We start from the raw sequence: 144179 nt of genomic DNA, 5'->3' as shown, positions 1-144179 counted from the left end.
TACGACTCACAAACACACAATATATTCATTCATTCTTTCTTTCTTTTGAGTTGATTTATAAAAAAAAAAAATAGATGTTTTTATGCTTATTAGCATGTTAGCTCTACCATTTTTGCATTTATTTTGTTAAAAAATATTTCTTTGGTAGAAAACTAAATGCAAAATCAATGTCTATACCTTTTATTTTACTTATCGCCAGTTTTTTCTTTCTATTTCTTATGTCTTTTCATTAAATCTATGATCTGTTTATTTGTAAGAGAATTTCTATTATGACTGTGCGAAGCGCGGTCAAGTATACTAGTATAGTATATTCTAACTTCCTAATAATTAATGATTAGGCGACTCAGAAATTATTTGGTACAAATATTTTCGGTTATTTAGACCTTATCGAATCATATGTATTAGTTAGAGTAATCTCATATACTCGCCTAATTACTAACTAAACATATATTATACAATCATCAAGTTCACTTGGTACGAAGTTATTTAAGGAAAAACTCAATTTTATGGCCCAGTACTAATGTTATTCCTTATGTGAACTTTATATAAGAGATTCATAAACTGCAACACATAAAATCTTTGTAGGGTTATCATTAATTCATCATCTTCTATTCAAAATATAACTTATCATAGAAGATTATTTCCTCGTAAATTATTCTTCCAAAACAATACCAATTGCTTTTTCTTTCTTTACCATTTTTTTTTTTCTAACAGCAAACACTTACATGTGCAAAATTCTGGCCAATCATTCTTTGTTGTAGTTTGGAAGAATCACAAGAAAGATAAAACAACTAAGAGGAATACAAGAAAGATAAAGTCCTTGCCATGTCAAAGCTTTTGGGTAGGTTTCCTTTATGGATATATGTTTCTTTTTTCCACTTTTTTTGGTTAAATAAGTTTGGTACCCCCACTACATTGGATTTCATGCAAATCCATGCAATATTATTACGTTTAAATTCTTGAAATCACCTATTTCCCATTTCACAAGTTATATTTCTAACCTTGGTGTCATGTAATTTTTTTGGACATAACTATCTCATATTTGGCATCTACTGCTCCGGTTAATTTAAATTTGTTCCACATAGAGTCTAAGGGGGAAGCACTCTCTACTCCCTACTAGGGTTTTTTTCATTTTCATGACTCAAACTCCTAAATCTCTAGTTAATGATGAAAGGATCTTATCCATCCCACTTGATGGTAAATTATATCTGTGGATTAATATAAATAATATCATAAGATGAATGAATAGAGAAAAGGCTGATGACAATGATATATATTTTGGTACATAGACTTAAGAATATTAGATGCGGATTAGATGCGAATACATCACAACTTCACGATTATATTAGATGCGGATTTAAGATCTGAATTTATGGGTTCGAGATGCCACTGAGCGCACTGATTGTCTGATCAGTTATTGGTTTCAAAATTTAATACTCTCTCTGTTTTAATTTATGTGAACTCATTTGACTGGGCACGACATTTAAGAAAGAGTGAAGACTTTTGAAACTTATAGTTCAAAATAAGTCTTGAATATTTATGTGACTGCATTTCATCAAGTGAATTTTGTTTTCAAATTAGAAAAGAGGTAATTTATTTTGACACAGACTAAAAGAAAACAGTTTCACATAAATTGAAACAGAGAGAGTATTACAAATACATTAACAAATATATTAAAATTTGAGTTAAAATGAGTCGACTATAATTTAAATGAACTCACAGATATTTACTCTAGACTAGATTCTTTTTTGGTTGAAAGTGATTTGCACCCAAAAACATGCAAAAAAGTTGGATGGAGAAAGGGAGTGGGACAAGCTTATTGTGAAGTGTACACTGTGCCAAAAAGATACAGAACAGAGTAACATGTGGGAAATTGGATTAAAAGGGAAATGACTTTAGCCTAAAGGGCCACACAATCTCTAAATACCTTCTTACCTTTTAATTTATGAGACATATTTTTCTATTAGAAACAATTAATTTTATACTTTCTATTTTTTTTTAATTTTTTTTATAACCATATAAATATTATTCCATGGTTAAAGCTTCAAGTTTTAGAAGGTTTGTGGCAACATAAATAACTATGCCCCAGTCTCCATAAGTTGAGACTGGTTATGTGACTGTCTACTTTTTTATTTAAGTTCATTCTATATCATATTTTACACCATAAAGATTAAAAAAATTTACTTTTCTTTTAATATCAATATAAACTATGTCGTATATATTGAAATAGACAGTCACTCACTCAACATTTTATTTGAGTATTTGAGATAAATTGTGTGAACCAGTGAAGAGAGTGAGTGCATGTTATGTTATCTTTTTTAGGCTGGATTATTTTGTTACCTTGTGCATCTGCTTTCCTCATCCTGATGTGATTGGTCGGCTACCCCACCCCCTTGTACACCCAAAACCAGAAAAGAAAATTTATTTTTTGTTACATTAATGTAACTGAGATTTACCCATTACAAATAGTATTTTTTTTTTATCACACATAGTTTAATTATTCTAATGACTTCAATGTTAGATAGTAAGTAGGTAAAAATTAGTTGCTTTAGTGTGAAAAATAAATTCATGAGTTCACTATTATAGCGTATAAAGTTTTTCAGTGATCATACGTTGAATTAATCTATTCACCTCAATATTTTAACGTGAGAGGTTGGTTGCAATCACCTCAACGTAGGTGAGCGCTACAATTGATGATCTCTTAGAGTTAGAGAAGGATCAAGGATTAAAAATTTACGAGTTCTTACAGGATCTGAATAAAAATTACTAAGTTTACGGGAACAATAGCCATGCCTCTAGATCCGCCCGTTCTTGGAGTGGGCGAAAATAAAAATCATATTTCTCTTTTATTCTTCCTCAAATCTTCAAAACAATTTTTATCACATTAAAATATTCTATCTTTATTCGTTATAACTGAAACGACATGCTGATAACTTCCAACGACTTGACTAAGTAAATAAATCATCTTGAGGAATGGAGCTACAATAATATTTTGCTTGAAGGTAAAAATTATTGTGTTAATCAACCTAGTGTAAGATTGGTATCATAAAAGACACAGTGAAATTGCATAATTCATTGATCTAGTACAATTAGGGAACTTGACTAAAATATGAACCTCGAAGATAAGTCACATTATTGTTTTACTACAATTTTGGAGTGTTATCATATGCTATTAATTGAGTAGATTTTATCCGACCACTTGAACCCCAATTTGGCTTACATCTAAGTGAATACCTTTATTGTTAGTACTACTAAAATTAGGAGACCATAAACAAGGGAAAAAATGCAAATTAGGGTAATCATATCACAATTGAAGTAACAATTCAATATATTCATTATCAGTGAAATTTTAACCAATTATAGTAGGCTACTATCTATTTTTCCAGGTTATAACTTCAATATGGGGAATTATCTACTGTTGCATGTGAATCACTATTAAAAAAAAGCAAATTTCCAACAGAATCCATCGAAATTTAACTTGTCGGGAACGTTTCCGACAAACTCTCTGTCCGAAATCCCATATTTCCGACGCCATTCAATGTAAACGTCCGTCAGAAATTCAGGTTTGCTTAGTTATTATGAAGTAACCTAGTCAGTGTAAATTATTTACACTGCCAATGTACGGAACATAAAGTGGTAGGATTTTCATTTGGACCACTAGATTTTCTTGAGCATATGACAAAAATTACATTGAATAGTATTTGTCTTGTGGTATGTCCCCATATGGTAAAGAGTTTTTGAAGTTTTTTGTAAGGTACAGTAAAATACAGTGGCTAAGATATCCTTTTTGTAAATGCTTGGTTCCAATTGATTTACTCTTTCACAAATGATCCATATGGTAAAATCAAGAGGCTGTGATTTCTCCAAGTACATATTAAACTGTCAGATCAAAGTACATCCACAAGATCTGGATTGAACTTGAAGAAACTTTATCATGGTCCTACAGGGTACCTTCAATGTCACATGACTACGCAATAATGGAGCAATAAAGGGAGAGATATGGACTGTGATCGAGAATTTAGACATGGTTCTGAGTTGTTAGAGTGGATTCTGAAACTCATATCTAACTCTAAATTTATCTATATATATATTTGTTACATTTTTTGCACTTGAATATAAGATTTGGCACCAAAGCAAGGGATATGGAAGGTGAACCATAATTTACACAATGTAATTCTGAATCAAGAGTGAGTTCTGAAATATATATATACTAGTCAATGAGCCAGCGCTTCGCGCGGTTGGAAAAATTTGTTTAAATTTATTATACCCTTTTTTTCATGAAAAAGAAAATGCTTATATATATATATATATATATATATATATATATATATATATATATATATATATACTTGTTGCATTTTTCGCACTAGTATATTAGTTTCAACATGTACACCAAAGGCAAGGGATAAGCTTGGTGATGCATAAGTTAGACGTGTGTATATTTACTTAACTTGTTCCATTTTTCGCACTAGTATATTAGTTTCAACATGTACACCAAAAGCAAGGGATAAGCTTGGTGATGCATAAATTAGACGTTGTGGCCCCGCCTGGTGGAATTATACTGGGTGTGTTGTTGTTGTTGTTGTTGTTGATTCTGAAATGATAGAGTGAGAATTGAAATGTATATCTAGCTCTATGTTTATCTATACTTGTTACATTTTTCATAGTTACATATAAGATTTAACACAAAAGCACTCCCGAAATCATGATGAAGAGAGAGAATAGAAGATGAAAAAGGTCCTTTTAACGGGGTCTTGCATTAATTAATACACATTCAAAGAGAACCAAATAAGAGTTAATCAATTTTTTTTAATCAAATAACTTGATTTTACAGAATTCATTTCATCAAGTTCTATCAAGCTTTAAACTATTAGAGAGTGAATAATTTAGTTGCAATATCTCAAATAACTTGATTTACATAATTCATTTCATCAACTTCTATCAAGCTTTAAACTATTAGAGTGTGAATAATGTAGTTGCAATATCTTTATACCCTATGTTTCCTCTGTTTCTCTTCCACATATTACCCTACAAAAGAGAGACTAGAAACTTACCTTGTTCCTTTTGCTGATTAATAGTTTTTGAAATGTACAGAAAGTATCAGGACTCTACCCCACTTGCCATTTCCACTGTTTATTATTCCTGTGGTCTCAATTTGTGTTACGTTGTTTGACTGAGCACAGGAGCTGACACACCTTATGGCTAGGGTGTCATCCGACACGGTTTCGTCGAAAATTTTAATTAATATTTTATATCTATAATCTGAAAGAAGAACAGAATAGTATAACTATATTACAAATGACTCTGCTTAATCAAAAGCCTATTTGGCTTGCTGGTTAGGCGCCTCATTACTCTACTGTATACGCCCAGGGATCGAATCCCCACTCTACACTTTTGCGCGATCATTTTTTATAATTTTCATTAAAGGCTGATGGCTAAAAAAAAGCAGTTCTTACTTAAAGCCAAAAAACCCAACCAATATTAAATATTTTGAAATGAAGTTTAAGGTGAATTATATACCAAGATAAACTTAAAACCTTAACTTGAAAAAATTACTCATTATTCCCTTCAATTTGTTCATTTGTTCTCCCCACTTTAAATGTCGACACCGTTTACGAAAAATCATGCGTACGCCACTGGCTTGAGCACAGAGTTTAAGAAAGAAAAATAACTTTTGAAACTTGTGATTTAAAAAAGGGGAAATTTTCACTTATAAACAATTTATGGGTCAAAATTACATATTCATAGCTCATATTTTAAATTACAAACCTACAGCCCAACATGTCATGGCTCGACTTGAAGATTCAACTTTATACAACAATATAAAATTTCATACACTTACTGTAGACAATGTATCGACCTTGTATAAAAGTCTATAATAATGTATAAGAAGTGTTTATACACACTTTTACACTAGTATACAATATTATACAAACTTGTATAAGAGGTGTTTATACATAAGAAGGGTTTATACATAATGTATAAGATGTGTTTATACACACTTCTACCCCATATAAACGTATACACACTTTTACATTGTTATACAAACTTTTTCTCTATTTGCATATTGTAATTTCTAGATGAACGGGATTGAATTGAACCCCCGAGGAAAAACAGCAAATAAAAGCTACCGGTAGCAGTACAATTGCAGTCAAAATTAGAACAAAAACGTAATGTGTGTTATAAATATCCAACTAGTGGATATCCATTAATTTGGAAATATCCCAAAATATCCCAAATATCCCAAAATATCCCAAAATATCTCCTTTGTATGTTGCTCCTATAGATAGGATGCACAGATGCAATGTTGAAAGAGCAGAAGTAATATAATCTGATATCTCTCTACATATTCTCTCTACATATTTCTTCCGTATATTTACTTTAAAGTTATTATTTTATAACACGTTATCAGCACGAGACTCTATTATCTCGAGCAAATACTTCAAAACCTCGAAGGTATTGATTTCTTCGTTTTCCTTTGCTAATGGCAAATCTTACTAAATGTGAATTTGTAGTCTTAGATATATCCGGTAATAGCTATATGTCTTGGATTCTTGATGCCGAGAGTCACCTTAATGCGATGGGTCTGGAAGACACCATCAAAGATAAAAAAGAGGCATCAAACCAAAACCGTGCTAAGGTAATGATATTCCTCCGCCGTCATCTTGATGAGAATTTGAAAATGGAATATCTCACGGTCAAAGATCCTCTTACGCTGTGGAATGATCTGAAAGATAGATATGATCACTTGAAGATGGTCATACTTCCACAAGCACGTTTTGATTGGCTCCATTTAAGGTTCCAAGACTTTAAATCTGTTAAGGCATATAATTCTGCAATGTTTAAAATTATTTCTCAATTGAAATTATGTGGTGAAAATATTACTGATAATGATATGCTAGAGAAAACATTCTCCACTTTTCCTGCCTCGAGTATGCTCCTGTAGCAGCAATACCGAGAGATGAAGTTCAAGAAATATGCTGATCTAATCTCACATCTTCTAGTGGCTGAACAACATAATGAATTACTGATGAAAAATCATGAAAGCCGACCCACTGGTACTGCCCCATTCCCTGAAGTGAATGAGGCAAATTTTCGCCATTCTAGGCGTGGAAGAGGTCGTGGCCCCAGTCGTGGTCATGGTCGTGATCGAGGAAGAAATTTTAATCATGATTCTCGTTTTGCACCATATAATACCCTTCACCACCAGCAGTGTAAAAGGAATGATGAAAAGCATGAAGCTATGCAAAAGAAAAATTCAGAAAATAAATGCTTCCGATGTGGGGGAAAAGGGCACTGGTCACGTACCTGTTGTACGCCAAAGCACCTAGTTGATTTGTATCAAGCCTCCCTCAAAAAGGCAGAAAATGATGTCGAAGCAAATTTTATTTCTGAAGATAATGTTGAGCCTATGCATCTAGATGTGGCAGATTTCTTTGAAATCCCTGAAGGAAAAATAGATCATCTGATCGGTGATGGATCTGTATTAACTTAGATATTTCATACATGTCGTTTGTATTAGCTAATGTGGTTATGTTTCCATATATAAGTAATAAAGTGTGTGTAATACTTTGTCTAATCAAAATATCTACTTCGATGTTTACTTTGCCTATTCTTTCGTCTTGAAGAATATATGAAAAATCCTCAAATATTATTTGGATCAATGACCAATCATGAAGATATTTGTGCGATTGATAGTGGAACAACGCATGCTATATTCAAAGATGAGAAATACTTTTCTCACTTGCGTAGAAAAAGGGGAAATATTAATACAATTTCTGGCAATTCGAAATTAATTGAAGGCTCCGGAAGAGCTACTTTATTTCTACCTAAGGGGACGAAACTTATTATAGAAGATGCATTATTCTCTTCTAGATCCCCAAGAAACTTGTTGAGTTTCAAAGATATCCGCCGTAATGGGTATCACGTCGAGACATTAAATGAAACAAATGATGAATACCTTATCATTACAAAGAATGTCTCTGGCCAGAAATATATTTTGGAGAAATTATTAACTTTGTCTTCTGGCCTGTACTATGCAGAAATTAGTACAGTAGAAGCACACTCAATCGTAAACCAGAAGTTTAACGATTCAAGAACTTTTGTGCTTTGGCATGACCGAATGGGTCATCCTGGATCAATAATGATGAGACGAATTATTGAAAATTCAAAAGGGCATCCACTTAAGAACCTGAAGATTCTTGAAAGTAGTGAATTTTCATGTGTCGCTTGTCATCAGGGCAAGTTGATAACCAGGCCATCATCAATGAAAGTTGACATTGAATCCCCTACTTTTCTAGATCGTATACATGGGGATATATGTGGACCTATTCACCCATCTTGTGGGTCATTCAGATATTTTATGGTTCTAATAGATGCGTCTTCAAGATGGTCTCATGTGTGCCTCATATCGTCTCGCAAACTGGCGTTTGCGAAATTATTGGCACAAATAATACGCTTAAGGGCACACTTCCCAGATTATCCTATAAAGGCTATACGTCTTGATAATGCTGGAGAATTTACATCCCAAGCTTTTGATGATTATTGTTTATCAGTTGGGATAAAGGTTGAACATCCTGTAGCACATGTTCATACCCAAAACGGCCTTGCTGAATCATTTATTAAGCGTGTGCAATTGATAGCAAGACCATTACTTATGAAAACAGGGTTGCCTACAACCGTCTGGGGTCATGCTATTTTACATGCAGCATCTCTTGTTCGTCTTAGACCGACTCATTATAATAAATACTCCCCGTCACAATTAGTATTTGGTCATGAACCAAATATTGCTCATCTCCGAATCTTTGGTTGTGCTGTATATGTGCCTGTAGCACCACCACAACGCACTAAGATGGGCCCCCAAAGAAGTTTAGGAATATATGTTGGGTTTGAATCACCCTCCATTATTCGATATCTTGAGCCATTGACGGGAGATTTATTCACTGCCCGATTTGCAGATTGTCGATTTGATGAAACAAATTTTCCACAATTAGGGGGAGAGAGAAAAGAAATCAAAAGAGAAATTGCGTGGAGAGTTCCATCACTATCTCATTTTGATCCATGTACCCCTATATGTGAGCAGGAGATCCAGAAGATCATCCACTTACAGAAAATAGCAAATCAAATGCTAGATGGATTTACTGATTTGAAAAGAATAACTAAGTCGCATATCCCTGCAGAGAATGTGCCTATTCGAATTGATGTTCCAAATGGGACAATCTACTAGTGTCATAGCCTCTGAATCTCATCCACGCCTGAAGCGTGGTAGGCCATTGGGCTCCAAGGATAAAAATCCTAGAAAAAGAAATACAAACAATGATCAGAATGACACTATGAAAGGATCTCATGAAGAGATTCAAGATCTGATTAATTCTGATATTCCTGAAGAAATCAGCAAACCCGAGACTTCAGTGAGTGAAGAACTATCATTAAGTTTTACTGGTGATGAGGACAACTTGAGTCGTTCGAAAATTGTGGTGAATAGTGTTTTTGCATATAATGTTGCACTAAATATTATAAAAGGTAATGAGGATCAGGAACCTCAATCTGTCGGAGAATGTCGACGAAGATATGATTGACCAAAATGGCAAGAAGCAATTCAATCAGAATTGAATTCACTTGCTAAACGTGAGGTTTTTGGACCTGTAGTCCAAACGCCTAATGGTGTAAAACCAGTTGGTCACAAATGGGTCTTTGTACGGAAAAGAAATGAGAGAAATGAAATTGTGTGATACAAAGCACGCCTTGTTGCACAAGGATTCTCTCAAAGACCCGGCGTCGACTATGAAGAGACATATTCACCAGTTATGGATGCTATAACATTTCGATACCTCATGGGTTTAGCTGTCTATGAAACCCTTGAAATACATCTTATGGATGTGGTTACAGCTTATCTTTATGGTTCACTTGATAATGAAATTTATATGAAAATTCCTGAAGGATATAAAATGCCTGAAGCATTTGGTTTAAAGTCTCGGGAAATGTATTCAATCAGATTACAAAGATCATTATATGGTTTAAAACAATCAGGGCGTATGTGGTATAATCGCATAAGTGAGTACTTGATAAATGAAGGATATATAAATGGCCATTTGTCCATGTGTTTTTATTAAGAAAACAAAATCAGGGTTCATAATACTTGCTGTTTATGTTGATGACATAAACCTCATTGGAACTCCAGAAGAGCTCCAAAAGGCGATTGAATATTTGAAGAAAGAATTTGAGATGAAAGATCTCGGAAAGACAAAACTCTGTCTTGGGCTGAAAATTGAACATTTCGCAAAAGGGATCTTTATCCATCAATCTGCCTATACTGAGAAAGTTTTAAATCGGTTTTACATGGACAATTCGCATCCTTTAAGTACTCCTATGGTTGTTCGCTCACTTGAAGTGAGCAAAGATCCGTTCCGACCTCAGGAAGAAAACGAAGAGCTACTTGGTCCTGAAGTACCATATGTTAGTGAAATAGGTGCAGTTATGTATCTTGCTAATGCTACAAGACCTGACATAGCATTTTCTGTTAATTTGCTAGCAAGATATAGCTCTTCTCCTACACGGAGGCATTGGAACGGGATTAAGCATATATTGCGATATCTGAAGGGAACTAGCGATATGGGTCTGTTTTATACTAACAAAGGTAGTACAAATCTTGTTGGTTATGCAGATGCAGGTTATTTATCTTATCCACATAAAGCTCGATCTCAAACGGGCTATCTGTTTACATGCGGAGGTACTGCTATATCATGGCGATCGACCAAGCAGTCCATTGTTGCTACTTCTTCAAATCATGCTGAGATAATCGCTATTCATGAAGCAAGTAGAGAATGTGTGTGGTTGAGATCAGTGATACATTTCATCAGAGAAAGATGTGGCTTGTAGTGTGATACAAAAATACCCACAGCATTATATGAAGATAATGCTGCATGCATAGCTCAATTAAAAGGAGGTTTCATAAAAGGAGATAGAACAAAGCACATTTCACCAAAGTTATTTTTCACACATGATCTCCAGAAGAATGGTGATATTGATGTGCAACAAATCCGTTCAAGTGACAATCCTGCAGATTTGTTCACTAAATCTTTGCCAACTTCAACTCTTGAGAAGATGATATTCAAGATTAGAATGCGAAGACTCCGACATCTGAATCTTGGTCTTCGTCAGGGGGAGTGAAATACGTGTTGTACTCTTTTTTGCTTAACCAAGTTTTGTCCCATTGGGTTTTCTTGGTAAGGTTTTTAATGAGGCAGCTCTCAAAGCGTATTTCTAGATATGTGCACTCTTTTTCCTTCATTAGGACTTTTTCCCACAGGGTTTTTTTTTAATAAGGTTTTAACGAGGTACATCATCTATTAATGGACATCCAAGGGGGAGTGTTATAAATATCCAACTAGTTGATATCCATTAATTTGGAAATATCCCAAAATATCCCAAATATCCCAAAATATTCCAAAATATCTCCTTTGTATGTTGCTCCTATAAATAGGATGCACAGATGCAATGTTGAAAGAGTAGAAGTAATATAATCTGATATCTCTCTACATATTCTCTCTACATATTTCTTCCGTATATTTACTTTAAAGTTATTATTTTATAACAATGTGCATAATATTGTTTCAAAACGACAAAAAAGAAGTTAAAAAAAGAAGAGGAGAAAATTGAAAAAATAAAGAAGCAATTAAGGAAAAAGACATTACCCATACGGAATCACATACGCAACAATGAATAGCATCTGGCAGTTTGATGTGGGGGGGCTAGCTCGGGCAAAAAGATAAATATGGGCTAAAATGGGTAATTATTTTTCCCTAATTAGCATAGAGTGTAAAAATCCCTTAAAAAAGCCATAGACATTTTGTGAAGCTATAGATTTCCTCATTAAGGTAAAAATAGAAAGTTTAATGTTAGAGTTATTTCTACATATAGAAATATATTATTCTTTTTGGAACATACAAGGAGTGTCACATAAAATGAGACAGAGTGAGTAGATCCTTAACGGCTTAACCTCATTTTGTGACAGTAGAATTTTGCTATAATGGTCGAGCACCTCCACAACCAAACTGTATATTGAAGGTTTGAGTCAGGTGAAAAGTAAGTGTAGAGTAAAAAAGGGGAAATAAAAGCCTAGATATCACATTGCGAAGCCTCAAATGCTCTGTGTTTATGATACAATATCAAGCTCTAAATGATAAGTTACATCAAAGATTAGATAATTCGTACCCAGGTACAAAGTATCCTAATTAAATTTGACGAAAAAATTGATGAATACATAGAACAAAAAATGAAAAAACAAAGCAAAGACATAGGAGAGTAGAAATATCTTACAGCATCCAAACAAGAAGAAGTAATTCCACAGGTACTACAACAAATTGAACCTTCATCATTAGAGAAGCAGCTACTTAGCTCCTATGAAATTCTCTGAGAATCCTTGAAGCAGTTATATGTATAGCTACAATCTGCACAATGAAATATAGTTCAAGATACAAAAAACCCAAAACAAAAACTAGAAATGCTATTTGTCAAGTGTCTACTCCAAAGAAGAGTCAAAGATAAGCGAGCATGAGTTGTTGTCTCCTTATATGAACAATAAGAGACATGATTGAGCAGGAAATCTTTTAAAAACAACTCAAAATGCTAGAAAAGCATCTGAAACTAGTTTGATCTTACTATTGAAAGATCAAACTGTCCATTAGTCAATGCTACTAGCATCTAAATACACAAGCAATAACTACGTGTCACTCCCAAACAATCAACTGGTAAATATAACCAAAGAATTCTGCCCTCTGAAATGTTAAGAAAATGCTAAAACCACACAAGAGAACAGTTTCTGCAGGCTGTGGGTGAGATAAAAGCAATATTGGAAAAATCTAGGTACCATTATAATATCTTCAGCTGGATTTATATGGCACTCAAGAAACAAAATCTATTTACCTTATTTTGGACAAATATATTTGTTCTTCTAAGTATGCCCTTCCAAGGAAACGCTTTTCAAGAGAACAATTTGGGTGGGTTCATGTAAAAAAAAAATTATCACCCTCAAAACTATATGTTATACATCGAAGAAAGATTATTTGTTCCCAAGTACAAAATACAATATTAGATTTGACAAAAAGTTGATAAACATAAAGAATGAAAAATGACAACTAGGCAAAAAAATGGAGAAATATGTTAGTTTGCAAAATGAAAGCTGGTTAAAGATTCAACAAAATCCATCATAGAAACTAGAAATGCAATTTATCAATTCGAACGAAGACTCACAGATAAGCAAGCATGAGTTGTTATCTCATTGTATGGACAGTAAGAGACGTGATGGGGCGGCAGGCAAACTTTCAGAAGCAACTCAAGGTGCTGGATAAACATCTGAAAACAAATTTTGTAATATTGGTGAAAAATGAATTCATATATTCCTTCACTCATTAACATATGCATATATAAATCAAATCAGTTGCAAGCACCAATATGAGAAAGCACACCTAGTAAGTATGAACAAAAAATATCTCGTTTAGTGCACAATATGAGAAAACGCTAAAACCATACAAGAAAAATATTCTGCAGGCTGTGAACGATGTAGGTAAAAGCAATATGATATAAACAATGGATATACCATTGTAAGAACTTCAGGGACGTATGCATGGGCACTGAAGAAACAGGACAATACGGTGGAAGCCATGTTTCTTAATCCTCCAAAAATGTTCCCACACTCTTATCAAATCCTTCAAGAACACAGGCCATATCCAGATTATCTCTACTTGTTATTTTTACCCGGGAATGTTAACTATCTTCACTAAGATTTAGCTAACTTCGGCTCCTTTACTTAAGGACATTCAGATTCAGGCACTAAGATTGGTTTGGACACACTAATGACAAGAATCTGATAACTTCAACTGAATAAATGTTTTTATGCTGAACTTGGTCCGGAAAAGAAAATATTTCATGAATAGAAGGATCAATCCCTACTACTACACAAGTTTATGATGGCAAAATCTGCATGTTTAAATGCCATGAAAATTGATTCAGGTTGCTTGCTTGATCGCAGATTAATTTGACCAGGAAATCACGCAGATTCTTACAGTCATAACTAGAAAAGGAGGATATAAAAATTAAACAGTATACTTACAACTCTTGTTGCTTGTCATTGTTCTACAATGCAGATTCTCACCTTTTAATTATTGATATTACGAACGATTAAAATGTAGCTTTATAACATTTTCACACATGCATCCATAGAAGTAAACAAATAGGCCCCTGAAGATACTGTTGAAATTTCAAAAGTATCTCATAAAAGGTAGTATGTTTTTCTTACTATAATCTTGCACACACTTAGTCACATAGTTCATCAGGTACTATGAATAACTAGGCAAATCTATCTGGAAGATGAGAGTTTTGCTTCAATAATCTGAAAAACCATTCTGCAAGTGGAGTTGAAGTAGATAAAAGCACAAACTCCTAGGAATGCCACAACGCATGATGGAACAAAAGTCTCGAAAAAGGAATCTTTGAACAGATCATCAGTTTCTCCTGGATCTCCTAGATTTAGATCTGATACTGTGCCTGTGCACCTTCCGCAATTTTCCTGGAGAGGTAATCCACAAAGAAAAGGATTGCCTTCATAGCTGCTAGCATCAAATGTTGCAAACTGAGCCTTCCTATCTGGTGCACGTCTTGATAAATTGTTGTTTGCCACTGAGAACTTCGATAGAAAGTTTAACTGAACCAAATCCGGGGGAATTCCACCACTCAACTTGTTGTTGGATAAGTCCAAGCTTTCTATTTGCTTCATGTTGGAAAATGTCCTTGGAATGGATCCATTCAGTTGATTATGTGATTAATTTAAAGTATGAATATCACTTAGGAACCCAGGTTCAGAAGGAATTGGACCTGTCCATCTATTCCTAGAAAAATCGATCCCCGACATGAAATCCAAGATGCTTCCTTTGTATGAATCAAGCCTACTCTTTGAGATGAATTCTATTTCTACCACATGTGATGGCCGAACTCGATCTGAAACATATTGATCTATACGAATTATGCTTTGATATTCGTAGTTCAAGGATCTAGAAAAGTTCCAATCAAATATCATATTTTCAAATATTTGATCGTGTACTTGTCTATGACCAAATGGTATATCATTCAAACATGAAGGTATTAGACCAGAAATGCTATTGAAAGAAAGATCCAATATGTTGATGTTATGAAGCTGACATAGCTGAAAAGGAATGGAACCTACAAAATTGTTTCTATTTAATAAAAGAAACCTCAAATTTGGGAGTAGGTTGATACACTTTGGAATTTCCCCTGATAGTTTATTATCCCCAATATCCAGTGTCACAAGGGAAGATGATCTATAAAGAGCTCCTGGCAAAGGTCCTGACAGTTCATTTTTGTGAAGGCTTAAATAACTTAGTGATGATAAATTGAAACAAGGAGGAATTTTATCAGAAAGACTATTCCATGAAAGGTCTAATACTATCAGTTCAACAAGTCTGCAAAAACCCACTGGTATAGGACCTTTGAACAAGTTCCGGGACGCATCAAGGAACAAAAGGGAAGAAAAGTCCCCCATCCAACCAGGTCGTTTTCCCGAGATCAAGTTATCGCTTAGATTCAACCCTCTCAAGTCATAGTTTGTATGAAGTCCAGGTAACAACTTTCCGGAAAAAAGATTATTATCTAAATACAACAACCTGAGCGATGTGAGGTTCCATTTTTTGGGAAATAACTGGCCCTGCAGATTATTATGTGAAAGCTTCAGTGTAAACAATTGGTTATAGCCCATAACCAAGCGTTCAGGTAATTCTCCAGTGAAATTGTTGCTCGACAAATCCAGTGACGTTAACTCACTCATGTTGCCGATTGAATGAGGAATATTACCTTGAAATGAGTTCCTCGACATGTCCAAATACCCCAAATTTGAGAAAATATGGCCAATAGATGCTGGAAGAAGGCCTTGAAAATCATTCTTAGACACATCAAGCCAAAACAAATCAGGATTTTTAGAATCAGCAGGTAACACAAATTGACCCGTGAATGAGTTCTGTGCAAGACTAAGGAACTCCAATCTTGTGTTGTTTTTCAGTAACCAGGTGGGAAGATTTCCAACCATGGAATTGTTACTGAGGTCAACAACTCTTAAATCATGCTGGGTCAAAAGAAAGCTCGGAATAGATCTACTTGGCTCATTGAGATTGCAGTTTGATAGTCGTAGGACTTTTAGCTGAAACAGAGGTTTCCAGGGTGTATTTTCTGTGTCTACATGCAACTCCTTAAGGCTATCAAGTTCAAGAACTTCAAGATTGGATTTGTTAGCAAATAAACTCAATGAGATGGACCCTTCAAAATGGTTCAGAGAAAGGGAAAGGTATTCGAGGGACTTGAGCCTAAGGAGATCAAAAGGAATGGTTCCCGAAAGGTTATTTTCAGAAAGTTTGAGGAGACGGAGGGATGTTAAATTGCTGATACATGGAGGAATAGATCCTTTGAAGCTGTTTCGGCTAATATCCAACTCTTGGAGGTTTTTCAAATTACATAAACCTGAAAGGCAAAAAATTGCATGGTCATTGACCACAAAAATGAGAGCAACGAAATCTTTTTTCATAAAATACCTAGGCTAGGGAGGGAGAGGGGAATTAAATTTCTAGACATGACAAGTAATAGCTTAGCCTATTTGGATAGCAAGGATAACTCTTTTTATTTACCAATCTCACTCCGTTTTAAGAGTGAAGACAAATAAATTTAAGAAGTCCTAACCATGACTATTAAGCAATTGACAAATTCACTTTAACACGCCTGCCCCAGGAGAAATTGACAAACAAGGCAATGTGTTTCCCTTAGTTTTACTTCCCCTCTTCGTACCTCTCCATTTTCACCTCTAACCACACATGCGTTTTCTTTTTAATGAATAACTAATGCAACTTATGATGTGTGTGCATATCATATTATCATAATAATACTATACTAAAAGTGGAAAGACACTAAGCCAAAAGTTGAATTACAAAAAAAGTCCATCACAAGTTGATCAGTGACATTTTTACCCTTAAGTAAAAAATAAAAAATAAAAACTTCTATTGATTAATCTTTCAATATTTTATATTTTATTAAAGTCTAATAACTATTGCTCCAAAACGTTTCATATAATAATAGCATTGATTCAATATTTACAAGCAGCAAAAGTATAACTAATAGCCACTGAATATGAATTGTCCCTCTTCTTATTCATTATCCCACCGTTTCATGTGTTAACAAAAGCACCTATTTATAATTCTTTTCATATTCCTCACTAATGGTCCCTGAATACTCTCATTTATGACCAAATAAATTTAAGAAAGTTTTATAGCTTTCGTATACCACTGTGAGAAAGCAAGATACACATGTATGATTGTACTTTCTTTGCTTCTTTCCCATTTGTGGTTAGAATTTTTTTATTCCTTTGCTCATGTGTCGTAAGATTGTTTGGTAATTTTCTTTAGGAGCTTGACTTCAATTCATAATTTTATCAAGTTTCTGTGTATATTCATGGCTCATCTAAAAGTCCCAATTATCGTACCCCAACTATTCATAATTTTTACTAATAAAAAATATTATTTTTTGTAGATCACTACAAGGTGTGAAGAATTAAGCTATACTGCCTATTATTCTTTTCAAGTTCATAACATCATCACCTCTGAGATTAAGAATGAAAAGTTCGTCAGTTTTATCTAATGGTGTAAAAGAATTTTACTTCTCCAGATCCTTATTTGTGTAGTTACTTGATGTTTTAAAATTTTCTTTTTACTGGGCTTGGCTTTTACTCTTTTTTTGGTTAAACCTATAAATCCTTAATTCAAAAACTTCATGTTTAACATTTAGTTTTTTATATTTTTTTTTCTATACTCTTCTCAATCAATACAAGCATTTTAATGCGTTAAGAAGAAAGAAGAGTAAAGAAAAATGATGGTATATAATTCAGTCAGGCAATTTAGTCCAAAACTTATATCATACTATGTTCATGTAATTGTCTAAATATATCAAAAATCTCTTTAATTTTAACCCTTATATTTTTTTTTGGCAAAGTAAAAATAAAATAGAAGTATGCCTTTAAATTGATACTTTTAGTATATAAACCCTTAAATTGTTTATACATTGTAATCTCTGTCCAAACTCTTTAAAAAATACAATTAATAATTTTAATAAGTAAGAAATATTATCTTTCAAAGATATCATATTTTCAATACTATTATTTTCATCAATAATAATAAATATTAGTAGTTGAATAGACTCACCATTCACCATTTTGATCTTGCATTTTCCTCCTTTAAATTCAATAGAAGTCACACTATTCTAATATTACTCATACAATTTTAATGTGTTTGTATTGATTAGCATGGGATACACCAGATAATTCTCTACTTCGAAGTCCATAATTCTCTACTTCGAAGTCCAATCGACGAGCGGTTTATTACGTTGGAAATTAGACTCGACGAACTTCATTTTAGGCTTTTGTTTCACCTTAAAGCACTTCATATGCTAAGAGATATTCGTCTCCCAAGTTGGACCAAAATTTTCACACAAACCATTACCCATCCTTTCTCCAAAGTCGTACTACTCCATTTCTTCCACTCATTTCCTTATAAAACCTTCACTCATTAAATATACTTAATAATACTTACTCCTTATATTCCAAAGTGGTTTTACTTAACCATAACTCAACGTACTTATGTTTCAAATTTGATAAGTGCTTCTTTGAAGATACGGGGTGTAACATTTCTTCTTTAAGTTTGTTCTTCTAAGAAAACACTATTTCAAGAGTCAATGTAAGTAAAAAATTGTCACCCTCAAAATGATAATTTGTACATTGAAGAAAGATTATTTGTTCGCAAGTACAAATTACACTATCTGATTTGACAAAAAGTTGATAAACATAAAGAACAAAAAATGGCAAAACTAAGCAAAAAAGAATTGGTGAGTATGAGTTGTTATGTCATTGTATGGATGGTAAGAGACATGATGGGGCAGGCAAGCTTTCAGAAGCAACTCAAAGTGCTGGACAAACATCTGGAAACAAAATTTGGGATATTGGTGAAAAGTGAATTCATATATTCCTTCACTCATTAACATATGCATATATAAATCAAATCAGTTGCAAGCACTAATATGAGAAAGCACACCTGGTAAGTATAACAAAAAAATATCCCGTTTTGTGCACAATATGAGAAACGCTAAAACCACACAAGAAAAAGATGACGTTGTGCATGATGTAGGTAAAAGCAATATGATATAAACAATGGACATACTATTGTAAGAACTTCAGCGACGTATACATGGGCACTAAAGAAACAGGACAATACGGTGGAAGCTATGTTGCTTAATCCTCCAAAAATGTTCCCACACTCTTATCAAATCCTTCAAGAATACAGGCTATATCCAGATTATCTTTACTTGTTAATTTTTGCCCAGGAATGTTAACTGTCTTCACTAAGATTCAACTAACTTTAGCTCTTTTACTTAAGGACATTCAGATTCAGGCACTAAGATTGGTTTGGACACAACAATGACAAGAATCTGATAGCTTCAACTGAATAAATGTTTTTCTGCTGAACTTGGTCCGGAAAAGAAAACATTTCATGAACAGAAGGATCAATCCTAACTACTACACAAGTTTTATGATAGCAAAATCTGCAAGTTTAAATGCCATGAAAGTTGATTCAGGTTGCTTGCTTGATAGCAGATTAATTTGAACAGGAAATCATGCATATTCTTACCGTCATAACTAGAAAAGGAGGATATAAAAATTAAACAGCATACTTACAGCTCTTGTTGCTTGTCATTGTTCTACACTGCAGATTCTCACCTTTTAATTATTGATATTACGAACGATTAAAATGTAGCTTTATAACATTTTCACACATGCATCCATAGAAGTAAACAAATAGGCCCCTGAAGATACTGTTGAAATTTCAAAAGTATCTCATAAAAGGTAGTATGTTTTTCTTACTATAATCTTGCACACACTTAGTCACATAGTTCATCAGGTACTATGAATAACTAGGCAAATCTATCTGGAAGATGAGAGTTTTGCTTCAATAATCTGAAAAACCATTCTGCAAGTGGAGTTGAAGTAGATAAAAGCACAAACTCCTAGGAATGCCACAACGCATGATGGAACAAAAGTCTCCAAAAATGAATCTTTGAACAGATCATCAGTTTCTCCCAGATCTCCTGGATTCGGAACTGATACTGTGTTTGTGCTCCTTTCACAATTTTCCTGGAGAGGTAATCCACAAAGAAAAGGATTGCCTTCATAGCTGCTAGCATCAAATGTTGCAAACTGAGCCTTCTTATCCGGTGCACGTCCTGATAAATTGTTGTTTGCCACTGAGAACGTTGATAGAAAGTTTAACTGAACCAAATCCGGGGGAATTCCACCACTCAACTTGTTGTCGGATAAGTCCAAGCTTTCTATGTGCTTCATGTTGGAAAATGTCCTTGGAATGGATCCATTCAGTTGATTATGTGATAAATTTAAAGTATGAATATCACTTAGGAACCCAGGTTCAGAAGGAATTGGACCTGTCAATCTATTCCTAGAAAAATCGATCCCCGACATGAAATCCAAGATGCTTCCTTTGTATGAATCAGGCCTACTCTTTGAGATGAATTCTATTTCTACCACATGTGATGACTGAACTTCATCAATAACATATTGATCTATACGAAGCATGCTTTGATATTCGTACTTCAAGTATCTCGGAAAACCCAAAGGATATAGCCACTTTTCTAAGGTTGGATCATGTGCTTTTCTATGACCAAATGGTATATCATTCAAACATGAAGGTATTAGACCAGAAATGCTATTGAAAGAAAGATCCAGTATGCTGATGTTGTGAAGCTGACAAAGCTGAAAAGGAATGGAACCTACAAAGTTGTTTCTATTTAATAAAAGAAACCTCAAATTTTGGAGTAGGTTGATCCCCTTTGGAATTTCCCCTGATAGTTTATTATCCCCTATATCCAATGTCACAAGGGAAGATGATCTATAAAGAGCTCCTGGCAAAGGTCCTGACAGTTCATTTTTGTGAAGGCTTAAGTATCTTAGTGATGATAAATTGAAACAAGGAGGTATTTTATCAAAAAGACTATTCCATGAAAGGTCTAATACTGTCAGTTCAACAAGTCTGCAAAAGCCCACTGGTATAGGACCTTTGAACAAGTTCCTAGATGCAACAAGGAACGAAAGGGAAGAAAAGTCCCCTATCTAATCAGGTAGTTTTCCCGAGATCGGGTTATCGCTTAGATTCAACACTGCCAAGTAGGAGCTTGTAAGAAGTCCAGGTAACAACTGCCCTGAAAAGAAATTATTATCTAGATACAAAAACAAGAGCGATGTGAGGTTCCATTTTTTGGGAAATAACTGGCCCTGCAGGTTATTATGTGAAAGCTTCAGCATAGTCAATTCCTTGCAGCCCATAACCAAATGTTCGGGTAATTCTCCAGTGAAGCTGTTGCTAGACAGATCCAATGAATGCAACTTATTCATGTTGCCGATTGAACGAGGAATATTACCTTGAAATGAGTTTCTAGACATGTTCAAATACCATAAATTTGGGAGAATATGGCCAATGGATGCTGGAAGAAGGCCTTGAAAATCATTCTTAGACACATCAAGCCAAGACAAATCAAGATTTTTAGAATCAACAGGTAACACAAATTGACCCGTGAATGAGTTCTGTGCAAGACTAAGGAACTCCAATCTTGCGTTATTTTTCAGTAACCAAGTGGGAAGCTTTCCAATCATGGAATTGCAACTGAGGTCAACAACTCTTAAATCATGCTGGGTCAAAAGAAAGCTCGGAATAGATCTACTTGGCTCATTGAGATTGCAGTTTGATAGTCGTAGGACTTTTAGCTGAAACAGAGGTTTCCAGGGTGTATTTTCTGTGTGTACATGCAACTCATTGTTAAGACTACCAAGTTCAAGAACCTCAAGATTGGAGTTGTTAGCAAATAAACTCAATGAGATGGACCCTTCAAAATGGTTCAGAGAAAGAGAAAGGTATTCGAGGGACTTGAGCCTAAGGAGATCAGAAGGAATGGTTCCCGAAAGGTTATTTTCAGAAAATTTGAGGAGACGAAGGGATGTTAAATTGCTGATACATGGAGGAATAGATCCTTTGAAGCTATTTTGGCTAATATCCAACTCTTGGAGGTTTTTCAAATTACATAAACCTGAAAGGCGAAAAATTGCATGGTCATTGACCACAAAAATGAGATCAACGAAATCTTTTTTCATAAAATACCCAAGCTAGGGAGGGAGGAAGGAATTAAATTTCTAGACATGACAAGTAATAGCTTAGCCTATTTGGATAGCAAGGACAACTCTTTTTATTTACCAATCTCACTCCATTTTAAGAGTGAAGACAAATAAATTTAAGAAGTCCTAATTGCATGGCTATTAAGCAATTGACAAATCCACTTTAACACGCCTTGCCCCAGGAGAAATTCACAAACAAGGCAATGGGTTTCCATTAGCTTTACTTCCCCTCTTCGTATCTCTCCATTTTCACCTCTAACTACACATGCATTTTTTTTTAATGAATAACTAAGAGAAAAGACATCATTTAACCCCTGAACTTGGCACGAAAACTCACTTTAGCAACTAAACTTAAGTTGTATTTATATACCCCCCTTAACAACTTTCATTTCAATTATTTTCCACCCCAAATGCTGACGTGGCAAAAAAAAAACAAAAATAATAATAATTAAGAGAGTTAAAAACAAAAAAAGTGGACCCGCTCATATATATATATATATATATATATATATATATATATATATATATATATATATATATTATAAATTAAAAAATAAAATAAAAGTTATACAATTAAAAAATGGAATAAACATTAAACAATTCATTACACTTAATTCTTAATGGGACGTTTTTTTAAATTTCTTTTCTGATTTTTTTCCTTTTCCTTTTCTTTTCCATTCTCTTTCTTTCTGTTCTTTCTTTTCCCCAAACCTGCAAACCTCCGCATACAATTAATTATAACACAATTTCACAATCTCTTACTCTTTTTTTTTTTTCAAGATTCCTCAAATCCAGTTATTTATTAACTCAAATATAGTGACCCATCTACGCATTTGTTCTCTTCTGTGAAAAGGATGATTTGGGTTGTGCATTTTTATTCTCAAGGATGAAGAAAGAGGTGGCAATGGTGTGGTAGAAATGGAGAATTTTGATGATGAATATTGCAAAGGAGATGATGATGAAGTGAACAGAATTTGCAATTTTGGGGCAATTTGCAAAAGTGTAATCAATTTCTTGGACCGGTCTTAACTGGAATTTGACGCCCTAACCCACTTCTGAGCTTCTTTCACCATTTTTTGATTTCTTTCTTCCATAACCATTATTAGTAGTACTAGAAGAATGAGGAAGTAGCCTTTCAGACCCGTGTGAAGATGATGGTCTCCCTATAGTACCACTAGAACTCGCCATTTTTTTTTTTCGAAAGAAAACAAAACTTAACTGACAACCAATTTTTGAAGGGCAGTTCGTCCAACTTGGACTGTTAATAATAATAATTTTTTTTTGCGGTGGCGGCGACGGCAGCAGCAGTGTAGTGATTGATAAAAATAGGGTGAGGATGAGGAGAAAGAAGAAGAAAGAGAAAGAGAAAAAATAATAAAAGAAAAATAAAAAATGAAGTGTTAGTAATTTTGATATGGCAATGATGTGGCAACGACGTGGCATTGACGTGGCAATGACGTGGCGCGAGTGTAATACACCTCACATTGTGAGAGTGGTATTATTTTTTTAGGGTGAAAAATAATTGAAATGAAAGTTGTTAAAGGGGTATATAAATACAACTTAAATTTAGTTGCTAAAGTGAGTTTTCGTGCCAAGTTCAAGGGTTAAATGATGTTTTTTCTCAATAACTAATGCAACTTATGATGTGTGTGCATATCATATCATCATAATAATACTATACTAAAAGTGGGAAGACACTAAGCCAAAAGTTGAATTACAAAAAAAGTCCATCACAAGTTGATCAGTGACATTTTTACCCTTAAGTAAAAAATAAAAAATAAAAACTTCTATTGATTAATCTTTCAATATTTTATATTTTATTAAAGTCTAATAACTATTGCTCCAAAACGTTTCATATAATAATAGCATTGATTCAATATTTACAAGCAGCAAAAGTATAACTAATAGCCACTGAATATGAATTGTCCCTCTTCTTATTCATTATCCCACCGTTTCATGTGTTAACAAAAGCACCTATTTATAATTCTTTTCATATTCCTCACTAATGGTCCCTGAATACTCTCATTTATGACCAAATAAATTTAAGAAAGTTTTATAGCTTTCGTATACCACTGTGAGAAAGCAAGATACACATGTATGATTGTACTTTCTTTGCTTCTTTCCCATTTGTGGTTAGAATTTTTTTATTCCTTTGCTCATGTGTCGTAAGATTGTTTGGTAATTTTCTTTAGGAGCTTGACTTCAATTCATAATTTTATCAAGTTTCTGTGTATATTCATGGCTCATCTAAAAGTCCCAATTATCGTACCCCAACTATTCATAATTTTTACTAATAAAAAATATTATTTTTTGTAGATCACTACAAGGTGTGAAGAATTAAGCTATACTGCCTATTATCCTTTTCAAGTTCATAACATCATCACCTCTGAGATTAAGAATGAAAAGTTCGTCAGTTTTATCTAATGGTGTAAAAGAGTTTTACTTCTCCAGATCCTTATTTGTGTAGTTACTTGATGTTTTAAATTTTTCTTTTTACTGGGCTTGGCTTTTACTCTTTTTTTGGTTAAACCTATAAATCCTTAATTCAAAAACTTCATGTTTAACATTTAGTTTTTTATATATATTTTTTCTATACTCTTCTCAATCAATACAAGCATTTTAATGCGTTAAGAAGAAAGAAGAGTAAAGAAAAATGATGGTATATAATTCAGTCAGGCAATTTAGTCCAAAACTTATATCATACTATGTTCATGTAATTGTCTAAATATATCAAAAATCTCTTTAATTTTAACCCTTATATTTTTTTTGGCAAAGTAAAAATAAAATAGAAGTATGCCTTTAAATTGATACTTTTAGTATATAAACCCTTAAATTGTTTATACTAGTAAATATATCAATCTTAAAAGAAACATCTGTCATTGGTTAAATATCCAACCATTGGAAATCATCTAAGAGCTCATATATACGGATAATGTAAATTAAATTGAGTATCTAGAGCAATGAGAGCACACCTTCCTCCGGGAAAGAGCCATTTAATTTATTACGACTAAATGATAAGCTCTTTAAAGATGTCATGGCCCCAAGAGATGGAGGCATCTCACCAGCAATCCAATTATCACCCAAATCAAGCATCTCCAGGCCCCTCAAAGTTGTCAACTCTGTGAACAAACAAATCATTAAGTGTAATGATACAACTGCCGAAGGCTCTATCAATTTTCCCCAGGGAGAAGGCTTCGTTACCTTGGAATGAGGACCAATTTTTTAGATTATTGTCTCCAAGGTACAAAAACTTCAAAGACACCATGCCACGGAAGGATGGAATTTCTGTGAGCTCGTTGAAACTCAGATCCAACATTTGTAATTTTTTTAATCTTAGCACTCCATTAAAGCCTGTATAAAATCAATCAAGGAAATTGCATAATCATCTGTAAAAATTTGAGTTTTTTTTTTTTTCAGGTAAAAAGTTAACAAAGCATCAAGATATTAGAACAGTTGCAGGATGCTCTTTCATGAATGCAGATCTATCCTTAAGTTACAGCTAAAAAAGGAGATAATGTTTGTTAGATCTTTTAGTAGAGGATAATTATTTTTTGTTTGGAACACACAAGTAAAAAGTCCGCATGGTTTGATGGCGTGCGCGGGATCGATCCCTGCTGGACAATTTTTTAAAATTCAATTTTGCTTCTTTAGTTTTTCCAGCAAAACGCAGTAAGGGACTAAGATAGCTGAGTAACCCACGTTTGCTTTCTTCTTTTTTCTTTTTCAGAAAACAAAATTACAAAGTCAACTAAAAAGAAATCAACCAATAAATAATTACTTTTAGATTGTTATATAGAGAATGAAGTTTTTGAAAGTGTATCTAATGAAGCAATCATTGATCGTTTTCAGAAGATGGCTATTCATCAAGTACAATTATAATGATAATGTGATTCGCTATTTTTTATTTATATATATAAAGAATTTTAATACTCATTTTTTATTATTATTACTGCATCTTAATTTATTTTTCTATCAAATAAGTCATAAATCTTGGTCTTTTAGTATAGAGGCTTTAAATTATCAGTGTGCTTTTCTTTTTGGAACTTGTACTCGTGACAAGGGTGTATACTTTGATTTAGGGGAGTTGGGCAACACCACTGGCCAGTGGGACTTGTATGGATCAGATGACAAGATGACAAGAAGCGCATAATAAGATTAGTTGTTAGCTTCTTCAAGATATCCTTAAATACAGAATGACAAGAAGATGTTATTTTGTTAAGCTGCTTAACCAGAGAATTGGGTTTCGTTACTTCTCTCGTTTTTTTTCTTTCCGGAATGATGTGATTTACTTAATTTTTTTTTTCTTAAAAAAATCTATATTTTCTTAAAAAAATAAAAATAAATCTAGTTTTCAAATTTAGTTTTAAAAAACTGATTTTCCACATTTTTAAAAAATAATTAATTTTTCCATTTTTTTTTAAATTCAGTTTTTTCACATTTTGACAAGAAAAACAATTTTTCCGGATTTTATTTGAAAAATAAAAGTGTCCTAAGAAAATGAAATCATGAAAATCAAGATTTTTTAAGACATTTTAAAAAAATAATCAAGTTTTCCATATTTATAACAGATCCATTTTTCCATATTTCATGTTTTAAGTTTTGTTTTAAAAGAAAAGGGGTTTTAAAAAAAAATCAAATTTTCAATTTTTTTCTTAAAAAACGGGTTTTAAAAATCACTTGTTTAAAAGGAAATTCAGTTTTTTAATCCATGTTTTCAGTTTTGTTTTTTTTTTTTTAAAAAAAAAGGGTTTTAACAATCATTTTTTTTAAAGAAAATTTGGTTTTTTAATCCATGTTTTCAGTTTTGTTTTTTTTTTTAAACAAATTTTCAATTTTTTTTTTAAAAACGGGGTTTTAAAATCATTTTTTTCTTAAAGAAAATTTAGTTTTTTATTTTTTTAAAAAATTGACACATAAGCTGAAAAAAAAATTAAAACAAATAAATACACATGTGACAAGGAGAGTGTATGTCACTCTCTCATATGAGAGTAGGCACCAACGTTTAAGGGATAATTATTCCGTTTTAAATAAGTTTAGGTGAGTAATAACACTCAGAAAAAGATAAATGTGTCGTAGCAACTTCGGGTATAGTTCGGGCGCAATAGCGTCTTATCCCAATTTATTTCAGCAAACTTGAAGAATCCATGTCTTCAATTTACAGAAAAACTTCACTAGTTTGACATTAATTAATTGCACCATAAGAATATACTAATGTCTATATAAGCTACTATTAATCCACTTGCAAAATAATTAGAAGAAGGAACAGGAATTTCACCTTCAATGTTGTTATAATCCAATCTTAACTCACGCAGCTCCTCAAAGGGATGAAATAAAGAGGATTCCAGGAAGAAACCATTGTTGTTGCCCCAAAACTCAGATAGGATATCATTGAGTGAAAGTTTTATCACATGTTTCGTCAATTTACTGCAACCAACCCTTTTCCACTTACAACAATCACTTTCTTCGCCGCCCCAATACGAAAGAGCAGTCCCATTTGGGTAGTTGAATGCATCTTTGAGTTTCAAAAGAGCAATTTTTTCTTCTTCCCAACATGCATGAGCATGAAGAAGCACATGAAGCACAACATATAACCTCAAAATCACTAAGAAATCTGCCATGCTTGAAGACTAATTTTATCTCTAAAGTATTAACGAATTTTGAGTAATTTCTTCATACACCATAAGTCCATGATATAGTAGTAGTAGTACAGAGAATGTGGAAGTTTCTTCGAAATTCTGGTCACAATGATTGATGAACAGTACAGTTTACTTTGACTTGGTCAGGTTTGGGCCACTGATTGGAAAAGTTAGCTCTAAATGTTTACTTTTACTTTTCAGCCAAAATGAAGTGTTTTTGTTGTCCTCACCAAGGGCAGTTTGGACTTTGGACCTTGCAAGAATTTTAAGGACCATCTTTGAAACTCCACATGTCCTCAGTGATCAATTAGAGACCAGTTTTTTTTTTTTTTTTTTTTTTTGTCATTCTAGCATTGAGATCAGACGGTACAAATTAGAAGAATTGTAAACTTGTATACGGTAAAAACCGGATATAAGGCAAACCGGTGGAACGAGGAACCGGAGGAAGGAATGAGAATATGCAGGATACTATTCGCCCTTGACCGGAGTAATGCCCGGGCCGGAGCTGAGTGAGGGCACTGACTGATCTGCCTTCTGCATCGTTGAAACGGCCAAGTCCGGTGACTCGAGCATTCGTGGCCGTCGGTCCGTGTAGCTATCTTTCCGAGCAGCCGTTGGTCCGTGTGGCCGTTGTAGGCAGGCCACGCTCTAGTAACGTCTAGTCATGGTCAACCACCTACTATGCGTGTGTCAGACGGCACCGTCAGTCTAATCCCACCAAATCCGTGCAGAGCTGTCCTTGTTACTATTATTTTATTAGTTCACATTGTATGAGACCCACGAGAGTCACACTATAAATAGAGCATATCCCCCTCCTTTGAGGGGGTTGGTTCCTTTTACTTTCCAAGAACACTTATAGCAGAAGAATTCATATATACAATCTCTCTCTCAATATTTGATTCGGCCAAGGCCGTCTGTTTCTATTATTATTGTGTTTCTTCCATCAAGTGTTTCACATTGTTCATAAACGTTTACATTCATAGCAAATTGTCAGCAGTAGGCGTTTTATTAAAGAACTCTCATATACATATTTTCTCTACTTACCATATATCAAGACCCAAAGCACATATCTTATACCCACTTACAAATCTAATTGATAATCCGAATCCGGGGGTAAACAGTTTGGCGCCCACCGTGGGGCTAGGATAATAGTGGTCTTTGGCTTTGATTTCTATTATATTCATCAAAATAAAAAACGTCCTTGCCCGTCTCTGCGAAAACGGACTAAATGGCCGAAATCGAACAATCCCGTCATGTCAATAACACCGAGATTGTGGCGAAAAACGAAGGAAGCGGACTACGGGCATTGACAAACCCCGCTAACCCGAACCCCGTCGATTCAAGGGAGGGGCTCAACCGGCAAAATACCGTGGATCAAGAGAATGCCGCCCTACCGGCCACTGATCCTCTAAATACTCACAATTCCGTTACATTGTCCCGGGATCGGGGCCGGAGAGAACCAGACGCACCAAATGACGGTCTTAACTTACGTTTAATTTTTGAAATGTTGCAGGAACAGAGAGCGGCTATCGCCGAACAAGGAATAGCAATTGCCCAGCTGCAGAGCGGAAAGGGTGAAGCAGGGCCGGAAAAGGCAAAGGGTACTGCCGAGACCGGAAGAAACGAGGTGCGAATGGTTGAGAGCGACGGCTCCGGAGCCGGCTCCTCTACCGAGGTCCTAAAGATGCTCGAAACTTTGGCGAAACGGGTAGATTCAACCGAAAAGAGGGTCGAGACATACAATTCTCAGGTGGACCAGATACCGGGGGTTCCACCTTTGCTGAAGGGGCCGAATTCGAAAAGGTACATCCAAAGGTCTTTGCCACCGAGTTCGGCCCCGAAACTGATCCCGAAGAGGTTCAAAATGCCCGATATACAGAAGTATGACGGCACCACGGACCCGCACGAGCACGTGACCTCATATACTTGTGCCATAAAGGGAAATGATATGGAGGAAGATGAGATCGAGTCAGTGTTGCTGAAGAAATTTGGGAAAACTCTGTCGAAGGGAGCGTTGACGTGGTATGACCACCTACCCGAACACTCGATCACTTCCTTCGAAATGCTCGCCGATGCCTTCGTAAAGGCACATGTCGGTGCCATAAAGGTGCAGGCCCGTAAGGCCGATATCTTCCGAATAACTCAGAGGGACGATGAGCTACTACGGGAGTTCATCAATCGGTTCCAGAGGGAGCGGATGGAACTCCCCCCGGTGCCAGAAGAATGGGCCGCACAAGCTTTCACAAAGGGGCTCAACATGCTAAGTTCAGCTGCTTCGGCCAAATTGAAAGAGAATTTTCTGGAATACGAGGCCGTGACATGGGCCGATGTCCACAATCGGTATGAGTCCAAGATTCGAGTGACGGATGATCAGTTCGAGCTCTCTTCGGTAAAGTTAAAAGTGAATAGAAGTTTAGAGAAATCGAAGAAATGTTATGAAACGAAGTCCGAATCATCAAAAGAAAGGTTTCGGCCATACTCCCACTCGGAGAGATCAAATTTCAGGTCGGAAAAGTCAAGGGAAATCCCGAGCCACTTCTCAGGTCGAGGTAGCAAGCGGGACGAGCGGCCGTCAAACAGCCGGGGACTCTCGTTCAGGAGCGATGTCGGAAGTTCCGCCAGCAATAAGGGTCCACCGAAGATTTCGGAGTACAACTTCAACGTCAGTACCTCGGGCCTTGTCTCGGCCATCGGTCGCGTCCCGGATATGCGATGGCCGAAACCACTAACGTCAGATCCAGGACAACGGGATCCAAACGTGGTGTGTGAATATCACGGAACCCATGGTCACAAAACTGAGGATTGCCGCCAGTTGAGAGATGAGGTAGCCCGGTTATTGAAAAATGGCCATCTCCGAGATCTATTGAGCGAGCGAGCCAAAAATCACTACAAGGAAAGGGAAGCTCATCGAAGGGTCGAACCGGTTGAACACCAGCATACAATCAACATGATAGTTGGGGGTATTGACGTCCCTCGGGGGCCGATAATGAAACGGACCAAGGTCTCTATTGTTCGTGAAAAACGCATCCGAGACCATTCAGCCGGGGGCTCTATTTCCTTCGATGACGAAGACGCGGAAGGCATCATTCAACCGCACAATGATGCGCTGGTAATTTCTATACTCATCTTTAAAACTAAGGTTAAACGTATTTTGGTTGACCCAGGTAGCTCGGCCAACATCATCCGATGGAGAGTGGTCGAACAGCTAGGGCTGCTGGATCGGATCGTATCGGTGGCTCGGGTACTCAGTGGTTTCAATATGGCTAGCGAAACTACGAAGGGAGAGATCTCGTTGCCCGTGAACGCGGATGGAACCATTCAGCAAACGGTGTTCTATGTGATCAAAGGTGACATGAAGTATAATGCGTTATTGGGCAGACCTTGGATACATAGCATGAGGGCAGTTCCTTCAACACTGCATCAGTTGCTGAAATTCCCCACCCCGGAGGGGGTGAAGAGCATCCGAGGTGAGCAGCCCGCAGCAAAGGAAATGTTCGCAGTAGAGGAGGCGGCGCCCCGGCCCAAGGAGAGGGCTCAGGAAAAGAAGGGTGTAACCAGAGGGGAGGTCCCCCAATAGCAACCAAAGTATACCGGGCCGGATCCAGTGCGTAAAGAAGATGACTTCGGGATACCCAGATCCTTTGTCATGCCAGATGACTCGGATGCAACCAAATCAACCGTAGAGGAGCTGGAGCAGATCATCCTGTTCGAATTCTTACCAGACAGAAAGGTATACCTGGGCACGGGTCTCACCCCGGAGCTCAGGCGCAAATTAATTGAGTTTCTTCGGGCTAACGCCGATTGCTTTGCATGGTCGCATATAGATATGACAGGTATATCACCAGAAATAGCATCACACAAACTCAGCTTGGACGGGAAGTTTCCCCCGGTGAAGCAAAAAAAGAAGGCCCATGGCGGAACCAAAGCACGCCTCCGTTACTCCGGTATACCGGAGATCCGGGAAGTGTGGGGGCTATCTGTATACGGTAAAAACCGGATATAAGGCAAACCAGTGGAACGAGGAACCGGAGGAAGGAATGAGAATATGCAGGATACTATTCGCCCTTGACCGGAGTAATGCCCGGGCCGTAGCTGAGTGAGGGCACTGACTGATCTGCCTTCTGCATCGTTGAAACGGCCAAGTCCAGTGACTCAAGCATTCGTGGTCGTCGGTCCGTGTAGCTATCTGTCCGAGCAGTCGTTGGTCCGTGTGGCCGTTGTAGGCGGGCCACGCGCCAGTAATGTCCAGTCATGGTCAACCACCTACTATGCGTGTGTCAGACGGCGCCGTCAGTCTAATCCCACCAAATCTGTACAGAGCTGTCCTTGTTACTATTATTTTATTAGTTCACATTGTATGAGACCCATGGGAGTCACACTATAAATAGAGCATATCCCCCTTCTTTGAGGGGGTTGGTTCCTTTTACTTTCCAAGAACACTTATAGCAGAAGAATTCATATATACAATCTCTCTCTCAATATTTGATTCGGCCAAGGCCGTCTGTTTCTATTATTATTGTGTTTCTTCCATCAAGTGTTTCACATTGTTCATAAACGTTTACATTCATAGCAAATTGTCATCAGTAGTTGTTTTACTAAAGAACTCTCATATACATATTTTCTCTACTTACCATATATCAAGACCCAAAGCACATATCCTATACCCACTTACAAATCTCATTGATTATCCGAATCCGGGGGTAAACAAAACTGTCTGTTGAATTTGAGGACTTTTTGTAGCCACATGTCCTTAGTAACTTTTTACTCTGTCAATTACCAAACATTTATTATGCTCTCAGGTTTTACCATTATCGAAAGAATATATACATAAAACAAGTCAGTAAATCAACAGATTGATATTCCTAATACGGAAAAGATCCAGATTTGCTCTTCTACTATACGAAATTACGCAGATATGCGTGTCGTTAAAATATGGTCTCATATATGCCCTTAACGTTACTTTTTTGGTCACTCATGCCCTTGATTTAACGGAAACTTGACAAAAATATTGGAGGGCAGATTTGTGCAGTTTCGCATAGTATAGGGGCATATTTGATCCAATGAAATTCCTAAATAGTATAGCACAAAAACAACAATATGACACAAAATATCATTGCATTCCAAAACATAAAAAACATTTGCAATTACAATTACAATCACAATGCATACATCCACAGTTACATTATATCTAAATTATACAACTAAAAGATCAAATGCAATTACAATCATTTTTTAAAGATTGTTTTCACAAACAAAGAACTATTTTCCCTTTTCAAAAGATTTGTTTTACTAATGATAAATCATTTTTATTTTTCAAATAGTTGATGACCTGCACAGTTCTTTCCGGATATTTTTTTATCTTTTCAGTCCCAATATTTACATGATATTGCATGCAACAACTGCCGCACAAAACATAAACATAAAAAAAATCACAAGGAAAAAGAGATAATTTACATTAGACTTATGACACCTGAAAAAAAGTCACCCGCAGTGCTAAAATTTTGATAACAATAATATAAAGAATATTACATTTTAGGCATTTATATGGTCTCACATAAAATTCAATGTGATCTGGCCCTTTCGCGATTTTCACGTATAACATAAATTTAGTAGAATTATTTGAAGTCCATGATGTGAGATGGAGTGCAGCAACTCCACATCCACGAACCCTTCCACAACTATTTGAAGAACTCGAAACTTCCGACATTTCATAACAAGTGAAAGAATAAGAGAGCAAAGTGTGGGTTGCACGATAAGTATGGAGTTTCAAAATGCAGTACCATAAAATCATTGGCTAGCATAAAGTGCACCACAAAAAAAATCTGAGAACTATTATTGGTATAATATGCAGTTGTTGCATGCAATATTGTGTAGATATTGGAACTGGAAAGACGAAAAATATCCGGAAAGATCTATTCAGGTCATCAACAAATTGAAAAATAAAAATGATTTTATCATTAGTAAAACAAATCTTTTGAAAAGGAAAAATGATGCTTTGTTTGTGAAGACAATCTTTAAAATATGATTGTAATTGCATTTGATCTTTTAGTTGTATAATTTAGATGTAATGTAATTGTGGATGCATGAATTGTAATTGCAAATGTTTTTTATGCTTTGAAATGTAATGATATTTTGTGTAATATTGTTGTTTTTGTGCAATAATATTTAGGAATTTTATTGGATCAAATATGTCCCTATACTATGTAAATTGCACAAATCTGCCTTCCAATATTTTTATCAGATTTTCGTTAAATCAAGGGCATAAGTGACCAAAAAAATAACGTTAAGGACATATGTGAGACCACCTTTTAATGACGGATATATTTGTGTAATTTCAGATAGTAAAAGTGCAGATCCGGACCTTTTCCGTTCCTAATATATAGAAGAGCTATAAAGCTCCTCAAGGTCGTCATCCCAGCTTACCGACCAAGGGGTACATGCTCTGTGGACAAAAAAGTCAGTCTACTTGACTTTAATTGCTTTGCTATTCAGCAAAAGCTGCAGCTCTGCTTTTCTGAATTGTGGGCCCACAATGCCTGTACTTTTTTTAAGCCTAATATTCTTTGCTTCTTTCCTTTTTTTTTTTTAAACAACTGTGAGTCCCAACTGCAGCATTTTGAAATTCACGAGTTACGTTTCAATCTTTGAGTGATCGAGTTCTTAAAATCAAAAAAACCATGTCAAGTATTATTATAACGAAAGGGAACAGAATCAAGCTCTTATTAGTTAAGACAGGGGGAGCAGCTTTATGATTTTCATTATTACCATAGAGAAAATTACATATTATCTCATGGCTATAGAATGAATAAACGGTTTCCTTCATGTACTATTGTTTGTAAAATAGAAATTGAAATTCTATATTTTAGCATGTGAGAATAAAAATTAGAAATCTTAAATACTAAAATTAAATCTCAATATAAATCTTAAACACTAAATTATACGGTAATTTGCAATCTTAAACGATGAATCATTTAACCACAAAAATAAACTTTTAACCATAAGATACAAACATTCTAAATTTTAGTTTAAGTATGAATCAATTTATGAAAGATATAAGTTCGATTAAATGTGAATCATTTTATGAAAGATGTAAGTTCGATAAAAGGTTGCAGCGCATATGGCTTGCATGTGTGTATCCTATATACATCAAGTTACATATAATATTTAAAAACATAAGATTTAATTTTTCTTATTATTTATATGCAAAGATATTTGATATTGCATATATTATCCAGCAAAATAAAAAAAACTATTGGATGTCATCATATTATTCATATCCCAAGCGCTTGATAAATCTTAATAAGCAGTTTGTATACTTACCATTTAGAATATGTATGTCCATGCCCTAGACGAAAAAACTTAACAGTAAATTAGTAGAATGTAGAGAGACGTTAAAAAATGAAAGCTAACCTTTAACATAATAATAGATAAATAGAACAAAACAATTAGGAGAAAAGGGCTGGGTTCCGTAGAATATTAGAAATACTTATAGCTTATGATAAATAACTGATGAATAGATTATACTGTTGCGAGCTTTTATTCGTCCAAAATTACATATAGAGAAATGAATTCAATTAATGAAATTTGTGTTTAGGTAACATTGAAAATATGAAAAGAAAAGTGAGAAGCGGAAGTGAGATAAAAGTTTGAGATAAGTTAAGTTTTTGTGTAAAAACGGAAAAGAACTTTTAAGCTTTGCTCCGATGCATATTTAATCATTTTAGAATTCGATGTGGGAAGTTGTTGAGGAGTTTAATTACGATTAAACATGTGCAAGAACATCAAACAATACCAAAAATTGAATAAGTTAAATTGATTTAAAGTTGAACCTCAAACAATAACAATCTAAAAAGAATTATTTAATTATTTTTGTAACCAAATTATCGGGAAAATTACGCTCTATGTCTATTTTTGAAAATAGTTACGCCATGTTATTCATACTTTATGTATAAACACCCGATCTAGCCCATATTTGTGTATAAACACTTTTTATACATTGTATACAAGGTTGATACATTAATTATAAGATTTTCCCTCTGGATATTAATGTTGTATAATATTATATATTGGGCTATGTAGCAAAAACATTTTCAAAAGCTCTATATTTTTAAAAATATGCCAAAGTTATTATGTATGCACGGGCTTCACCTGACCTATTATCTTTTAAAAACATCTTGTCCTTAATTAGCTAGGTTGCATATGAAATTATTCTGCATAGGGGTGTCAATGGTTTTCAAAAAACCAATGTAACCTACCAAACCGATTTTAGGTTTTCTTTAATAAAACCGACGGTTTTTATAAAAATTTATAACCGTACTGAATAATTGGGTTGGTTTTTAATTTTATAAAAATAAACTAAAAAAATACCGAACCGTATTGAATAAATTTATATGTGTAAAATATATTCTATATATTAGATTTAAATATAAAAAATATTAAAATTTTCTTCTTGGGTTCGGGATGATGAAATTATTAACACCTAAAGTTTCAACTCTGAAACCTATTATACTACTCCTATTATACTCCCTCTATTTCATAATAAGTGACTCTTTTAGCTCATGCACATCCTTTAAGAAATTGCTTACTCCTAGAAAAATATGAGTACCCCTAATTAATGCTTAGAAAAAAGAAAAGTTATTTAATGATTCTTGATTATAAATAAGGGTAAGTTTGGAAGAATAAAATTAATTTCTTATTGAAATCCTAAAGCGTCACTTATTTTGAAACAAAATAAAAAGCCGAAAAGGTCACTTAATACGGAATGGAGGGAGTATTTTTTGTCTTTGCTCAACATTGTTTTACACTACCGTAAAATAGTGGGATCAATCGTTATTCTTATTATCTTTCATGTTTTTTTGATTCATCACCTTCTAAACAGTAAAAATGTCTAGAACTTTTGCCAAAGTCCTATTGAAGTATGCATAATATCGTGTCTTTAATTTTTACTAGTGACTATGACATAATAATGTTTTGTCTTAAAAAAATTGAAAATTAACCGAACCGTACCGATATCAAAGAGAAACCAAGATGATAGGACGGTTTCGGAAAGTCTAATTTTGATTCTACAAAGTGAAATAATCGAAAAATTGATATGGTATAAATTTTATAAAATAACCATCGGAACCGTACCATTGGCACCCCTAGAAATTAGTGTTTTTAGCAGTAAATAAAAAATCAGCAATGGTCTAATTTTTTGAAAGCTCCAGAATGTCGCTCATCTGTTTCTAATGCTTTGCTTTGAGACTTGCAGCTCCTATCATGGATAAGTTCATCTCCTCTGTTACATTCTTCTTTCGTGTGGATTTTTTGGTGTTAGGAAAATTTTCCAAACAGAGAGAAAAGAGGAGAAAGATCACTTTTAGTGAAAACTTTGAACATTTTAATATTTGTTCAAGCAAAGACTTAGACAAGAAAACATATTTTATGAAAATGGGTAACAAAGTTGAAAACACGAACAATGATGTGGTGGAAGGAATACAAAATCCACATCAAGCATCTAATTCCAAGCTTGTATACTTGATATGTTATTGATACTTGGAATCTTGTGTGGATTTATAATATAGATTAAATGTTTTTTCTATATGGTCATTAGAAACTACTCCCTCCGTAATACGAGGGTGTTTGACTGGACACAAAGTTTAAGAAATAAAGGAAGACTTTTGAATCTTGCGGTAAAAAACAAGCCAAAGAAATTTTTGTGGCTAGAAATGAGTTCAGTAATGACAAAATGAAAATTTTCATGTTAAATTGTTGTTAAATATAATGTTATCAATCTCAAAAAAAATTGTTGCTAAATATAATGTTACCAATCTCAAAAAAAAAAAAAATATTGCTAAATATAAAAAGGTTTCATCATTTTTTAAACTGACCAAATAAAAAAGGGTTCATATAAATTGGACACGAAGAGAGTAAAAGATAACAAATAGGAGATCAATTTGACTGCAACAATACAATTTACACCAATTTTTTCTTGCTCTCTCCCTATCAAGTTGCATACATACTAGATGTGCACTTTAATCTTAAGTCAAAATAAATACAGAGCCTGCCATTTTAAAGGCAATAATCAACAAATTAAACATCGTGAAGTTTTTTACGTGCAAAAAATTAACTCATGTTAGTCAAAACATGAGGGAATTAAATTTCTTTCTTTGTTGTGTGTTGATATGAGTTTTAAGCAGGTCTCTTAAAGACAAATGTAACACATGCTACATTAATTGGTGATCCACAAAACAGAAATACTAGATTATAAAGATCGCTAGAGGATTTGGAATTTGACTTGCGAGAAGAAACAAATTCCTAGAAAATATATGTTCTTGGCTGTAATTCGAGTTGACTTGGTTGTTTTCATCAGAAGAAATAAGAGATTTGGTGAAAAATTAAGAACGTGCGTGCAAACTTTTTTTAATTGGAATTATTAGTTTCCTACATTACATTGAGCCCAAGCTTAGCAAGCAGAGGCGGATTTAATTGGAGGGAGAGGTTGTTCAACCCTCAGCAAAAAATTAAGTGTATATATAGAATAGAATTTCTATGTTTATATACATATATTGACTTTTGAACATTTTGCGCATATGCAAAAAGTTAGCTCAAGTGGTCTAGGATATTCAAAATTATATGGTCCAGGATGTTCAAAATTATCTCTAGCATAGGTTCGATTCCCATCAACAATATTATTTTTTATATTTAGTTTTTGTTGTTTTTTTCAAACTCCCTGAGTGAAAATTCTGGATTCGTCACTATTAGCACAGGCTTACGACAACTAAGTATATAAATAAGAATGATAGAATTAAGGTTAAATAATACCAATTTATAAATTGGTATCATTGGGTTGTTGTGAACAACTATATACCACTTTTTGTTATGTGTTACACATAATTCAATCTTTGAGAAAGCAAAGTTGGTCCTCAGTGTGATGATGATCAGTCTTTAGGAAACTTATGGAATCTGCCTAGTTTAATTTCTTCTTCTCTATCATATAAAAGGAAGTAGTATTTGTTAAAGTAAAAGAACCCCACTCAAAAAGCATAACTTTTGCGTCTCATCAGTTTGGAATATTACCATGTATAAGAAGATGTGGAAGTTTTTTCGAAATACTGGTCAGAGTGGTTGATGAACAGTATAGTTTTTGACTTTGACTTGGTCAGGTTTGGGCCACTGAGGTTGAAGTATATGGTCATACTAATAGGAAAGTTCTTGACTGAATTTTTTTTTGGAAAAGTTGTTAGGGAAAGGTTGAAAACTCGTTTGGTTGAGTAAGAAGTTATTTCAGAATTAGTTGTCTCAACATTGTTATCTCACTCTCTATGTAGGATAAAAAAATATTATAATTTTGAAATTAGTTATCCCGTAATTTTATTCCAATTAAATATGAGATAAGACGGTACTAAATTTTTATCACGATACTATTTTTGCTTATCTATCATACCAAACAACCCTAATTGTTTATTTTTACTTTTCAGCCTAAAAGAAGCGCTTGCACTTTTGTCGTCCTCACAAAGGGCAGCTTGGACCTTGGAAGAATTTTAAGGACCATCTTTGAAACCCCAATAAATTAGAGACCGATTTTTTTCCCATTCTAACATCTGAGATCGGACGGTTCAAATTAGAAGAACTACAAACTATCTGTTCCCACAGAGCTAAAATTGGAGGATTTGTTATAGCCACGTGTCCTTAGTAACTTTTTACTCTGTCAATTACCAAACATTTATTATGCTCTCAGGTTTTACCCTTATCGAAAGAAGATATACATAAAACAAGTCATTCAATCAACAAATTGATATATCTTTTAAAAACATCTTGTCCTGAATTAGCTAGGTTGCATATGAAATTAGTAATTTTAGTAGTAAAATAAAAAATCAGCGATGGTCTACTTTTTTAAAAGCTCCAGAACTTGATCTTCCTATAATCAAGTTACTCTACCAAATCATAATTTCACTCTTAAGACAAATACTGTGAAAGAGAAATCGAAAGTAAAAAGAAGACAAAGCGAAAAAAGTTTTACCAAATTCTCATACTTGGACCCATATTTTGCCAAAACCCAATGGTAAAAAGGAAAAAAAGAAAAGATTTAATACAGAGACATGAAATAAAACACCAACCAAAAGATGAAGAACTTGTTGAAGAAGTTCCTCCCTGATATTGTTGAAGAAGTCGCAAGGATGATAAAGTTCCTCCCTGATATTGTTGAAGAAGTCGCTCAATGGAAGTTCGAACGTTCAACTTTCTCCTAAAAACACTTTTAACAATACCCAAACAATACTTGAAGGTACAAAGGTCTAAAACTTGTATTCATTCACAGCATGAATTTAGGATATCCATATAATATGAGAAATACGTACATAATCATTGCATCTGATCATCGAAGAATAGGCTATTTTTTCCAGATTTTGGCACAATTACAAAAACTATGTTTATAGTAAGTATTATAGCTCCTCTCAAATTGGATAACCGGTAAATGAGACAAGTTTATACTCTGCAACTAGTCCATCTTAACTCTTTAAGCCTAATCTTAATAAGAATAAAATGAAAGTTCAACTCCCGGACAACCAAAAAAACGATAGCTGCTCCTCTCACTTGTACACTCTTATTCTCTCTTCTGAAAATACTGTCTTCATGTCAACCTAACCCATCAAAGTTATATCAATGTTCATCATTATTCATATAGCAACATGACCCGATGCCACTTCAAATCAGTATGCACTCTATCAGCGGGCAAACATGAGCAATCAACAATTCTCCGGTAAAACTAGATGAATAATAGATAAAGTTTGCCTCAATGTCTTCGTCGCGGCTTTTGTTGTGGCTCAAAGGTCATATTCTTGTCAAAGAAGGGGCTATGGTGGCTCGGGTGTCGCGGCAAATAATCTAAATTCCAGGAGCTTCTTACAGTAATGTGTAAAGGACATGGGTTTGTATGTAATTTTTTGCACAATCTCTGAGCTTTGTTTATAAAATCATTTACCTACTGAAAAAGACACAAAATTCATTCTTTAGATACACATATGCTTTTTGTTTACAAATATATAGTTCGAGCTCGACAAAGTGTCTAAAGTGCAATTACTGCTGCTATGCTGGATCCACCTCTAATACAAATACTAATAAAATCATACGGAAAAAAAACATTCATTTAGTAGCATTCCGCTATCAAAGAAGGAAAAATGGCACAAATACAATAAACTACCAAACCATCAGAAAAACTATCATATACTCATCAAAAGTAGTGGAATAAACTACCCAAAAAAAGAGAGGATTTTTCATCATCGTAATCAACGGAAACACCGGAGAAATTCAAACAGCATACCAAACGTTCAGTTCGAGGAATAATAGAAAGAGAGCAATAGAGATACACGGAAGGAAACAGGAGAAGACTACGATAAATGTCTCGCATACACATACCAACATTGTCCGTTAGAATTGAATAAATATGTACCTGATCAGAGGTGAATTTGTTGCAGGACCTGTAAAAAAAATAATCCGAACACGCTAATTTAGTTGTTTCATGCATATGATCAAATACATTAGATGCATTTTGTGCATAATGATGCTTTAGTAGTAAGTCAGTAACATGAGTATGATATTATTGAAACTACTGGCAAATCTAGCATGCACAGCCAGATTTGGGAACTCACTTAAATGAAATACTAAAGGAATCGGAAAAGTACAAAAACTTCTCGTGTTCTTAGACAGTGAAAGTTTATTTACATGATCTTGTACTGGTGTAAAGCATGCAGACATTGTGCATATTCTTGACTTTGATTGGCCTAAACAAACAGGAAGATGCAATGAGAGATATGCGGGGAATTTACTCATCCTTGATAGATTAAGAAGCCAAACACATACCTTAGCATCATAGAATTTCAGGAAAAATCGAGATTTGGGAACAGACAATTTGGTCTCAAGTGTTTCAGCAATTGCGGCACTGAGTTTCTTGTTAACATCAGCATTCAAGCCCCCAATGGAGACCAACTCAGCATAGGCCGCGGGCTGTTCTGTACACCCAAAAGATATGTGAACAGATTCCTTCAACACAATCACGGCAAACTGCACAAAAAGGAAAAAACAATCTTAATGTACTATAAAGAAACCAACCTAACAAAAAGGATGCTAAAACATATCAACTAAGCTTCTCCAGAGAGACTAAAAGGAGGCAAAAAACCCACTTTCTTACATGATAAATGTTCATCAGCTAATGCATTTTCTACAATTAGGCCATTAGTTTCTACTAACTGAGACTTATGACTTAATCAAGCCAGAGACTGATTATCTTTTCTGATTAAGTGCCAGAGAATGATTATCAATGATTATCTTTTAATACTAATAGCTTTCAGAACTTTAATTGTGAAGTTAAACCCTGTGTAGAAATTCTAGAGCCGATCCTTCAGGGCAGAATTACCTTCAACACATGATTGGTCATTTCAAAAGTTACTATAGAATCAGTTAATTAACGCAGTCTCTAGTCCAATGAAATCTATGATTATTTTAGTTGCATCATGCGCGCGCGCACACACGCACCCACCCACCCACCCCACGAATGTACTCTTGCAGAAAATTCCTGAGCTCCACAAACTGACACTTAGCCCGAACTGAAAGAATTATTTTCCGTAGTCTCTTTTCATTACTTGAATTGGTTAATATAAAAAAAATATTCTAACCTAAAATAGGAGATTCCAAATATACAAAATATTCTATCCTAAAATAAGAGATTACAAAATATTACAAAATATTTACATAATCTATCACACCCCCGCAGTCGAAACGGGAGGTTTACGAACGCTTAGATTGTCTCGAAAATCTTCAAAAAGGACCTGAGGAAGACCTTTAGTGAAAATATCTGCAATCTGATATCGGGACGGGACATAAAGAACACGAACCTGTCCCCGCGCAACCTTCTCACGCACAAAATGAATGTCCATCTCAATATGTTTGGTGCGTTGATGTTGCACCGGATTTCCGGACAGATATATGGCACTCACATTATCACAATATACCAACGTAGCCTTGCGAACCGGAAAATGTAGTTCCAATAAAAGATTGCGAATCCAGTAAGACTCAGAGACAACATTAGCCACACCTCTATACTCTGCTTCAGCGCTAGACCGAGAAAGAGTTGGTTGTCGCTTTGACGACCAAGAAATCAAGTTGTCACCCAAAAATACACAATACCCCGACGTAGAACGATGAGTGTCCGGACATCCACCCCAATCTGGATCGGTGTAGGATACAAGGTCGGTGACTGATGAGGGGTAGAGATGCAATCCATGATCAAGAGTGCCTTGAACATAACGCACAATTTGCTTAAGAGCATGCATATGATCGTCCCTCGGATCATGCATATGTAAGCACACCTGTTGGGCAGCATATGAAATATCGGGTCTCGTGAAAGTGAGATACTGAAGAGCACCTGCGAGACTACGATTATGAGTGTGATCCTCATAAGGAGCACCCGAAGTAGCACTGGCCTTCGGTTTTGTGTCAACCGGAGTGAGAGAGGGCTTGCAAGAGGACATACCCGCGCGATCAATGATTTCCTCAGCATACTTACGTTGAGAGAGGAACATCCCCCCTTGTGACGGGTCACAGCAATGCCAAGAAAATAATTCAAAGGACCTAAATCCTTCATAGCAAATTCGGAACCAAGCCGATCCATGATGGAGCGACGGAGAGTGTCTGAGGATGCAGTGAGGATAATATCATCAACATTAATATATGCCATGTCAGTCCCCGTATGGTAGATGAACAACGAATTATCAGACCTGCTATTTGAGAAGCTAATGGAAAACACAAAATCTGCAAATCGTCTATACCAAGCACGTGGAGCCTGCTTAAGCCCATAGAGAGACTTACGCAATAGGCAAACATAATCAGGATGTGTGCGATCCCGAAAACCCATAGGTTGATGCATATACACAATTCCGTTGAGCTCACCGTGAAGAAAAGCATTCTTCACATCCAGTTGATGTATATTCCAATGCTTCGACAAAGAAAGACTAAGAATAGTGCGGATAGTCGCCGGTTTCACCACCGGACTGAACGTCTCACCACAGTCAATGCCAACCTGCTGAGTTTTGCCATCACCTATAAGACGCGCTTTATGCCTCTCAAAGTCACCATTAGACTTTTCTTTATGAGTAAAAATCCACATAGAACGAATAACATTAACATTAGGTGGACGGGGAACCAAATCCCACGTCTTATTCGTAACAAGAGCATCAAATTCATCATTCATAGCTATTTTCCAATTCGGGTCACGAAGGGTTGCCAATGGGTTACGAGGTAGAGGAGATTTCGTAACCGTGGTATATAAGTTAAACTGACATTTAGGCTTGACAATACCCCGTTGGCTGCGTGTGACCATGGTGGGTCGGGGAGTGGGGATAGGCGGCTGGACAGTGGCATGGGGAAGGGGGCTGGCAGTCGGGCTAGGGGCCTGGTGGGCAGCCTGCACGATAGGCAGTGGAGGCTGCTGCACCGTGGGGCCAGCAGTGGTAACGGGAGGCAGTGGAGGCTGCTGCAACAGTGGTAACGGGAGGCAGTGGAGCGGGACTGCTTGGCTGGGCAGAGGGCGGTAAAGGGGCAGCTCCGGATTTTTTATGGTGATGAAAAACATAAGGTGAGATTCCTTCATCCAAAAAATCGCATGTATGGGATTGAGAGGTAGGAAAGTTAGCAAAGTGAAACTGAGTCTCATCAAAAAATAACATGACGACTAAGGATGATTTTATTTGATGATAAGTTATAGCATTTGTAGCCTCTATGGTTTGATGGGCACCCCAAAAATACACAAGGTGTAGACCGGGCCTGCAACTTATGAATCGTAGTTGACGGGAAAAGGGGGTAGCACAAACACCCAAAAACCCGAAGGTGAGAGTACATAGGTTCCTTTGATATAGAACATGGAGGGGAGACTTTTGGTTCAATAACTTGCTTGGTAAAATATTGAGTAGGTAAGTTGCCATTTGCAATGCATGATGCCAAAAGGAAGGTGGAAGAGAAGCGTAGGCAAGAAGAGTTCGCACGACATTATTGATAGAACGAATTTCTTTTCGGCCTTCCCATTTTGTGAGGACGTATGAGGACAAGAAAGACGGAAAGACATCCCATTCGACTCACAAAGATGCCAAAAATTATTATTCTCATATTCTTTCCCATTATCACATTGGACATTTTTTATTTCTCGTTCGAAATGCATTCGGACATGGGCCCGAAATTCTAAAAACTTAGCAAAGACATCAGATTTCCTAGCTAAGGGAAAGGTCCACAAATAGTTCGAGAAATCATCCAAGAAAAGAACATAATACCGATGACCCATGGAACTTAAGACAGGAGAAGTCCATAAATCACTATGAATAATATCAAAAGGCATACAAGTGTTCGAATTAGATGGAACAAAAGGCAACTTAATATGTTTACCAAGCACGCAAGAACGACAAATACTAGAGCAACTAGAATTATTACATTCAATGCTTTTATTGATCCTAAGAGAATTCAACATTGACGCTCCCGGGTGACCCAAACGATCATGCCAAAGAGAAGAAGACAAAGCAGCAAAGGTTGATGGATAATTGGATGTGTTTGTGATGGTGGTGGTAGTGGTGATGGGATATAGATCGCCCCGGCTGTCATATCTCATTATTGGCATCCCCGTCTGAAAATCCTTCACAGAAAATCCATATGGATTAAAATTAACAGTCACAGAGTTATCAGTAGTGAACTTTCTAACAGAGATTAAATTTTTAATGAGTTTTGGGGCATGGAGGACATTTTTCAACGATAAAGGAGGGTTTGGAGGAGACAAATGAGTATGACCACAACCATGAATTGGAATTGAATGACCATTACCAACAACAATACCATGATGATGATTGCTCAAATTAGAATAAGACAAGAGATTACCATTCGTGGATGTCATGTGAGATGTGGCACCGGTGTCCATGTACCGCTTCTGATCCGGGGGATTCATAGTCATCGTATGAATTGCTAATTCGATGTCCGTTGGAGCATAAGACGGGGCATACATCTGCTGATACGGGGCAGCAGCAAACGCCTGCTGCGGAGGCTGGGGAGCAAGGCCTAGTATGCCCGGCTATTTGGCCGCGGGGCCTTGCGAAGATATCGGCCAAGTTGACGGATACGGGCAAGGAGGCACGGCCCATTGTGGCATCCATCCCCATGCATAATTTGGAAGCTGCCGCGGGTGAGGAGAAGGGTGACGCGGCCAGCTGCCTGGCGGTGGCTGGGAATTTCCGCCGCTGTGACCGCGGCTGCCTTTGCCGCCACCGTTTCCACGGCTAGCGCCATTCCGACGGCCAGAATTGCGGCCTTTGTTGTTTTTATTTTTGCCCCTGTTATTCACAGCATGACCAGGCGAGTGAGTATTATCAAAAAAAAAAAGTGGAACCCTCACCACCTGTGGCAGCCACCATTGCCGAAGGAGTGGTGTGGGTCGCCTGCATCGCCTGTTCTCGTTCCTCCATAATGAGTGATGAGTACGCCTCGGTGAATGGAGGCAATGGTTTGCTGTGACGAATCTGCATTCCCACACCCTTGAGTGCTTCGGTGAGACCCGAAACAAGCTGAAGAACAAGGCGGGAATTGGAAATCGTAGCCCCCACATTTTTTAATTGATCGGAGATGCTCTTGAGCTTTTGACAATACGCAGACGCGTTTGGGAAGTCTTCCATCCTAGTTGTGGAAAACTCTTGTTCGAGCATGACGGCACGGGAGTTTTTGATGGTCCTGAAAAATGTCACGCAAGCAAACCCAGGCTTCCATGGCCGTTGTTTCAGGTTCAAGAATAGTAGTAAAGAGGTCATTCGAAATCGTGGAATAAATCCACTGGAGCATAGTCGCATCAAGAGTCGACCAAAGCTTTTTTTCATCATCGGAGGGAGGGGCTTCCTGCTTCCCTTTCTCTGGTGCGATGATATGGTGGATGACCTTATGGGATTTGGCGTGGATTTTAAACAATTCCGCCCATGTACCATATTGTGCATTCTCCATTTCAAGAACCACAGGAATGTGATTACGGATGTTGGAGACGGCGAAAGCGGGGTGGAAGGATGTTTTTGAGTCAGACATGGTGGCGGAAAGAGGGTGGCAGACGCGACCGAGCTAGGGCAGCGGAGAGGAGAGAGGAGAGGGAAAAAGAAAACCCTAGACTGCTGATACCATGAAAGAATTATTTTCCGTAGTCTCCTTTCATTACTTGAATTGGTTAATATACAAAAATATTCTAACCTAAAATAGGAGATTCCAAATATACAAAATATTCTATCCTAAAATAAGAGATTACAAAATATTACAAAATATTTACATAATCTATCACGAACAATGCACAATACAGACACAAGCAAAATTGTCTTCACAAGTCAAAAGAGATCAAGAGCAAAAAGACGCAGACAACCAAGGTGGAGACACCAAAAGAGGTCCGCTTATTATCCGTGTTATCACAAATTTGAAAGACTAAAAGAACAAAAGGCCAACATTGATTACTTGGAACCAATCATGACCAACATCAATTCCTCTTCTCCACTATTGCCCACGGCCCACCTTTACCTTTACCCACTCTTTTAAAACCTACCTTGCAACCTAAAGCAAGCCTAGCGAAAACCTCTCATTTTCTAGAATACTTCTACAGGTTAAAGTTGCAGCAGCAGAAGAATTCTTCTGCCTCCTTGCTAGATACCTCATAATCCAATGATCTCAGGCAACTATCAAAGGCGTTTTGTGCCAACACATGAGGTCTAAATCAAAGTAACAATTACCCATATAAGATACAGCTCCGGACTAACACAACAATGAATGTTTGTACCAAAAACTATCTAAATTGTATAGTTTAACCAACTATTTTTTTATCTCACGTGAACATATGTCATAACACTGAATATTTATTCTCTTCTCATATATATACGCATGCACTTCAATTTTAATTCTCCGACACATTTATTTCCTCCGTGGAAAAGAACACAGCATCATTGAAAATGAAATAAAAGTGCTAATTTAGCGCGTGGAAATATAATAAGCAATTTTCCAAAGGAAATTCAGAAGACCAAAACATAAGATACCATTTCTCCTTTAGTTGTAATTTTAATAGTATAGACTGGGAAACCATCGGTAGAGATTAATTTCATTAGCTTAAACCATGAAAATCTATTCTCGTTGAAGTTTATCATTTATATATCTTCTATGATGTGATGTCCAATTGAAACCCAAAACGTTTCAATTACCAAAATAATCATCAATTTTCTTAGATTTTGATTCAGATACAATTGCAGATATGCACTCCCTATAAATTCACGAAAGAATGGAAATAGCTACCATTGAATTGAACACGTTGAAGAAGAGAGCAGCGAAATTTAAGGCGATAATCTAAATTGTGGAGCAGTAGCGAGGCCAGAAGCAGAAGCGAAAGAAAATACTTCCCTTTGATCAGTAGATTCTAGAACAAAGAAGAAGAGTGTATATACAAAGTGACTTTAGTTTTACAATAAAATTATACTTTTGCCCCTGTTCTCCCATGTTCGTCCTCCAACTTAGAAGTGGACGAATATGAATATATATAAATTAATAATTAGATTAAATTAAAAGCAAGAAAGTCATTGTTGATTCTCAGTAAAAGACAAAGAAAATGACAACTCTACAATATTAGAGGTAATTGGCTTTTTAAAATGGACGAATATGAAAAGTAAAAAAGTAATGGCATTGAATGCATGGAAGGGACGTGGGAATGGGTGTAGGATTAATATCCATAACCAAGGAGAGAGAAAACCAAAATGTTGGGAGACGACGTTTCAAACTTGGATATAACTATTCGGAAAGGAAATGTCCAATAGTTTTTTATTAATTAATTAATACTAATAGGCTCATAATAAAGATAAATGTTGATATTGAAATTTTAGGCTGCCACGTCATTGGACCTATATTCTTCAATTTATATATAATATTAAGCTAGACATAAATAAGGTAATGTGACATCTCTCTATGATAACATTTTTATTTATCTTTTTTTTTTTTTTAATTTTTCCCCTTCTTATTTTGCTCCAAAATATCCAAATAATCTGATTCTTTTTATTTTCCCTAATTAATTATAATTAAAGTCCCCTAAATAAGATCTTTAAAATGTCAATAAACGGGTGAAGACAAAGGGTCACCACTTCCTACTTATTTTTATTTACTAGTGAATTTATCCGCACTTCACGCGGTTTTGAAATTAGATATTAATAAACTTTAAAATCTTTAAATATAATTGAAATAGTAGAGATAAACTTAGACACTTAATTTATGAAATTGATTAAACCGCAACGATAATATTTTAATTGGACTTAAAATTTAGATGAACCGCATTTTTTATAATCGGATCTCTTTCTTAGAAAAAAAGACAAATTTCCAATTCAAATAAAAATAAACATGGAATGAAATCTAACAAAACTAAAACCATGAAGAAACAAAACAATCTTATGCAACTTGTCGTTCAGATGAAGATTCATATATGAAAAATACATCTCGAATCTTTATAGGTGGTATCTCCAATAACCAAAATAATTTCAGGGACACCACCCCTCCACTTCCCAAAATCTAAGACTGAAAATTTAAGGGAAAACATTAAATTCGAAAAACGAAAACTCATTCCTGAATGAGCTAAATATATGGTACATATTCTCTGTCAAGGGATTCCTAAACAACCTGCTTATTTAAAACTGAAAAGTGGGCTGGAGTAGAGCACTAAAAACCACCGATGCAAATCATCACGATAGACCAATTTATATATGAACACAAGTGCTTGAATATAGATAAGCAGAAGAGGCTAAATGCAAAAAGGATGCATGAAAACTGGTACTTCTTGGCCTCAATTTATAGTATGGGTAAGGAATATGTACAAACCAACATAAAGGACGGGAGATAAAATCACCCATTAACTGATTATTTAAAGCACCATAATTAGCAATATGTACCGGCAAGAGGAAGGGGGATATACCCCTGTATGTTTTTGTTTAATTTCTTGTTGGTTTCATTCTCTGCTTGGGTATAATGAATTGAGTTGAGTTTTAAAAAGTGTGAGATAGGAATATGAACATGAATGAGATGAAGAATATGAAAGTAAATTTGAAGGTGGTTACAAGTAAATTTGAAGGTGGTTACAGAGTAACATTAATTTTTTTGAGCAGGTACAATTATGTAGAGTTAATGAGGTAGACGTTTACTTGTGAAGCTAAATGCAATTAGACGGTGACTTTTCAATAACCAAAGTATTAATCATTTAGTAATTGAATTATTGCATAAAAATGAGGAGAAAACCCAACAAATGCCAAAAAAAAGGAGAAAAAAGAAATATATACCATTGGAGGTCATAGAGAGGTGTCACATCACCTTCTTTATGCCTGACTTTATAATATATATTGATTTTTCAGTTAGCAGTAGTATACCTTTTTCAAAAAAGAAATGAATGAACAGATTATTTTTGTTAAGACTAAATGAAGATTCACTATTAATTTCCCTTGAATTTCTTCCACTGTTTTTTTTTCGTTATTAGAATTTACATGTACGTTACCCTCTACTCATTTCTTACCTTAAATTTCTACCATTAATTGCTTTATTATTAGAATATACATGTATAGGCGTTAAATATTGTATGTGTTTAAGCAAATTAAAGACGAAGACATTAAGGAAAATGAAAGATATAAAAACAACACTTCTTAGGACAGTTCATCATCCCAAAGTGTTTTTTGTTTTGAGGACGGATATTTTATAGCTATGACAACGTATATAGGTAAGCAAAATAGAAAAAAGCATTTTTACAATGTTGCTGAGGAAGGGAATGAAAGGGAGAAAATAGACGATGTCGGTAGTATATGTAGCGTAGAGGAAAGAAGTGAATCATTAAAAATAGAAAGAAAGCAAAATTGCAAGATATCAACTCTGAAGAACGTAGATGAGGAGAGACCTCGATCAAATGGACAAAACGATGACGACTTTATATAATGAGACGATGAAGATGACAAAAGTGGTTATGTCGGTGGAAGTAGAAAGGTGGAGATGCGTGGTAGCATTGGATTCTTCCCCAGAAATATTTTGATATGTGTGTGAGTTGTTATATGTTATTAATGCTTAGTATTCTGTACTTCGTGAATATGGAGTCTCGCATTTTAGTTTCTCTTGATTTTCTAATTTATTCTCTCTTTTCTCTTTCAGTTGAACTTTGTAGATTTGTTTCCTATACGTCATTTCTTTTGCAGAATTTATATGCAAAAAACGTGGTGAAAATTGTAAATCGGTAAACATGAATTTTATGAGATGCTGTAAATATAGAATATTTAGTCTGATTTTTTTAAGGGAAAAGAAATTTTCCTATATTTAAAGCAGTGACTTCAGACTTTGGTGACTAATTTGATAAGAGTTGAGAAGAAAGTAAACAAAAAGAGAAGGAAGAAAAAAACGGATGAAAAGGAAGAATAAAAGATAATGTTGTTGTAATCTGTATTAAAACAAGGATCAGTAATTATTTGAAACGAATATAAGGATAGATGTTTGTTTCACCCCTCAATGGTGTAGTTCAATTAGCTTTTGGACACTTTTAAAAAATATTTCTATAGGAGAAATTTATTAATTGAATTTGTAAAATTACTTTGTTTTTTAATAGACTTTTACCCCAACAATGGCAAGTTATTTTTTTCATTTAGAATGTTTTGTTTTGATCTCTGATAAAAGCATTTTGGTTTCTCTTGCCAACAAAATAAATTGTAACTTTTAGAGTTTTTTTTTAAAAATTTTATGCACCTTATAACTTGAAGGGACCAATGGCTTATTATGAGAGTATCACCAAATTGTCTTCCATTGGACAAATAACATACCAAAATCAACTCATAAGCTATTGTCACGCCCTATTTTGAACTAGTCCAATATAGTTTGCAACTTCCCGGTTCTTCTAACTGGTATAAAAAAGGTAGAGTCGCCACCTAATTTTTAAGGGAAATCAGGAAGCCTATATGTATTTGTGTGTCTACTCCATTTTATTCCACGAAACCTATGAGATTCTAGATAAGGGTTTTATTTACCACGAGGGGAAGGTATTAAGCATCCCTTAGAGCCTTCCCGAAGACAGTCCTTAAACTTAGTTTAACTGAACACTAGAGGGGGATTATCTATCTGTTTATCATTATTATTACCTGTTTTCAAAATGTTATCACTTCGTGAAAAGCTACACTAGGTGATAGTATACTAAGTATATACAGTGTATAAAAATGTATTTATATTAAGTGTCAAGTATTCATAAAGAATGCATATTAAAAAGAATATGTAAAAGAGTATAAAGAGAATGTACCTCGTAAGTATAAAAGTGTATTTGTTGGTATAAAGAATGTATATCCGTTAGTATAAAGAATGTATAAAAGATGTAAGAGTATGTAAAATAGGTATATCAAATATAATAAAGATTGTGTGTCTATGTATAAAAATGTATGTATATTAAACATATAAAAAATGTATTTCGATTATAAAGGTGTATATCAAACATAAAATATATGAAGAATTGTATAACTAGGTATATCAGTGAATAAAGAATGTAAAGGAATCCCTGAGTATTCATCAGTCTAAAGAGCTTATATAATAAAGAAATCCAAAAAAAGTGAAGTCGATTTGACTTATTTCTACCGTTTCGTAAAAAAGTGTTTGTTTAATGAATATCCTACCAAAAGAATAGGGAACAAATGAATTGTAAAAAAAGTGTTGGTGAAAGATAAATATAAGAAATTATGTATAAAAATGAGTGAAAAGATATAATGTCTTTAAAGAATAAAATATTGTAAATGGACAGCCTAATAAATACCTAGCGTCAATAATGTGGATTTAACTTGAATAAAAGGTATATTAGTGTGTACGAAAGAATGTAAAATGTATGTTGTAAAAAATGTGTATTAAAAGTGTGTAGAAAATGTGTATTAAAATTGTATAAAGAAAATAAAGAATGAACTATTATCTTCGCCTAAACGCCAAAAGTGTGAATTAATTAACAAAGTATTTATACCAAGTCCATTTAATCTAGTTATGAAAGTATTGACGGCCTAAGTCTTGCCTAAAGCGAATGGCAATTTTAAGTTTAACAAACAAAGCGACAAGTAAATAAATATATCAACCCATCATTCCAAAAATAAAGTTTTCACTATACTATGAGTTTATGTAAAGGCAGAGGGAGCACCTTTATGATTTTCATTATTACAATAGAGAAAATTACATATTATCTCATGGCTATAGAATGAATAAATGGTTTCCTTCATGTACTATTGTTTGTAAAATAGAAATTGACTTAATATAAATCTTAAACACTAAATTATGATAATTTGCAATCTTAAACGATGAACATATAAACCACAAGAATAAACTTTTAACCATAAGATACAAACATTGTAAATTTTAATTTAAGTATGAATCATTTTATGAAAGACATAAGTTCGATAAAAGTTGAATCATTTTATGAAAGATATAAGTTTGATAAAAGGTTGCAGCGCATATGGCTTGCATGTGTGTATGCTATATACATCAAGTTACATAAAATATTTAAAAACATAAGATTTAATTTTTTTTATTATTTATATACAAAGATATTTGATATTGCATATATTATCCAGCAAAATAAAGAAACTATTGGAGTCATCATATTATTCATATCCCAAGCGCTTGATAAATCTCAATAAGCAGTTTGTATACTTACCATTCAGAATATGTATGTCCATACCCTAGACGAAAAAACTTAAAAGTAAATTAGTAGAATGTAGAGAGACGTTAAAAAATGAAAGCTAACCTTTAACATAATAATATATAAATAGAACAAAACAATTAGGGAAAAGGGGTTAGGTTCCGTAGAATATTAGAAATACTTATAGCTTATGATAAATAACTGATGAATAGATTTTGCTGTTGCGAGCTTTCATTCTTCCAAAATTACATATAGAGAAATGAATTCAATTAATGAAATTTTTGTTTAGGTAACATTGAAAATATGCAAAGAAAAGTGAGAAGCTGAAGTTGTTCAAGCAAAGACTTAGACAAGAAAACATATTTTATGAAAATGGGTAACAAGTTGAAAACACGAACAATGATATGGTGGAAGGAACACAAAATCCACATCAAGCATGTAATTCCAAGCTTGTATACTTGATATGTTATAGATACTTGGAATCTGTGTGGATTTATAATATAGATTAAATGTTTTCTCTATATGGTCATTAGAACTACTAATCCCTCCGTCCCAATTTATACGAGGATGTTTGACTGGACACAAAGTTTAAGAAACAAATGAAGACTTTTGAATTTTGTGGTAAAAACAAGCCAACGAATGTTTTATGGCTAGAGAGAGAAGTTTTTGTGGCTAGAAATTATTTCACTAATGGCAAAATGAGAATTTTCGAGTTAAATTGTTATTAAATATAATGTTAATCTAAAAAAAAAATTGTTGCTAAATATAATGTTACCAATCTCAAAATTTTTTTTGTTAAATATAGAAAGGTTTCATCATTTTTGGAACTAACCAAATAAAAAAGAGCGTCATATAAATTGTACACGAAGAGAGTCAAATATAACAAATAGGTGATCAATTTGACTGCAACAATACAATTTACACCAATTTTTTCTTGCTCTCCCTTTATCAAGTTGCATACATACAAGATGTTCACTTTAATCTTAAGTCAAAATAAATACAGAGCCTGCCATTTTAAAGGCAATAATCAACAAATTAAACATCGTGAAGTTTTTTACGTGTAAAAAATTAACTCACGTTAGTCAAAACATGGGGGAATTAAATTTCTTTCTTTGTTGTGTGTTGATAATGAGTTTTAAGCAGGTCTCTTAAAGACAAATGTAACACATGCTACATTAATTGGGGATCCACAAAATAGAAATACTAGATTAAAAAGATCGCTAGAGGATTTGGAATTTGACTTGCAAGAAGAAACAGGTTCCTAGAAAATATATGTTCTTGGCTGAAATTCGAGTTGACTCGATTGTTTTTCATTAGAAAAAATAAGAGATTTGGTGAAAATTTAAGAACGTGATTGCAAACTTTTTTTAATTAGAATTATTAGTTTCCTACATTATGTTGGGCCCGAGCTTAGCACACAGGGGCAAGTTTAATTGGAGGTGAGGGTGTTCCACCCTCAGCAAAAAATTAAGTATATATATAGGATATATTTTCTATGTTTATGTACATATATTAACTTTTGAACATCTTGAGCATATGCAAAAAGTTAGCTCAAGTGGTCTAGGGTATTCAAAAATATATGGTTCAGGGTATTCAAAATTATCTCTAGCATAGGTTCGACTCCCATCAATAATATTATTTTTTATATTTAGCTTTTGTTATTTTTTTCGAACCCCTGAGTAAAAATCCTGAATCCGCTATTGTTAACACGGGCTTACGACAACTAGTATATAAATAAGAATGATAGAATTAAGGTTAAAGTAATATCAATTTGTAAATTGGTATCATTGAGTTGTTGTGAACAAATACCACTTTTTGTTATGTGTTACACATGATTCAGTCTTTAAGAAAGCGGGTCCTCTCAACTTGATGAAATATCCTTAGTTTAATTTCTTCTTCTCTATCATATAAAAAGAAGTTGTATTTTTACTCTTCTTCTTCTCTATCATATAAAAAGTTGTATTTGTTAAAGTAAAAGAACCCCACACACAAAGCATAACTTTTGCGTGTCATCAGTTTGGAATACTGCCATGTATAAGAACGGTTCCCCAGCAAGAAAAATTGGACCTAAAGATCAGTTCGCTAAAGACTAAGGTCAATGGTTACACCGCTTCAGCTCTATGGACATACGTTTACTTGACTTTAATTGCTTTGCAACTCAGCAAAAGCTGCAGCTCTGCTCTTCTGAATTGTGGCCCACGATGCCTGTCCTTTTTTCAAGCCTGTGTTCTTTACTTCTTTCCCTTTTTTTTTTTAACAACTGTTATGTTTCACTAGTTATGTTTCAATCTTTGAGTGATTGAGTTCTTAAAATAAAAAAAAACCCATGTCTAAGTATTGTTATAACGAAAGGGAACAGAATCAAGCTCTTATTAGTTAAGACAGAGGGAGCAGCTTTATGATTTTCATTATTACAATAGAGAAAATTACATATCATCTCATGGCTATAGAATGAATAAACGGTTTCCTTCATGTATTATTGTTTGTAAAATAGAAATTGAAATTCTAAATTTTAGCATGTGAGAATAAAAATTAGAAATCTTAAATCCTAAAATTAAATCTTAAACACTAAATTATACAATAATTTTCAACCTTAAACGATGAACATATAAACCACAAAAATAAACTTTTAACGATAAGATACGAAAATTGTAAATTTTAATTTAAGTATGAATCATTTTATGAAAGATATAAGTTCGATAAAAGGTGAATCATTTTGTTATATCCCGTGTTTTCACACGTTGGAAAAATTTGGAAATAATCTTGACTTGTAAGAAATAAGGTCATAATTGATTTTTTATTTGACATAGGAGTTGTGCATGAAAGAATATTGTTGTGAAAGTGTGGGATAAGGCTAAGGACAAATTTGGAATTTTGGAAATTAGTTTCGGGAATTACAAAACGTGGACTATAAATCATTGGGCTAAAAAAAATATATGAAATTGAGGCCCAAACCAAGGAGCATGGCCGGCCAACATGGCCTTGGCCCAAGTCCATTTACTTGGTCATGTGCTTGACCATGTGACCAATTATTATAAGAAGACCAAGTCTTCATATTTTATACATTAGAAAGTTCAAGAAATTAGAAGACAAGAAAACAAAGAAAAACAAGAGCAAAAAAAAGAAGAGGGTTCGGGTTTGGCCATGGAAAATTGACTCTCAAAAATCTTGTTCAAAAAAATTGTATCTTGTGTTTTTCCTACTAAATTGAGTATCCTCTTCAACTTGGTGTAGTTGTTTTGGAGGAAGGAGCAATTGGTTCCTCAATTTGATCACTTATTCAAGTGAAGAAGACTAGGGAAAAAGGTAAGAATTCATCTCTTTTTATTGTGTTATGAAGTTTTGTTTGTGTTGTAGTATGTGGGAATGAGTTGATTGTATGGAAAAATGGAAGATTTCAAAGTGGGTATGGAATAGAGTGTATGGCCGTGTGTATGCATGCATTGTATGCCAATGATGAATTGAAATTATGTTGTATTCTAGTTGTGAATATGATGGAATTCATATTGAGAATGAAAGTTGAATAAATTTGGTTGAAATGATAAAAAGAGCATTTGGCCGTGTGGTATATTGGAGTTGGAATGGAAATGGATTAAGTTGTTTAGTGTGTTAGTGTGTTATTGTGATTCTTGCAAGGTAAATGAAAGTAAAATGATATAAGTTTGCATTGAAATGGAATGTAAAAGTTTATGTCGCTTTAGTACGATTTTACGACATTGTGAAAATGAAATTGCTAGGTTGCAAGTCATGATGATTATTGATGAATTTGGAAGATGAAAACATGTTATGAATATGTATGCCAAAGATTAGAAGCTTTGGATGAAATATGACTTTGGCGGAAAGTTTGTATATTATGTATATCGTGTGTATAATTTAAGGAAACGATATGAAATGCTTCTAAACTATGTTGTGGTGATCTAGATTGATAATGAATGTGAAATCATTGAGATTAGTTTGAAAGTTAAGGTTAAAGTGAAGGTTATGACATTGTATTGAAAAGATGGCTAAATAAGTTATATTGCGTTTATAGTGGTTGTTGTTGTTGTTGATGTTTGTTGTTGGGTTGTTGTTGATGGTTTTGAGCCGAGTTGAATTCTCGGGGGTGATATATGTATAGGGGAAGTGCTGCCAAAATTTCGGTAGACAAATATGAGTTAAGTTGAATTCGTAGAATCTATAACTTACAATTGGTAAATGTGACCATTTGCAGATTTTGGACGAAACGGGGAGTGAGATTGGATAGGCGTGCAAAGCCCAAAAGGTATGTAAGGCTACCACGATTCCTCTCTTGGTATGCCCTAAGTGTATTAGGATCGGATTCGGGCCTCGAAAGACTTTCTGCCCATCGGAATCCGCAATTGAAATCTCGCTTTTTCCTTCAGTAAGATTGAGCCCTCTTGGTATGTATTTCTTGAAAATCATGCAAATTTTCCCTAAACTACTTGGAAAGCAATAAAACGTCCGTAGAACCTTTGTAGGTGACCCCATAAGCTTAAAATGTGTAACTTGAGCCCACCGCCTTGCTTGTCCCTGGTGGGCCCATTATTTCCGGTTTTGCCCTTATTGTACTTAAGGCTTGTTTTCGAACGGTTTTTGAAAGAAATGTTCTGAATACTCTTTTAAGTACTAAACAAAAATTGTTTTAAATATCCTATTAAGTCTTATAAATTGTTTTGACACTCGGAACGATTTTAGAAAGATTATGCTTCGGTAATTCATTATGACATCCGAAACTCACTTATTATGATCCCGTCCGACTTCCTTGGATCGGTTTGTCACTGATATGCCTCATCGAGTCTCTGAAAATATTTACGATGTTTTAATTGCATTTAGTCTCTCACTACTCCATTCGTGGATGCCCCAATGTTTCCCACACTGAGCCCGGGCCAGGATATGTTGTAAAGCGTGATCATCTGCATTGTTCGCCGTGCCTCGATGTGAGGGGGAAGGTATACGCGTACATGGGTTTGTGGAGTATGCTGTGCCATGTACGCTTGTTCTGATATGATTTGCTATGGCCATCTGATATGACATACTATGTTACGGGGTTACGCCCCTATTCTGATTCTTCTGAGTTGTGGCACCAGCGTCAGGAGGGTGGCCACGTTCTGTCTGCCGAGTCCCTTGGCAGGGGCCGGATTTGATATGACATATGTTCCTGTACACACTCTGCATGTTTTGGAAATATGTATTTGATACTTTGGATTTTCTACTCACTTTTCTGTACGTTCTGTACTAGTTATGATTTTGTTTCTGTAATTCAGGCTTTACATATTCAGTACATATTTCGTACTGACCCCCTTTCTTCGGGGGCTGCGTTTTCATGCCGCGCAGGTACTGACGACAGGTTTGCTGATCCGCCCGCTTAGGATCTTATTCTGCTATTTTGGAGCGCTCTCTTATCCAGAGCCCATCTTTTGGTACAGTTTGTCACTATTGTATATATGTACACTATTCAGGGGTATGACGGGGCCCTGTCCCGTCTTATGTTTCTGCTATGCTCTGTAGAGGTCTGTAGATATATCTGTGTGGGTTCTGTACATATGTTTGGGTTGATATGATCTGTGATGGCCTTATCGGCTTCCACGTGCAAAGTCAGTTTATCTGTGATATTCAGTAGCGCCAACTAACTCTCTTATTAATATATTCTGCTAATATGCTAGCTTGGGGTATCGGGTACGTATAGGTGTCCAGCACGGGCATTGGTCGCGGCCCACGGGGTTGGGTCGTGACGCATTTTATGAAAGATATAAGTTCGATAAAAGGTTGCAGCGCATATGGCTTGCACGTGTATATGCTATATACATCAAGTTACATATAATATTTAAAAACATAAGATTTTTTTATTATTATTATTTATATACAAAGATATTTGATATTGCATATATTATCTAGCAAAATAAAAGAAACTATTGGAGTCATCATATTATTCATATCCCAAGCGCTTGATAAATCTCAATAAGCAGTTTGTATACTTACCATTCAGAATATGTATGTTCATATCCTAGACGAAAAAACTTAACAGTAAATTAGTAGAATGTAGAGAGACATTAAAAAATGAAAGCTAACCTTTAACTTAATAATATATAAATAGAACAAAATAATTAGGGAAAAGGGGTTCGGTTCTGTAAAATATTAGAAATACTTATAGCTTATGATAAATAACTGATGAATAGATTATATTGTTGCGAGCTTTCATTCGTCCAAAATTACATATAGAGAAATGAATTCAATTAATGAAATTTTTGTTTAGGTAACATTGAAAATATGAAAAGAAAAGTGAGAAGCTGAAGTGAGATAAAAGTTTGAGATAAGTTGTTGTCTAAAAAAAGGAAAAGAACTTTTAAGCTTTGCTCCGATGCATATTTAATCAATACCAATTTGTAAATTGGTATCATTGAATTGTTGTGAACAACTATAAGATACCACTTTTTGTTATGTTGTCACGACCCAAATCATGGATCATGCGGGCACCCACACTAACCCTCCCTGGTGGGCGAACCCTTCAGGTAACTACCTTAATTTGATACAACATGTAGAATAAATACTTTTATTATAAGAAATTCCCAAAATCTGGTCTAGACTCATACAAAAGCTTCTAAGAAGTTTACAATTTGAAGTAGACAACAGACTCAAACTGGATACGACTTCTGTTTAAGGATAGAGAACAACAGAAATCTAAGGAGAGACTCTGGGTTGCAAGATCTCAAATAGCTCACCCAAACGCCTTTGACGAATGCCTCGAAACAGTCATGAGACTCCGAACATTACCTGAAAATAACTCTACACTCCATAAGGAGTGTAGCAAGAGTAGTATGAGCACAACACAAGGCTCGTAGGTATCATAGGCCGACAATGGTTAGTTCACGCATATAAACAAGAAGCAACTAACAAGTAAGCAGATAAGTAATCAAACACAGTCACAACTCCAACACATATGAAAGTCTTGCAGTAACGATAGTCACAAGGGATTTCAATATCTCAGGTTATAAGCCTAGGGGGAAATCTATAAACCTCGAGTCCATCAAGCCTCTGAAATAAATACTTACAAACAACAACTCAATAATTCACAAATCAAGAATCAATCAGAGAATGTGCCCATGAATAGAAATTCAAATGGAGTGCTATGTAATGCAATGTCGTGCTATATAAATGTTATGCAATGCAGTAGTCACCTCTCACGCTCCATTCTCGTACACACATGCTATGGAAATGCCTCATAGTCATGACTCATGGGGGACCCGCGAAGTCCATGTACCACTCGTGCTCTCCGGCAGAAACCTCGGAGGCTATCAATTACTCTCAATCTCCGGCAAAGACCTCGGAGTCTCTCAATCATATTCAATCTCCGGCAAAGACCTCAGAGTCTCTCTGTCACTCTCAATCTCTGGCAAAGACCTCGGAGTCTCTCAATCACTCTCCTCACCATAAAGACAACATAAAAGTAATATGAAAGCATGTCATGCATGATATCAGTCTCAACTATATGACCAATATGCAATAAACAAGTACAAGTCATATTGTCCATGGCTCAATAATCAATATTACCCTTCCTTTTCATAAGGTGAGTGAGCTAGTATGTGATAAAGATACAACTAGGTGATAATTACATCAAATAGCACATAGAATATGGGATGCATGCCTCGCATGAAATCAACCTCGATAATCACCGCGGTCATAGGTTCCATAGATTCATACTAGGAAGTGCAATTCAATATTCAATTTCTCAATAACCTTTCTCTTCCATATGACCAGTGAGATAACAAGAGAGAGGGAATTATATCAAGGAAGAAGTATCCAAGCAATTTAATGCAAAGGTCATTCGAGCTACAAGGTATCCCATTTGGCTAGACAATATTGTGCCTGTACCAAAGAAGGATGGCAAATTCAGGGTATCCGTGGATTATCGGGATCTCAATAAGGCTAGCCCGAAAGATGATTTCCCCCTCCCAAATACTCACATACTTATTGATAACTGTGCGAAGCATGAGTTGCAGTCATTCGTTGATTGCTTCGCAGGATATCACCAAATTCTGATGGATGAAGAAGATGCTGAGAAAACGACATTCATCACATCTTGGGGAGTATACTATTATCGAGTGATGACTTTGGAACTCAAGAACGCAGGTGCCACATATATGAGAGCCATGACTACCATATTTCATAACATGATCCATAAAGAGATTGAAGTCTATGTGGACGATATCATCATCAAGTCACGAAAGAGTTTAGATCACTTGACGGATTTGAAGAAGTTCTTTGACAGGTTGAGGCGATACAATTTGAAATTATATCCCGCAAAGTGTGCATTGGTGTTCCTGCTAGGAAGCTATTAGATTTTATTGTGAGCAGGAGGGATATAGAATTGGATCCTTCGAAGATAAAGGCTATTCAAGACTTGCCTGCCCCAAAGAGTCGAAAGGACGTGATGAGTTTCCTCGATCGTCTTAACTACATTAGTCGGTTTATAGCACAATCGACAGTAATATGTGAGCCAATAATCAAGTTATTGAAGAAAGATGCTGCTACCAAATGGACGGAAGATTGCTAATGAGCTTTTGATAGAATCAAAGATTATTTGTCTAACCCACCTGTTTTGGTGCCTCCAGAAGCCGGAAGACCTTTGTTGTTGTATTTTTTTGTGTCAGCGAATGCATTTGGATGTGTGTTGGGATAACATGATGAAACGGGAAAGAAAGAGCAAGCAATATACTACTTGAGCGAGAAGTTCACGCCTTACGAGGCCCGATATACTTTGTTGGAACGCACCTGTTGTGCATTGATGTGGGTTGCACAAAAGTTAAGACATTACATATCTGCATATACGACTTATCTCATCTCCAGGATGGATCCGCTCAAGTATATCTTTCAGAAGCCTATGCTTACTGGGAAGTTAGCCAAATGGCAAATTTTGCTAAGTGAGTTTGATATTGTATATGTCACCCAAAAGGCTGTCAAAGGGTATGCAATAGCCGATCATCTTGCTGAAAATCCCGTAGATGAAGAATACATGCTCCTTAAGACTTATTTCCCGGATGAAGATGTGTTGTTTGTCGGAGACGATATCTCAGAGGAATATCCAGGGTGGAGAATGTTCTTTGATGGGGCTGCAAACTCCAAAGGAGTTGGAATTGGAGCGGTCTTAGTTTCGGAGTCAGGCCAGCATTATCCAATTTCAGCAAAGCTCAGGTTTTCGTGCACCAATAATATGGCAGAGTATGAGGCTTGTATTCTCGGACTCGGAATGGCCGTTGATATGAACATAAAAGAATTATTGGTTATAGGTGATTCTGACTTATTGGTTCATCAAGTACAAGGCGAATGGACCACTAAGAACGTGAAGATACTTCCGTAGCTACATTGCGTGAAAGATTTATGTAAGAGATTTATCAAGGTGGAATTCAAACATGTCCCAAGGACTCAAAATGAGTTCGCTGATGCTTTGGCAACCTTGTCCTCTATGATTCAACACCCGGACAAGAATTACATCGATCCTATCAAGGTGAATGTGCAAGATCATCAAGCTTATTGTTTTCATGTAGATGAAGAATCTGATGGAGAACCTTGGTACTATGACATTAAGAAGTACCTCAAAGAAGGAGACTATTGTTGACACTCAATTTGTCCCTCCTTTATTCCTATTTTTATTTCTACGGGCTTTTAAATTTATTAACGAGCTAAATACTTTGTTCTCACTACTATTTTTTATTACTATCAATATCGTTACTTTCATTTTCACTATTTTACTATCAAATTTACGAGCATTACTTTATCACAAATTTTTAATGGTTTGTCATCGTTTCATTTTAAGATTCGTACTCGTTAAATTAATTTTTGCTTTATATACACTAATTACTATTTGTCTTCACATAATATATTTTGTACTAGCTATTAAATTAGAAGCCCATACTTTAACTAATTCGGCCAACTGAACAGACCAGCCCATACCCATTATCTACACTAACAGACCAGCCCATACCCATTTTCTACACTAATGGACCAGCCCACTACCCATTTGAAGGCTACCCGACCCGGCCCACTTCACTTATTCATCATCAGATGAAACCTAAGCTCTCTCTCTCTCTCTCTCTCTCTCTTTCTTCAACAACTACAGCCGCACCTCTTACCTCTCTCATCTCTCTCGTCTCTCCTCCCTCTCTCCACCATTTTTGGCTACAACACAAACCTCCTTTTAGCCATGGCAGGACCTAACAGACCTATTTTTGTGCAATCTGCTCTGCTCATCCTATCGTCTTCTCATCTTTCCCCTTTGTAACAAAAATCCATTTCCTCTTTCACCATGAACAGACCTTGCATGATTAAATCAGGAGGATTAATTAATGATCTGTCACGGGTGAAGGTGAAAAAGTGTTTCACCTTTCTGTTTGTTTCTTTTTGTTTTTACCTGAAGCTTTAATGGCTTCTTGTCCGTTGCGAATTCGAGTCTTGTTTTTATCAGCCCTTTTGATTTTTTTTCGAGTATGAAACTTTAATGGGGTTTTGTCTCCTTCCCCTTTTGTGTCTGATCAGTATCACAACAGGTTGACTAACGTTCGGATTTGAAAGCGATTCAATTTCAAATCCCGCCCAAAAATGAGGGAAGCCCTAATTTTACTACTATAAAAAGGACCTTAATTCCATAGCCGAAGAGAACAACAATCGCGAACAGAATACTTCACCATATTCAATATTTCACCTTTTCACTACTATTTTAAGTCTTAGCTTGTTCTAATTCTACTCTGTTTCAAGTTCGGTGAAGCCGCTGATATCCTTCTGTAAAAAAAATCAATACTCTTCAATCTTAGTACTTTCGGATAGTTGATTCAAAATATTAAATTACTTTATTCCCCTTTTACCCCTGCTACTGACTCGAGTCCGAACGATACTCAAGTTCGGAGCTGGTTGGTGTTCGAGTGGATTCGCGACCATCGACCCCAATTCACTGCACCAATAGAAGGCATGACATCTCGCATACGAGTCCAAGGGACTCATCACCTCCCGCTTTCGGTGTTGGGCCAAAGCCCAACGACACTTTTCTCTCGAGTCAGCCTCATCAGCAACAGTCCGCAGCATCTATTAAAATTTCGCTGGGCCGAAGCCCAATAGCAGTGGACAGTAGCAGTCCTAAAATGGGCTGAGCCCATTTAATTTATTTCAGCCTCTATTTTGTTTTGTGCAGTTAACTTGTATTATTTGACTAACCCTTTACTTTGTTTGTTTTCTTAGCTTAGATAAATCATAGGGAATTAGTGTGGTTAGTTTTAGAATGATGGGTAGTTAATCCAAGAAAACTAATAATTAATTCCGCAAGTTACATTTTCTCATGTTAAAACTATTTATAGCATCTATAATACTTATTGGGATAATTTATTTTTAAAATAGCATGACTACATATTTTGAGAATCAAGATTCACTCTTACTATCTTAGAAATTTAAAGCGTTACAAATTTTGCACTGACGTTAACTTCTTTTTGAGAAATAAGGAAAACTAACTATTTTTCATGGATAACTGTTCTAATTTAGCTACTTTCCCAACACTTGAAATACGTATTTGTTAAACAATCTTTTCACAACTTGTATTGAATTAATAGTCTTTCTACAAGTCTTACTTTAAATAGCGTTCTTATACATCTATCCATAACTTTAACAATCCTTATAAAGATGTTTTCTTAAATATTATAAAATATTTCATCTACATTTTTAGCCTAATTTAATTTTAAGTCCGGTCGGATTAACCATTATTAATGGAATTTAGAGGATGCCTAATACCTTCCCTCTAGATTAGTTGAACCCGTACCTAGAATATTTTTGGTTTTGTAGACTTTAAAATAGAGTCAACTTTAGATAAATTACTTTAATTAACTTTAGGTGCCCTAATTCACCATAAATAATTAGGTGGCGACTCTTAACTTTAAATAACCCCGGAATTATCCGGATGTTATAAACTATTTTGACCCCGATTAAAATAGGGTATAACAACTATCTAGAAGGCATAACCAGTGTTCAAAAGAGAACGTTTCGAAGGTTAGCAAACCACTTTGTCCTAAATAGAGAAATCCTTTATAGGAGGACTCCAGATTTAGGATTGTTAAGGTGTGTTGATGCCAAAGAAACAGTCAAGTTGATTGAAGAAGTGCATGGCAGTACATGTGAACCTCATATGGATGGTTTTACTCTGGCTAATAAAATTCTACGAGCTGGCTATTTCTGGATGACTATGGAAGCAGTTGCATTCGTTTTGTGCAAAAGTGTCACCAATGTCAGATTCATGGTGATTTGATTCGAGTCCCACCAAATGAGTTAAATGTGACGAGTTCTCCGTGGCCATTCGCAGCTTGGGGCATGGATGTCATTGGTCCTATCGAGCCTGTCACGTCAAATGGACATAGGTTCATTTTGGTAGCCATCGACTACTTCACAAAATGGGTGGAAGCATCTTCGTACAAGTCAGTAACGAAGAAAGTAGTGGTGGGCTTTGTTCGCAATAATATCATTTGCCGATTCAGAATCCCTGAGTCAATTATAACAAATAATAGAGCTAATATTAATAGTGGTATGATGCGTGAGGTTTGCGAAACATTTAAGATTACTCACTGCAATTCCACCCCTTATCGACTTTAGATGAATGGAGCAGTTGAAGCAGCCAACAAAAACATCAAGAGAATATTGCGGAAGATGATTGATAAATACAGACATTGGCATGAAAAATTGCCATTGGCCCTTCTCAGTTATTGCACCACTGTTAGGACTTCAACTGGGGCAACGCCTTATCTTTTGGTCTATGGAACAGAGGTTGTGTTACCTGCAGACGTAGAGATACCATCCTTAAGAATTATCCAAGAAGCTGAGTTGAGGGATGCCAAGTGGATACAAAATAGATATGAACAATTGATGATCATTGATGAAAAGACGATGAATGCAATTTGTCATGGACAACTTTATCAGAACAGAATGGCCAAAGCTTTCAACAAGAAGGTAAGACCGGGACAATTCAAACCGGGGCAATTGGTGTTGAAGCGCATATTCCTACACCAAAATGAAGCTTAAGGGAAAATTTGCACCTAACTGGAAAGACATGGTTCACCTAGTACTGACTGGAGGAGCACTAATTTTAGCAGAAATGGATGGCAAAATATGGTCGAAAGCTATCAATGCAGATGCCGTCAAAAGATACTACCTTTAGGAGCTTTTCGTTTATTTTATATGTAATGAAAACTACGTTCCCTCGGTAGGATACGTAAGAAACCTATATCGGGTTTGGTCTCTTTAAGATAGAAATTTTTAAAAATTTCCATTTGCTTGTAACATGAACTACGCCTAACTTAATTCCCGCGGTGGGATACGTAGGCGGCCTACATAGGCTTCGGTCACATTATTAGAAAACCTCAATTTTATTTTGCCTTGTATGTCTTAAACTACGCTTGGCCTGATTCCCTTGGCGGGATAAGTAGGCAGCCTATATAAGGCTCGGTCTCGTCATATTAAAAGTTCAATATCCTCCTATGCCAGAAACTGAGACAATTTTTAAGGGCATCATTGCAAAACGACATTGAGAGACATGAAAGTGTATATAGTCAACAGAGTCATCAGAAAAAGGAAAGACTTTGGAGAAAGGACGTTCCCTTTGTTTCACAACGTGTCACAGTTCTAAGCTCGGTAGAAATTATTTATGACTATATACATATTTACCATAAATTTATGCATATTTCATTTTGAAATAATATGATTTTTCTTTTAATCAAATAGTTTTTATTAATTGGCCAAGACTTAGAAATAGGCGGAGGTTACAAGTCCAAACAAGGCTGGAAGCACGAACTATCAAGAACTGGATCTTCAAAGTCAATGCGAATCAACCTCCCCCCAAAACTTAAAAAATTTCTTTGAGTGAAGGTTTTCAAATTGCGGAAGTTGGAAATCTGTAATGTTTACGACCTGGAAAGGACTATGCGGTCAAACGGTTTGAAATTTCTTATAACATTTAGGAAGAATTATGCCTCTCAAGTGTCAATAATTCTCGAAATTTGCAATAAATTATTGCTTAAGTTTTACCAAAAGATTTTCGAATGTATCGATGCACAAATATTTTCTAATACTTTCAAATGCTCCGCATAAATGCTTTCGAATGCACTGCACATGCACTATTGCTTTCAAATGCTCTGCATAAATGCTTTCAAATGCACTGCACATGAATCGCACTACTGTTTTCACATGCACTGCACACGCATAGCGCTACCGCTTTCAAATGCTCTGCATAAATGCTTTCAAATGCACTGCACCACTGCTTCCAAATACTCTGCATAAATGCTCTCGAATGCACCGCACATGTATTGCAATACTGCTTTCAAATGCACTGCACATTGCATTGCATAACTACTTTCAAAATGCTTTGCATGCCTGGTTTAAGAAACACTGCACACACACTGCACAAATGCTTTCAACCACTTCGCGTAAATGCTTTCAAACGCATGCACCGCACAAATGCTTTAAAATTCACGGCATAAATGCTTTACACCGTGAATCATGTTGGTTTGAAAAACCTCATTTTCATCAATCATTGGATTTTAAAGTAAAACCTCATTATGTCAGCTTAGAAAGCCTCATTTTCATAAATCATTGGGCTTAAATAGCCTCATCTTCATATCCGGTTTGAGGCCTCATTTTCATTAATCATCGCCAAAGGCATCATTCTCATGAATCATCGGCCTAGAACCTCATTTGCATTAGCCTTACCTAAGGCTATCATTTTATTAAATCATTGCAGCTCACATGGACGCATTCTCATAAGTTAACACTTGAGATGGGTCATTTTCATGTGTTTATTTTACATCGCTTTACCTTCAATATTTATTTATTAACTTTTTATCTAGATCAAGTTTCGCAGGAGCTTTAGCGCAATGTGGAACTATTTCTTCGGCAGTGAACTGGGGAAATTTGTTGGGAAGGATAATCAGACTTCCTGACAAAGGTCAAGGGTCTACCTCGAACGCTCATCTCTACTCCCAAATATTCCGCTTACATTCATAATTCGATCATCGAGTTCACACGTATTCATATTTCAGAATTGTCAAGTTCGATATATTTCCTCAATCATAATACCCAGCGTCATTATAATTTGACACTGGGACAATGTTTTTCAAAGATTCGCACCAATCGTGACTCGTTATTCGCAGGTATCGTAGCTATCCCAGAACGACACACGGCCTGATTCTCGTGCAACTCGGGATATGTAGGAAACTCGGAGACTGGAGTTCGGTCACAATTCTCTCAAACTTTTCTTTACCCTTATAGTCTCCCAAATTCTTTTAGTCGGGACAAAATAGACTACTAAGTCAACGTCTTTGCCCGAAAATTCTTTCATCATTACCGGCCAAAGAGAGACAAGTTGTTGACACCCAATTTTGTCCCACCTTTCTTCCAATATATTTATTTGCGCTTCTAATATTTGGACAACTTAAGAACAATTATTTATATTACAATTATTAGCCTTCTATTAATATCATCGTTTTTCATTATCCAACTATAGTCATTGCCTATTATTATTGTTATTACCGTTGTTATTATTTATTATTATTCTTATTATTATATCGCCATCACTTATGTTATAATCGCCATGACCGCTTTTAACATTTCTCTTTATCGTCTTACGCACAAGCGCATCACATTTATTTATATAACTTAACGATAGCATTTTTCTTACTTTTTAAACTTTATAAATATCGTTGCACAACTATTATAATGTCATATATTTTTATTTTATTTGAATACTAATAAATATATTTTTATATTAAGTAATATTTTAGCACACGTTAATATATAACTAACTAAAGAAGGTCTTTCATTTAAATTTAGAAGCCCAAAAAAATATAAGAAAAAGATATTTTTTTCAATCCAAGAAGACTTCATGTTAGCCCAATCATAGAATCCTTTATTCAACCAATATTAGCCCAAAGGAGAGCCTAACCTTACCACGAGCCCAAGTCAGCCAACAACTCAGCCCATCCGACTGAAGCCCAAGTTCCTTTTAAAATAGCCTTTCAATGAAAATAGCAATCCAGCCGTTCATTAATTTTGATCCTACGGCTTTCCCTGCCTTATCATTATGTTCAGAACTAGGTTTTACACTCCATGTTCAGAAAAAGGAGAGCCTATCATATTGTTAGTATAGATGTGCTCTTACTTGACAATACGTGTTTAAAGGTGTTCATCTCGGTATAAATATGATGAATGTTAGTTAATAATTCTATATTTAGAAACCTATTAGAAATTGCACTTTAGTTGTTTGTTTGGTTCACTGTTCATTTTGTTTAAACGGATTGGTGGTTCATGAGTTGGTTAAAAATTATAAACTATTAAGATAAATGTTAGGTTAGATCATGTGTTAGGCTCTGTTTTCATGTGTAAACGAATCTGTTTATAGAAATCCTACAGCCAAGAATTATGTTAGTGTTACATCTTTTTATAGTTTCGTATTGGGTGGTTTTCTTTGGTAGCATGCTATCCTGGTTAGATCACGTTCATACACGCTGAAAAATTTCGGTTTCAACTGAGGTCCAGTGGCGGATCTAGCCTTATAGAAGGGGGTTCATCCGAACCCCCTTCGGCGAAAAATTGCACTGTATATACAAGGTGAAAATTATTTTTTATGTATATATAGTAGACATTGAACCCCCTTAACTTCTTCATTTATGGCTTCTTTATATTTTTGAACCCCCTTGGCATAAATCCTGGCTCCGCCACTGCTGAGGTCGTTGCTATGTGTCTCGTTATGTTTATATCGAAATATTAAATAGGCTAAGTCAAGTTGTAAGAAGATTAAAATGTACTATGTTCAGTTTTCTTGATAATAGGAGTTAATATATCACTATGTGCCTAAGTCATGTATTAGAGAAGCTATTTGTTATTCACGTAGTAGCATTGTGCGTCTATATCTGTTCACATTTTTTTTTTGACATTTCACTTTGCCCATTTTCCATGAGATATATGCCATATTGTAGTTGTGTTGATTACCTGTTGGTATCATAGCTAGATTCCTTTACTGCAAATTGCTTTTCATCTTCACTTTTGTTATTTTCATAGTTCCACATTGATTGCTGTATTATTCTTCAGAGCATATTCTTTTCCTTTTTGTGGTCATATTCTTTTGTAATTCAGATATAGTCTGTTTTTCTCATGAACTAGTAATTTATTGCATTGCTTTTAGTCTCTAGTGTTGTTTCAACATAACACAAGTTTCTCCTGTGCTTTCTTTTGGTGGAATATAACAAAAAAAAAATGCTTTCCAAGATCATATAAGAAAATGTTTTTTTTTAAACTAGTGTAAACATTTAAAGAATCTGTTTGGATTTTCAAATTACCGTATCTGATAACATGCTCCTTGTACTTCATAAATATTGTGACCTCTTGTTTGTTGAAGTTGAAATACTAAATATAATGTCATTTCTCATTTTCATTTTCATATATTACCAAGAATCAGATTTCTCCTCATAACTTTTTTTTTTTTTTTTTTTTTACATGAGGCAACTGAGCCAAAGAGTCCCATTTTGAGACTCAACGTCACCGCGAGACCTGAAACATGCATTTGTATATCCCTCCGTGCTTCTCGCTCTCTCAAATACATCTCAACACGAATGAAAAGCGGGGGAAAGTTCGCGAACATTTGCCATAATCTTCCTTCAATTCCCTATCTTAAAGTGTTATGCTTGTTGTTTCTTTTCGGTTATCTAAGAATGAATGTTTTGTTGTTTACGGTTGGTATTTGTCCTTTTAAAACTCTAGGCTTTTGTGTTCATTTGGTCTTGTTTTAAGTTTCTGTTATGTTTACCTTTCTGTAGGGAATCACATAGGGATTTTATCTATTAAAATTAGCTAATATTTAATAGATGAACTTATCATGTAAAAAATATGATGTTTTCTTAAACCTTAGCTTTTGTAACAAACAGAAACGTCATCTCATTTTGATTTGAGTTGGGAAGAATTACTTTTGGCTTTAGCCACTTATCTACTTTGAAAAAAAAAAACTCATTCTTTTTTACTACAAACACTTATAACTTTTAAGAATAGTTTCCTCAAGAACGTCATTCACTATCCGAATTAAATGGACGTAATTTTTTTTCTTTCTTTCTAAACTGAGCAAATTACCCTTTCATTCAATACTTGTACCATGAAAACCATTTTGCCTAGCTTTAACTAATTAACCTAAGTTTGGTCGGTAATCGTATTTAATGGATTCTAATGGATGCTTAACACCTTCCCATTAGGATATTTAGAACCCTTACCTAGAATTTATTAGGCTCGTAAGACCTTGAAAGATGGAGTTTAGTTTAGCTTTATCTTAGTTAATAATTAGGTGTCCTAGTTCATCGTTTAATATAATTAGGTGATGACTCCTTAAGTTAAATAATTAGGAATCATCAATACGTTGTACTCCGCTTTGACCTGATTAAAATGGGGTATAACAAAGGACATTCAGATTCAGGGACTAAGACTGGTTTGGACACACCAATGACAAGAATCTGATAGCTTCAACTGAATAAATGTTTTTCTACTGAACTTGGTCCGGAAAAGAAAACATTTCATGAACAGAAGGATCAATCCCTACTACTACACAAGTTTATGATAGCAAAATCTGCAAGTTTAAATGCCGTGAAAGTTGATTCAGGTTGCTTGCCTGATAGCAGATTAGTTTGAACAGGAAATCATGCAGAATCTTACAGTCATAACTAGAAACGGAGGATATAAAAATTAAACAGCATACTTACAACTCCAGTTGCTTGTCATTGTTCTACAATTCAGATTCTCACCTTTTAATTATAGATATTATGAAAGATTGAAAGGGAGCTTTATAACATTTTCACATATGCATCCATAGAAGTAAACACATAGGTCCCTGAAGATACTGTTGAAATCTCAAAAGTATCTCATAAAAGGTAGTATGTTTTTTCTTACTATAATCCTACACTCACTCAGTTACTTATTTCATCAGGGTACAATAAATAACTAGGCAAATCTATCTGGAAGATGAAAGTTTTGCTTCAATAAACAGAAAAATCATCCTGCAAGTGAAGTTGAAGTAGATAAAAGCAACAACTCCTAGGAATGCCACAACGTATGATGGAACAAAAGTCTCCAAAAATGAATCTTTGAACAGATCATCAGTTTCTCCTGGATCTCCTAGATTCGGATCTGATACTGCACTTGTGCTCCTTCTGCAATTTTCCTGGAGAGGTAATCCACAAAGAAAAGGATTGCCCTCATAGCTGCTAGCATCAAATGTTGCAAACTGAGCCTTCCTATCTGGTGCATGTCCTGATAAATTGTTGTTCGCCACTAAGAACATTGATAGAAAGTTTAACTGAACCAAATCCGGGGGAATTCCACCACTCAACTTGTTGTTGGATAAGTCCAAGCTTTCTATTTGCTTCATGTTGGAAAATGTCCTTGGAATGGATCCATTTAATTGATTATGTGATAAATTTAAAGCATGAATATCACTTAGGAATCCAATTTCAGAAGGAATTGGACCTGTCAATCTATTCCTAGAAAAATCGATCCCCGCCATCAAATCCACGTTGCTTCCTTTGTATGAATTAGGCCTACTCTTTGAGATAAATTCTATTTCAACCACATGTGGTGAGTTAAATAGATCATCAACATGTTGGTCTAAACGATGTATGCCTCGATATCTGTAGTAGAAGGATATGGAAGCGCTCCAATCAAATATCACATTTTCAAAGGTTTGATTATGTGCTTTTCTATGACCAAATGGTATATCATTCAAACATGAAGGTATTAGACCAGAAATGCTATTGAAAGAAAGATCCAGTATGCTGATGTTGTGAAGCTGACATAACTGAAAAGGAATGGAACCTACAAAATTGTTTCCCTTTAATAAAAGAAATCTCAAATTTGGGAGTAGGTTGATCCACTTTGGAATTTCCCCTGATAGTTTATTATCCCCGATATCCAGTGTCACAAGGGAAGATGATCTATAAAGAGCTCGTGGCAAAGGTCCTGACAGTTCATTTTTGTGAAGGCTTAAGTATCTTAGTGACGATAAATTGAAACAAGGAGGTATTTTATCAGAAAGACTATTCCATGAAAGGTCTAATACTGTCAGTTCAACAAGTCTGCAAAAGCCCACTGGTATAGGACCTTTGAACAAGTTCCTGGACGCAACAAGGAACGAAAGGGAAGAAAAGTCCCCTATCCAATCAGGTAGTTTTCCCGAGATCGAGTTATCGCTTAGATTCAATACCTTCAAGTAGGAGCTTGTAAGAAGTCCAGGTAACAACTGTCCTGAAAAGAAATTATTATCTAGATACAAAAACAAGAGCGATGTGAGGTTCCATTTTTTGGGAAATAACTGGCCCTGCAGCTTATTCTGTGAAAGCTTCAGCATAGTCAATTCCTTACAGCCCATAACCAAATGTTTGGTAATTCTCCTGTGAAGTTGTTGCTCGACAGATCCAATGAACGCAACATATTCATGTTGCCGATTGAATGAGGAATATTACCTTGAAACGAGTTTCCAGACATGTTCAAATACTGCAAATTTGGGAATATATGGCCAATAGACGCATGAAGGAGGCCTTGAATATCATTCTTAGACACATCAAGCCAAAACAAATCAAGATCTTTAGAATCAACAGGTAACACAAATAGACCCGTGAATGAGTTCTGTGCAAGACTAAGGAACTCCAATCTTGCATTGTTTTTCAGTAACCAAGTGGGAAGCTTTCCAACCATGGAATTGCAACTGAGGTCAACAACTCTTAAATCATGCTGAGTCAAAAGAAAGCTCGGAAGAGATCTACTTGGATCATTGAGATAGCAGTTTGATAGTCGTAGGACTTTTAGCTGAAATAGAGGTTTCCATGGTGTATTTTCTGTGTCTACATGCAACTCGTTGTTAAGGCTACCAAGTTTAAGAACCTCAAGATTGGAGTTGTTAGCAAATAAACTCAATGAGATGGACCCTTCAAAATGGTTCAGAGAAAGGGAAAAGTATTCGAGGGACGTGAGCCTGAGGAGATCAGAAGGAATGGTTCCCGAAAGGTTATTGTTAGAAAGATCGAGGAGACGGAGGGATGTTAAATTGCTGATACATGGAGGAATAGATCCTTTGAAGCTGTTTCGGCTAATATCCAACTCTTGGAGGTTTTTCAAATTACATAAACCTGAAAGGCCAAAAATTGCATGGTCATTGACCACAAAAATGAGAGCAAACGAAATCTTTTTTCATAAAATACCCAGGCAAGGAAGGAAGGGGGGATTTAAATTTCTAGACATGAAAAGTAATAGCTTAGCCTTTTTGGATAGCAAGGATAACTCTTGTTGTTTACCAATCTCACTCCATTTTAAGATTCAAGACAAATAAATTTAAGAAGTCCTAACTGCATGACTATTAAGCAATTCCGCCCGCAAATCCACTTTAACACGCCCTGCCCCGGGAGAAATTGACAAACAAGGCAATCGGTTTCCCTTAGTTTTACTTCCCTCTTCCCGCCACTCCATTTTCACCTCTAACCACACATGCATTTTTTTTCTTTTTTTAAATTTAGTATGAATAACTAATGCAACTTATGATGTGTGTGTATCATATCATCATACTACACTAAAAGTGGAAAGACATTAAGCCAAAAGTTGAATAACAAGAAAGCCCATTACAAGTTGATCAGTGTCATTTTTACCCTTAAGTAAAAAAAATCTTATAGTGATTAATCTGTCAATATTTTATATATATGAAAGTCTAATAACTATTGCTCCAAAACGTTTCATACAATAATAGCATTGATTCAATAATTACAAGCAGCAAAACTATAACTAATAGCCACTGAATATGAACTGTCCCTCTTCTTATTCATTATCCCACCGTTTCATGTGTTAACGAAAGCACTATTTATAATTCTTTTCATATTCCTCACTAATGGTCCCTAAATACTCTCATTTATGACCAAATAAATTTAAGAAAGCTTTATAGCTTTCGTATACTAAGTTCATGTAATTGTCTAAATATATCAAAAATCTCTTTAATTTTAACCCTTATATTATTATTTTTCTTTGCAAAGTAAAAATAAAATAGAAATATGCGTTTAAATTGATACTTTTAGTATATAAACCCTATAAATTGTTTATATATATATATATTGTAATCTCTGTCCAAGGACTTAAAAAAATACAATTAATAATTTTAATAAGTAAGAAATATTATCTTTCAAAGTTATCATATTTTCAATACTATTATTTTCTCCAATAATAATAAATATTAGTAGTTGAATAGATTCACCATTCACCATTTTGATCTTGCATTTTCCTCCTTTAAACTCAATATAAGTCATACTATTCTAATATTACTCATACAATTTTAATGTGTTTGTATTGATTATCATGGGATACACAGGATACTAGTATATATATATATATCAATCTTAAAAGAAACATTTGTCATTGGTTAAATATCCAACCATTGGAAATCATCTAAGAGCTCATATATACGGATAATGTAAATTAAATTGAGCAATGAGAGCACACCTTCCTCCGGGAAAGAGCCATTTAATCCATTGCCACTAAATGATAAGATCTTTAAAGATGTCATGGCCCCAAGAGATGGAGGCATCTCACCAACAATCTCATTATAACTCAAGTCAAGCATCTCCAGGCCCCTCAAAGTTGTCAACTCTGTGAACAAACAAGTCATTAACTCTGGCGAAGGCTCTATCAATTTTCCCCGGGGAGAAGGCTTCATTACCTTGAAATGTGGACAAATTTTTCATATGATTGTCTCCGAGGTACAAAAACCTCAAAGACACCATGCCACGGAAGGATGGAATTTCTGTGAGCCTATTCCAACTCAGATCCAACATTTGTAATTTTTTTAACCTCAGCACTCCATAAAAGCCTGCATAAAATCAAAGGTAAAAAGAAATTGCATAATCATATGTAAAATTTTGAGTCTTTTTTTTTTCAGGTAAAAAGTTAACAAAGCATCAAGATACTAGAACAGTTGCAGGATGCTCTTTCATGAATGCAAATCTATTCTTAAGTTACAGCTAAAAAAGGAAGATAATGTTTGATTAGATCTTTTAGTAGAGGATAATTATTTTGTGTTTGGAATTCACAACTAAAAGTCCGCATGGTTTGATGGCTGAGAGGGGACACCTGAAGAGTGTTTTGTCCAGGTGTGCGCGGGATTGATCCCTGCTGGATAATTTTTTAAAATTCAATTTTGCTTCTTTAGTTTTTCCAGCAAAACGCAGTAAGGGACTAAGATAGCTGAGTAAGAGCCTGTTTGGCTGGGCTTAAAAAAAGCTAAGCTGGAAACAGCTTATAAGCCAAAAAAAATATTGGGGTAGCCTAACTTTTTTTTTTTTTTTTGCTTATAAGCTGTTTTCAGCTTATAAGCTGCTTTAGATAAGCTAAGTCAAATGGACCCAATTTTTTTTTAGGCTTATTTTAAGCACAAAATGGCTTTAAGTTGGCCAACCAAACACTAAAAAAAACTGAAAACAGCTTATAAGCAACTTATAAGCCAATCCAAACGGGCTCTAACCCACGTTTGCTTTCTTCTTTTTTCTTTTTCAGAAAACAAAATTACAAAGTCAACTAAAAAGAAATCAAGCAATAAATTATTACTTTTAGATTGTTATATAGAGTATGAAGTTTTTGAAAGTGTACCTAATGAAGCAATCATTGATCGTTTTCAAAAGATGGCTATTCATCGAAAACAATTGTAATGATAATGTGATTCACTATTTTTTATTTATATAAAGAATTTCAATACTCATTTTTTATTATTATTACTGCATGTTAATTTATTTTTGTCAGATAAGTCATAAATCTTGGTCATTTAGTATAGAGGCTTTAAATTATCAGTGTGCTTTTCTTTTTGGAACCTGTAGTCCAGTGACAAGAGTGTATGCTTTGATTTAGAGGATTTGGGCAACATCACTTGGTTAGTGGGACTTGTATGGATAAGATCACAAGAAGGGCATAATAAGATTAGTTGTTAGCTTCTTCAAGATATTCCTAAATGCAGAATGACAAGAAGACGTTATTTGTTAAGCTGCTTAACCAGAGAATTGGGTTTCGTTACTTCTCTCGTTTTTTTTTTCCGAAATGATGTGATTTACTTAATTTTTTTTCTTAAAAAATATGTATTTTCTTAAAATATAAAAATAAATCTAGTTTTAAAAAAAGGGTTTCCCACATTTAATTTCCAAAATTTTATAAAAATCTAGTTTTTTCACATTTTGACAAGAAAAACAATTTTTCCGGATTGAAAAATAAAAATGTCCTAAGAAAATGAAATCATGAAAATTAAGATTTTTTAAGACATTTTAAAAAAATAATCGAGTTTTCCATATTTAAAAAAAAATCATGTTTTTAGTTTGGTTTAAAAAAAAAAAAGAGGGGGGAGGGGTGTTTAAAGAAAATCGTTTCAATTTTTTTTTTTAAAAAAACGGGTTTTATATATCACTTTTTTAAAAAGAAAATTCAGTTTTTTAATCCATGTTTTCAGTTTTGTTTTTTTAAAAAAAAAAAAAAAAACAAACGGGTTTTTAAAAAAACCAAATCTTTAAATATATATTTTTTTAAACGTGTCTGAAAAATCACTTTTTTTTTAAAGAAAATTCAGTTTTTAGTTCCATGTTTTCAGTTTTTTTTTTAAAATGGGTTTTAAAAAAAAACATTTTTTTTTTTTTTTAGAAAAAAGGGGTTTTAAATCATTTTTTTGTTAAAGAAAATTCAGTTTTTTAGTTTTAAAAAAAAAATTGAGACGTAAGCTGAAAAAAAAATACACATATGGCAAGGAGAGTGTATGTCACTCTCTCATATGAGAGCAGGCACCAACGTTTAAGGGGTAATTATTCGTTTTAAATAAATTTAGGTGAGTAATAACACTCAGGAAAAGATAAGTGTGTCGTAGCAACTTCGGGTATAGTTCGGGGCAATAGCATCTTATCCCAATTTATTTCAGCAAACTTGAAGAATCCATGTCTTCAATTTACAGAAAAACTTCACCAGTTTGACCTTAATTAATTGCACCATATGAGTATACTCATATCTATATAAGCTACTATGAATCCGCTTGCAAAATAATTAGAAGAAGGAAGAGGAATTTCACCTTCAATGGAGTTATCATCCAATCGTAACTCATGCAGCTCCTCAAAGGGATTAAATAAAGAGGATTCCAGGAAGAAACCGTTGTTGGTGGCCCCCATTGCCCCCATTGTTGGTCTTGTGTCATTGAGTGAAAGTTTTATCACATGCTTCGTCAATTCATGCAACCAACCCTTTCCCACATACAACAATCTCTTTCTTCCCCACCCCAAGAAGAAAGAGCAGTCCCATTTGGGTAGTTGAATGCATCTTTGAGTTTCAAAAGAGTAATTTTTTCTTCTTCCCAACATGCATGAGCATGAAGTAGCATATGAAGCACAACATATAACCTCAAAATCACTAAGAAATCTGTCATGCTTGAAGACTAATTTTATCTCTAAAGTATTAAAGAATTTTGAGTAATTTCTTCATACACCACGATATATATAGTAGTAGCAAAGAGAATGTGGAATTTTTTCGAAATTCTGGTCACAGTGATTAATGAACAGTACAGTTTACTTTAACTCGGTCAGGTTTGAGCCACTGAGGTTGAAGTATATGGTTCATACTAATTGGAAAAGTTAGCTCTAAATGTTTCTTTTTTTCTTTTCAGCCAAAAAGAAGCATTTTTGTTGTCCTCACGAAGGGTAGTTTGGACCTTGCAAGAATTTTAAGGACCATCTTTAAAACCCCACATATCCTCAGTGATCAATTAGAGACCAGTTTTTTTAATGTTTGACTACGTACTGAAGTACTAACTAATAGTTGCTAATGTTTTACAATGAAAGGGAACATAATCAAGCTCTTATTAGTTAAGACAGACGGAGCACCTTTATGATTTTCATTATTACAATAGAGAAAATTACATATTATCTCATGGCTATAGAATGAATAAACGGTTTCCTTCATGTACTATTGTTTGTAAAATAGAAATTGAAATTCTACATTTTAGCATGTGAGAATAAAAATAAGAAATCTTAAATCCTAAAATTAAATCTTAATATAACTCTTAAACATTGTATGATAATTTGCAATCTTCAACGATGAACATATAAACCACAAAAATAAACTTTCAACCATAAGATACAAACATTCTAAATTTTAATTTAAGTATGAATCATTTTATGAAAGACACAAACATTCTAAATTTTAATTTGAGAATGAATCATTTTATGAAAGACATAAGTTCGATAAAAGGTGAATCATTTTATGAAAGATATAAGTTCGATAAAAGGCTGGAGCGCATATGGCTTGCATGTGTGTATGCTATATACATCAAGTTAAATAAAATATTTAAAAACATAAGATTTAATTATTTTATTATTTATATACAAAGATATTTGATATTGCATATATTATCCAGCAAAATAAAAGAAACTATTGGATGTCATCATATTATTCATATCTCAAGCGCTTGATAAATCTCAATAAGCAGTTTATATACTTACCATACAAAATATGTATGTCCATGCCCTAGACAAGAAAACTTAAAAGTAAATTAGTAGAATGTAGAGAGACGTTAAAAAATGAAAGCTAACCTTTAACATAATAATATATAAATAGAACAAAACAATTAGGGTAAAGGGGTTAGGTTCCGTAGAATATTAGAAATATTTATAGCTTATGATAAATAACTGATGAATAGACTATACTGTTGCGAGCTTTCATTCGTCCAAAATTACATATAAATTACATATAGATAAATGAATTCAATTAATGAAATTTTTGTTTAGGTAACATTGAAAATATGCAAAGAAAAGTGAGAAGCTGAAGACAAGAAAACATATTTTATGAAAATGGGTAACAAGTTGAAAACACGAAAAATGATATGGTGGAAGGAATACAAAATCCACATCAAGCATGTAATTCCAAGCTTGTATACTTGATATGTTATAGATACTTGGAATCTGTGTGGATTTATAATATAGATTAAATGTTTTCTCTATATGGTCATTAGAACTACTCCCTCTGCCCCAATTTATACGAGGATGTTTGACTGGACACAAAGTGTAAGAAACAAATGAAGACTTTTGAAACTTGTGGTAAAAATAAGCCAAAAAAATTTTTGTGGCTAGAGAGAGAAATTTTTATGACTAGAAATCATTTAACTAATGGCAAAATGAGAATTTTCGAGTTAAGTTGTTATTAAATATAATGTTATCAATCTCAAAAAAAATTATTACTAAATATAGAAAGGTTTTATTATTTTTAAAACTGACCAAATAAAAAAGAGTCATATAAATTGAACACGAAGAGAGTAAAAGGTAACAAATAGGATATCATTTTGACTGCAACAATACAATTTACACCAATTTTTTCTTGCTGTCCCTTTATCAAGTTGCATACATACAAGATGATCACTTTAATCTTAAGTCAAAATAAATACAGAGCCTGTCATTTTAAAGGCAATAATCAACAAATTAAACATCGTGAAGTTTTTTATGTGTAAAAAATTAACTCACATTAGTCAAAACATGGGGGAATTAAATTTCTTTCTTTGTTGGGTGTTGATAATGAGTTTTAAGCAGATCTCTTAAAGATAAATATAACACATGCTACATTAATTGGGGATCCACAAAATAGAAATACTAGATTAGAAAGATCGCTAAAGGATTTGGAATTTGACTTGCGAGAAGAAACAAGTTCCTAGAAAATATATGTTCTTGGCTGTAATTCAAGTTGACTCGATTATTTTTCATTAGAAGAAATAAGAGATTTGAAAATTTAAGAACGTGATTGCAAACTTTTTTTTAATTAGAATTATTAGTTTCCTACATTACGTTGGGCCCGGGCTTAGCACGCGGGGGAAAATTTAATTGGAGGTGAGGGTGTTCACCCCTCAGCAAAAAATTAAGTGTATATATAGGATAGCTTTTCTATGTTTATATACATATATTAACTTTTGAACATCTTGAGCATATGCAAAAAATTAGCTCAAGTGGTCTAGGGTGTTCAAAATTATATGATCTGATAACGTCCAAATTCACTCCTCAAAGAGAAAGTGTACACGGTCGTATGCAATATATTTTACCCAACTATGAGTCGGGGTCGATCCCACAGGGAACAATATGCTAGGCGAGTAAAAAAGTAAAGAACTTTCACCAACTAAGCTAAAGCCAAACGATAGATAATATTTTGGGTTTTTGGAGAATATTATAACTAATGCGGAAATGTAAACTAACCTAGAAAGCAAGTAAAATGATCAATGGCCACAAGTTTGGATACAAAGGAAATTACACTCAAGTAACGATCCAATGTATTTCACGATTTTACAACTAAGATCGGGTTTATGTTAATAGATAATGATTTCTAAAATCTCATTGAAAGTCTTCCAACCAAATCAATGACTTTCACTCTAAGCTTTTCCAAGCCTTAGAGTGTGATATTAGGCACAATCAATTTAACCTCAAGTAACTATTTTCTTCCGAGCTCAAGTTATTAGATGGGTTTAATGACCCAAATTCTTGTTAATTAATCTTTCCCAACCTAGATTTCCTCTTCTGAGCTCAATCTAAGTAAATGGGTGAGTCCTAGGGTTAGCTAATCCCTTTGGAAACATTCAAGAACGAGATTAATTAAATCAACAAAGACCCACTTCAATAGCAATAAAAATCATTCAATACACAAGCATAACAAGAGTTTCAAACCAAACTTTAATCAAGAATATTTTCATAAACAAGATTAAAGTGAAGAAAATAAATACTACACACTTAGATAATCAATACAAAGCAAGAAATTGAAGAAATGAATTAAAGGTTTAAGAAATACTCAACCAAATCTTCAAATCTTCAACCCCAAAGTGTGGTGTAGAAACCTAGTCTCCAAAACTTGTAAAAAACTGTCAAAGATGTCTATTACAAACCCTAAAAGAGTATTTATATCATTCCAAAAACGGGAACAAAACCTGGACAATAATACCCTCATGCACAACATGTTACTCGCATGTTGTGTCGCAGGTGCAACATGCTAGTCGCATGTTGTGCCAAAACCGTAGCAGGTTGTGCCAATTTCTCTGTCACCATGTGTTGCACCAAGTGCTACTCGCGGGTTCAACATGCTGCACCAAGTGCTATTCGCAGATGTTGTATGCACAACATGCTGCACCAAGTGCTACTCGCGGGTTCAACATGCTGCAGCATGTGCTATTAGCAGATGCTGCCAGAAAGTGTAGATTGTTCTATTTTTGCTCTATTTTGATCCGTTATGCTCTCCGGACATCTTATCTTACAAAACAACAGAAAGACACAAAAAAATAACAACAAAAGTGCTTAAAGAGTCACAAAAGCTTAAGGAATTAGCATCGAATATCCCGTAATTTCATGACTCATCATGATCCAGGGTGTTCAAAATTATCTCTAGCATAGATTCGACTCCCATCAACAATATTATTTTTTATATTTAGATTTTGTTATTTTTTTTAAACCCCCTAAGTGAAAATTCTGAATCCGTCATTATTAGTATGGGCTTACGACAACTAGTATATAAATAAGAATGATAGAATTAAGATTAAAGTAATACCAATTTGTAAATTGATATCATTGAGTTTGTTGACTTGTTGACTTGTTGTGAACAACTATAAGATATCACTTTTTATTGTGTGTCACACATGGTTCAAACTTTAAAAAAGCTGGTCCTCTGTATTATGATTAGTCTTTAGGAAACATGATGGAATATCCCTAATTTGATTTCTTCTCTATCATATAAAAGGAAGTTGTATTTGATAAAGTAAAAGCACCCCACACAAAAAGCATAACTTTTGCGTGTCATCCGTTTGGAATATTGCCATGTATAAGAACAGTTCCCCAGTATGTAAATAAGAAAAATTGGAATTAAAAATCAGTTCGCTAAAGACTAGGTCAATGGTTCGCTAAAGACCTACGTTTACTTGGCTGGCTGGACAAAAAAGTCAGTCTTGCTTTGCTACTCAGCAAAAGCTGCAGCTCTGCTCTTCTGAATTGTGGCCCACGATGCCTGTCCTTTTTTCAAGCCTATGTTCTTTACTTCTTTCCGTTTTTTTTTAACCTTCTAAATAAAAATTTTGAATCCGTCATTATTAGCACGAACTTATAACTAGTATAAAAATAAGAATGATAGAATTAAGGTTAAAGTAATACCAATTTGTAAATTGGTATCATTGAATTGTTGTGAACAACTATAAAATACCACTTTTTGTTATGTGTTATACATGGTTCAGTCTTTAAGAAAGCCGGTCCACTGTATCATGATTAGTCTTTAGGAAACTTGATGGAATATCCCTAATTTAATTTCTTCTCTATCATATAAAAGGAAGTTGTATTTGATAAAGTAAAAGCACCCCACACAAAAAGCATAACTTTTGCGTGTCATTAGTATGTGAATAAGAAAAATTGGACTTAAAGATCAGTTCGCTAGAAGCTGCAGCTCTGCTTTTCTGAATTGTGAATGCCTGTCCTTCTTTTAAGCATGCGTTCTTTACTTCTCCCCCCCCCCCCCCCCCCCCCTCTTTTTTTTAACAACTGTTATGTTTCACGAGTTATGTTTCAATCTTTGAGTGATTGAGTTCTTAAAATCAAAAAAACCATGTCAAGTATTTTTACAACGAAAGGGAACCGAATCAAGCTCTTATTATTAGTTACTAGATGGCCTATGCCCGTGCGTACTTGGAATTATAATGTATCGATGTATATGTAATTGTGTTTAGATAATGATAATATATATATAGTTTTTTTTTTATATTGCTTGATTTTGTCAATATGGGATACTATGTTCAAAACACGATTAATATAACATTGTAGTTTGTGCGCCACATTTAAAACTTTATTATATTAGTGTTTGCTATGAATACGCATGGTGTTTAATATGGGGCCCACAATTATTTTCACATTTATTAGAGTAACGAAAAATGAAAAAGTAATTAAATTGTATCTTATTTTAATATATAAATATTTTACGTGTGTTACTGTACAATAGTTTCATTTGCTCCCACTAATGGGTTGATACGCATGTGGTAATGAATCTATCATTATTGATTTAATTGTTTGATTTTCTAAGCATTTGTTTATTAACATTGTTTGTTTTATTAATATGAGATTCACTTTTTTTTTTAATATTACTTGATTCTGTTAATATGGAGTCCATTTTTTTTCCCGTGAGTTTGGATGTGGCGAGTTTTACTTTTTTTTCTTTTTTTTTTTATTGATTGGTGCTATTTAGTATGGGGCCCACCCTTTTTTTTAGGGTGGGGGGGGGGGGGGGGACAACGGACGATGAAACATGGGTCTAAACCCATGCTTTATATAGTTACTTCTTTTTTTATTTTTTATTTTTATTGCTTGGTGTTGTTTAGTATGGGACCCCACCGTTTTGGACATTATTAGTTTGTACTATTTTTATGCATATAATATATATATATATATATATATATATATATATACCATGTTCAAAACTTTATTATATTAGTGTTTGCTAAGAATGCAAAGTCTGCACTTTTTTTTACATTGTTTATTTTTTTAATATGAGATTCATTTTATATATATATATATTGCTTGATTTTGTCAATATGGGATACTATGTTCAAAACACGATTAATATAACATTGTAGTTTGTGCTCCGTATTTAAAACTTTATTATATTAGTGTTTGCTACGAATACACACGGCGTTTAATATGGGGCCCACAATTTTTTTAACATTATTTGTTTTTTAATATGGGATTCACGTTTTTTTAATATTGCTTGATTTTGTTAATATGAGGTTCACTTTTTTTTTCCGAGAGTTTGGATGTGGTGGGTTCCACTTTTTTTCTCTGTTCTTTTTTTAATACTGGATGGTGTTTAATATGGAGCCCACAATTTTTTTTACTATTAGTTGTTGTTTAATATATATGGGGCCCATAATATTTTTTTTACAATTTTGTTTTTTTATGGGCCTGTTTAATATATGGCCCAATTTTTTATTTTTTTTTATATATATTATGTTCAGAACACGATTGATATAATATTGTAATTTGTGCTCCGTATCTAAAACTTTATTATATTAGTGTTTGCTAAGAATACAAAGTCTGCATTTTTTTTTACATTGTTTATTTTTTTAATATGAGATTCATTTTTTATATATTGCTTGATTTCAATATGAGATACTATGTTCAAAACACGATTAATATAACATTGTAGTTTGTGCTCCGTATTTAAAACTTTATTATATTAGTGTTTGCTACGAATACACATGGTGTTTAATATGGGGCCCACATTTTTTTAACATTGTTTGTTTTTTAAATATGGGATTTACTTTTTTTTTTCAATATTGTTTGATTTTGTTAATATGGGGTTCACTTTTTATGGGGTCCACTTTTTTTTTTTCACGTGAGTTTGGATGCGGTGAGTTCCACTTTTTTCTTTTCTTTTTTAATACTGGATGGTGTTTAATATGGGTCCCATAATTTTTTTTTACAAATTGTTTTTTTATCGGCCTGTTTAATATGAGGCCCGAGTATTTTTATTTTTTATTTTTTATCGGCCTGTTTAATATGAGGCCCAAATTGTTTTTTATGGGGGGTCCACAATGGACGACGAAAAGGAGCACCAATAGGTGCTTCTAATATAGTAGTAAAATATGGAATACTATGTTCAAAACACGATTAATATAACATTGTAATATGTGTTTTGTATTTAAAACTTTATTATATTAGTGTTTGTTACGAATACGCATGGTGTTTAATATGTGGCCCACATTTCTTTTTAACATTGTTTGTTTTTTAAATATGGGATTCACTTTTTTTTTTCAATATTGCTTGATTTTGTTAATATAGAGTCCACTTTATTTTTCCGTGAGTTTGGATATGGTGGGTTTCATTTTTATTTTTTTTAATATTGAATGGTGTTTAATATAGGGCTCAAATTTTTTTTATGGGCCTGTTTAATATGGAGCCCAATTTTTTTTTATGAGCCTATTTAATATGGTGCTCAAATTTGTTTTTTTACAGGGGACATTGGGGGTCCATAACAGACGACGAAAGGAGCACCAACCGTGCTTCTAATATAGTAGAAATAAGACTGAGGGAGCGCCTTTATGCTTTTCATTATTACAATAGAAAAAATTACGTATTATGTCATGGCTATAGAATGAATAAGCGGTTTCCTTCATGTACTATTGTTTGTAAAATAGAAATTGAAATTCTACATTTTAGCATGTTAAAATAAAAATTAGAAATCTTAAACCCAAAAATTAAATCTTAATATAAATCTTAAACACTAAATTATATGATAATTTGCAACCTTAAACGATGAACGTATAAACCACAAAAATAAACTTTTAACCATAAGATACAAAAATTTTAAATTTTAATTTAAGTATGAATCATTTTATGAAAGATATAAGTTCGATAAAAGGTGAATCATTTTATGAAAGATATATGGCTTGCATGTATGTATGCTATATACATCAAGTTACATATAATATTTAAAAACATAAGATTTTTTTTTATTATTATTATTTATATACAAAGATATTTAATATTGCATATATTATCCGGCAAAATAAAAGAAACTATTGGAGTCATCATATTATTCATATCCCAAGCACTTGATAAATCTCAATAAGCAGTTTGTATACTTACCATTCAGGATATATATGTCCACACCCTAGACGAAAATACCTAACAGTAATTAGTAAAATGTAGAGAGACGTTAAAAAATGAAAGCTAACCTTTAACTTAATAATACATAAATAGAACAAAATAATTAGGGAAAAGGGGTTCGGTTCCGTAGAATATTAGAAATACTTATAGCTTATGATAAATAACTGATGAATAGATTATACTGTTGCGAGCTTTCATTCGGCCAAAATTACATATAGAGAAATGAATTCAATTAATGAATTTTTTGTTTAGGTAACATTGAAAATATGAAAAGAAAAGTGAGAAGCTGAAGTGAGATAAAAGTTCGAGATAAGTTTTTGTCTAAAAAAGGAAAAGAACTTTTAAGCTTTGCTCCAATGCATATTTAATCATTTTAGAATTCGATGTGGGAAGTGTTGAGGAGTTTAATTACGATTAAACATGTGCAAGAACATCAAACAATACCAAAAATTGAATAAGTTAAATTGATTTAAAGTTGAACCTCAAACAATAACAATCTAAAAAGAATTATTTAATTATTTTTGTAACCAAATTATCGGGAAAATTACCCTCTATGACTATTTTTGAAAATAGTTATCTATCTGTTCTCCTGGATTCCTAATGATCTTGAAATTTGCTCCCGGTAGTTATGACTTATACGTCATGTTATTCATACTTTATGTATAAACACCCGATCTAGCCCATATTTGTGTATAAACACTTTTTATACATTATATACAAGATTGATACATTAATTATAAGATTTTCCCTCTGGATATTAATGTTGTATAATATTATATATTAGGCTATGTAGCGTAAACATTTTCAAAAGCTGTATATTTTTAAAAATATGCCAAAGTTATTATGTATGCACGGGCTTCACCTGACCTATTATCTTTTAAAAACATCTTGTGCTTAATTAGCTAGGTTGCATATGAAATTATTCTGCATAGGGGTGTCAATGGTTTTCAAAAAACCGACGTAACCGACCAAACCGATTTTAGGTTTTCTTTAATAAAATCGACAGTTTTTATAAAAATTTATAACCGTACTGAATAATTGGGTTGGTTTTTAATTTTATAAAAATAAACTGAAAAAATATTGAACCGTACTGAATAAATTTATGTGTAAAATATATTCTATATATTAGATTTAAATATAAAAAATATTAAAATTTTCTTCTTGGGTTCGGGATGATGAAATTATTAACACCTAAAGTTTCAACTCTGAAACCTATTATACTACTCCTATTATACTCCCTCTATTTCATAATAAGTGACTCTTTTAGCTCATGCACATCCTTTAAGAAATTGCTTACTTCTAGAAAAATATGAGTACCCCTAATTAATGCTTAGAAAAAGAAAAATTATTCAATGATAAATAAGGGTAAGTTTGCAAGAATAGGATTAATTTCTTCCTCAATTCTAAAGAGTCACTTATTTTTCAACAAAATAAAAAGCTGAAAAGGTCACTTAATACGGAATGGAGGGAGTATTTTTTGTCTTTGCTCAACATTGTTTTACACTACCGTAAAATAGTGGGATCAATCTTTATTCTTGTTATCTTTCATGTTTTTTTTATTCATCACCTTTTAAACATTAAAAATGTCTAGAACTTTTGCCAAAGTCCTATAGAAGTATGCATAATATTGTGTCTTTAACTTTTACTAGTGACTATGACATAATGTTATTTTGTCTTAAAAAAACTGAAAATTAACCGAACCGTACCGATATCAAAGAGAAACCAAGATGATAGGACGGTTTCGAAAAGTCTAATTTTGATTCTACAAAGTGATATAACCGAAAAATTGATATGGTATAAACTTTATAAAATAACCACCGGAACCGTACCATTGACACTCCTGGAAATTAGTGTTTTTAGTAGTAAATAAAAAATCAGCGATGGTCTAATTTTTTGAAAGCTCTAGAATGTCGCTCATCTGTTTCTAATGCTTTGTTTGAGACTTGCAGCTCCTATCATGGGTAAGTTCATCTCCTCTGTTACATTCTTCTTTCGTGTGGATTTTTTGGTGTTAGGAAAATTTTCCAAACAGAGAGAAAAGAGGAGAAAGATCACTTTTAGTGAAAACTTTGAACATTTTAATATTTGTTCAAGCAAAGACTTAGACAAGAAAACATATTTTACGAAAATGGGTAACAAAGTTGAAAACACGAACAATGATGTGGTGGAAGGAATACAAAATCCACATCAAGCATCTAATTCCAAGCTTGTATACTTGATATGTTATAGATACTTGGAATCTGGTGTGGATTTATAATATAGATTAAATGTTTTTTCTATATGGTCATTAGAAATACTACTCCCTCCGTAATACGAGGGTGTTTGACTGGACACAAAGGTTAAAAAATAAATGAAGACTTTTGAATCTTGCGGTAAAAAATAAGCCAAAGAAATTTTTGTGGCTAGAAATGAGTTCACTAATGACAAAATGAAAATTTTCGAGTTAAATTGTTGTTAAATATAATGTTATCAATCTCAAAAAAAAATTGTTGCTAAATATAATGTTACCAATCTCAAAAAAAATAAATTATTGCTAAATATAGAAAGGTTTCATCATTTTTGAAACTGACCAAATAAAAAAGGGTTCATATAAATTGGACACGAAGAGAGTAAAAGATAACAAATAGGAGATCAATTTGACTGCAACAATACAATTTACACCAAACTTTTCTTGCTCTCTCCCTATCAAGTTGCATACATACTAGATGTGCAATTTAATCTTAAGTCAAAATAAATACAGAGCCTGCCATTTTAAAGGCAATAATCAACAAATTAAACATCGTAAAGTTTTACGTCCAAAAAATTAACTCATGTTAGTCAAAACATGGGGGAGTTAAATTTCTTTCTTTGTTGTGTGTTAATATGAGTTTTAAGCAGGTCTCTTAAAGACAAATGTAACACATGCTACATTAATTGGGGATCCACAAAACAGAAATACTAGATTATACAGATCGCTAGAGGATTTGGAATTTGACTTGTGAGAAGAAACAAATTTCTAGAAAACATATGTTCTTGGCTGTAATTCGAGTTGACTTGGTTGTTTTAATAAGAAGAAATAAGAGATTTGTTTGAAAATTAAGAACGTGGGTGTAAACTTTTTTTAATTAGAATTATTAGTTTCCTACATTACGTTGGGCCCAGGCTTAGCAAGCAGGGGTGGATTTAATGGAATCTCCCTACTTTAATTTCTTCTTCTCTATCATATAAAAGGAAGTATTATTTGTTAAAGTAAAAGAACCCACTCAAAAAGCATAACTTTTGCGTCTCATCAGTTTGGAATATTACCATGTATAGGAAGATGTGGAAGTTTTTTCGAAATACTGGTCATAGTTAAACCCGTCAACCGGTTCGGTTAAATCTGTTAAAATCGATAACCGGACCGGTAAAATCGGAACCGGAATCGAAACCGGAACCGGTAGAACCGATTAACCGTTTAAAAGGTTACCGGTCCGGTTCTGATATTTTTGAAACCGGAACCGGTTAAACCGGTAAAACTGGAACCGGACCGGTTAAACCGGTTTAACCGGTGAAATAAAAAAAAATAGCCGTTGGGCCTGTGACCTGTCCGTTAATGGACCGTTGTACAACTCATGTATTATTTGCAAGTTAAAAAAAACTACAACTTGCAAATAAATGTTATCCAAGAATGAATAAAATATATGACTCATTGAGCTTTCTTCTATTTACTTGTGTTCATATTTTTACCTTTATTAAGTTATATATATATATATATATATAAGTTATATTAAGTTATATAACCTAAGTATATTGATATATATATATATATATAAATATATTCTTACTATATTTTAGGTATATATATATATATATATATATATATATATATATATATATATATATACATATATATAAGCTATATATAACTTAAACATATTTATATATATTAAGTTATATAACCTAAGTATATTGATACATATATATATATATACGTATATTCTGTATTGCTGACTTGCTATTAGCCTGTTAGTCAGTAAATATTTAAACTTTACTTATAAACTTGTATAACATATGTAAATATACCTACAATATACTAAAAAATACTAATATATATATATATATATATATTTGAACAAAAAAAACACATATTTTGGACACTTTGAACCAGACCGGTTCTGGTTTGAGGTTTTAAACCGGTAAATTGGAACCGTTTAAACGGTTCCGATTTTTTAACCGGAAACTGGCCGATTCCCTAATCGGTTACCGATCCGATTTTGGTTAAACCGGTTGCCAGGTTTAGTCATAGTGGTTGATGACCAATATAGTTTTTGACTTTGACTTGGTCAGGTTTGGGCCACTGAGGTTGAAGCATATGGTCATACTAATTGGAAAGTTCTTGACTGAAAAATTTTTTTGGAAAAGTTATTGGGGAAAGGTTGAAAACTCGTTTGGTTGAGTAAGAAGTTATTTCGGGATTAGTTGTCTCAAGATTGTTATCTCACTCTCTATGTAGGATAAAAAAATATTATAATTTTGAAATTAGTTATTTCGCAATTTTATTCCAACCAAATATGAGATAAGATGGTACTAAATTTTTATCACGGTACTATTTTTGCTTATCTATCATACCAAACGACCCGAAGTGTTTATTTTTACTTTTCAGCCAAAGAGAAGCGCTTGCACTTTTGTTGTCCTCACAAAGGGCAATTTGGACCTTGGAAGAATTTTAAGGACCATCTTTGAAACCCCACGTGTCCTCAGTGATAAATTAGAGACTGATTTTCTTTCCCCATTCTAACATCTGAGATTGGACGGTACAAATTAGAAGAACTACAAACTATCCGTTCCCACAGAGCTAAAATTGGAGGATTTTTTATAGCCACGTGTCCTTAGTAACTTTTTACTCTGTCAATTACCAAACAATTATTATGCTCTCGGGTTTTACCCTTATCGAAAGAAGATATACATAAAACAAGTCATTCAATCAACAGATTGATATATCTTTTAAAAACATCTTGTCCTGAATTAGCTAGGTTGCATGTGAAATTAGTAATTTTAGTAGTAAATAAAAAATCAACGATGGTCTACTTTTTTAAAAGCTCCAGAACTTGATCTTCCTATAATCAAGTTACTCTACCAAATCATAATTTCACTCTTAAGACAAATATTGTGAAAGAGAAATCGAAAGTAAAAAGAAGACAAAGCGAAAAAAGTTTCATCAAATTCTCATACTTGGACTCATATTTTGTCAAAACCCGATGGTAAAAAGGAAAAAAAAAGAAAAGATTTAATACAAAGATGCATGAAATAAAACACCAACCAAAAGATGAAGAACTTGTTGAAGAAGTTCCTCCCTGATATTGTTGAAGAAGTCGCAAGGATGATAAACTTCCTCCCTGATATTGTTGAAGAAGTCGCTCAATGAAAGTTCGAACGTTCAACTTTCCCCTAAAAACACTTTTAACAATACCCAAACAATACTTGAAGGTACGGAGCAAAGTACTTATCGAGCAAACATATACAAGAAAACAACAAATAAATATTTTGGTGTCATCATCAATGCATAAAGCGTTAGACGAAAAAATCATTAAGTGAATACATTCAAGATTAATCAAATCTCACCAAATGGACGGAAAAATAACGAAAACATACAAACTTTGTTGCAACATAATTGGAAAAAAAAATCAAAAAATAAAAAGTTTATTGCTATGTAATTGAAGCAGTGAAGATTCTTTATCGCCCTAAATTTTGGAATACAAATCTAAACTTTTAAGTAATTATGATCAGAACAGAGGCATAGTTCATGATTTTAGAAAACTTATAGTACTCAAAGTTTAAGCCATATTCACATAATTGTATCTTTGGAATGCTACATAAATAAGAAGACAAAAAGGAGTTGGCTATATATATATATAGACTTTACAAATTTTACAAGAACAGGAAATCCTAGTCCCTCAATATGACATATAGTTCATCTTTTGGCAAAATAACAAACAATTCTCATGACAAACAGGTTCTAAGAATTGCCATCCTACATTACACGTTAATAGAATAGATTTAAATGCCAAGTTGATCACATAAATATAGAGAAAAAATAATTATAAGTTAGGTGTACATAAAATATGTAAGAAAAATTATAAGGAAAAAATGATTTAGACAAAAAACCAAATATGGATTAAGGCATTACTTTTGTAGCCTACTCTATGGTGGCGGTCTTGAGGAGCAAATACGGCATAGTTCATGATTTTAGAAAACTTATAGTACTCAAAGTTTAAGCCATATTCACATAATTGTATCTTTGGAATGCTACATAATAAGAAGACAAAAAGGAGTTGGCTATATATATATATAGACTTTACAAATTTTACAAGAACAGGAAATCCTAGTCCCTCAATATGACATATAGTTCATCTTTTGGCAAAATAACAAATAATTCTCATGACAAACAGGTTCTAAGAATTGCCATCCTACATTACACATTAATAGAATAGATTTAAATGCCAAGTTGATCACATAAATATAGAGAAAAAATAATTATAAGTTAGGTGTACATAAAATATGTAAGAAAAATTATAAGGAAAAAATGATTTAGACAAAAAACCAAATATGGATTAAGGCATTACTTTTGTAGCCTACTCTATGGTGGCGGTCTTGAGGAGCAAATACGTAATAGTCATTTTGCCTTATAATCCTAATTAAAATTATTATAAATATCAATCAATCTCACTTGTACTATGCATCCTATTTCGATGGGCTTAAAAAAAAACAGCTTATAAGCTGAAAACAACTTATAAGCCAAAAAAAAAAAAGTTAGGGTAGTCCAACTTATTTTTTTGACTTATAAGTTATTTTCAGCTTATAAACTGCTTTAGATAAGCTAAGCCAAACGGGCTCAATTATTTTTTTGGACTTATTTTAAGCACAAAATGACTTTAAGCTAACTAGTCAAACACTGAAAAAAGCTGAAAACAGCTTATAAGTTGTTTTCAGCAACTTATAAGCCAATCCAAACGGGCTCAAAAAGTCTTCTTTTCAGAATTGTTGTGAATGAATATGTTATATCAAGACACATTCCTTAATTATTATTTTTTTGTAACTCTGGAGTCAATATCCTTCTGTCTCATAAACACCTTGGAAAAAAAAATCAATAAGTAGACATTGCATAGGTATAGGTGAAAATATAAATGCATTCTTCAATTGTTTATTAAAGTATCAAATAATAAAAAATCTCTCCCTGTTCAGCATACCTTTTTTCTTTTTACCAAAATTTCAACTTTAAAAGAAGTTCTCTACTTTACCTTACTCTTCTCTCCACACCAATCAAATTTTTAGTTTTCCTTCCCTAATTTCTTTTGCAAAATTCTCATGCTTTTGCAAAATCAAAAAACATGTTCTTTTCCTTCATTAGTTCCTCTTGTCATTCCTATGCATAATAAAAGAAATTGAAGTGAAAAGGAAAATATTGGAGTGACACTATACATATACACCAGAGGATATTTTTTCTCCTTTTTGAAAAAAAATAAAAAGAATAATATCCAAAAATGAAAGTCAAAGTACTATTAAAAATGAAAGTCAGAATACATGTAAAGAAAACAAAAATTATGTAAAAAATAATGTAATCACCACGAAGGAAATAATTAAACTACGAATGTAATTCATCAATTTTGTTACCTTTGTTGTTGAAATTCTAAACACCTCCAAAAGCCTATTGCTTCTCCAAAAGCACAGTGTGAAACAACATAGTGATAAGGTTAATAATAAGGTTAAATAAAGAGCAAGAAGTTCTATATTGATTCTCTGTAAAAGACAAAGGAAATAGCAACGTATACGCATAAACTCTGCAATATTAGAAGACTAGGTGATGTCTTCCATGATTCCATCTATTCAAGTCTTGGTGAACATAGTTACCCGGTACCTATGTTAGTAGGAGGTAGCAAATATCTTCTGGAATTAGTCAAGATGCGCGCAAGTTGGCTATACCATGGTTATCAAAAAAAAAAAGTACCTATAGTAACATTTTCATAATTGTGGGGAAATTCAGAGGTCTAAAACTTGTATTCATTCAAAGCATGAATTTAGGATATCCAGATAACATGAGAAATACGTACATAATCATTGCATCTGATCATCGAAGAATAGGCTATTTTTTCCAGATTTTGGCACAATTACAGAAACTATGTTTATAGTAAGTATTATAGCTCCTCTCAAATTGGATAACCGGTAAATGAGACAAGTTTTTTTTTTTTTTTTTTAATACTCAGTCTGCAACCAGTCCATCTTAACTCTTAAGCCTAATCTTAATAAGAATAAAAAGAAAGTTCAACTCCCGGACAACCAAAGAAACGATAGCTGCTCCTCTCACTTGTACACCCTTATTCTCTCTTCTGAAAATACTGTCTTCATGTCAACCTAACCCATCAAAGTTATACCAATGTTCATCATTATTCATATAGCAACATGACCCGATGCCACTTCAAATCAGTATGCACTCTATCAGCGGGCAAACATGAGCAATCAACAATTCTCCCGTAAAACTAGATGAATAATAGATAAAGTTTGCCTCAATGTCTTCGTTGCGGCTTTTGTTGTGGCTCAATGGTCATATTCTTGTCAAAGAAGGGGCTATGGTGGCTCGGGTGTCAGCGGCAAATAATCTAAATTCCAGGAGCTTCCTACAGTAATGTGTAAAGGAGATGGGTTTGTATGTAATTTTTTGCACAATCTCTGAGCTTTGTTTATAAAATCATTTACCTTCTGAAAAAGACACAAAATTCATTCTTTAGATACACACATATGCTTTTTGTCTACAAATATATAGTTCGAGCTCGACAAAGTGTCTGAAGTGCAATTACTGCTGCTATGCTGGATCCACCTCTAATACAAATACTAATAAAATCATACGGAAAGAAAAAAAACATTCATTTAGTAGCATTCCGCTATCAAAGAAGGAAAAATGACACAAATACAATAAACTACCAAACCATCAGAAAAGCTATCATATACTCATCAAAAGTAGTGGAATAAACTACCCAAAAAAAAGAGGATTTTTCATCATCGTAATCAACGGAAACACCGGAGAAATTCAAACAGCATACCAAATGTTTAGTTCGAGGAATAATAGCAAGAGAGCAATAGAGATACACGGAAGGAAACAGAAGAAGACTACGATAAATGTCTCGCATACACATACCAACATTGTCCGTTAGAATTGAATAAATATGTACCTGATCAGAGGTGAATTTGTTGCAGGACCTGTAAAAAAAATAATCCGAACACGCTAATTTAGTTGTTTCATGCATATGATCAAATACATTAGATGCAATTTGTGCATAATGATGTTTTAGTAGTAAGTCAGTAACATGAGTATGATATTATTGAAACTACTCGCAAATCTAGCACGCACAGCCAGATTTGGGAACTCACTTAAATGAAATACTAAAGGAATCGGAAAAGTACAAAAACTTCTCGTGTTCTTAGACAGTGAAAGTTTATTTACATGATCTCGTACTGGTGTAAAGCATGCAGACATTGTGCATATTCTTGACTTTGATTGGCCTAAACAAACAGGAAGATGCAATGAGAGATATGCGGGGAATTTACTCATCCTTGATAGATTAAGAAGCCAAACACATACCTTAGCATCATAGAATTTCAGGAAAAATCGAGATTTGGGAACAGACAATTTGGTCTCAAGTGTTTCAGCAATTGCGGCACTGAGTTTCTTGTTAACATCAGCATTCAAGCCCCCAATGGAGACCAACTCAGCATAGGCCGCGGGCTGTTCTGTACACCCAAAAGATATGTGAACAGATTCCTTCAACACAATCACGGCATACTGCAAAAAAAGGAAAAAACAATCTTAATGTACTATAAAGAAACCAACCTAACAAAAAGGATGCTAAAACATATCAACTGACACTACAAAAAAAAGCTTAAATTGCGGGGGTTATTTTTAAGGTTTGCGGCGGTTTGAAACCCCGCAATGTGTTATTGCGGCAGTTGTCAAAACCCCCACAATAACAGTTGTCGCAATCAATTAGCGGCGGTTTTTTACTGACCGCCAGAACTAATTTGCGGCGGTTATTTTACGCTTGCTTTAAATTTGATGTTCAATAGTACTCCCTCCATTATTAAATAAATGGTGGTTTAGTGTTGGATTTTTGGACTGAGGGGTCGCTCACGTGAACTGACCCGACTCATTGGAAGAGATAAAAAGTAAAAAAAGTTATTTGGAGAAAAATAACCGTATAGTTTTTCCTCTTAGTTGTGGGAGAGTAACCTCTTCCCAGGTAACTCCTCCTCTTCCCACTTAACTCCCCTTTTAAATAGGAGTAGAGGCTTCCCAGGTAACTCCTCCTCTTCCCACTTAACTCCCCTTTTAAATAGGAGTAGAGGCTTTTTCTAAACATAAGTTTTAAATGTTTTGGTTTTATGACTTCTCTAGTGGTTTTTGTGTTCAATTTAAATCGTTATTTTTTCCTTGGATTTCTCTTCTTTGAATTTTCTCTAAGTGTACCTTTACTATTTTCTAAACTTATCATCATTATTTAAATGTCCTATTTTTTTGTTGTTGCAATTATCTCGTACTTCTTCTCATGGACCCTACTTTTTTTTTTTTTTTTTGCAATTATCTTCTAATTCTTCACGTGGGCTTCACCTTAAATTTTTTTATTTTTTATTTCTACTATTATAGAAGGATAGACTCTTATTTTTTTTTTAATTATAAAAGAGTGGTCCCTTAATTTTTTTTAAAACTTCTACCATGAGTGGATCCCTAGGGTGGACGATGATCCACTCATGTTTCTATATAGTAGAAATATAAATATAAATAAATAATATAAAAAAAATCAGCATTAGAAGTGGACGAATATGAATATATATAAATTAATAATATTAGATTAAATTAAAAGCAAGAAAGTCATTATTGAGTAAAAGACAAAGAAAACGACAACTCTACAATATTAGAGGTAATTGGCTTTTAAAATGGACGAATATGAAAAGTAAAAAAGTAATGGCATTGAATGGATGGAAGGGATGTGGGAATGGGTGTAGGATTAATATCCATAACCAAGGAGAGAGAAAACCATAACTTGGATGGAACTATTCGGAAAGGAAATGTCCAATAGTTTTTTATTAATTAATTAATACTAATAGGCTCATGATAAAGACAAATGTAGATATTGAAATTTTAGGCCGTCATGTCATCAGACCTATGTCCTTAATCTATATATAATATAAAGTCAGATATAAATAAGATAATGTGACATCTCTCTGTGATCAGCATTTTTATTTATTTATTTATTTATTTTGAATTTTTCCCCTTCTTATTTTGCTCCAAAATATCCAAATAATCTGATTCTTTTTATTTTCCCTAATTAATTATAATTAAAGTCCCCTAAATAAGATCTTTAAAATGTCAATAAACGGGTGAAGACAAAGGGTCACCACTTCCTACTTATTTTTACTTACTAGTAAATTTATCCACACTTCGCGCGGTTTTGAAATTAGCTATTAATAAACTTTAAAATCTTTAAATATAATTGAAATAGAAGAGATAAACTTAGACACTTAATTTATGAAATTGATTAAACCGCAACGATAATATTTTAATTGGACTTAAAGTTTAGATGAACCGCATTTTTTATAATCGGATCTCTTTTTTTAGATGAACCGCATTTTTTATAATCGGATCTCTTTCTTAGAAAAAAAGACAAATTTACAATTCAAATAAAAATAAACATGGAATGAAATCTAACAAAACTAAAACCATGAAGAAACAAAACAATCTTATGCAACTTGTAGTTCAGATGAAGATTCATATATGAAAAATACATCTCGAATCTTTATAGGTGGTATCTCCGATAACCAAAATAATTTCAGGGACACCACCTCTCCACTTCCCAAAATCTAAGACTGAAAATTTAAGGGAAAACATTAAATTCGAAAAACGAAAACTTATTCCTGAATGAGCTAAATATATGGTACATATTCTCTGTCAAGGGATTCCTAAACAACCTGCTTATTTAAAACTGAAAAGTGGGCTGGAGTAGAGCACTAAAAACCACCGATGCAAATCATCACGATAGACCAATTTATATATGAACACAAGTGCTTGAATATAGATAAGCAGAAGAGGCTAAATGCAAAAAGGATGCATGAAAACTGGTACTTCTTGGCCTCAATTTATAGTATGGGCAAGGAATATGTACAAACCCACATAAAGGAGGGGAGATAAATCACCCATTAACTGATTATTTAAAGCACCATAATTAGCAATATGTACCGGCAAGAGTAAGGGGGATATACCCCTGTATGTTTTTGTTTAATTTCTTGTTGGTTTCATTCTCTGCTTGGGTATAATGAATTGAGTTGAGTTTTAAAAAGTGAGAGATAGGAATATGAACATGAATGAGATGAAGAATATGAAAGTAAATTTGAAGGTGGTTACAAGTAAATTTGAAGGTGGTTACAGAGTAACATTAATTTATTTGAGCAGGTACAATTATGTAGAGTTAATGAGGTAGACGTTTACTTGTGAAGCTGAACGCAATTAGACGGTGACTTTTCAATAACCAAAGTATTAATCATTTAGTAATTGAATTATTGCATAAAAATGAGGAGAAACCCCAACAAATGCCAAAAAAAGGAGAAAAAAGAAATATACCATTGGAGGTCATAAAGAAATGACACATCACCTTCTTTATGCCTAGCTTTATAATATATATTGATTTGCCAGTTAGCAGTAGTATACCTTTTTCAAAAAAGAAATGAATGAACAGATTATTTTTGTTAAGACTAAACGAAGACTCACTATTAATTTCCCTCAAATTTCTTCCACTGTTTTTTTTTTTTCGTTATTAGAATTAACATGTACGTTACCCTCTACTCATTTCTTACCTTAAATTTCTACCATTAATTCCTTTATTATTAGAATATACATGTATAGGCGTTAGATATTGTATATGTGTTTAATCACATTAAAGACGAAGACATTAAGGAAAATGAAAGATATAAAAACGGAAAAGGCTCATAAATACCCTGACCTATTGAAAAAGGCTCATAAATATCCTCCTTCCACCTTTTGGTCTAAAAATACCCTTAAGGTTTGTTTTTGGCTCAAATATACCCCTCAAACTAACAAAGTTAAAGTTAACTCTTTTAAAAAGCCAAATGGCATTTTGTGATTGGACACATATATTATTTAATTTAAAAATTAAAAAATATGAACAAAACTGATTTTTTTTTTTTGCATTTCGTGAATTAATCAACGAAATATGTTTTTTTTTTTTGCATTTCGTGAATAAAAAAATGAAATAGGAAATTATAATTTTTTTTTGCATTTTGTTTATTAAAAAATGAAATAGGATAAAAAAAATTAATTTTGTTCATATAAAAACAAAATTGGAAAATATATTTGGTCCAATTTTCCAATTTCGTTTTTATATGAACGAAAATAATTTTTTTTATCCTATTTCGTTTTTTAATACACGAAATGCAAAAAAAAAAATTATAATTTCCTATTCATTTTTTTATTCACGAAATGCAAAAAAAAAAAACATATTTCGTTGATTAATTCACGAAATGCAAAAAAAAAAAAAATCAGTTTCGTTCATATTTTTAAATTTTTTAGTTTTTAATTTTTAAGTTTCCACACAATTTTTTTAAAAAATATGTAAATTACGGAATTTTATTATTGGCAATTTTTTTTTTAAAATCTGGAATTTTAAATTACTGGCAATTTATGATTGGCAATTTTTTTTTTTTTAAATTTGGATTTTTTTTTAAAATTACGGAATTTTATTATTGACCAATTACAATTTGCCATTTGGCTTTTTAAAAGAGTTAATTTTAACTTGTTAGTTTGAGGGGTATATTTGAGCCAAAAACAAACCTTAAGGGTATTTTTAGACCTAAAAGGTGGATGGAAGGGTATTTTTAGACCAAAAGTGTCACGACCCAACTAGGAGCCGCGACGGGTACCCGATACTTGTACCGAGCACCCCTTATCTCGTATCGTACGTTTGCTACTAGGTGGGCCGTATAGACTATACCGTATTTTTTTTTTCTGTTGCTCAATGCTAACATTAATGGCATAATTGTAAACATGGACTTACAAATTTTGCTAGCACATTATACAACGACGAGGACAACAAAAGTACAAAACATCTGACTGTACATATCTGTCTACGAGCCTCTAAACGAAGTACATCTACATATACAAGAAGGGCCGGGTCCTACCGTGCCCGAATATATACACAAAAGTAGTACTAAGAAACTGAGGCTCCGAAACAACTGGAGCGCTGCCGCAGTACTGCTGATGGAGCTCCTGGGAGTCAAATCTGTCTACCTGCTGACCTGCGCGGCATGAATCGCAGCGTCCACAAGAAGGGACGTCAGTACGAGTAATGTACCGAGTATGTAAGGCATGAACAATAACATACGGAAAATATAGAACAGAGATGATGACATAAAAGAGATATAACGCATGTCATGAGGTAGAAACATAACCTGTACATATAAGTGCACGTTGACGGATACAGGCATGCTTAGCGCTGCAGAACGTGCAGCCCGATCCGTATATGCTTATTCTATAACATATTGCTGCGGCACGTGCAGCCCGATCCATATACATATAATATTTTGCTTTCTTGGAAAACATTTCTTTTCATATATATATAACATAGAACATATCATATTGCCGAGGCGTCGGCTCCGATCCATTTAACCATATATCCCGCGTCCGGGACGATATCATGCACCATACTCCAACTGATCAGGTGGCTATGCGTCTATAGCGCCTTACCTTTCCCCATCTTCCCTATATACATTTACATGTACTTATAACATATATACGGCATGCATGAAAGTCCAAGAAAATCATGTTCGCGTCGGAGTGACGTAAGGTCGGTAGCCCCCGATTACACTATGGAATAATCATGATCGTCATGTTTCACCTTGAAGGAACTAATATTATAAGGCGAGACTATCAATGAAGAATAGCATTAAGGGAAAACATGGAACAAGATCGTAAAACTTATAAAACATTACTTCATGTACTTTAGAATCTTTTAGAAAATAGAGTCATGGCAAAGGAATAAAGTTGGACTCAAGAACTAGTTCATTATTCTTGTATTCATATTAAATCCTTCACTTAAGACCTTTAGACATACTATCATTCTTGTCATACTCATCATAGACATATTCTCTTTAGAATAATTACAACACTTATCGTTTTATAAACGGAACAATCGAGAAAATCCGGGAACAATGGGCCCACCTCGGATCAAATGAGGCGGCATACACAATTTATGTATATTACATCCCATGACGTCACTTGTGAGAGTTTTAAGGTAGTCGGGTCTCATTTGTACAAGTTCTAGATGTTTAGGCAATTTTTTCAAATTTTCATAACATATTCAATTCAATTCTACTGAATGAAAAAGGGAAAACTTTAGACGCGGATTCCGGAGAATAGGGTTGTCCCCGAGGTTCATATCCAACCTAGTATGTCTAAGACATGCCAATGAAGGAAGGGTAAAGCCTTACATACCTCTTTCCGCTCCTTATGCTATTTCAAATTCAATTCTCGTTTCCTTCAAAATCTACAATTGGTCACAATTACCAAATATCAATTTCAAGCCTTTAAGAATCCAATCTTAATTCATACTTGTCTACGGAAATTTGGGCAGCATCTCCCCTATACATAGAGCATCCCCGAGAATTTAACTCGGCTAAAATAATTCAACAACAACCCAACAACAACACCAACAACAACAACAATCACTACACAACACAATATAGCATAATTAGTCCTCTTTCCAACATAGTGCAATAACTTTCACTCCAACTTTACATTTCCAAACCAATCTCAATGTTTTTACATTCATTACTAATCAAGATCATTACAATATAATTCGGAAGCATTTCATATCATTTCTACAAAATATTCACAAGATATACAAAATATACAAACTTTCCACCAAAACCATAATCCATCCAAAACTTCTAATCTTCAATCTACATATTCATAACATATTTCCATCTTCCAATTTCATCAACCATAATCATAATTTGCACCTTAACTATTTCATTTTCATAATTACATAAATCTACCATAAAATCACAAAACTTCTCATAACCACTTAACAACCAATCTTTCATGCCAATATGGACTATTATCCTTCCAAATTCACCAACTAACATAATAATTCACATTTAGAACTCCATTTCCATAATTACATAAAAACTTCATTAAAATCACATAATTTCCTATAACTATTTCCAATAATTTTCCATGCCAACTTGAACCATTTTCTTCCATTTCTAGTATAAGGTCCACCACAACTATAACTAGAATACAACATAAAATTCAACTCATCTTATTTATACAACCTTACATACACATGCACACATGCAAACCCACTTTGTAAACCTCCATATTTCCATAAATTCTACTCATTTCTACATACTACAACATAAACCAACCTTCATAACATAATAAAAAGGAATTAGTTCTTACCTTTTTCTACAATCTTCTTCACTTGACCAAGTTGTCAACTTGAAGAAACAAGTGCTATTTCTTCCAAAATAATTACACCAAGTTGTAAATGACCCTTGAATTAGTGGGAATACCACAAGAAAATAATTTTTGGAGGAAGATTTTAAGGAGCTAAAATTTGGGGGTCATGGCCGTATGCCATGTTTTTCTTTGCTCTTATTCTCTTTTGTTCTTTGCTTCAAGAATGTTCTTGGTTGAAAATGAAGACTTAGCCCCTTTTATTATTAATCACATGACTAATTTAAATGGGCTTGGGTCCTTTATTAAGGACCATGGCCGGCCACCTCCTCACTTGGGCCTGATTTTTCTCTTCATTTTTTTTTGGGCCAACCCGGTTGGTCCCGAGTTGGATCTAGCCCACTGACCGTTCGACCTTAAAACGTCCATATCTCCTTGTACGGACGTCACCTGGGGACCCACGACCTATGGTTGGAAAGCTAATTCAATTATCTACAACTTCTATTTCTTGTTATATTTCCAAATTCCAAACTTATAATACCGTTTTTGCCCCCCAAATTCAGGTCACCCGAAAACGTTTTCTTAAAAATATTCGTTTGGAGGACTTCCACTTTGATTTGGCCCAAGGGTCCTTCATGAGTTGTGTTTAACTTTACATATGTGATTCATATAACTTGTCACATGTTTCAAAAAAAAAAAAAATCTTGACGTGTGGGCCCCACCTCAGCTTACAAATAATCCGACGTTCAAAAATACGGGATATAACACTTCTTAGGACAGTTCATCATCCCAAACTGTTTTTGTTTTGAGGACGGATATTTTATAGCTATGACAACGTATATAGGTAAGCAAAATAGAAAAAAGCATTTTTACAATGTTGCTGAGGAAGGGAATGAAAGGGAGAAAATAGACTATGTCGGTAGTATATGTAGCGCAGAGGAAAGAAGTGAATCATTAAAAATAGAAAGAAAGCAAAATTGCAAGATATCAACTCTGAAGAACGTAGATGAGGAGAGACATCGATCAAATGGACAAAACGATGACGACTTTATATAATGAGACGATGAAGATGACAAAAGTGGTTATGTCGGTGGAAGTAGAAAGGTGGAGATGCGTGGTAGCATTGGATTCTTCCCCAGAAATATTTTGGTATGTGTGTGAGTTGTTATATGTTATTAATCATTAGTATTCTGTACTTCATGAAGATGGAGTCTCGCATTTTAGTTTCTCTTCAATTTCTAATTTATTATCTCTTTTCTCTTTCAGTTGAACTTTGTAGATTTGTTTTCTATACGTCATTTCTTTTGTAGAATTTATATGCAAAAAACGTGGTGAAAATTGTAAATCGGTAAACATGAATTTTATGAGATGCTGTAAATATAGAATGTTTAGTCCGATTTTTTTTAAGGGAAAAGAATTTTTCCTATATTTAAAGCAGTGACTTCAGATTTTGGTGACTAATCGGTTGATAAGAGCTGAGAAGAAAGTAAACAAAAAGAGAAGGAAGAAAAAAACGGATGAAAAGGAAGAATGAAAGATAATGCTGCTGTAATCTGTATTAAAACAAGGATCAGTAATTATTTGAAACGAATATAAGGATAGATGTTTGTTTCATCCCTCAATGGTGTAGTTCAATTCGCTTTTTAAAAAATATTTCTATAGGAGAAATTTATTAATTGAATTTGTAAAATTACTTTGTTTTTTAATAGACTTTTACCTCAACAATGGCAAGTTATTTTTTTCATTTAGAATGTTTTGTTTTGATCTCTGATAAAAGCATTTTGGTTTCTCTTGCCAACAAAATAAGTTGTAACTTTTAGAGATTTTTTTTTAAAAATTTTATGCACCTTATAACTTGAAGGAACCAATGACTTATTATGAGAATATCACCAAATTGTCTTCCATTGGACAAATAACATACCAAAATCAACTCATAAGCTATCCTCTCCCAAACAAATCTCAATTAACTAAAATGTGCTAATGAAGCATTAATCAAACAAAAAAGGTTCAAACCTGAAAAGTAAGAGATCTTAGGATCAAAACTTACTTTAAATAAGTTTAGATCAAATAACATACAGTTACATGAATAGATACCGTGTTCCTGGTGAAAACGTATCTAACTATATAATTTTTTATATTACTTAAAAATTAGACTGAAATAAGAACATATCTAACCTTTATTGCAATTTTTGTCAAACAGCTAAAAAGGTTAATTATAGATATTTTATGTAAAAAAATTAATCAATGAAATTTTTCTCCATTAAATTTCCCTTCACCTTGTGAAACCAAACATGATATAAGAGAATGAGAAGATAAAAAAATAGGTGAAACAACCTATCTTAATTATTCTAAAAAAATTGAATATTAGAAAAGAAATTCATAAATATAACGAAATTAGTCATAACCGCGCGATGCGTGGTAAGTTCACTAGTTATACATATACTAGGTAATTTGCCCGCGCTTCGCGCAGTCATGACTGACCTCATTAAGCTTCCGAATTTGAATATTAAAAATTATGAAAAAAAAGATTTTAATTAAGAAAGTTTAAAGTAATAAAATTTAACGTTCTTAATATATATCATGTACTTCTAATGAAAAATTGCAAAAGTCTACAAATTTTTGAATTGTAACATTTGTTCCGTGATATAATTGCCTTGATTTTCGGATTGTAACATTTGATATAATTGTCTTCTCTAAATTGATTTATCTTTCTAAAAGGATTTGTAGAAAACATTTCCCTTCAATATAAATATGAAACAACCAACTAAATTAGCAATTTAAATTTGAAGAAAAAATGAAAAAATAAAGGATGAAACATAAAAAAGAAATAATACTGAAAAGCTGCAGTATACATGGTGGCTAATAATTGTTTTTACATGTAGAAACAACAGTGTTACTTCCTTAGCTTATTATAAATTAAGTCATTACACCTTCATCTTGGCCGTCTAGTAATTTAAATTTAGCTAACTTAAAAAGGGAAAAAAGGAAGACAATAAAAAATAAATAAATTAAACATTACATTAGAATTGATGAGGTAAAAAAAACATTAGATCATAGTTTGCTTGGAGGAGATTGATGGCCCTTGATTCAATCGCGGTTTCTTTTCATGATTCTGTCAAAATTTGCAAAAACGTAAATCATGCAAGAAAATTACATGGATAATAAACCATGCACAAAGTAAAATTCTTAGTTTTCCCATAGTTCAAAAGGAAAGTAAGAATGAAACTAAAAAAGGATAATTAAAAAAAATAAAAATAAAAATCCATATCCAGTTGGAAAGAAATATTCAGCTCTTTTTTACCTCTTTCCACATTTTTTCTTTCTCTCTGCAAATTCACGATTCTCTCACTCTCTCATGCCTATCCAACCATAAATTCCTGATTTTCTCCTCATGATCACATTTATTGTGCTTTATGGAATTATATATCAAGAAATATTGAAGCAAACTCTGCTTCCTTTTTCTCCTCAGCCACACATAAAGCACTGACGCCACCACCAGCCGGAGTAGCGGCAACGAAACTCTGGTACTGTCTTCCGAAGGCACTGAAGCGACCCTATTTGGCGTCAGATCCTCCCTGGCATAATGGAAAGCCTAATTACAAATTCACACAAACCTGCTGACCATACATAAAGCGATAAGCATGAACAGTGGTCTCGCCAATTTACACACACAGAAAAATTCACTTTCCAATTTCTACTAATGAAGTAAAAAAGGAAGAAGACGACTAAAGAAGAAATTCCCTCTAATGTTCATAGTTCACACTTCATAGACAACCATGTCTTCTAATACATATATTTTTTATCATTATGGTGTTTGAGTTAGCTTGCGTGCATGACTAATTCCACGAGATATCTACCATCTCCCATTAACAACAGGTACCAGTTAACTTTATCCATGGGAAGATATTGTCCTCTAATACATTTCTTTTGGAAAAAGTGTATATACAAAAGGAAATAGATATTCTCACCACCAACTTTGAAAATGGCTTGCGTAATATATCAACACCATTGAGTGGCTCTTAAAAGACGTTGCATGTGATCTGCCAGCTCAAAAGCCTGCCGTGGATTGATCGAACTACGTCTAAACATTAAAATGATAGTATCCGTTGGCTGCTGCTTCTATTTTGTTTATATGTGGCTGCATTTTTACCAGCAGCTACTACTTGTTAATGGGTGTAACTATTCGGGGAAAATTAAAGGCCTAGAAAGTTAAAGACCTTTCATCTTTCATTTTCTTGAATGAAAATAAATGTAGACAACTTTTGGATTTTTTAATATGAGTTAAACAGGGAAATAAGTGATCATCTGTTGAAAAGGCAAAATATACAATAAGAGGGTTCAGATTAGTCGTGTTAGAGTATTATGCATCTAGGTTTATGTTTCCTTCGCCTTCTGCTACTTAATGGACGAATTCAACCCTATGGTGGCAAAAGGATTATTAGTTGTGCCACTAAAAAGAAGATAGATCTTAACCATCATTTGGGTGCTTAGGGATGTACTATCTACCAACATAATTATCTAATATGGAAGTTCTCCAGGCAAGTATGTACCATTTTAGAAGATGCACAAAGCATAACTTCTTAAGAATAAGTTCAAACGGCCTTGCACGAGTAATTCTGTTTTTTTTCTGGAACGATGTTTGCTAACGTTGCGGTCAAACGTGTATCTCTCTACATTGTACAGTACATGCTGAAGTACTCTAGCCGTGTGGCCCCTCTCAAATTTGGTCAGCTTAAACTATGTTGGTTAAGCCACTGACTACAAAGAAATACCAGGATGTAAATGATATAGAAAAAGAATACGCATAAGGAGAAGATCCTAACCAGAGAAAAATTGGAGATCATCAAAAGAGTTATTGTCCTATTAGCAAATATACACCAAGAGGAAATAGTGGCAAGTTTGACAACATTCTTAACTCCATTATATGACTTTAGCAGTTTCTTTCACCGGAATTAAAAGGTTTGTACTTTAGTTGCTTCTAATAGATTTCCGTCCTTTTAGCCAGAATAATTCTCATAGTAAACGGTGTAAAATATTGAGAAGCTGACCATCTTTCTCATCATTGCTGTCGGAATAGGAAAGAGCCTACAAAAAGAAAAGCAATCAGAAAGGTAGAAGGAAGCAGGGAAACTCTTAAAAACAGATGGGCGAGGAGGATCAAAGCAGTAGCTTTCACTGTCATATTATTTTTTCCTTCTACAATGTTTACTTTTGTGTTGTCAACAAAACTATCAATGGACGTTGCATAAGGGATTTGTCGATTCCCGTAACTTTGTGGTGTTCTGAAATAACTCTTTATTATCTTTATTAAGAAGCTGTTGATGAAACTATCAATGGGACGTTGCATCAGGAGTTGGCACATTCCCGATACTTTGTGGCGTTCCGGCAAACTTCTTTGTTATCTTTATTAAGAAGCACCGAACTATTTCAACATGCTATGGCCCAATGACAAATAGCGAATGCATTTGAATTTTGAAGTGCTTAATGACTGCCGGGACACTTTTATGGCTGCGAATAAAGATTATCCCAATTGTAGATACTTTCTCTCCATCAAAAGAAAAGTAAGAATAGACTGCTTTGATATGTTGATCTCTGTACGAAGTGGTGACTGTATAAGCTACATTTATAGTTTATTTCAATGACAAATAAAGCACCAGATTAAAAGTTATCAACCTCAAATGGATTCATTCCCGATAACAATAAACTGCTTAGCAAAATGAGAAAAGAAAGGCCAAGTTAAAAGTGAGAGATGCATACCACTGGAAGAGCATCAACCAAGCTGCTGTAAATAGTGTCAAGTGGGTTGACCTGATTAACATTTAAAAATTCGAGGAAATGATGCATCGGTGCATAAAGTAGTCCATAATTCCAGCATGATGACACTAAAATGATAGAATAATCCAAAGATTAAACAATATAGGCAAGGAAGTAACAGTTTTTTTTTTTTTTTTTTTTTTTTTTTGAAGTAAGAATTCAAGGACATAAAACATTTTGAAGCCAAAAGCAGCCCCATGAAAGAAGCGTCTATAAACTTCTCACAGTTTTTGAGAAATCTGTGAAAATCCCTCAAGAAATACGACGATGATGAAATTCAGATCCAATAAGATCTCAAGTGAACAATACAGATCTGAATAAGTGAGTGATCCAATACTTATTTCAGAATGTTATTTATTAAATATCTCGGAAGGATATTAAGCTTGCCATGAACGAAGCGAAGGGAAATGCCTGAGGAAGAAGAATAAGGAGGAGCAAAATACCAGATGGGCCATCCTGATAAGGCCTGCAAGAGGATAGCCGTTGTTGATGCGATTAGGCCATGGTAAGAGCAAGTGAAACGGCGTTATAAAGGTGTTTAAAATGGTGTCCCTCAGGGGACAGCCGTTGAAGAATGGGTTTTAAAAGGAGACTTTTAGATTAAAGGGAAAAGGCAAAAATCTGAAGAAGCCAAAAACTCATTAGTAACAACATACTTTTGAGTGACTTGCATTTCCGGAGAGAAAACATTCACGTTTTAGTCTATTCCCGAATTCATATTAGCTAACTTCATTGAGATAAACTGCATGAAAGTGTACATACATATAACCCATCTATTTTGCTAATGTTTACCTCCCAATCAATTGGAACATGAATAACAACTTAAGACTGAAATCTGAGAAATTGAAAATATTTTAAAAATTAGTTTTTTTGGCTAAGCACATAAAACTACTATTTTCCTAGAAACTCGATACTAATTTGCAAAGTCAATATTTGCGTATAATAAAACAAAGCAGCCTAAGTAATTTACCTCAACTCAGCGGTGGAGGGATTGCACATAGTTAATAGCCTCGTCAAACTTCACAACTACTCTAGTCACCTATTAAAAAAATAGTGTACTTAAATTAGAATTGTGTCTGTTTTCTCTTAAATCTTGAATCTATGCAATCAAAGTTCACTTGCAAAGGCTTGGACATATGGTTTTACCAGGTCTCTTTTCTTCCTTGTATGTACGGTGAGAATTAAACTTAAAGAAGTACGGAAATCGTAAAGATATCAATACAAACCTCCACAAACGGGAGAAACCAAGTTAAAATTTTCGAAGAGTCGAAGTGACTACAAAAGACAAATCACTTGAAATAACATTTATGTTACCGAAGATAGGGTTGACAAGTTTGAACATCTTGATTCCAGTTCAATTTACCTGGTATGGAAATATGTAATTACAGCATTAGCAACATTGCGTGTAAACTTTCTTCCTGGGAGCTTCTTCTTTAGTTCTACAGCCGTAAGTGGTCTGCATAGTACAAAAACATGCATCAGAAAGTAGCTCTCTTTGCATCAGTCTAAGGGCCTCTTTTCTTAGCTTCAATGGTTGGAAAGAGAATTCATGTGTATCAACAAAGGTCTAATTGTTTCATTGTATGTTTGTTCACACATCTTTCTCTAAGTGAAATCAATGCTCACAAAGCTCTATGCCGGATGCCCGTAGATAACTAAGGAGATGAATGTTTTATCCATCTAATAAGTCACTCAGACTCATCAACACCAATTGAAAAAATCAGGTTGCATGTCAGATCAGTACAGTGAGCTAATAGTAGTTGACATCAAATAAATAACGATCAGATAGAGAGAGATAAGTCATTTAACATTCTAACTGTGAAGCTAGTATTTGAACTGCAATTCTTTCACCATCTTGCCTATACCACCTTCAAGCACAAAATCTTAAATTAACTTCATCTTCCTTCCTTATCTTATTTTATCCATTTTCCATGGGTTGAAAGTTGCATTTTAATTTGAGTTGTAAATGCAACAGAGAGGTGTGGATAAATCTAATCATAACCCACTCGACATCATCGTCTACGCTGGTTATAAGCTTTTGTTTATGAGTTTGAGACTTGAAATGAGAAGTATGTCTCCATACTTTGACCTTCCGCTGCCAGGAAATTCAGTTTTCTGATCATTTCTGTCCAAGAAAATGTGCTTTTCACTGTCCAAAAATTCTTTCTTTTCAAAGCAGCTTCCGGCTCTTTGCATTATTTAGATGCTTCGAAAATGTGTCTGACTGGGGAGACACTATAATATCTGTTGTCTATGGAGCAGCTAATGACATTGTACTCCTACACCTTAATAATCATGTCATACTAAAACAAACCGTTTCTTCAGAGTAACATACACGGAAACATACATGTTCAGCCTACCATACTACCACAGTTATATGCTCGTTTCAAAAAAATCAACAATGAAAACTGATGTAGTACTTTCTATGGCCATGTTTGCCCTGAGAATAAAAAATTTGCTTAACTAAACCACATGACACAACTACCATTCTTTGGCCATGTTTGCCTAAATATTTATCTTTGATTAACAAACCGATGTAACATAAGACATAAGTACCCATTTGAGAAATTTAAGGAACAAACTGTTCTAATCTTTTTATATCATATTTGTCCTAAAAAGCAAACCTTTAATTAACCAACTTACATCACAGAAGAACCTCTTTTGATAATTTCGAGAATGAACTGTCTAATCTTTTAGGTGGTCACCTTTGGCCTAAAATCAAATCTTTTCTTCTCAACCTTTGCTTCAAAACTTTTGTGATTTTTCTATGGCCATATTTGTCTTAAAGATCAAATCCATTTCCATAATATGAAAATGAACTGGGTAATCTTTCATGGTCATTTTTTACCGTCAAAGTCAGACCTTTGCTTAACCAACCCACTTTTCAGAATCAGAGAAGCACTTTAAAAAAGATATCAGCTTATAAAGGTACTACTACTATATATCAAAAGCCGCATTTTCACTCCTTCCTCTTACTTGTTCAGATATCCTTTAAAAGGTCATTCTTTTCTTCAATTGATATTCTAATCCCAGCAAAGTACAAGAAAGCTAACAGAATTTAGTCTTCTACTGAGTAAAAGAAGAGACCCTAGCTTTTTCGGAAGAGAACAACGACATAAAATGAATTAACAAAAACTAATCACTTCAAAGGGAGCATGAGAGTATATGCAGGTACTGTAATTGTTCCGAGGGCATTTTGCGGCAACTGAAGGCACAGATGCTGAAAGTATCCGATCGTTGCCGTACATGCAGTAAACATCTGTGATGTAAATTTGTTCAAGATGGTGAATTGAATTTCAATAAAGACAGAGAATTAAAAGGTAGTTAACATCCGCAACTCCTTTAAGAACTGGCCCGATTTTGTAGAATTTGATAGAATCTGGTAAGTACAGTTGTTCCTCTTGATTGGCAACGGTAGCATGGCCCATGGATATGGATTGTGGGAAGAACAAGAAAAAACGAAGAGGAATACAGTAAGAGCAATTACGAATAATAAAAAGGTACCTTTTCTTTTTTAGGGTGTTAATGTAAGAGGTGACTGGTTGGGTTTTCTTAAGCAGCGTAGAAGTTGGTAATTTTTAAGTAAAAAGTCCAAAAATCTGAGAAAAAAAAAATAAGAATCCTGGATTGTGAGGCTGCCATGTCAGCGGGCTCAAGTCTTGCAATTATATAGATATAGATATAGATATCAAGCTCTAAGTGATAAGTTACATCGAAAAGTAGATAATCCGTACCCAGGTACAAAGTATCCTAATTAAATTTGATGAAAAAATTGATGAATACATAAAACGAAAAATGAAAAAACAAAGCAAAGACATAGGAGAGTAGAAATATCTTACAGCATCCAAACAACAAGAAGTAATTCTACAGGTACTACAACAAATTAAACCTTGATCATTAAAGAAGCAGCTACTTAGCTCCTATGAAATTCTCTGAGAAGCCTTGAAGCAGTTATATGTATAGCTACAATCTACACAATGAAAGTTGGTTAAAGATCCATTAAACCCAAAATGGAAACTAGAAATGTGATTTGTCAAGTGTCTACTCCAACGAAGAGTCACAGATAAGCGAGCATGAGTTGTTATCTCCTTATATGAACAATAAGAGACATGATCGAGCAGGAAATCTTTTAAAAATAAGTCAAAATGCTAGACAAGCATCTAAAACTATTTTTGCAACATTATGAAAAATGAACACATGAATCAAATCAGTGGATAGTTTGACCTTACTATTGAAAGGTCAAACTGTCCATTAGTCAAAGCTACAAGCATCTAGAGAAGCCAATCTTTCGTAAAAGTCACAAATAAACTAGTAAATACAGCAAAGCAATGATAACTACGCTTCAGTCTCAAACAATCAATTGGTAAATATAACCAAAAAATTCTGCTTTGTTCAATTTTAAGAAAATTCTAATTAAACCACACAAAAGAAAGGTTCTACAGGCTGTGGACGTGATAAAAACAATATTGAAAAACGCTAAACATCTTTAGCTGGATTTATGTGGCATTAAAGAAGCAGGATAGCAGGTGGAATGGAACTTAATAATCCTTTGCGCCGTCTACATTTCTTCTTTCCCTTTCTTTTACCTGGTACGAATGAAATACTGTTACGATTAACTCTTGGATGGTTAAAGGAGGAGAAACAAAATCTATTTATCTTATTTTGGAAAAATATATTTGTTGTCACGACCCAAACCGATGGGCCATGACTAGTGCCTGAGCTGGGCACTCGTATACGACCCGCTAGATATAATCAGATTGAAATGGAAAACAATATGACACTCTGTAAAAGCATGCTATGAACTCATCATGTCATACATCAAAGAGAGCCTATTTCCTGAGAAGCCACAGCTAACCAAAACATAACAAATATGCAAGCCGACAAGGCTGCCACTATACACGGGGACATCCAAGACGAACTACATCGATATAGCTGACCAAATTGTATATGCACAACCCACATATGTCTACAGACCTCTAAAAATATAGCAGAATCTATGTCAAAAGTATCTGTACCCAAAATATCTCAAGCTCTAGAACAATGGAGCTCTCTAAGCAGCTGGGTAGAAGTCCTAAGCCGGAGCATCACCAAACTGAGTGTATGTACCTGTTCAACCTCCAATTATCTACACTTATTCGTCCGAGCTCACAAGTCTTCTTTCTTGTTAAGACCGCAATATCCTCAATATCCACGCTAAAATCCACCACAAAACAACACTAGAAACACAACCATGCGTTACCCGGACCTAAACTACTACTCCACTACTTGAAAATTGCTCACTTTTTGTTTTCCTCACTCTCTCTCTTCAATTTTTGGAATTTTCTAGCAAAATCTGATGGAAAAAGGGGGTTTACCCTTTATATAGGGGTCAAATTTGGGTCGGGTTCACTGTAGCAACTTACTATCAGCTGAATTTGTAACGTCTATAATTCTCTACTTTGAAGTCCAATCGATGAGCAATTTATTGTGTTGGAAACTAGACTCGACTAACTTCATGTTAGGCTTTTGTTTCACCTTAAAACAATTCATATGTTAAGAGATATTCGTCCCTCAAGTTGGACCAAAATTTTCACACAAGACATTACCCATCCTTTCTCCAAAGTCGTACTACTCCATTTCTTCCACTCATTTCCTTATAAAACCTTCCGGTATACCTTATATACATCCTTCACTTATTAAATATACTTAATAATGCTTACTCCTTATATTCCAAAGTAGTTTTACTTAACCATAACTCAACGTACTTATGTTTCAAATTTGATAAGTGCTTCTTCGAAGATACGGGGTGTAACATTTGTTCTTTAAGTCTGTTCTTCTAAGCAAACACTATCTCAAGAGTCAATGTAAGCAAAAAATTATCACCCTCAAAATGATAATTTGTACATTGAAGAAAGATTATTTGTTTGCAAGTACAAATTACACTATCTGATTTGACAAAAAGTTGATAAACATAAAGAACGAAAAATGACAAAACTAAGCAAAAAAGAATTGGTGAGTTTGAGTTGTTATCTCATTGTATGGATGGTAAGATACATGATGGGGCAGGAAAGCTTTCAGAAGCAACTCAAAGTGCCGGACAAACATCTGGAAACAATATTTGGGATATTGGTGAAAAGTGAATTCATATATTCCTTCACTCATTAACATATGCATATATAAATCAAATCAGTTGCAAGCACCAATATGAGAAAGCACACCTGGTAAGTATAACCAAAAAATATCCCGTTTTGTGCACAATATGAGAAACGCTAAAACCACACAAGAAAAAGATGACGCTGTGAATGATGTAGGTAAAAGCAATATGATATAAGCAATGGACATACCATTGTAAGAACTTCAGCGATGTATACATGGGCACTGAAGAAACAGGACAATATGGTGGTAGCTATGTTGCTTAATCCTCCAAAAATGTTCCCACACTCTTATCAAATCCTTCAAGAATACAGGCTATATCCAGATTATCTCTAGTTGTTAATTTTTGCCCAAGAATGTTAACTGTCTTCACTAAGATTCAGCTAACTTTAGCTCTTTTACTTAAGGACATTCAGATTCAGGCATTAAGATTGGTTTGGACACACCAATGACAAGAAACTGATAGCTTCAATAGAATAAATGTTTTTCTGCTGAACTTGGTCCGGAAAAGAAAACATTTCATGAACAGAAGGATCAATCCCAATTACTACACAAGTTTTATGATAGCAAAATCTGCAAGTTTAAATGCCATGAAAGTTGATTTAGGTTGCTTGCTTGATAGCAGATTAATTTGAACAGGAAATCATGCATATTCTTACAGTCATAACTAGAAAAGGAGGATATAAAAATTAAACAGTATACTTACAGCTCTTGTTGCTTGTCATTGTTCTACAATGCAGATTCTCACCTTTTAATTATAGATATTATGAAAGATTGAAAGGTAGCTTTATATTATTTTCACACATGCATCCATCGAAGTAAACAAATAGGCCCTTGAAGATACGGTTGAAATTTCAAAAGTATCTCATAAAAGGTAGTATGTTTTTCTTACTATAATCTTGCACACACTCAGTCACTTATTTCATCAGGTACTATGAATAACTAGGCAAATCTATCTGGAAGATAAGAGTTTTGCTTCAATAAACTGAAAAATCATTCTGCAAGTGGAGTTGAAGTAGATAAAAGCAGAAACTCCCAGGAATGCCACAACGCATGATGGAACAAAAGTCTCCAAAAATGAATCTTTGAACAGATCATCAGTTTCTCCTGGATTCGAAACTGATACTGCGCCTGTGCTCTTTCCGCAATTTTCCTGGAGAGGTAATCCACAAAGAAAAGGATTGCCTTCATAGTTGCTAGCATCAAATGTTGCAAACTGAGCCTTCCTATCTAGTGCACGTCCTGATAAATTATTGTTTGCCACTGAGAACGTTGATAGAAAGTTTAACTGAACCAAATCCGGGGGAATTCCACCACTCAACTTATTGTTGGATAAGTCCAAGCTTTCTATGTGCTTCATGCTGGAAAATGTCCTTGGAATGGATCCATTCAGTTGATTATGTGATAAATTTAAAGTATGAATATCACTTAGGAACCCAGGTTCAGAAGGAATTGGACCTGTCAATCTATTCCTAGAAAAATCGATCCCCGACATGAAATCCAAGATGCTTTCTTTGTATGAATCAGGCCTACTCTTTGAGATGAATTCTATTTCTACCACATGTGATGACTGAACTTCATCTATAACATATTGATCTATACGAAGCATGCTTTGATATTCGTACTTCAAGTATCTCAAAAAACCCAAAAGATATCGCGACTTTTCTAAGGTTGGATCATGTGCTTTTCTATGACCAAATGGTATATCATTCAAACATGAAGGTATTAGACCAGAAATGCTATTGAAAGAAAGATCCAGTATGCTGATGTTGTGAAGCTGACATAGCTGAAAAGGAATGGAACCTACAAAGTTGTTTCTATTTAATAAAAGAAAACTCAAATTTTGGAGTAAGTTGATCCCCTTTGGAATTTCCCCTGATAGTTTATTATCCCCGATATCCAGTGTCACAAGGGAAGATGATCTATAAAGAGCTCTTGGCAAAGGTCCTGACAGTTCATTTTTGTGAAGGCTGAAGTATCTTAGTGATGATAAATTGAAACAATGAGGTATTTTATCAGAAAGACTATTCCATGAAAGGTCTAATACTGTCAGTTCAACAAGTCTGCAAAAGCCTACTGGTATAGGACCTTTGAACAAGTTCCTGGATGCAACAAGGAACGAAAGGGAAGAAAAGTCCCCTATCCAATCAGGTATTTTTCCCGAGATCGAGTTATCGCTTAGATTCAACACTGTCAAGTAGGAGCTTGTAAGAAGTCCAGGTAACAACTGTCCTGAAAAGAAATTATTATCTAGATACAAAAACAAGAGCGATGTGAGGTTCCATTTTTTGGGAAATAACTGGCCCTGCAGGTTATTATGTGAAAGCTTCAGCATAGTCAATTCCTTGCAGCCCATAACCAAATGTTCGGGTAATTCTCCAGTGAAGCTGTTGCTCAACAGATCCAATGAATGCAACTTTTTCATGTTGCCGATTGAATGAGGAATATTACCTTGAAATGAGTTCCTAGACATGTTCAAATACCACAAATTTGGGAGAATATGGCCAATGGATGCTGGAAGCGAGCCTTGAATATAATTCATAGACATATTGATCCCAAACAAATCAGGATTTTCAGAATCAGCAGGTAACACAAATTGACCCGTGAATGAGTTCTGTGCAAGACTAAGAAACTCCAATCTTGTGTTGTTTTTCAGTAACCAAGTGGGAAGCTTTCCAACCATGGAATTGTAACTGAGGTCAACAACTCTTAAATCATGCTGGGTCAAAAGAAAGCTCGGAATAGATCTACTTTGCTCATTGAGATTGCAGTTTGATAGTCGTAGGACTTTTAGCTGAAATAGAGGTTTCCAGGGTGTATTTTCTGTGTGCACATGCAACTCGTTGTTAAGGCTACCAAGTTCAAGAACCTCAAGATTGGAGTTGTTAGCAAATAAACTCAATGAGATGGACCCTTCAAAATGGTTCAGAGAAAGAGAAAGGTATTCGAGGGACTTTAGCCTAAGGAGATCAGAAGAAATGGTTCCCGAAAGGTTATTTTCAGAAAGTTTGAGGAGACGGAGGGACGTTAAATTGCTGATACATGGAGGAATAGATCCTTTGAAGTTGTTTCGGCTAATATCCAACTCTTGGAGGTTTTTCAAATTATATAAACCTGAAAGGCGAAAAATTGCATGGTCATTGACCACAAAAATGAGAGCAACGAAATCTTTTTTCATAAAATACCCAGGCTAGGGAGGGAGGGGGGAATTAAATTTCTAGACATGACAAGTAATAGCTTAGCCTATTTGGATAGCAAGGATAACTCTTGTTGTTTACCAATCTCACTCCATTTTAAGAGTGAAGACAAATAAATTTAAGAAGTCCTAACTGCATGACTATTAAGCAATTTACAAATCCACTTTAACACGCCCTGCCCCAGGAGAAATTGACAAACAAGGCAATGAGTTTCCCTTAGTTTTACTTCCCCTCTTCGTACCTCTCCATTTTCACCTCTAACCACACATGCATTTTTTTTTAATGAATAGCTAATGCAACTTATGATGTGTGTGCATATCATATCATCATAATAATACTATACTAAAAGTGGGAAGACACTAAGCCAAAAGTTGAATTACAAAAAAAGTCCATCACAAGTTGACCAGTGACATTTTTACCCTTAACTAAAAAAAAAATCTTCTATTGATTAATCTTTCAATATTTTATATTTTATTAAAGTCTAATAACTATTGCTCTAAAACTTTTCATATAATAATAGCATTGATTCAATATTTACAAGCAGCAAAACTATAACTAATAGCCACTGAATATGAATTGTACCTCTTCTTATTCATTATCCCACCGTTTCATGTGTTAACAAAAGCACCTATTTATAATTCTTTTCATATTCCTCACTAATGGTCCCTGAATACTCTCATTTATGACCAAACAAATTTAAGAAAGTTTTATAGCTTTCGTATACCACAGTATGATTGTACTTTCTTTGCTTCTTTCCCATTTGTGGTTAGAATTTTTTTATTCCTTTGCTCATGTGTCGTAAGATTGTTTGGTAATTTTCTTTAGGAGCTTGACTTAAATTCATAATTTTATCAAGTTTCTGTGTTTATTCATGGCTCATCTAAAAGTCTCAATTATCGTACCCCAACTATTCATAATTTTTACTAATAAAAAATATTATTTTTTGTAGATCACTACAAAGTGTGAAGATTTAAGCTATATTGCTTATTATCCTTTTCAAGTTCATAACATCATCACCTCTGAGATTAAATTTTGAAAGAATGAAAAGTTCGTCAGTTTTATCTAATGGTGTAAAATAGTTTTACTTCTCCAGATCCTTATTTGTGTATTTACTTGATGTTTTAAAATTTTCTTTTTAATGGGCTTGGCTTTTACACTTTTTTTGGTTAAACCTATAAATCCTTAATTCAAAAACTTCATGTTTAACATTTAGTTTTTTATATTTTTTTTCTATACTCTTCTCAATCAATACAAGCATTTTAATGCATTAAGAAGAAAGAAGACTAAAGAAAAATGATGGTATATAATTCAGTCAGGCAATTTAGTCAAAAACTTATATCATACTATGTTCATGTAATTGTCTAAATATATCAAAAATATCTTTAATTTTAACCCTTATATTTTTTTTTTGGCAAAGTAAAAATAAAATAGAAGTATGCCTTTAAATTGATACTTTTAGTATATAAACCTTAAATTGTTTATATATTGTAATCTCTGTCCAAACTCTTAAAAAAATACAATTAATAATTTTAATAAGTAAGAAATATTATCTTTCAAAGATATCATACTTTCAATACTATTATTTTCTCCAATAATAATAAATATTAGTAGTTGAATAGACTCACCATTCACCATTTTGATCTTGCATTTTCCTCCTTTAAATTTAATATAAGTCACACTATTCTAATATTACTCATACAATGTTAATGTGTTTGTATTGATTAGCATGGGATACACCAGATACTAGTATATATATCAATCTTAAAAGAAACATCTGTCATTGGTTAAATATCCAACCATTGGAAATCATCTAAGAGCTCATATATACTAGAGCAATGAGAGCAGACCTTCCTCTGGGAAAGAGCCATCTAAATGATAAGCTCTTTAGAGATGGAGGTATCACACCAGCAATCTGATTGAAACTGCCGAAGGCTCTATAAGCCGGTTGAAACTCAGATCCAACATTTGTAATTTTTTTAACCTCAGCACTCCATAAAAGCCTATATAAAATAAATCAAGGAAATTGCATAATTATATGTAAAATTTTGAGTTTTTTTTTCCAGGTAAAAAGTTAACAAAGCATCAAGATATTAGAACAGTTGCAGGATGCTCTTTCATGAATGCAGATCTATCCTTAAGTTACAGCTAAAAAAGGGAGATAATGTTTGTTAGATCTTTTAGTAGAGGATAATTATTTTTTGTTTGGAACACACAAGTAAAAAGTCCGCATGGTTTAATGGACACCTGAAGAGTGTTTCGTCCAGGCGTGCGCGGACTAAGATAGCTGAGTAACCCACGTTTGCTTTCTTCTTTTTTCTTTTTCAGAAAACAAAATTACAAAGTCAACTAAAAAGAAATCAACCAATAAATTATTACTTTTAGATTGTTAAATAGAGAATGAAGTTTTTGAAAGTGTACCCAATGAAACAATCATTGATCGTTTTCAAAAGATGGCTATTCATCGAGTACAATTGTAATGATAATGTGATTCACTATTTTTTATTTATATAAAGAATTTCAATACTCATTTTTTATTATTATTACTGCATGTTAATTTATTTTTGTCAGATAAGTCATAAATCTTGGTCTTTTAGTATAGAGGCTTTAAATTATCAGTGTGCTTTTCTTTTTGGAACTTGTAGTCCAGTGACAAGAGTGTATACTTTGATTTAGAGGATTTGGGCAACATCACTTGGTCGACGTGACTTGTATGGATAAGATCACAAGAAGGGCATAATAAGATTAGTTGTTAGCTTCTTCAAGATATTCCTAAATACAGAATGACAAGAAGACGTTATTTTGTTAAGTTGCTTAACCAGAGAATTGGGTTTCGTTACTTTTCTCGTTTTTTTCTTTCCGGAACGATGTGATTTACTTAACTTTTTCTTAAAAAATATGTATTTTCTTAAAATATAAAAATAAATCTAGTTTTCCAAATTGAGTTTTAAAAAAAGGGTTTTCCACATTTAAAAAAATAATTAATTTTTCCAAAATTTTATAAAAATCCAGTTTTTTCACATTTTGACAAGAAAAACAATTTTTCCTGATTGAAAAATAAAAATGTCCTAAGAAAATGAAATCATGAGATCAAGATTTTTTAAGACATTTTAAAAAAATAATCAAGTTTTCCATATTTTAAAAAAAATTCATGTTTTTAGTTTTGTTTTTAAAAAAAAAAAAAAAAAAGAGGGGGGAGGGATGTTTAAAGAAAATCGTTTCAATTTTTTTTTTTTTTTAAAAACGGGTTTTATATATCACTTTTTTTAAAGAAAATTCAGTTTTTTAATCCATGTTTTCAGTTTTGTTTTTAAAAAAAACAAACGGGTTTTAAAAAAAAAAAATCTTTAAAAAAAAAATTAAAACGTGTCTGAAAAATCATCTTTTTTTTAAAAAAGAAAATCCAGTTTTTTAATCCATGTTTTCGGTTTTTTTTAAAATGGGTTTTAAAAAAAAAACAAATTTTCAATTTTTTTTAAAAAAAAGGGTTTTTAAATCATTTTTTTGTTAAAGAAAATTCAGTTTTTTATTTTTTAAAAAAATTGAGACGTAAGCTGAATAAATAAATAAATACACATGTGGCAAGGAGAGTGTATGTCACTCTCTCATATGAGAGTAGGCACCAACGTTTAAGGGGATAATTATTCCATTTTAAATAAGTTTAGGTGAGTAATAACACACAGGAAAAGATAAGTTTATCGTAGCAACTTCGGGTATAGTTCGAAAGTAATAGTGTCTTATCGCAATTTATTTCAGCAAACTTGAAGAATCCATGTCTTCAATTTACAGAAAAACTTCACTAGTTTGACCTTAATTAATTGCACCATATGAATATATTCATATCTTATTATCTATTTAAGCTACAATGAATCCGCTTGCAAAATAATTAGAAGAAGGAAGAGGAATTTCACCTTTAATGGAGTTACCATCCAATCTTAACTCATGCAGCTCCTCAAAGGGATGAAATAAAGAGGATTCCAGGAAGAAACCATTGTTGTTAACTCTTGTATTATTGAGTGAAAGTTTTATCACATGCTTCGTCAATTCACTACAACCAACCATTTCCCACTTACAACAATCTCTTTCTTCGCCACCCCAAGAAGAAAGAGAAGTGCCATTTGGGTAGTTGAATGCATCTTTGAGTTTCAAAAGAACAATTTTTTCTTCTTCCCAACATGCATGAGCATGAAGAAGCACATGAAGCACAACATATAACCTCAAAATCACTAAGAAATCTGCCATGCTTGAAGACTAATTTTATCTCTAAAGTATCAACGAATTTTGAGTAATTTCTTCATACACCATGAGTCCATGATATAGTAGTAAAGAGAATGTGGAAGTTTCTTCGAAATTCCGTTCAGAGTGATTGATGAACAGTACAGTTTACTTTGACTGGGTCAGGTTTGGGCCACTGACTTCGAAACCACACATGTCCTCAGTGATCAATTAGAGACCAGTTTTTTTTTCCATTCCAACATCTGAGATCGGACGATACAAATTAGAAGAATTGTAAATTGTCTGTTGCCTGTCAGCAACACAGAGCTAAAATTTGAGGACTTTTTTATAGCCACGTGTCCTTAGTAACTTTTTACTCTGTCAATTACCAAACATTTATTATACTCTCAGGTTTTACCCTTTTCGAAAGAAGATATACATAAAACAAGTCATTAAATCAACAGATTGATATTGCTACTATACATAAGAGAGAATTAAGGGCTTTTATAGTCCTCATAAAATTTTTTAAATTAATATTAAATTTTTCAATTAATTATTTCTAGGTCTTAATTTTTTTTTTAAAATTCAAATTTACTTTTTTTTAAAATTATTTTATTACATAGGGGTATGGGAAATGCGGTAGGAGATTATAACATGAAGATTTGAACTCTTACTAATAAGGTGAAAACTCAGTTAGCCAACCAACTGAGCTACCAGATCCCTGCGTCAACTTTACTTTTTGTTCTTATGCTCTACTTTTTAAAAGCTGTCAAACACCTACCTTATTTCTTATTTCACTTTCTTCTGTTGATCTTATTTATTATCCTAAAAATACAATCATTTCTTCGCTAGATATTCTGGCTTCTTATCGCTCTCTTGTTTTTCCTTTTTCATTTGTTGTTTATTATCCTCCAACTTTTTTTTCCCTCATGTTATTGGTTCGTTAGTTGTGGATTCTTACATATAGGCATTTCTTTTACTTTATACTTGCATTATTGAATTTGAGAGTTTCTGAAAATTTATTTACTTACACGTAGGCAATTCTGTTACATTATATTTATACTTTACGGAGCTCATATGTTTAGAAAATTTTGTACTAAAATGATTATCAGGTATAATTTTAAAAATTATTTAGTCTAAAACTAAGGTAAAAATCACATTAAACCAGCATAAACCATTAACACAAAATAATGCATGCATAATTTAATAAGTATCAAAACAAATTTATTTTATCTATAAATAAAATCACACGCTCACAAATTAACAAAAATATGAAAATATTTTTTTGATTTGTGATTTGTGATTTTTGCAAGTTGTAATTATCCTACTTTATCATCTTAGTTTAGGATATCGAATCACTTGTATCCCTTTGAAATTTGCTACTTTTTTTTACTTAACTTTCTTCCTCATAAATAAAGTTTTCATTAAAAATCATCTAATAGTTGTGTGATGAAGAAACTTTAATAATTATAAAACTTATTAGTAAGATATCATTAACCTGCAAAAACATTAAATTAGTTATCCGGTAGAAAAATGTACTCCCTCTGTCTCAATTTCTGTGATACAGTTTGATTAGGCACGAAATTTAAGAAAGAAAAGAAGGACTTTTGAAACTTGTGGCCTAAAATAAGTCATAAATATTTGTGTGGCTGTAAATCATTTCATTAAGGGTAAAAGGGAAAATTTTAAATTAGATTATTTCTAAATAGAGAAATGCATTATTATTTTTGATACAGACTAAAAAGAAATGTGCATCATAAAAATTGGGACAGAGAAAATAGCAGGTTATACTTATTCAATAAAATATTCTACTTTTATATTTTGAGTTTGGATCCGAATTTAGCACGGGTCTTCCATAACTAGTTCCTAATATATGGAAGAGCCATAAAGCTCCTTAAGGTCGTCAGTCTGCTTGACTTTAATTGCTTTGCTACTCAGCAAAAGCTGCAGCCAGAGGCGGAGTCAGGATTCGAAACTTGTGGGTTCGGAGTTCTAATTCTTTAAAGTTACTGGGTTCTTAATTAATAATTTGTACATATTTGACAAAATTTTTAATACAAATATATGATTCGGACAAAAGTCACTGGGTTCGGCCGAATCCACAACCGAAGGGCTGGTTCCGCCCCTGGCTGCAGCTCTGCTTTTCTGAATTGTGGGCCCATGATGCCTGTCCTTTTTTAAGCCTATGTTCTTTACTTCTTTCCATTTTCTTTAACAACTGTTATGTTTCACGAGTTATGTTTCAATCTTTGAGTGATTGAGTTCCTAAAATCAATAAAACCCATGTCAAGTATTGTTATAACGAAAGGGAACAGAATCAAGCTCTTATTAGTTAAGACAGAGGGAGCAGCTTTATGATTTTCATTATTACAATAGAGAAAATTACATATTAACTCATGGCTATAGAATGAATAAGTGTTTTAAAAGGCGAGGGCGTAAGGCGGGGCGTTTTACGTCTGCCTCAGTGAGGCGTAAGCCCCATAGGATTTTAATTTTTAGTATTTTATAAAATGATATAATTGTAATAAATACTTTTAAATAAGTGAAATAGCGTAAAAATTGAAGAAAAATATAAATAAGTGATATATATATATATATATATATATATATATATATATATATGCTTCACCCCCTCCCCCTTAAAAAAAAAACTAATTAGAACAATCTATTATATGCTACTTACAAGTACAAGTGACTGCTTGTTACTTTTTTGAGATAGTAGACAAGATAAATAATTGAAAAAGAATATATATATATATATATATATATGCTCCACCCCCACAAAAAAATTAATTAGAAGTTTAGAACAATCTATTATACGCTACTTACAAATACAAGTGACTGCTCGTTACTTTTTTGAGATAGTAGAATACAAGATAAATAATTGAAAAAGAATATATATTAGGCTTTCTAGCAATAAAAATAGGTCTTGACTTTTAAATTTAATGTTTCAGTTCCTTTTTAAAACATTTGACTAATTACATGTTAACTTTTGAGAATTTGGCATTATATTAAGGACTTATTTAATAAATTTCGTTTTAGTTCGAAGAAGTTTTTTGGGCTTACGCCCCAACACGCCCCAACAACAAAAAACTCGCCTCAAACGCCTGGGCGTACGCCCCGAATTGCTGGGCGTACGCCTTTGGAGACTTTCGCCCCGACCCATCGCCCGGGGGCATTTTTGGTACGCCCCGCCCCAGGGCTCGCCCCGAAAACGCCTTTTAAAACACTGGAATGAATAAACGGTTTCCTTCATGTATTATTGTTTGTAAAATAGAAATTGAAATTCTAAATTTTAGCATGTGAGAATAAAAATTAGAAATCTTAAATCCTAAAATTAAATCTTAAACACTAAATTATACAATAATTTTCAACCTTAAACGATGAACATATAAACCACAAAAATAAACTTTTAACCATAAGATACAAAAATTCTAAATTTTAATTTAAGTATGAATCATTTTATGAAAGATATAAGTTCGATAAAAGGTGAATCATTTTATGAAAGATATAAGTTCGATAAAAGGTTGCAGCGCATATGGCTTGCATGTGTGTATGCTATATACATCAAGTTACATATAATATTTAAAAACATAAGATCTAATTTTTTTTATTATTTATATACAAAGATATTTGATATTGCATATATTATCTAGAAAAATAAAAGAAACTATTGGATTCATCATATTATTCATATCCCAAGCGCTTGATAAATCTCAATAAGCAGTTTGTATACTTACCATTCAGAATATGTATGTTCATACCCTAGACGAAAAAACTTAACAACAAATTAGTAGAATGTAGAGAGAAGTTAAAAATTGAAAGCTAAACTTTAACTTAATAATATATAAATAGAACAAAATAATTAGGGAAAAGGGGTTCGGTTCCGTAGAATATTAGAAATACTTATAGCTTATGATAAATAACTGATGAATAGATTATACTGTTGCGAGCTTTCATTCGTCCAAAATTACATATAGAGAAATGAATTCAATTAATGAAATTTTTGTTTAGGTAACATTGAAAATATGAAAAGAAAAGTGAGAAGCTGAAGTGAGATAAAAGTTTGAGATAAGTTTTTGTCTAAAAAAGGAAAATAACTTTTAAGCTTTGCTCCGATGCATATTTAATTATTTTAGAATTCGATGTGGGAAGTTGTTGAGGAGTTTAATTACGATTAAACATGTGCAAGAACATCAAACAATACCAAAAATTGAATAAGTTAAATTGCTTTAAAGTTAAACCTCAAGAAATAACAATCTAAAAAGAATTATTTAATTTTTTTTGTAACCAAATTATCGGGAAAATTCCTCTCTATGTCTATTTTTGAAAATAGTTACGCCATGTTGTTCATACTTCATGTTTAAACACCCGATTTAGCCCATATTTGTGTCTAAACACTTTTTATACACTGTATACAAGGTAGATACATTAATTATAAGTTTTCCCCTCGGAAATTAATGTTGTATAATATTATATATTGGGTTATGTAGCGTGAACATTTTCAAAAGCTGTATATTTTTAAAGGTATGCCAAAGTTATTATGTTAGGGCCGTGCTATGCACGGACTTCACTTTACCTAGTGTCTTTTAAAAACATGTTGTCCTTAATTAGCTAGGTTGCATATGCAATTAGTATTTTTAGTAGTAAATAAAAAATCAGCGATGGTCTACTTTTTAAAAGTTACAGAAGTCATCTGTTTCTAATGCTTTGCTTTGAGACTTGCAGCTCCTTTCATGGGTCAGTTTATCTCCTATGTTACATTCTTCTTTCGTGTGGATTTTTTGGTGTTAGGAAATTTTTCCAAACAGAGAGAAAAGAGGAGAAAGATCACTTTTAGTGAAAACTTTGAACATTTTAATATTTGTTCAAGCAAAGACTTAGACAAGAAAACACATTTTATGAAAATGGGTAACAAGGTTGACAACACGAACAATGTTATGGTGGAAGGAATATAAAATTAAGAAATAAAAGAAGACTTTTGAATTTTGTGGTAAAAAACAAGCCAAAGAAATTTTTGTGGCTAGAAATCATTTCACTAATGGCAAAATGAGAATTTTCGAGTTAAATTGTTATTAAATATAATGTTACCAATCTCAAAAAAAATTATTCCTAAATATAGAAAGGTTTCATTATTTTTGAAACTAATCAAATAAAAAAGAGTGTCATATAAATTGGACACGAAGAGAGTCAAAGATAACAAATAGGTGATCAATTTGACTGCAACAATACAATTTACACCAATTTTTTCTTGCTCTCCCTTTATCAAGTTGCATACATACAAGATGTTCACTTTAATCTTAAGTCAAAATAAATACAGAGCCTGCCATTTTAAAGGCAATAATCAACAAATTAAACATCGTGAAGTTTTTTACGATGTCTTAAAAGTTTTATTGAAATCACTGATTTTAAAGGCCATGTCTTGAAAGTTTTATTGAAATCACTGAATAATAAACATTTGTTAGTTTTGTTGTTGCGTAGATATATAAAATTTGTTCTGTTTGTTTGTTTTGATATGATACGAATAAAGCCATTTAGGGTGTGTTTGGTATGATGGAAAATGCTTTCCAAGGAAAATGTTTTCCGAGAAAATAAGTGAAAATTCACTTATTTTCTCATGTTCGTTTGGCTGATAAAAAACGTTTTCCGGAAAATACTCATCCAAGTCTCATCAACTCCAACCCAACCCCATACCCCCACCCCCACCCACACCCCATTCCCGCCCACCTACGCCCCCAAACCCCAACCCCCCCCCCCCCCCCGCCTCAACAAAAAAATTCTTTTGATTTTTTTGTTTTTTTTTGTTTTTTGCAGCCCCACCCCCAACCCCAACCCTCACCAACTCCAACCCAGCCTCATAGCCCCCCACCCACACCCCACTCCCACCCACCCCTACGCCCCCACCACTCTCCATTTTTTATTTTTTTTGTTTTTTGCACCCCCACCCCTAACCACTCCCGTAACCCATACACCGCCCCCTCCCACCACACCCTACCCCTCACCTACCCCCCCAACATTTTTTTTGAAGTTTTTAATTTTTTTTTCTTAATTTTCTACACGGCCACATCCCTCATCACCCCCCCCCCCCCTCCCCCCTTGCGTGGAACCCATACCACACCAACACCCCCCTCCCCCAATCCCAACATTTTTTTTTTGAAGTTTTTTATTGTCTTTTGCGGGTTTCTACACCCTAGACAACCCCTACCCCAAAAATAATCTTTTCACCACCCACCCCCCCCCCCCCCCCCCCCAATACCCCATCACCCCCACCAAAAGTTTTAATTTTTAACCACGCAAACATTCAAATTTTATAATTGTCAACTTTTTTTCATTTTTTTTGGGAGGGCACAAAAAATCAAAACAAATATCAAAATTTTTTTTTTTCAAAAAAGAATATTTTTGGGGCGGGGGTAGGGTGCGCGGTGGGGTGGGGGTTGGGGGTGCAAAAAAAAAATCTCAAAACTTTTTTTTTTCAAATTGTTTTTTTTGGGGGGGGGGGGGGGGTGGAGGAGGGTAGGGGTGCGGGGGAGGGGTTGGGTGTGGGGTGGGGTGCAAAAAAAAAAAGTCAAAACTTTTTTTTTTCAAAAAAAATAATTTTTTTGTGGCGGGGGGGGGGGGGGATGTAGGGTGCGGAGGTGCAAAAAACCAAAAATAATGTCAAAACTTTTTTCCAAAAAAAAAATTATTATTTGGGTGGGGAGGAGGGAGGGATGGTGTGGGGTGGTGGCGTGGGGGGGGGGGGTTGGGAGTGGTTGGGGTTGGGTTGGGTGGTGGTAGGGTGGTTGGTAGAATGAACTTGTGAACTTGTTTTTCCTACTTTTATTAGGGAAGTCATTTTCCCCCAATTTTGAGGAAAATGTTTTCCAAAAGAAAATGTTTTTCAAAATTTTTGACCAAACGAATATGAAAAAATTGGAAAACATTTTCCTCTATACTGAACACACCCGTAGTCATTAGTTTTTTGTTTCTTTCCAAAAATTAATATGTGAGAGATCGACCCCGAGAATGAGTTGGGCCTAGATTAATTTTCAAAGGCCTAATTAATTACTCCCTCCGTCCCAAAAAGATTGTTTCACTTTCCTTATTAGTTTGTCTAAAAAAATTGACACATTTTTATATTTAGAAATAATTTAACTGTTACACCTCAGAAAAAAAAAAATTGAGTCCATGAAACAATTCTGCGGATGAACAGTAACACGGGAACAGTAGACGCGGATGAACAGTACTCGATGAACAGTAAAAATCTAGAAAGTAAAAACCGAAAAATCTGATTTTTTTTCTTCATTTTTACCTCTCTCTCTCACCCTAAACTCTCTCTAAACCCTCCCAAACCCTCCTAAAATCTCTCTAAATTTTTCAAGTTAGAGTCCTCCAAATCAAACCAAGATTTCATCTTAGGAATTGGAAACTAGTTAAGAAAGGATTATAGTATTTGGTGCTTGATGTGTGGCTGATTATTGAAGCTTGGAGCTAGGATTTTAGTTGAGTATTCTGGGCAATAAGGTATGTAATATACTCTATTCTTGTTAATTAAGTTATTCATGGGAGAATTCTCTAGTTTAAAGTGAAGGGAATTATGTTATGAAGTCATAGATTAGTTGGTTGATATGATTGCCTTGAGGGTTGTTTTTGATTGGAACTTTGAGAGATTTCTAGGTGCTTATATTGCTATATGAGGTTGTTGATGTTGTTCTTGAATTTGGAAGAATAAAGTGTATAAAGATATTGTATACAAAGCGTATACCGGGCTGTTTTGTGCCGATACTTGGGGCTGTTTTATGTAATTTTCGTGGCTGTTTTATGACAATATTTTGGGGCTGTTTTATGTAATTTTCGTGGCTGTTTTGTGACAATATTTTGGAGCTGTTTTATGTAATTTTCGTGGTTATTTTGTGACTATATTTTGGAGCTGTTTAGTATAATATTTGTGGTTGTTTTGCGATGATATTTTGGGGACTGTTTTATGGTCGTTATAGACTGTTTTGAGGGCTGGAATATCGGAGGATTGGCTGTAGTTGTTGTTGTTATATTATGGATATACGAAAATAAAGAAGTGTATACAAACATTGGCATCCGAATGTATATTGAGCTGTTTTGGGAGTAATTTAAGAATGGATTTAAGTCTAGTTTGATATGAAATTGTTGGTATTATTGTTGTTGGTATTTTGATTGATGTTTGACTAAGTTGGAATTTCGAGGATTGTTAAGTTTACAGGGGAAATGCTGCCCAATTTTCTCTAGAATTTACGACGCGTCCTTATAATCTATTAACTAATGTTAATACAAATTCTCCCGTGAAGGTAACGACGTGACATTGGGGGAGATCAAGTGAACGATAACCTAATTAAACGAAAAAGGTATGTGAGGCTAGTCCTTTCTTTCTAATGGCATGAATCCTATAGCATAAGTTCTTTTCCTCTTCATGAGTTCCTATTTTCCGGAAAGCTAGAAGCCTAAGTCCATAAATGTCTATATAAGATAAGAGATAAGAGATATGATATGATGATGCCATATTGATAATGATGCTATTTATTTCTTACACTCACCTTATGTACTAATTCCTTCAAGGTGAGGCAGAATGTCAATAATTGCTCCATAATGAAATCGGGGGATCACGACCTTACGCCACCCCGACAGAGTATAGTTGATCTTGAGTCTTATGCATGTACTATGATAAGCATACTATGATAAACATATTATTACAAGTATTTTTTTATGAGCATGTCATGATCATATTACACCGCGCCTAGTTGGCCGGGCAGTCACCGCCAAGGCGGGCAGCTATACGGATACACCATGACCTTTTGGCATGGGCAGACACCACTAGTGGGCGGCATGAGATGGTACCCCGGACGCGGGAGGCCTGGACGCGGGCTAATGTTATTGATTATCACACCGTTCCGATATGGACGGGCAGCTTGCATATTATGCATATATGAGATTATGATGAGTATGAGTAAGACAGCATGCATTACTTCTTTTATGATTGTCATTCAGGTTTAGATGTTTCATATTGATGTTCACATTATATTAACACTGTCTTTCTTTATTATTTATGCCTCTCATACTCAGTACAATGTTCGTACTGACGTCCATTTTCTTTGGACGTTGTGTTCATGCCCACAGGTAGACAGGGAGGTGAGCTTGGTCCAGACCCTTAGTAGCTGTCAGCTGATTGAGAGCACTCCATTGTCCGGAGGTGCTTATGATTCTTCTTTTGGTATATATGCATATTTTGGGCACGACGGAGTCTTGTTCCGTTTTTATGTTTAGTATGTCAGTAGAGGCTCGTAGATACGCAGTGTGGGTCAGATGGTCTCACAAGATGTTATTATTATGTATATATTATTTTGATGACCGAGAGGCAAATGTATATAAGTATTTATGTTTCTATATAAAATATGATTTTCCTACAATTCGTGTATAAAATTGGTAAAAGGGCATTAAATGAGTAAGATGAGTATTAGAACGAGTGGTGCTCGGTGGCTAGCCCCGGGTATCCGTCACGGCCCCTAGCTGGGTCGTGACAAAAGTGGTATCAGAGCAGTTCAGTCCTAGGAGGTGTCTACGAGCCGTGTCTAGTAGATTCTTGTTTATGGTGTGTTGCGCGCCACATTTATAAACAGGAAGCTACAGGACATTTAGGATGTTACCTCTTCTTCTTACTCTAGATCGTGCGATAGAGCTAAAAGATAGGAAATGATATCCCTTATATGCTGATCTTTGATTTCAGCAGGAGAGTGGTGTCGACAAGAGAAGGTAAATAATGCTACTGGAAGTTACAGAGTCTAATATTTCATTGAGGTTATGTATCAGAATTTGTATATACAGAATGGAAAACTAGTTATCATCAAGGTAAGTTACTGTAAGTATAGTAAAAAAAAAATGGATTGAATATATATGTATTGTTGATAAGTTCAGTTATAAGGTGCCCACAACAGAAGCTGAAGGAATCAGTAACGGTAAGCAAAATATATGTTAGATATGGTATGAATGTTGCAGGTATGATTGAAATACAGCCAAAGATTAAAAGGAAAAAAAAAACAGAAAAGTATAACAGGTACAGTTTGAGTTGGACATACGAGGTAAGTTCATTATTTCCATACAGTTGTTGATATTGGGAGCCCTGTGTGGCTATGATATGCTATATATATGTATATATGTTGGCCCTGTGAGGCATTGTTGGTATTTCCTGCGTGCAGGTTTTGGGATAGTAAGAAATACAGAGGAAACTCTGCCGAAATTTTCCTAGAATCCAAAGGAGATAAGATATAAGCTTGTAATATGTCCTAACAAGAAACGATGATGTGCAAAAGAGTAATGGCAGAATGAGATTAAGCTAGGAGTATCGTTAATGACTACAAGAGTTGAGTTAGATACTATTGAATTGATAGTAATGGCAGTTATAAGAGTGGCATTGATACGGTAAAGAGAAATGATAGAGTGAACAAAGGAGATTAGTAGCACTAAAACATGACATGGAGGAGAAAGTGAAACCCTAATAGAGTACGATACTGGAGTAGCGATTGGATGTATAAGCACAAGTAAAATACGATAAGTTTATTAGCAAAATAAAATAATAGCATCACGGAGATAGAGATACGAATATGAAGGGCTATAATGAATGTGAACACATTGCTGAAATGACTTATGTGGTAAGTGAAATAGGGATATATGAAGTAAAGATTTGAAGGTGAGACAACGGATTTGAGAATGGTACAAGTAGAACCCTAAAAGGGGGGAAGCGAGTAAAGATAATATAAGTATAGAGATTGAAATGATAGACTCCAAGATATGACAGATATAGACTCTAAAACAAAGAGTGAGAGTTGTGCAGAAATAAGTCTAATGATGGGTAAATGAGTACGATTACGAATACGAATATGAATATAAATGTAGATACTTGTATATGTATTGAAATGTATGTACACAAATCATGCAAGAATGATTGTGTAACTTGCAAGTATTTATGCGTCGCCGATGAAACCAAGTGGGTACTCAAAAAGAGGAGTAAGAGGTAAGCAAGAATAGTGTGGTCATGGTACTCCGAGTCAGTTAAAGGAAAATATATGGAGAAATTTTGTAGAATCCCAAATAGTTTAACATTCGAGGACGAATGTTCCCAAGGGGGGAAGAATGTTACACCTCAGAAAAAAAAAAAAATTGAGTCCATGAAATAATTCTGCGGATGAACAGTACGGCGAACAGTAGACGCGGATGAACAGTAACACGGGAACAGTAGACGCGGATGAACAGTACTCGGTGAACAGTAAAAATCTGGAAAGTAAAAACCGAAAAATCTGATTTTTTTTTTTCTTCATTTTTACCTCTCTCTCTCACCCTAAACTCTCTCTAAACCCTCCCAAACCCTCCTAAAATCTCTCTAAATTTTTCAAGTTAGAGTCCTCCAAATCAAACCAAGATTTCATCTTAGGAATTGGAAACTAGTTAAGAAAGGATTATAGTATTTGGTGCTTGATGTGTGGCTGATTATTGAAGCTTGGAGCTAGGATTTTAGTTGAGTATTCTGGGCAATAAGGTATGTAATATACTCTATTCTTGTTAATTAAGTTATTCATGGGAGAATTCTCTAGTTTAAAGTGAAGGGAATTATGTTATGAAGTCATAGATTAGTTGGTTGATATGATTGCCATGAGGGTTGTTTTTGATTGGAACTTTGAGAGATTTCTAGGTGCTTATATTGCTATATGAGGTTGTTGATGTTGTTCTTGAATTTGGAAGAATAAAGTGTATAAAGATATTGTATACAAAGCGTATACCGGGCTGTTTTGTGCCGATACTTGGGGCTGTTTTTTGTAATTTTCGTGGCTGTTTTATGACAATATTTTGGGGCTGTTTTATGTAATATTCGTGGCTGTTTTGTGACAATATTTTGGAGCTGTTTTATGTAATTTTCGTGGTTATTTTGTGACTATATTTTGGAGCTGTTTGGTATAATATTTGTGGTTGTTTTGCGATGATATTTTGGGGACTGTTTTATGGTCGTTATAGACTGTTTTGAGGGCTGGAATATCGGAGGATTGTCTGTAGTTGTTGTTGTTATATTATGGATATACGAAAATAAATAAGTGTATATAAACATTGGCATCCGAATGTATATTGGGCTGTTTTGGGAGTAATTTAAGAATGGATTTAAGTCTAGTTTGATATGAAATTGTTGGTATTATTGTTGTTGGTATTTTGATTGATGTTTGACTAAGTTGGAATTTCGAGGATTGTTAAGTTTACAGGGGAAATGCTGCCCAATTTTCTCTAGAATTTACGACGCGTCCTTATAATCTATTAACTAATGTTAATACAAATTCTCCCGTGAAGGTAACGACGTGACATTGGGGGAGATCAAGTGAACGATAACCTAATTAAACGAAAAAGGTATGTGAGGCTAGTCCTTTCTTTCTAATGGCATGAATCCTATAGCATAAGTTCTTTTCCTCTTCATGAGTTCCTATTTTCCGGAAAGCTAGAAGCCTAAGTCCATAAATGTCTATATAAGATAAGAGATAAGAGATATGATATGATGATGCCATATTGATAATGATGCTATTTATTTCTTACACTCACCTTATGTACTAATTCCTTCAAGGTGAGGCAGAATGTCAATAATTGCTCCATAATGAAATCGGGGGATCACGACCTTACGCCACCCCGACAGAGTATAGTTGATCTTGAGTCTTATGCATGTACTATGATAAGCATACTATGATAAACATATTATTACAAGTATTTTTTTTATGAGCATGTCATGATCATATTACACCGCGCCTAGTTGGCCGGGCAGTCACCGCCAAGGCGGGCAGCTATACGGATACACCATGACCTTTTGGCATGGGCAGACACCACTAGTGGGCGGCATGAGATGGTACCCCGGACGCGGGAGGCCTGGACGCGGGCTAATGTTATTGATTATCACACCGTTCCGATATGGACGGGCAGCTTGCATATTATGCATATATGAGATTATGATGAGTATGAGTAAGACAGCATGCATTACTTCTTTTATGATTGTCATTCAGGTTTAGATGTTTCATATTGATGTTCACATTATATTAACACTGTCTTTCTTTATTATTTATGCCTCTCATACTCAGTACAATGTTCGTACTGACGTCCATTTTCTTTGGACGTTGTGTTCATGCCCACAGGTAGACAGAGAGGTGAGCTTGGTCCAGACCCTTAGTAGCTGTCAGCTGATTGAGAGCACTCCATTGTCCGGAGGTGCTTATGATTCTTCTTTTGGTATATATGCATATTTTGGGCACGACGGAGTCTTGTTCCGTTTTTATGTTTAGTATGTCAGTAGAGGCTCGTAGATACGCAGTGTGGGTCAGATGGTCTCACAAGATGTTATTATTATGTATATATTATTTTGATGACCGAGAGGCAAATGTATATAAGTATTTATGTTTCTATATAAAATATGATTTTCCTACAATTCGTGTATAAAATTGGTAAAAGGGCATTAAATGAGTAAGATGAGTATTAGAACGAGTGGTGCTCGGTGGCTAGCCCCGGGTATCCGTCACGGCCCCTAGCTGGGTCGTGACAAAAGTGGTATCAGAGCAGTTCAGTCCTAGGAGGTGTCTACGAGCCGTGTCTAGTAGATTCTTGTTTATGGTGTGTTGCGCGCCACATTTATAAACAGGAAGCTACAGGACATTTAGGATGTTACCTCTTCTTCTTACTCTAGATCGTGCGATAGAGCTAAAAGATAGGAAATGATATCCCTTATATGCTGATCTTTGATTTCAGCAGGAGAGTGGTGTCGACAAGAGAAGGTAAATAATGCTACTGGAAGTTACAGAGTCTAATATTTCATTGAGGTTATGTATCAGAATTTGTATATACAGAATGGAAAACTAGTTATCATCAAGGTAAGTTACTGTAAGTATAGTAAAAAAAAATGGATTGAATATATATGTATTGTTGATAAGTTCAGTTATAAGGTGCCCACAACAGAAGCTGAAGGAATCAGTAACGGTAAGCAAAATATATGTTAGATATGGTATGAATGTTGCAGGTATGATTGAAATACAGCCAAAGATTAAAAGGAAAAAAAAACAGAAAAGTATAACAGGTACAGTTTGAGTTGGACATACGAGGTAAGTTCATTATTTCCATACAGTTGTTGATATTGGGAGCCCTGTGTGGCTATGATATGCTATATATATGTATATATGTTGGCCCTGTGAGGCATTGTTGGTATTTCCTGCGTGCAGGTTTTGGGATAGTAAGAAATACAGAGGAAACTCTGCCGAAATTTTCCTAGAATCCAAAGGAGATAAGATATAAGCTTGTAATATGTCCTAACAAGAAAAGATGATGTGCAAAAGAGTAATGGCAGAATGAGATTAAGCTAGGAGTATCGTTAATGACTACAAGAGTTGAGTTAGATACTATTGAATTGATAGTAATGGCAGTTATAAGAGTGGCATTGATACGGTAAAGAGAAATGATAGAGTGAACAAAGGAGATTAGTAGCACTAAAACATGACATGGAGGAGAAAGTGAAACCCTAATAGAGTACGATACTGGAGTAGCGATTGGATGTATAAGCACAAGTAAAATACGATAAGTTTATTAGCAAAATAAAATAACAGCATCACGGAGATAGAGATACGAATATGAAGGGCTATAATGAATGTGAACACATTGCTGAAATGACTTATGTGGTAAGTGAAATAGGGATATATGAAGTAAAGATTTGAAGGTGAGACAACGGATTTGAGAATGGTACAAGTAGAACCCTAAAAGGAGGGAAGCGAGTAAAGATAATATAAGTATAGAGATTGAAATGATAGACTCCAAGATGTGACAGATATAGACTCTAAAACAAAGAGTGAGAGTTGTGCAGAAATAAGTCTAATGATGGGTAAATGAGTACGATTACGAATACGAATATGAATACAAATGTAGATACTTGTATATGTATTGAAATGTATGTACACAAATCATGCAAGAATGATTGTGTAACTTGCAAGTATTTATGCGTCGCCGATGAAACCAAGTGGGTACTCAAAAAGAGGAGTAAGAGGTAAGCAAGAATAGTGTGGTCATGGTACTCCGAGTCAGTTAAAGGAAAATATATGGAGAAATTTCGTAGAATCCCAAATAGTTTAACATTCGAGGACGAATGTTCCCAAGGGGGGAAGAATGTTACACCTCAGAAAAAAAAAAAAATTGAGTCCATGAAATAATTCTGCGGATGAACAGTACAGCGAACAGTAGACGCGGATGAACAGTAACACGGGAACAGTAGACGCGGATGAACAGTACTCGGTGAACAGTAAAAATCTGGAAAGTAAAAACCGAAAAATCTGATTTTTTTTCTTCATTTTTACCTCTCTCTCTCACCCTAAACTCTCTCTAAACCCTCCCAAACCCTCCTAAAATCTCTCTAAATTTTTCAAGTTAGAGTCCTCCAAATCAAACCAAGATTTCATCTTAGGAATTGGAAACTAGTTAAGAAAGGATTATAGTATTTGGTGCTTGATGTGTGGCTGATTATTGAAGCTTGGAGCTAGGATTTTAGTTGAGTATTCTGGGCAATAAGGTATGTAATATACTCTATTCTTGTTAATTAAGTTATTCATGGGAGAATTCTCTAGTTTAAAGTGAACGGAATTATGTTATGAAGTCATAGATTAGTTGGTTGATATGATTGCCTTGAGGGTTGTTTTTGATTGGAACTTTGAGAGATTTCTAGGTGCTTATATTGCTATATGAGGTTGTTGATGTTGTTCTTGAATTTGGAAGAATAAAGTGTATAAAGATATTGTATACAAAGCGTATACCGGGCTGTTTTGTGCCGATACTTGGGGTTGTTTTATGTAATTTTCGTGGCTGTTTTATGACAATATTTTGGGGCTGTTTTATGTAATTTTCGTGGCTGTTTTGTGACAATATTTTGGAGCTGTTTTATGTAATTTTCGTGGTTATTTTGTGACTATATTTTGGAGCTGTTTGGTATAATATTTGTGGTTGTTTTGCGATGATATTTTGGGGACTGTTTTATGGTCGTTATAGACTGTTTTGAGGGCTGGAATATCGGAGGATTGGCTGTAGTTGTTGTTGTTATATTATGGATATACGAAAATAAAGAAGTGTATACAAACATTGGCATCCGAATGTATATTGGGCTGTTTTGGGAGTAATTTAAGAATGGATTTAAGTCTAGTTTGATATGAAATTGTTGGTATTATTGTTGTTGGTATTTTGATTGATGTTTGACTAAGTTGGAATTTCGAGGATTGTTAAGTTTACAGGGGAAATGCTGCCCAATTTTCTCTAGAATTTACGACGCGTCCTTATAATCTATTAACTAATGTTAATACAAATTCTCCCGTGAAGGTAACGACGTGACATTGGGGGAGATCAAGTGAACGATAACCTAATTAAACGAAAAAGGTATGTGAGGCTAGTCCTTTCTTTCTAATGGCATGAATCCTATAGCATAAGTTCTTTTCCTCTTCATGAGTTCCTATTTTCCGGAAAGCTAGAAGCCTAAGTCCATAAATGTCTATATAAGATAAGAGATAAGAGATATGATATGATGATGCCATATTGATAATGATGCTATTTATTTCTTACACTCACCTTATGTACTAATTCCTTCAAGGTGAGGCAGAATGTCAATAATTGCTCCATAATGAAATCGGGGGATCACGACCTTACGCCACCCCGACAGAGTATAGTTGATCTTGAGTCTTATGCATGTACTATGATAAGCATACTATGATAAACATATTATTACAAGTATTTTTTTTATGAGCATGTCATGATCATATTACACCGCGCCTAGTTGGCCGGGCAGTCACCGCCAAGGCGGGCAGCTATACGGATACACCATGACCTTTTGGCATGGGCAGACACCACTAGTGGGCGGCATGAGATGGTACCCCGGACGCGGGAGGCCTGGACGCGGGCTAATGTTATTGATTATCACACCGTTCCGATATGGACGGGCAGCTTGCATATTATGCATATATGAGATTATGATGAGTATGAGTAAGACAGCATGCATTACTTCTTTTATGATTGTCATTCAGGTTTAGATGTTTCATATTGATGTTCACATTATATTAACACTGTCTTTCTTTATTATTTATGCCTCTCATACTCAGTACAATGTTCGTACTGACGTCCATTTTCTTTGGACGTTGTGTTCATGCCCACAGGTAGACAGAGAGGTGAGCTTGGTCCAGACCCTTAGTAGCTGTCAGCTGATTGAGAGCACTCCATTGTCCGGAGGTGCTTATGATTCTTCTTTTGGTATATATGCATATTTTGGGCACGACGGAGTCTTGTTCCGTTTTTATGTTTAGTATGTCAGTAGAGGCTCGTAGATACGCAGTGTGGGTCAGATGGTCTCACAAGATGTTATTATTATGTATATATTATTTTGATGACCGAGAGGCAAATGTATATAAGTATTTATGTTTCTATATAAAATATGATTTTCCTACAATTCGTGTATAAAATTGGTAAAAGGGCATTAAATGAGTAAGATGAGTATTAGAACGAGTGGTGCTCGGTGGCTAGCCCCGGGTATCCGTCACGGCCCCTAGCTGGGTCGTGATATTAACTTTGTAAGATGATTTACAATCACATAAATATCAAAGGCTTGTTTTGAACCACACATTTCAAAAGTCTTCCTTTATTTCTTAAACTTTGTGGCAAGTCAAACTAAGACAATCTTTTTGGACCGGGGGGAGTAATTATTAATTGTGAGATGAGCGAGATGGGGTGCGAATTATATCAAACCCCGTTATCAAGTATAAAATAAAAGAGCGGTAAAAACATTTGTAAGGGACCTAGATGGGTTGCGAATGACTTCAAAACCCGTTGTCAATAGAGATGCTCGAAAGAGAGTTAGTTAGGTTACGACCCAAATCAAAAGAATTTAGATGTTCATTAATTAAGTAAGTAATTTTCAAACGATAAATTCAGAAAGAGCTACTATCGGTTGAGTCGGCTCAAATAGAATTTACTCACCATATTCAAAGCCGTATCAACTGGGGGGGGGGGGGGGGGGGGACAGACTTTAAGTACGTTAGATGCTTACTTAGGCACGGGAAGTGGGAACGTCCATAAATACCCCAAAAGGCGCGAGAAACAAATCAAAATTCTTGGTAACACTGGAAAGTGCTGCTACCAGTACACCATACATTAGTAATAATAAAACCAGTTTTAAAGCGAATAAAAGCGGGCCATAAGCGTTTCATGGCTTATATGCATAATTTTTATCCAAAAATTAGTTAATCATGATTAGACATAGCAATGGAGCTCGCCAACTTCACTTGCCTCTGTGGAAGGCTCGCTCTCTTTGTTACTTTTACTCTGTTAAACTGACTTCTTGAAGGAAAGGGGGTCGAGTTAAAAGCGTTCTGAATATGCATGCATAATTCTTTTCCTGTGTTTATTGATAAAAATGTGAGCATATTTTGTTTACTTTCTTCATTAACTCCATCAAAATGATCAAAAAGTAAGGCACGCGAGTTTGTGCTTTGCAAGTTAATGGATGTATCTGGGACGACGAGAAGGAAAAATATTTTAATTTTTTTTTTGATTTTTCACAGGTCCAAAAAATCTTCATCAAAAAGAAAAAAAAGAAAAAAGAAATAGCCCCTATTATATGCCTTTGTTACGAATTTACGATTAATTATATGAGTAACAGTTAAAGTTCCTTTTACAGGTCCAAAAAATCTTCGCCAAAAGAAAGAAAGAAAAAGAAATAGCCCTATTATATGCCTTCATTACGAATTTACGATTAATGATATGAGTAACAATAGCTTCTTAAACATTTCCTTTGACATTGTTATTAAATTATCCTTTTCTAAGAGCTTTATATTATAGTACTCCTAACTACTTTGGTTTGTCAATCTATTCGTCCTAAATTACATTCGACGTGATACATACAGCAATTATTTGAAATTTTCGATAAAATGTTTTCACTTGAACTCACAAAATTGCATTTTGTCATTATTGACCGTTAATAAATAGAACAATCTTCTAAGATAAAATTTCACAAAAGCAGCCAATGGATGCTAACCTTTGATCCAACTCAATTTTATACAATATCTCTCTGGACAATAATAAGTATATAAAAATGTAATAAAATAATTTGGAGACTTCAGAGATATCTAGGTAACTAGACAAATCAACATCCTGGCTAGAGCTATCTCATAACTTTATGCTTCACAAAAGATTTTAATGACAGGAAATCCATGTTGCAATTTGCCTTATAGAAAATTCTTCCATTGGTACACAACAAAATAAGGCAGATCTAATAAATAATTGTAGGAATATACTATGGATCTGCATGAGCAAGTAGTACATTTGCTTTTAACTAAATTAGCTCATGATATATTCCTTTTGTTTTTAGATAAATATTTACTCGCATTTGATGTTTACAACAAATCAAGTACTTTAATGTGTGTATGTTTCTATGTCTAATTTTGATGGACAAAGTTATTCATTATGTGTACTAATAGGAGATTGCTAGGCTCATTCATGATTTAAAATTTATAGTTACATCATTCAAAATTTCATCACCAAGCCTATTGTGCTTTTGGAATTATGTTTTCAAATTTTAAGTTTATTGAAAATTTAGTCAAAACACACTCACACGGAATGTCGAAAATGCTGATTTCTAGTAAATATGGTACATAGCACAAATATTTGATATATAAATCAATCGAGAATATATATACTCAAGGGGATTCGCACGCTACTCTTATTAGAAAAGAAGAAGAAGAAGAAGATGTTATTTACTTGATATGAGGCCCCTCTTCCCCAACTTATTTGTGATTTTAATGTGCTTTTGACTATTATAAAAAAATCCCCACAATGAGTATAGGTTTCGATAAAATGTGGGGATTTTGTTAGTGTGGGGATTCATTTTTAGTAAAATTATTGTGTCTGAGAGGTACGTTCATAGGTTGATATGTGTGTCAATTTCTATGTATAATCCCTATGCCTAGACTGATCAGAAATTTCTCTATAGTCATTTTCACCATGGTCAAAAGTAATTGTCACATTTAACAGAAACCTATTAATACATATGAAATCAAGCCTACACAACTATTTGCTTGGTTGTTAAAATAGAAAGTGGTAGGTATGCTTAAGGCTCTATTAACCACCAAAAACAGAATGATTAACTTATTAACGGAAATTTCCAAATTTAAGAGTTTAATTGTTATTACTCATTTTTGTATTTGTTATTACTTTAGTTAAGAAAACGAAAGAGGATGACACTCCACAAAAATAGGATCAAATGAATACATAAATGCACATTCTCTTTTTGGCAAGTAAGAGTCTATATATCTAATATAAATCTAGACATTGACAAGACCATGTGATACCTCTCTATGGCCAAAGATCCTATTTATCTTTATTCTTTTTTTTTTTGGGCTTTTTCCTCATTTTTTTTTAAACTATTTTATTTATTTTAAAAAGTCATTTTCATAACTCATACCTCTTCATCTTCATAATTTTCACTCTTAATTAAGAATATCCATTACTCACATTAAATCACCTTAATTATTAAAAATTAGTGTAGTAATGTGCCAATTAAGATAGGAGATGAAAAGATGAGAACAAACCCATATTGTCGACCAATTCATATATGATTCTTCCATTGTAGCTCTACTACAAGCTAAGGCTGCATTAGAAAATTCTCCAGTATGAGGTCCGTTGTTTTTTTTTTTTAAAAACTTTGTATGGTAACAATTTGTCTTGTTAAATTCATGTGTTAGTGAATATTTTATCTTGGTTGAATGTATTTGTATGTGCAATCTTCCCAACAATTTTTCTAACCTGTATTTATTAAATTTTGATGATTTGTGTCATGTCATCAACATCAAAGAGCTTGGTAGGCTGGTATACTCAGTGGTATCTACCTCAACGTTGAATGCATTTAGGTAATTTATGCACTTTCTAAATTCATAACATCTCATCTACTCCTATTAATTTGTTTTAATTTCTTTTCTATGCATAGCTATTTTTGTTAGGTTTGTTCA

General features: G+C 34.0%; 6 protein-coding genes and 4 long non-coding RNA genes across 12 annotated transcripts; 1 reads left to right on the top strand and 9 right to left on the bottom strand.

The window, feature by feature from the left end:
- Positions 1–14818: 14818 nt before the first annotated feature.
- On the bottom strand, positions 14819–19796 carry LOC132638020 (receptor-like protein 15). The gene is made up of 2 exons (XM_060355013.1): positions 19778–19796; positions 14819–16524 (listed from the first exon to the last, which is right to left on the bottom strand). The coding sequence occupies exons 1-2, from the start codon at positions 19794–19796 to the stop codon at positions 14819–14821; spliced, it is 1725 nt and encodes a 574-aa protein (XP_060210996.1).
- Positions 19797–21213: 1417 nt separating this feature from the next.
- LOC132636966 (receptor-like protein 15) lies at positions 21214–28249 on the bottom strand. The gene is made up of 4 exons (XM_060354080.1): positions 27555–28249; positions 25481–25630; positions 25252–25398; positions 21214–22194 (listed from the first exon to the last, which is right to left on the bottom strand). The coding sequence occupies exons 1-4, from the start codon at positions 27895–27897 to the stop codon at positions 21224–21226; spliced, it is 1611 nt and encodes a 536-aa protein (XP_060210063.1). The 5' UTR covers positions 27898–28249; the 3' UTR covers positions 21214–21223.
- Positions 28250–69960: 41711 nt separating this feature from the next.
- On the top strand, positions 69961–70808 carry LOC132638822 (uncharacterized). Its single transcript, XR_009581907.1, has 2 exons — positions 69961–70150; positions 70347–70808. It is a non-coding gene; the product is annotated as an uncharacterized LOC132638822 (long non-coding RNA).
- A 1800-nt stretch (positions 70809–72608) lies between these two features.
- On the bottom strand, positions 72609–74000 carry LOC132638019 (cuscuta receptor 1-like). Its single transcript, XM_060355012.1, has one exon. The coding sequence runs from the start codon at positions 73998–74000 to the stop codon at positions 72609–72611; it is 1392 nt and encodes a 463-aa protein (XP_060210995.1).
- Positions 73899–79204, bottom strand: LOC132636965 (receptor-like protein 15). Of its 2 annotated transcripts, XM_060354078.1 has the most exons (4): positions 78726–79203; positions 76350–76499; positions 76133–76279; positions 73899–74778 (listed from the first exon to the last, which is right to left on the bottom strand). In XM_060354078.1, the coding sequence occupies exons 1-4, from the start codon at positions 79009–79011 to the stop codon at positions 74003–74005; spliced, it is 1359 nt and encodes a 452-aa protein (XP_060210061.1). In that variant the 5' UTR covers positions 79012–79203; the 3' UTR covers positions 73899–74002. The 2 variants fall into 2 exon arrangements, with proteins under 2 accessions (XP_060210061.1, XP_060210062.1); XM_060354079.1 differs by having other exon boundaries at positions 76133–76499; positions 78726–79204.
- Positions 79205–95398: 16194 nt separating this feature from the next.
- On the bottom strand, positions 95399–97143 carry LOC132638821 (uncharacterized). The gene is made up of 3 exons (XR_009581906.1): positions 96905–97143; positions 96495–96522; positions 95399–96024 (listed from the first exon to the last, which is right to left on the bottom strand). It is a non-coding gene; the product is annotated as an uncharacterized LOC132638821 (long non-coding RNA).
- A 4229-nt stretch (positions 97144–101372) lies between these two features.
- LOC132638819 (uncharacterized) lies at positions 101373–104883 on the bottom strand. The gene is made up of 3 exons (XR_009581905.1): positions 103790–104883; positions 102821–102872; positions 101373–101625 (listed from the first exon to the last, which is right to left on the bottom strand). It is a non-coding gene; the product is annotated as an uncharacterized LOC132638819 (long non-coding RNA).
- Positions 104884–106494: 1611 nt separating this feature from the next.
- On the bottom strand, positions 106495–113511 carry LOC132636962 (uncharacterized). 2 transcript variants are annotated; one of them, XR_009581496.1, is made up of 4 exons: positions 110964–113511; positions 110571–110639; positions 109544–110066; positions 106495–108871 (listed from the first exon to the last, which is right to left on the bottom strand). It is a non-coding gene; the product is annotated as an uncharacterized LOC132636962 (long non-coding RNA). The 2 variants fall into 2 exon arrangements; XR_009581495.1 differs by having other exon boundaries at positions 106495–110066; positions 110964–113507.
- A 3173-nt stretch (positions 113512–116684) lies between these two features.
- On the bottom strand, positions 116685–118910 carry LOC132638018 (receptor-like protein 15). The gene has a single exon (XM_060355011.1). The coding sequence runs from the start codon at positions 118908–118910 to the stop codon at positions 116685–116687; it is 2226 nt and encodes a 741-aa protein (XP_060210994.1).
- A 1432-nt stretch (positions 118911–120342) lies between these two features.
- On the bottom strand, positions 120343–123358 carry LOC132638818 (cuscuta receptor 1-like). Its single transcript, XM_060355581.1, has 2 exons — positions 122838–123358; positions 120343–120929 (listed from the first exon to the last, which is right to left on the bottom strand). Exons 1-2 carry the CDS (start codon positions 123166–123168, stop codon positions 120829–120831), a joined length of 432 nt encoding a protein of 143 aa, XP_060211564.1. The 5' UTR covers positions 123169–123358; the 3' UTR covers positions 120343–120828.
- Between the last annotated feature and the right edge of the window lie 20821 nt (positions 123359–144179).

This window comes from Lycium barbarum, chromosome 4, assembly GCF_019175385.1.
Source record: "Lycium barbarum isolate Lr01 chromosome 4, ASM1917538v2, whole genome shotgun sequence".
Taxonomy (NCBI): domain Eukaryota; kingdom Viridiplantae; phylum Streptophyta; class Magnoliopsida; order Solanales; family Solanaceae; genus Lycium; species Lycium barbarum.
Note: the sequence above shows the minus strand (reverse complement) of the source record. Positions and strands in the feature narration are given on the sequence as shown.

Coding starts and splice junctions, on each gene's coding strand:
- LOC132638818 (XM_060355581.1), bottom strand. CDS start 123,168: ATGGCAGATTTCTTAGTGATTTTGAGGTTATATGTTGTGCTTCATGTG. Junction 120,930..122,837: donor GGATGGTAACTCCATTAAAG/GTGAAATTCCTC, acceptor TATTTTATATAG/GCTTTTATGGAGTGCTGAGG.
- LOC132638019 (XM_060355012.1), bottom strand. CDS start 74,000: ATGCTGAAGCTTTCACAGAATAAGCTGCAGGGCCAGTTATTTCCCAAA.
- LOC132638018 (XM_060355011.1), bottom strand. CDS start 118,910: ATGAAAAAAGATTTCGTTGCTCTCATTTTTGTGGTCAATGACCATGCA.
- LOC132636965 (XM_060354078.1), bottom strand. CDS start 79,011: ATGTTGGGAAGAAGAAAAAATTACTCTTTTGAAACTCAAAGATGCATT. Junction 76,500..78,725: donor GGATGATAACTCCATTGAAG/GTGAAATTCCTC, acceptor GATTTTATGCAG/GCTTTTATGGAGTGCTGAGG. Junction 74,779..76,132: donor TGGCTCTTTCCCGGAGGAAG/GTGTGCTCTCAT, acceptor TTGGCCTTTCAG/GTTTATGTAATTTGAAAAAC.
- LOC132636966 (XM_060354080.1), bottom strand. CDS start 27,897: ATGGCAGATTTCTTAGTGATTTTGAGGTTATATGTTGTGCTTCATGTG. Junction 25,631..27,554: donor GGATTATAACAACATTGAAG/GTGAAATTCCTG, acceptor GATTTTATACAG/GCTTTAATGGAGTGCTAAGA. Junction 25,399..25,480: donor AAATTGGTCCTCATTCCAAG/GTAACGAAGCCT, acceptor GTTTGTTCACAG/AGTTGACAACTTTGAGGGGC.